We start from the raw sequence: 144,179 nt of genomic DNA on the forward strand, positions 1-144,179 counted from the left end.
TGTTTAGTGTAAGCAAATTACTGTCCAGCCACTGTTTTACTCTGTTTATACCTGTGTTCGCAAGGTGGTGTGTTTCTTTCCAGTCATCTCCTTCAAACAAAATAACTGTATCGTCAGCGAACGTGATAATTTTGCCACCAATGTGTTGGTTACAAAGTTCGTTTATGTATATAATAAAGAGAAGGGGCCCAAGTGTACTTCCTTGTGGTACCCCAAAAGTGTATTTTAGTGAAGTGCTAATAGCCTCGTTAATTCTGGTTTGTTGAAATCTATTAGATATATAACTTTCTATCCAATGAAAAGCTTTTCCCTTTATTCCTATATTTCTAAGTCTCTGTAAAAGAATTTTATGAGATATTGTGTCAAATGCCTTGGCCAGGTCCAGGAAAAGGGCAATAGTTTTCTTGCCACGGTTCATATTCCCTGCAATAGTTTCAGTGAGACATGCGATGGCATCATCCGTTCCCTTACCCGACCGAAAGCCGTATTGGTTAGGACTTAGAATGTTATGTTTCTCCACATATTCGTTTAACCTAGTTTTGAAAAGCTTTTCAATGACTTTGGATATCGCGCTTAATAGTGATATTGGCCTATAGTTTTCTACAAGAGATTTAGGTCCACTTTTGTGAATTGGGACAATTATTGATTTTTTGAAGTGATCAGGAAATATTCCTGATGCAAAACTTAAGTTGTAAATATATGATAGCGGAGCAGAAATCTGATTTTTATTTTTTTTTAGTATTTGTGTATTTAGACTATCTGGACACTTTGCATGTGTAGTATTAAGGCTGTTGATTATTTTTAAGACCTCTTCTACAGTAGTTGGTTTAATATTAAATGAAAAAGATTGTTCCTTTGTTTCAATTGTCGATGCTAAAGAGTCTTCCGTTTTCTGGGTTTCTAATAAATTTTTTTTTGCTAGAATTGATCCAACAGATGCAAAATATTGATTAGTATGACATGCAATTGATTGATTGTCAGTTATAATCAAATTTCCGGTATTTAATTCAGTTACAGATGCATTGGTATTTCTTTTACTTTTAGTTATGTCTCTGACAACATTCCACATGTTTTTGCTGGAATTATCCTTATCAAGTAAGAATTTATAATAACGCTCTTTACATTTGCGAATAACGGTTTTGCAAATATTACGGTATCGGTAATAGTTTTGCTGTTTAGTATCGTTCAATGGGTCTCGTTTAGCTATTTTATGAAGGTGATTTCTTTTGTGTATAGATTTAACAATGCCATTGGTAATCCATGGTGTGAGATGTATTTTACTATATGAAATGCGTTTAGTTATTGTGTGTTTTGTTATGAATGTATTGATTTCTTTAATAAAATATTTTAGAGCATTGTTAACTTCAGTCTCTTTATAAACATATTCCCAATTTTTATTATTAAGATCATTTAATAAAGCCTCATAATCGATAATCTGTTTGTGATTAATTTTATGTATTTTGGGTGTTGAGTTTGGGATACTGATTGCAGTGGTGTAATGATCAGTGATTGTATTATGTATTACAAATGCATTTGAATTTGTTATATTTCTGGTATATAATATATGATCCAAACATGAGCTTGAGCTACCTTGTACCCTAGTTGGAGAATTAATATTGGAAATAAAGTTACTTTCAGCCATAGCACATAAGTAGTCGTCGGACTGCCTATGCAATACTTCTCCTATAGTATTTATATTCATGTTCCCGATCAGTACATATTGTGCATAATCCTTAGTTTTTTTTTAACTCACCAATAAGATTTTCCAGGAAATCTTGGATGTCATTGAACGATGGTGATCGGTAGATAGCTAGGATACCTAAATTCTCATTAATGTTGATTTTTAAACAATTACACTGATTTATGTTTATTTCTTGTACTAAGGAATTTAATGTGTTGTCGATAATAATAAATAGTTTTACAAAACATTTAGTATTTCCTCCTTTGGAAAAAAGGTTTTTGTTTTGTAATATGTACTATTTATTATTTAAAATTTTCTTACAATTAGGAAAATGAAATCTGGAATAATAAATTATGTTATATTATATTTTTAGATTGTCTTTTAAAAAAATTTGAGAACCTCTGGTCCGTATTGTAAAATATCTTTTTTGTGGTTATTTTGTAATTTCATTTAAAAAAATGTTATTTTCATACAATTATGATAAATTGATCTCAAATAATAAATTATTTTGATTTTAACTTTTTCTAAAGTTTGAGAACATCTGGTTGGTGTTCTGTAATGTGCTATTTTTTATTAAATTTTCATGTAATTAGAAAAAAAATCTCTTGTAAAAAGTTATTTTATATTAACATTGATTATGCATTTCTTTTAGATAACTTTGAGAACTTCTAGTCTGTGATCCATAATATCCTTTTTAATATTTTATTTAAATTTTCATGTGATTATAAAAAATGTTCTCGAATTCTAAACAATTTTCTCTTTCAGAAATGTATGAGAACCTCTGGTACATGTTCTATACTGTCTTTTATTTTCATTTATATTTTTTGTTTTCGCATAATTATTTTTAAAAAATGTTGTCTAAAAATAATTATTATTTTATAAAATATACAAATTGTCTTTTTTTGAAAAGTTTGAGAACCTCTGGCCCTTGTTCTGTAATATCTTTTTCTTTTTATTTTCGTGTAATTATAAAAATACTGTTTTATTAAAATGTCTTTAATTCTTGGTTATTCTATATTTTCATGCATTGTACAAAAAAGGAAAACATTCTCGAATAGTAAATTTCTGAATCCTAAAATAATTTTATGAACAATAACATTTCATTGCTCCTGAAATCTTTTTAAATTCAGGGAATAGATAAATATTTGAGGAACCCTAAAGTCTTTGTATAATCTTTTTAAGTTTAGGGAATAGATAAATAATGATAACAATTTCTTCATAATTGTATAAGTATTTTAAGCCGCCTCCAGACGCGTGCATGCAACATGTGAATTGTTTGGAAGGTACATTGCATTGCATGTTCGTTTTGCCGTCCAAATGACGAATTTACTTTGCATTGCACAACGCATTGCATGTTGTGTTGCACGTGTCTGGATGCGGAATAAGAGGGATCTGTCCTGTATGTTTCAAGAGAGTATTTTATTATTATTATTTTCATGAATAGTTAGTTGTACATCATTTTTAAGTGTCCTAGAGCAAATCACTTTTTTTTTTATTGTTATTAAGTTTAATTTGTAGAACTTCATTTTAAATGTTGGTTTTTCTTTTATATATAAAATAATATTAGTATTCAATTTATTAAAAAAAAAAACAATTTATTTATAACTGTTTGATAATGCCTTCAAAGGGCAAAACAGCTGTCATGCATAATAATAATTGCATAGCAGAAACTGTTTTTTTTTTTGTAAATTGAATAATAATATTATTAAATGTATAAAAGAAAAAAAAAAAAATAGATTCAGATCACAAATATTTTGTGTTTTCCGCGGAGGTATTAAAATACATATAAGAAGTACAATGTTTTCATTAATATTATAAATATGTTCATCAGAAAGTTACACATTTCAAAAGTATTAAATAAATAGCATAAAGTTGAGACAGTTAAAAAAAAAACTTTTTGTTTTCTCTTTTCCAATTCATGTTTTTCCTGTTTTATTTCATATCTAGAAAATGCAGCTACCTTAAAGTATTTCCATCTCCAGATCAATATTTTGTTTCTGTATATACATAGACATTTAAATTGATAGACTTTTCCTAAAATGAAATCTATGTATCGTTTCGTCGAGCTGGAGGCAAACCAAGTCAGCGACCGCGGAAGTGGGGGGCAGAGGGGGCCAAATGCCCCCCTAAAATCAAATGGGGGGGGGGCGCGCCCCCTCCAATTTTACTACCTGGGTAAAGAAGGATTATCTGTGCGTCCGAGCAAAATCAATGAGGCGCTTTGTACAAAACTATGTTCGAGTTCAGGAGACCCTTGTGGTAATGCTAGACGACGACACGTCATGTAATATTACTGATGAGCGCAGGGCGACACTTCGCGGCTATCAAGGGAAAATGGGCGAATTTACCACCCTGCTTGCACTTAATATTGCCCTTGCCATTTGTGAGCCGGCGGAGCAGCTGGCTAAGGCCCTGCAGAGTGTTGATTATACTGCTACCGAGGCGCAACAACCTGCGCGGTCATTGTGGAATGTGTACAACTCGATGGGTGAACACGATTTCAATCGCATATGGACAGATACTGACCGATCAAAATATAAATATGGAACTCACTATGTCTACTATGCCCCGTGCTCGAGCCCCTCCAAAACGCTTCAGTGGCAGAGCACCAGCTGTGCAGTTGTCGCCTAGGGAAAGTCTCCGCTAAAAATTTATATCAGTGTTAGGTCTAAAAATGAGTTGGAAAGAAGGTTTGAACAGCCTGGAATGAATCGCCTCGCCAAGCTCCAATCTGTTCTACTTAACCGTTCAAAGGAATTATCAGCAAGCGACATCCAAGCCGAATTAGGCGTTCACGCAACTGATTTTGATATTGACTCGCTAGCACTGTAAATGAAGATAGCTAAGAAAGCAATACCTCGCGTGAAGGCTGTCCGAGAGTACGCAAGAGAACTGGCTAATCCACCTAAAGTTTCAAGAGCAATGATTAATGAAGTAGAAAAGTTAGTAGTCTCGCTCCTCGCCGTGCCAGGTACGTCTACGTCGTGTGAAAGGTCTCTGATTGCCCTCCGACGCATCGGAACATTCCTCCGACTACCAATGAAGCAGAGAAGACTTACTTATCTAGCAATACTGAACGTGCATAAGGCGGAAACATTTAGTTTAGATTTAAATGAAATTCTTAGGGAATTTGCTTCAATTTTGGTATCGTTCAATGAATGCAATAAAGCAATATTTTTTAAAAAAAGTTTTTTATTCACTGAACCCGTTATTTGTTTGACCTAGTCATCTCCATTTTGTCTTATTTATAACTATTTAATTGACTGGAGAGGAGACTGAAGGAAGAGGGTGACTAAACAAGTTTGCCCCCCCCCCCGTCATAGAGTACTTCCGCGGTCCCTGAACCAAGTAACCGTAGTTTTGGTGCCAGGAGGGTTCGTGAATGCTTTGAATAAACACAACATGTCATATATTGACCACCAAAGAGCTCACATTGAAATAATGACGCTGCGCAGAAAAGTAAAGTAAGGTAAGTGTTTGCAGCCATAGAATAAAGAATAACACAAGAAGTGCCTTCTGGGTGTGTTTCGTTTTCCAAATATAAGCCCAATATTACCACATAAAACTGTATTTACGAAATTCAAACAGGAAGGAGATCTACAATGTCAAGCGACTGTAAGTGAGACGGAACACTGGGAGATTGGGCTAAATAGATTTTTTTTTCCATTCAAATTTGTATGGAAGATAATTTTAGTGTTATATTCTTTATTCTATCTTTGCAGGGCAGTCCATTGTGGGACTTTTCTGCGCAGGATCTGAATATCATTTCTAAACGAACCGCCTGGAGCGATGGTAACAATCGATCAATAAATGGTGCTTCTGATTATATAAGTTTTATCGAATATATTATTTTAGTTAGAATTTTTTTGAAACCAGCACTATTTTTATTTTATTTTTTTAAACGGAGATGGTTTACACGTAGTTCCCGTGAGCACTTAGGCCATAGGCCCATTGTGCTATCTCCCATTTTACCTCAATTCTTTAACAACAACCCAATCCCTTTAATAAAGTTCAGCAGGGTTGTCATTGGGTATGTGGCTATGTCTTCTGGTTCTACTGTATGTCTCCCCAGGTATCTGAGCCTAGTTCCCACCAGGGCAGGACATTGGAACCATAGGTGAATTGGAGTCTCTTCATCCTCTTCACATTTCCTGCATCTATTGGTGTTTTCCACTCCCAATATCTGCATGTGTCTCCTGAGATGGCAGTGTCCCGTTAGCAGTCCTACCAGTTCCCTCAGCGAGTGCACTGTCCATATCGAGTAGTTTCTTGGTTCGTCTAGGGTCTGGTACTTTTATGAGTACTTTGGATTGTCTCATTCCAGGTGCCCTCTTCCATTCTTTGCGGTCCTAGGATTTGACCCACCTATCAATATGTAATTTTGTGTAGCAAGCTGCTACTCCTACGGCCGGCTGGGATCCTACAAGTGGTGCTTTCGCCCCTTTCCTTGCTAGTTCGTCAGCCCGCTAGTTGCCCTCAATACCTTTATGTCCTGGAACCAGCACATAAAAACACACCGTTTGGTGGTTGGTACAATTGAATCTTCTCATTCATCACAACAAGTCTACATGAGTAATATATCTAAGGCATTGATGTATTATACTAGATGTGGTGATATGCAGGTACTGCAATAGCAGTGGCAGTGAACGCAACCGTTCTGCGATGTAAAAGACAATTGACATTCAATTAGAACGCCAGTTAGAATACAAGCTATTTCGGCAAGATGTCAAATATTAAACTCGGAGATTTATTAAGGTGTTTTAATGGCGAGAGCGACGTTATTCAGTGGATAACAAAAGTCGAGTTGGTTTTAAAAATTAAAGAAGTAAAGGATGTGTGCGCGATCATCCCGATGTTTCTGGAGGGACCTGCATTTGCTGTCTACAATGAGCTGAGTGCAGAGGATAAGGGCAATGGTGACGCCATAAAAAATGCGTTGATTTGTGCGTTCGCAACAAACCCGTTTCTGGCCTATGAGGAGTTCGTGAGGCGCACATGGCGTGATGAGCCGGTCGACGTCTATATGACGGACCTGAGGAGGTTGGCAAGGCTAGCGGGTGTGACGTCGGATGCTCTCCTCATGAAAGCTTTCATAGTGGGTCTGCCTTCAGTGGTATCACGTGAATTGCGCGCGCAGCCAAAAGTAGAGACAATGCCGCTGTCAACAATCATGGAGCGTGCTAGAGCTCTTATGGCAGAGCTCGTGGATCAGCCTGTCGTGGCGGTGGCTCAGGGCCAACAGAAATTTGTCGCAATATCTCCAAATGCAAGACGGCGTTGTTTTAAATGTGGTGGGCCACACATGGTCAAATTCTGTTGTGAGCAGCTGAAAAGTGTCTGTTGGAACTGCGGAAAAGATGGTCACTTGGCCAGGCACTGTGGGAAGGGAAACGGAAGCAGGAGAACTGGTGCGCCGGCAGCTCTTCTGAATCAAGAATAAAGGCGCTACCAATAATCCAAGTTGCAGTCAATGGAAAGCAGGTGCGTGCACTCGTTGACTCAGGGTGTTCTCGTACAGTAGTGATGAGTGGGCTGTGTAGTGTACAAGGTCCTGGTTGTGATGTGATTGCTGTTGATGGCAGTCGTGTATTTTGTGAGGGGCGAGGTGTCGCCAAGATAGTAGTGCATGGTGTGTCGCTACTGGTAGACTGTGTGGTGGTGAAAAAACTATTAAGTGCAGTCGATGTTATACTGGGCATGGACGTTATCGAAGAACTGGGTGGTGTTACGATAATGCGCGATAGGGTAGAGTTCGTAAGAAGCAGACTAGACGAGTACAGTGCGAATTGTGTCGAGTCTGGTGAAACCTCGGCAGACAGAATATCTGTTGAGAACAAGGATTTTAAAGCTACATTCAACGGAAGAAACTGGTGCGTGAGTTGGGTGTGGAGAGGTTCTCCTGCTGAATTAGAAAACACTGTAGAGTGCTATAGAAGCACTAAGTTACCAGAAGCGGAGGCAGCTTTTGAAGAAGAGATTCAAAGGTGGATCTCCCAGGGCTGGCTCAGGCCATGGAAGGGAAGCTCCGGTGGTATCCTTCCTTTAATGGCTGTGATCCAAAAGAACAAAGGAAAAGTACGTCCTGTCTTGGATTATCGTGAACTCAACGAGAGTGTTCAGTGCCATACTGGTGAGGATGTAGCAGTGTGTGATGAGACACTTCGGAAGTGGAGGAAGCTACGTGAACCTCTAAAGTTGCTTGATCTCCAATCAGCATATTTACAAGTGCACATTGACGAAAAACTTTGGAAGTACCAACTCATTAAGTATAAAGGCAAAACATACTGTTTGACAAGATTAGGTTTTGGGTTAAAGTGTGGTCCCAAAATCATGACACGGATTGTAAACGAGGTGCTCTCGCTTGACGAAAGGGTGCGACGGGGCACAGATAGCTACATCGATGACATTATAGTGAATGAAAACATAATATCAGCTGAAGAGGTTGCGGCACACTTGCATACTTACGGTCTCGTAACTAAACCTCCCGAGAAGCTGGAGGGCGCAAGAGTACTCGGATTGCGTATTGAACGTGATAAGGTCGGACGTCTAATATTTAGAAGAGGCAATGACATTCCCATAATGCAAGAAGGATCGCACCTGAGTAGAAGGGAATTATTTTCTATCTGTGGCAAGCTGACTGGGCACTATCCTGTGTGTGGATGGTTAAGGACAGCCTGCAGCTTCATGAAGAGAGAGTGTCAAGGCCAGGCATGGGATGATTACGTTGGCGACAGGGCCCAACAAATGGCTGAAGAGCTTGTGGTGAGAGTGAGAATTGACGATCCTGTAAAAGGGGAGTGGCTAGTGCCTGAATCATTAGGTGATGCCAGAGTTTATTGTGATGCAAGTAATCTGGCCCTTGGAGTTACCTTGGAAATTGAGGGAAGAACTGTTGAAGACGCCGCATGGCTGCGTAAGACAACCGATGTAGCGCATATTAACATAGCGGAGCTAGATGCTGTCCTGAAGGGATTAAACCTAGCTCTCAAGTGGAATCTTCAAGTTGTGGAAATAATTACAGATTCGGCAACGGTTTTGTGCTGGGTGAAATCTACACTTACCGGGAGTAGTCGTGTAAAAGTTTCTGGCATGTCAGAGATGCTCGTCAAGCGGCGTCTGGGATTGGTGAAGGAGATTGTAGAAGAATTTGATCTCACATTGTCGATCACCCTTGTAGAGTCTTGTAAAAATAAAGCCGATGTACTTACTAGGGTCTGCAAGGCCTGGGTAAAGAGTAGCCATGACAGGAAACGTCATGAAAGAGACTTACAATCTTCAGAGTATGAAGAGAGGTTGGAGATACTTGAAAAAGAAACTGGAGAGCAAATATGTGCTTTAAGCGTAGAAGCATTACATGCTCAGCATCATTTTGGAGTAGAGCGAACGCTTCATCTTGCCCGGCTGGTTGATCCCGAGGTGAGAAGAGAGGACGTCGATAGATGCGTACGTAACTGCATACAATGCAGGACAATTGACCCACCGCCGTCAACCCATGAAGCGGGTAACCTCAATGTTGCAACAAATTGGAGTCGCTTGGCAATTGATGTCACTCATTTCGGTAGGAAATGTTTCTTCACACTCATCGATTGCGGGCCAAGTAGATTTGCCGTGTGGCGGGAAATCGAATCAGAGAACGCAGTTTCGATTGTCAAAAATCTGGAAGAAGTGTTTCGGGAAAGAGGCCCGCCCAGTGAAGTTCTCATGGACAATAGTACTGCGTTTCATTCCTATAGTGTTGCAGATATGTGTAAGAGATGGAATGTACGTCAAAGATTTCGCGCGGCATACCGTCCAGCAGGAAATGGTATAGTTGAACGACATCATCGAACAATAAAGAGAACTGCAGCCAGAAGTGGAAGCGATCCTCTGCAGGCAGTATTTTGGTATAATTTGGCTGCGAAGAGTCAGAAGGATGAGGGTGTTGCGCCTTCTAGCTCGGTTCACACTTATTCATGGAGGCACCCTTCTGCGCAAGTGAATATAGAAGAGGAAGTATCGACTGAGTTTGAAGTGGGCGATGTCGTTGCGGTCAAACCAGTAGACAAAAGATGCACATCACGCTGGAGGCAAGGAAGGGTGACAGGACTTAATTCAGTCAACAATATCATAGTTGATGGTGTACCAAGACATGTGCTTGACCTGCGGAAGATGCCTGACAGAGAACGAACTGAGTCTGAAGAGAGATGCGAGGAATTGGCCACAAGTCCCAACGTAAATCTTCTCGATGTGTTTGAAGAAGACAGTGAAGAAGAAGGAGAGACCAGTACAGAAGGACGACCCACTAGGGTGCGAAGGCCTCCGGGCTGGTTAAGTCAATTTGTACAGTGATGACGACATCAGGAGGGCGTGTGGTGATATGCAGGTACTGCAATAGCAGTGGCAGTGAACGCAACCGTTCTGCGATGTAAAAGACAATTGACATTCAATTAGAACGCCAGTTAGAATACACTAGATTAGCCCTGTCTAGCTAAATTCATTTTTAAAATGACCCCACATTGCCCCACATAGCGTACGTCAAAAATATGGAGATGAACTTAACAACCCAACTCTGTTTAAACTCCTTGTACAAGCGTTCAAACTCGTAAGCAAAACCACGGAGAATTTGTTGTCAGAGGTGTTGTAATATGGACATAAAGCCAAAAAGAAACTAACACTTACAGCTAATTTTATGTGCTGAATAAGGGCTGAATCAGGAAAGAATTGATAAATAATACAAAATGATTTTAATTTAATTTATATTTTGTTTTTGAATTCTATACAGGTCCTATAGAACCAAAAACGTATATATTTTTACTATTGTGAATAGGTTTTTTTTAAATTTACCACAGTATTTATAAAGAATGATATATAATTATTGAAGAAAGCAATCACTTTGTGACTTGAAATCATTTAATTTAATTTGGTTTTATGCCCAGTCTGGCTTTTGCATGCATTTTAAAACAGAATATATCTTGTAAGCTGTCGAAAGTGATACAAAATAATTAAAACTGATGAATATAAAATAATATTAGTTAAAAATTTAACAGTAACATAAAATTATAGAGACTAGAACAACACTACGTATCATTTAATAATTATACTACTATCATTCAATTAAAAGTTATTTTGTCTTCAACCACTTTGTTAGAATTAAGACATTGCGTCAACTAGTTTTGGTCAGCTAGTTTCTCAACCTTCTTCAAGATAGCATTATTGAAAACTAACCTAAGTACTAAAACTAACCTAACGACTTTACATTAAACATAATGTAAGATTAACCTAAAGAGAGAGATAAATCATAAAATATTGCGGGTTCACAAGGGAGCTGAACCACGAATTATGGGAAAGGAACGAAGCAACCTAATTGAATAAGCAACAATGATTATGACAGAGCTTCAGAGAGCGTATGGGTAAGGGTTAAGGGGGGTGGAGATTACATGATTACAATATATACTTATTTATTTATTTACGCCCGTTAAATAGGATTTTACGTATTATTTACGGCATTCACGCACATCGGTTGTTGCAATTCTGATAGAGGAACAACCGGCTTTTCGATTACAAAAAAAGTTTCAGCTGGATCGAGAACCAGTCCTGTTCGAGAAAAAACAATGACGGTATCTCTTTTCGCAGGACCTGTGCCCATAGTGGACAGCGACTGTCCTATATCAGCCTGAAAACACCGACATTATCAATGAAAACCTGATCAATCCATAATAAACTTTATAAAGTTTTTTATAATTACCGGAAAAACAGGCAAAGTTTTGCAGTCTACACGTCGGAGGCCGCTTGCAGTGAGATAAATATGTTTGAAAATTATTAGAGCAAACGCGGTTTCCTGCTGATGGTACCCAGTTATTGTCACATAATTGATTTCGGATTGTTTCTAACCATTTCTCCATTTTTTCCGGTTTTGTGGGGAAAGCTAAGCGAAAATACCCATTAAAAAAATGAATTCATTAAATGACGCAAATTTATTTCTATCAATTCTTCTACAAAAAATCGAAAAGGCGAAGCAGATATTACCCGAAAGGCAATAACGACTTAATACAACCCTGATTGGCAAAATGCACGGACCAAATAATTCACACACACTTGAGCTGTCACGCGTGTCAACGCTAGACGACTAATACATCAATAATTATCACGCATTGGTTGCGTGATATTTGTATATCCGCACGTGATAATAATTAACATGAATCACCCTATTGGTGGATTCCTTGTGGGTGTGTTATTCATGTGACGTCAGGAATTTTACCAGCAAAAATAGCTGACAAGCAAAATAGCTTAACTCTAGACCAAGGCTGCCCAACCCCAGGCCCGCGGGCCACAATGTGGCCCGCGAACGAATTATAAGTGGCCCGCGTGAACCATTTTCAAAAAACCCGCCAATCTGCCAATTTGAAAAAGCGTCGCGGGCCCGCGGTAAAACAAACAATGCAGCTTGCGCGCGGTCACCAGTGTTGCCAACGAAGGCGATTTATCGCTATTTAGGCTACTCAGAACGAGAATCAGCGACGAAAAAATCTAACCTGTTACTGTTAACTTACTTTTTAAACAAAAATACACCGGTTTTATATAATATTTTTTGCGATCTTGTAGCCCCCCCCCCTATGGAATTCGAAAAATTGTTGTGGGGAATCACATATGATGTTTTTGGGTGCGCGGAATTTTTTCTCAGCGAAGTTCAGTAACAACCCCCCCCCCCCCCATGGATTTAAAATATTTTGTAGGGAGCACTCATTTAGAATTTTTTTTGTGGGGAATTATGTTTTATAGAAATTCTCTAACAACCCCCCCCCCCCCCATGGAAATAGGAACCGTCAGGTATTCAGTGGCCCGCCAGTGATTCAAAATCGTCAATTTCGCCCAACTGTTAAAAAGGTTGGGCAGCCTTGCTCTAGACCAACAAAAGGTAAAACGCAATGCACAGTGCCCATTTCGCATTGCGACACAATGCGTGCGCCTTTTCATAAATGTGCACGTGAACCAAACCAAAATTGTGTTGGGGTTATTTTTCAATGGTTATGCCGTGTCTAGTCTTATTTAGGCTGGCCGCATACATACCCCCCCATGAAATTTATTTTGATGGGGACAAATTTTATATTTTCTTGAAATTCTCTAGCCACCCTCCCCATGAATTTTTTTTATTTTCTGGGGACAAATTTTATTTTTTTGAAATTCTCTAGCCCCCCCCCCCACGATTTTTTTTTATTTTCACGTAAAAACATCAATTTTAAACATGTCCCACCTAACAGCAAATTCGGCTACTTTACGCTACCTTATGTATGAGAAACGGCGATATTAGGTCAAGATCCGTTGGCAACACTGAATTACGAATGGAAATTTCCGTACGTTTGCGTCGGCACAAACAAACTGTATGCAATAGCTGCGTTCCACATGACGTCATTAGGTTTTTTCCATTCGTTTTCTCCGAACGCGCCGGCTGGCATTCGGAACGTGCCTAAGGAATTTGTTCCGTTCGGAACTAAAACGAACGTGTGCGGCAGTTAATGTATTTTCTACTGATTCCGTGCATTCGGATGTCCGAATACGGAAAACGAATTCGGAAATCGAATACGAAAAACGTATGTATGCGGCCAGCCTAAGTTACGGAGCACTGGTTACAAATCTTCACATCTGCCGTGTCCATGCAGCGTACATAGCGCAACATCCCGCTCATAAATAAACCACTCACCTAACCACTGGGCCTAACTAAGTTAAGGGGTCAAAATTACCTCTAGTTCCATATTGAACTCACGTAAGTACTTAAAAAAATATTAGACTACTGGCAACACTGCATTTCGACTAACCAAAAATCGTCTATGTAAAACTCAACCATTCCAAACCATAGAAATTAGAAATTAGCAAATATAAAGAAAACGCAGAAAACTGAGAAAACATCATTAGATATTATTGAAATATGGCGTAATAATATTTTGTGCATATTGGACAGGTAAATGTAAAATATATCATTTCTCTCCACAATTCAAACTTTCACAGGTAGAACTGACTAATGTCGATAGGTCTTGGTAAATTCTCTGAACTGCTTCCCGTTATCCGTCATTACCCAATTCGTGTTGCATCGACTCAGACAGACATTATTTGTTAAATGTCAAAATGTGCAACACTAGAAATGTTTAATTTAAATGCAAATTTCAAACTAAGAAACGTATACATTATTTCTCAACCACGTGAAATTTCCGTTGGATGTTGTTTGGGAAATTTACAGAATTTTTGTAGAAAATAGATTCGACAACAACAACTTCAATAACTGCACGCATTCTTAAATAATCTCGCATCAAACAGCAGTGACGTCCTTTAGAAATTTGATCCAAGGTGAATTATCGCTGAAACAATTTATGTACGATATAATCGCATTTCGATAGACGTAAAAAAATCAATTATTTTATCCAACGGAACAAAAGTAAAAGTTTGTTTTTTTTTTTTTTACTGACAGTTATTTCTAATTCATTAATAAGTTTTAAAATATCGTAATAAAAAGTGTTGAAATTGAGATGTTTAACGGAATTTGACAGCCTTCAAGGCTACAAGAGCGCTCTTATCAAATAGCCTTAAAGTTGTTCCTGTCAACCACTTACAATACACTCTACAACACTTAGCAATAACTAGATAATATTGTTACGTCAGAGATTTTAAAATCAGTAACAATTTCCGTAAGTCAGATGTTGTGGGGATAGTTTAAACCTAATATATCTGTCGAGGGCCGGCCTCGAGACAATCGGCATTTGGCGCTAGTAAAAACCTCAAGCATGCTGTGTTAGGTTACCATTGGTGCGCTCATCCTTAGTTCCTTGGCAAGTTGGCGCCAAGGGCAGACTGCTCCAATTGCGCCTGGCCTGTATCAGTCTGTTCTAAACACACAAGGGCAGATAAGGAAGTTTTGGAATTGGAAGGGAAAACATCACCTTTTTGGTGTGAAATGATTATAGTCCTCTCACTGGATTTCCTTCCACCCCGATACACTCCAATGTGTCCAACTCATTAGGACCATTATAACCTTTCTAGATTGACTGGTTAAGCATTTATAAATGATAGACTTGTACAATGCGCGCCTAATGTTTGTCACAAGAGAATGGGTCGTTTCTACGATTCATTCTTGAGTTCAACAGCTCGGCAGTGTGTTTCCTCCCTCCTACAACATTGGTCTGTTCAAGACCGATGTTCACTCCTTCTTTTCCTCAAAAAGACCCTCCACCCAGCATCCCCAAAAATGACAGACCCTAGGGAAATTACTTTTTTCAGGGATTCCTGTGTGGAGTTAATGTGCGAAAAATAAATTAAAAAAACATCAATGATTTCCATATTGTTCGAAAATTTCTCTCCAATCCATTGTTTAAGAATTTGGTAGCAAATGAAAGTTTGCAAGGAGCCAAACCTGGCAAACAAAGTGGATGAGGCAGAAAAACAGAGCCCGATTAATTTTAACAGATGTTTTGTCTTGAACAACATTTTTTTTTCATGCCCGAATTTGGTATTTTCTCCTTGGTTTTCTTGCTCACATTTTGAAGCAAGCCATTATACACACCATTCTTGGTTTTTCCTTTTCAACATCTTTAACTTTAATCTTTTAAAAGAAAGACAAACATTCCTGGGTTACAAATAACCTGACAATATTTGAAAATCTCCTACTACCACCACAGTAAGCGGAAAATGTTGCTTGTGTTCTGTGATGGAGGACTTAGCCAGCCGAGGAATTGAACACACTACGCCTGGGTGGGATCCAAACGCGATGTCAACTCAGCCACCGACCAGTCTAACATAGTTAAAATATATTCCTTAAGCTTGCCTAAAATCACTTTGCCAGCTGGTAAAATCGCCTTTGGTTTCTTTGGTGCCGGTTGACAACATTCTGTTCAATGTATTCTCCTCGGTCTCTGGCATTTTTATAAATCCAAGTTCCTTTAACTTTACAAAACGGTGAAAAAAAACCCCTCCAAACACTTGACTGAAACATCCATTCAGCATTATTTCTAATCAACTGTGAGCAAATACTTCACTGAAACATCTATTCAGCGTTGCTTCTGATCATCTGTGAGCAAACACTTGACTGAAACATCCATTCAGCATTATTTCTAATCAACTGTGAGCAAATACTTCACTGAAACATCTATTCAGCGTTGCTTCTGATCAACTGTGAGCGAACACTTGACTGAAAAATCCATTCAGCATTATTTCTAATCAACTGTGAGCAAATACTTCACTGAAACATCTATTCAGCGTTGCTTCTGATCAACTGTGAGCAAACACTTGACTGAAACATCCATTCAGCATTATTTCTAATCAACTGTGAGCAAATACTTCACTGAAACATCTATTCAGCGTTGCTTCTGATCAACTGTGAGCGAACACTTGACTGAAAAATCTATTCAGCATTATTTCTAATCAACTGTGAGCAAATACTTCACTGAAACATCTATTCAGCGTTGCTTCTGATCAACTGTGAGCGAACACTTGACTGAAAAATCTATTCAGCATTATTTCTAATCAACTGTGAGCAAATACTTCACTGAAACATCTATTCAGCGTTGCTTCTGATCAACTGTGAGCAAACACTTGACTGAAACATCCATTCAGCGTTACTTCTAATCAACTGTGAGCAAACACTTGACTCAAACATCTATTCAACGTTGCTTCTGTTCAACTGTGAGCAAACACTTGACTCAAACATCTATTCAACGTTGCTTCTGTTCAACTGTGAGCAAACCTGACACAAATCGTGCACACAGCTTTTTGTCCCCAAAAGATACAATAATACTATGCACTACGCAATTATCTCTCAGTCTGGGTTCATATCAATCAGACCTCACAGTTAAGTAAAAAAAAATTCTTAGGTGGAACTGAGGGTAACGTGGTTTATGTCTATATCATCCTGAAACGCCGTATAAAGGTGGCTATAAACCTACTTTGGTAGATATTAAATTACATTTCTTTAATAGTTTCAATAGTCTGAAAACAAAAATAGTGTTCGAAATGTATTTAATTTCCATCTATCTCCGTGTCACTTGATTTGGTTTCTTCAAATTCCCACGGCAACGGCACGGTGATGCCAAGGCAACGGTGTTTCATTTCTTTTAAACGTATGAGTAAGATGTACGATTCCTTTGGGGGAAGCATTCATATGTACATTATTTGTCTCGTTTTAAACAGATCTCTCTCACACACTATTATGTAGTGTGTAAGAGAGAGCTGCAGTATTATTGTGATAATAAACGTCAGTGTTTTGTTTTATTTGTGCTGTTGCCGTGCCTTAACCACTCAGATCATCAGAATGTCAAAAGACGTAAATATGATAATAGCGGTCAAGACATTAGAACGTCTTTTCACGTAAACGCGCGAGATTTTACAAAAATCGATTTATTTCCTATCACTAGTATACGGATTGCCATGATTTAAAAAACAGAGTATCGATAATGAATAACGCTATGCGTCTGTATTCAAGAATATCTATGGAACGTAGTATATTTAGAAACGCAAATATTTACGTACAATAACACAATGCGATAATGGATTTTATAATCTTTCCAAAACATTTTTTAGAATGAGGCTACGTTTCCCAAAACGTGAGTTGTGAAGCTTTTAGCAAAACTCGTAAATAACACAAAAATTATCACGTTTTGACAGTTCTCAAAGGAACACACAGTAAATAAATGTCTTTGTCTGAGAGGTTAACCGTAGGAATTTCAAAGGCCCCCATTGTGTTCCAAATGTAATCACTCTTGGTCATTTATTATTAACTGAACAAAATTTTCATGTATGTTTTTTTTTTTAATAGGTTTTTTCCTGAAAAATCCCCTTATACTTAAACTGAGATGGATTAACACCGACAATAGGCCGATTGTTTAGAACAAGTATGTCTGATTTGATGAATAGTCTCGTGTGAAGGCAAGGATGGTGTGGAAATGGAGTCGCCCCCATCATTCTCTGGCCACTCAGAAGCTCCCCCACTGAGTGAAGACAGCGGTCTACTCATCACCAGCGGATCTGTCTCCAGCGACTCTGTTAGCGGCTGGCTCCACATTACATCCGAGGTGAGTTATTGCCTTATTATCTAAGAAGCTGTATACGTCAAATAAAAAGTCATTTTTAAACTGATATTTAGCGCCAGCGATTCTTACCTTGTCCTTCATACAGTTCCTTTATACACAAGGGTTAAAATTGCTTAAAAAAAGTCATGGATTTTAGGAGGACACCGATGTCCCAAACCCAGTTAACAGATTCATCACCTTTTATTTTATATAGTAATACTAACTGACGTGTACCCGATGTAGCTCGACTTTTTTTCTGCTTTCAATAAATATAATATCCGTGTATTATATATATAAACCATCCGGAAGAAATTCTCTAAATGATAGTGAAAACCCTATCAAACTCGGTTGCATAGTTTATAAGAACTAAGCGCAGAAAAACAGACAGACAGGGATATTGACTTTGTTTTATACTATTTAGAGATTCCAAGTTATTGTCACGATTACGAATTTACCAAAAGTTTATCAGGAAACGATCTGTAATCCTGTTTTTAGTTCATTATGATCTGGGATGTTCGAATGTTCAAAATGTCCGAACGTTCCAGACTACTCCCAAACATTCCAGAATGTTCCGGAATGCTCTCAAATGTTCTGGACTGTTTTAGAAATTTCTAGAGGGCGAAACTTCTAGTCCTTATATCTTCAAAAGCACGCCCTTCAGGTAAAAAAGGGAAACTTCTTGATGGATGGGAGACAGAGGACTACCACACCATATAACTCCCTTGATCGTACCCGGACTCTTTCCTGAGTTTTAGCGGCACGCACATTGTACACTTACTTTTATTATATATATTGATTTAGGATCGTGGTTATACTGGCAAAACATGTTAACTTTAAAATCGCTATTTAGAAAAAAAAAGCATTTATGTTTTGTACCAACTTAAAAAGTTTATTATCAAATTCAATTGCAGTTTGTGACGATATAAAGAAAATATAATATCGTAATGTGTGTTCATTTAAAAATAACTTTTTATTTATGCTTGTTTGAATTTTAATTAGGAATAATCAATTTTTATGTTTATTACCAAAACGATTGAAATTAGTGTATTTCAGTTAAAAACCACTAAGTTACATGTATTTTTTGTTTGCAAGGTGCTTGTTTCAAATTAACTGCTACGCTTTCTTTTCAATGCAGTTCACATTTACATTACTTCATCTGCACAAAAGCCAAAAAACCTACAATAAATGTTAGGTGACATTTACAGAAGTCATAGATACGTGAAACGCCTACAGCCACCAACAATTAAGTTGTATTAAAGTTTTCTGCCCATTCAAGTGCACATCCATAGACATAATATAAGGCAAATAATTTAACATTTTTTTCCAAAACAAAAAAATTTATTTCATTTGTTAAATTATAGAAAATTTAAATTTAACATAACTTATTGCATTATTAAGCCAAAACTTTGAATTGCCGACTTAACATTTTGTGCCAGTATGCCCACAATATTATAATAGATTCATTTCGAAAACCTGAAGTAAATAATGTATCTTTATTTGTACTTTTAGTTGCAAGAAAGCGACTATGATGAGAAATCTCTCTCCTTGTATGACTGTCAAGAGACATCGGAGCGTATGTGCGGTGATAACTTCAATACAGTAAAGAAAGGCCCCACGAAGGCGGTAATTTCAGCAATTGAGCCACCCCTCCAGTTTCAGGTAAAACTTTTGTTTTGTCTTATTATATAATTGCCCCAATTTTTACGAAAAGTAATCGGCATTGCCCTAGGACATTATACCAGCCATATGAAGGGCCAAAGCATTACCAATAAATTACCGTATTTACATTATTTTCTATGTAAGTGCACAAAGCTAACAAATGTTTGTCAATAGATAACTACAACATGACTAAGTTTTTTGTTTATTTTTATCATCAAATTTTTTTTAACCTTTGTAACACACAAAAGATTTTTATAAACTTTTTCCTATAACTATCGTTTTTTAGCGCATTTAAAAAATAAAAACTTAATGACAATAACGAATGACTTTCTGTATTTACGATTAATAAACTCATGGTTTTTACACTAACTTTTTTCTTCTTCGTATAAATAATAAAATGGTTGTTGATTATAATAATATGATCTATCAAAAAATTTATATATAAAGATGCAAAAGTCGGTCATTTTTAATACATGTAGGATAACGAAAGATTTTTTAAATATTTATGTTGAGGGATCAGTAGGATTTATGGCCCTGTTAGAAGTTCTACCGAGCCGAACCCTCTGATATGAAAATATCTGGAGTCGGTGAATTATTTTCCCATTTGATCTCTGGTGAGTTGACGTGTTGTTCTTGTATTGTTTTGTATTTATTTTGATTATATAATGCACTTACATAATGTTGATTGACTAGATGATCATTTGTGGAAAAGTGTGTGGAAGGGTTTAGTTTTTCCTATGGGGAAGATTTAACCCGGACAATAAAATCGGAAGTTTAAAAAAAAAAAAAAAATGTAAAATACCACCCTGTTTTTATTTATTTACACAATTTGAGAGTGATTCTGATTGGGGGCTCGTTTGATATTTTGACAATTCATTATTATTAATTATTTTTACGTTTTCGTACCTAATTTCAAACTAGGGTTACCCTACGTTTATAGCCCCTGGTTAAGTGTTTTTTTTGGATTGGCAGAATTCCCACTGAATCTCTCTTTAATTAGCTTCCACAATGTTATATCAAATACAAAGGATTTTATGCATTTATTAATATGTTCGAATTTATTATTACAATTTTCAATAATCGTAAATGCAAAAAGTCATTAAGTCGAATCAAGCTTAACTTAATGTTCAATACTCAATAAACCAATTCATGTGATTTTGTTACTATGTATTATAAAATTATAATTTTGAAACTTGCATGGTAAATTTATTATTCCTTTTAAGTGAAGAACTAGTGCATTCATTGAAACGATGTCGCTTATGTCAGATCTTATTCATGAATAGTGTGCACAACACACAAAGTATATTAATAGAAGTGGAAAAGAATTCGACATATAATTTTACCACACAATACATTAATTTAAGTACTTACAAATTTTAGAAACATCTAAAATAATCAGGAAAAATTCATCAAATGTCAGTGATTTTTGAAATGTCGTAACTCTGAATGAATCAGTGTTGCCACTGTTAATTTTACCTAAAAGAAATAAGAATTCAGTGCTTACACTTTATAAGAAGTTTAATTTCCATAGAGCTGTAAATAAAAATACTAAACAATAAATGAGCCAAGTCCACTTTGGTGGATTTGACTGCTTTATCACTTCTCGCGAAGGTCCACTATTGTGGTCCGGAGCAATTGAGTGGATGTGTGGGTTTTGACTTGATTCTAATTTTAAATAATTTATGTATTCCAGGATAGCCCCATACTGAGCAAACACTCCCAGGCTGAGTGGGAATGTGGAAGTCTGAAGGAGGGGGAGGGAGGAGGCAGGGGAAAGGGTGCGCGCTCGGTGTCGCGCCTGTCCTGCTCACACAGCTCGCTGGCCACGCCGGCGCAGTCGGATGACTCCAGCTTCATCACGCAAGCCATCTCCCACCACACGCTGTCGGCGGCCACCGACATAGCGGACATGTACAACGTGCCCTTCGACAGCGACATTTACGCCATCCCCATTGACATGGTCCGGCCCCGCCACCAGACCAAGCGATCGCAGAGAAGCTACCGCAAGCGCGGCCGCAGCGTCTGCCAGCCCATCTGCAACCCCATCGAACGACATGTTTCCAAAGTTTCTAAGGGTTGTGCGCGGGTTTCCGATGTAGTGAACGATACGGACAATAAAAGACACAGTGTCCCCAGTACTTCTATGAACAAAAAGTGTATTTCTGCCGCAAGCATAGGTCAAGACCGAGAGCCCATGCACATGACTCTGCACGAAGTGAGAAAGTACCTGCACACGCTCTACTCCAGTTCTAGCGAGTCGGAAACTCAGGTCAACAGCTCCGTCGCCAAAGTTAAGACTAAGCTAAAGACCAACAGCAACGACAACAATAATAGCTTTAAATACAAGTCCCTCGAGGGCAATTTGGATTCTGTATCTAAATTAAATGAAAATGACCCCCGTGATATTCGTAAGAGTAAGAAAAACAATTTCATAATTAACATAAAAAATAATAAGAAGTCCAAGGAAGTGGTTTCTCCGAAGCTCGCCACCGAGGAGACAAAGGAAGAGGGAGGCAAGAGACTGAAGAAGTCCCAGGCGAAGAGTCTGTCATTAAACCTGAAGCAGACCCTGTGCAGCCTGCTGGGGCTAGGACGGGGGCGTGAGCGTGGCGGGGGAGGGGGGGCGGGAGGCAGCCGCGCCGCCAACCCAGCGCCCACCGTCACGGCCACGCGTGCCTTGCCCCCGTTGCCCAGCACCCACGCACACCCAGAGGAGCCGCCCATCGACTTCGCTACCTCCATACAGAAAGTCAAAGATGTAAGTTCTGACAGCTTTTTGTATATCTTACCCAATCTCTTTTGGTATTGAACAACGTCATTTGATACCAAAGGTCAATTCAAAATGAATCAAAAGTCAAATGGTAAAGAATGATTTATCATTCTTGATCAACCTTTGTAACAATACTGAATTTCAGAACATCACTTATTTAATCATGCGGTGTGTTCTATAGTTAGTTTGATGAGCACTTGCGATTTAGCTTTTATTTTGCACATAATACAAATACGTATTATCTTAACTTGTCAATAATACATATATGTATTATCTTAACTTGTCGATAATATTATTAATTTCATTTCACTTTTTTATAATAATGGCAATATAATGATATATTTTGATTGTGTTAGTATTTATGATTTATTTATTAATTTATACGCCCTGGAACCAAGGAATGACTTATTATTTGTCCACATTTAGCTTGCACATGCGTATGGCAACAAGTCTCCTAGAGCTAGTGCATGCATAATACTCCAACGTCTTTGCTCTTCATGTTGCAGTACGGCTGGTACTGGGGCCCCATCTCTGTGGAGGCGGCGGAGAAGATCCTGTCCGACGAGCCGGACGGTTCCTTCATCGTGCGCGACAGCAGCGACGACCATTATATCTTTACGCTCACATTCAAATTGAATGGCATGCGCCATGTGCGAATAGAACACGACCAGGGTATGCCTAACTCATTTTTATTATCATTATTCATATCTTTTGCTTTCATCATGATGTTGTACCCAGTGGCGGCCGGTGGTCAAAATATATGGGGGTTCACCGGATTACAACATTAAGTCATAAAATAAATTAAATAAAGGTACGTACCTATTTATAAAGAAGTTCTATTCTCTGCTCCTTTTGTTTAGCGAAGACCTCTATCAATGCTTAACACTGATAGTGCGTTCAGTCTGTCCTGGCTCAAAGTGTTAAAAAAAGATTTTATTATTTTTAACGTTGAGAAACATCTTTAGCTTTCAACTGAGGTCATTCCAAAGGTCATGAATGGTGCACAAAAGTTTTAGTAATTTCACAGTCTCGGGAAAGTCTTCTAATAAACAAGTACTATAAAAAATTTGTAAAATTGATAAAGCGCCGTTAGCTTTTGAAAAATCGTCGCGGGCGTAAATTGCACAGAGTTCACTTTTACTGAACTTTATTTAGGAAGTCATACGTTTTAAACGTCACATTGAAATCATGTTCTGGGAAATTTGACCTGTATCGATTTTTATTAAATATCTCATTATGGTGTTTAACTTAGGCACGGTAGCCTGAATCCAATTGCATTCTGATGTCAACTTTTCCTAAAACCTTTAGCTCAAAACTTTTTGTAAATGTAAATGACAAGAATTATGTTTTTTGATTTTTTAAGAAAGGTGAGTTACATCAGTAACACCGCTGATTGTCCAAACTGAATCAACATCGTAAATTAAACACGTAAAACAAAATAAACTATTCAATTGATCACATGCACAGAGCTACGAAGCTTTGTTATACATTGTTTTGTTAAATGATCGAGTAAACTTCTTCGATCCAGATTTTCGCTCTTGTTTTATTATCAGTTCAGATTTTAGGTGGACCGGCATTTTTTATCATCACTTTGTTTTCAAAACTCGACATATTGTTCTTAATGTATTCCACATTCAAACTCATTCTTAATTTATACTTTGAACAAACACAAAAGTAATCACAAATTAGTATAACCTGCAATTGATATACCTTATTAATAATTGATATACAAGATCGATATAACCTGCAATTGCTCTTTTCAGGGTGAAATGCCTAAAACCAAAAAAAAAAAAAAAACTTAAAAACTTTCGCAGAGTAAGAAATTTTTTTAATTCAACAGACCGCGCCCGGCAACGGCGAGTACCTACTGACTAAACTGATAATAAGTAATCTGACCATCACTCATCTCTTAATGACAAATTTTATCTTAAATGCTTGTATCGAAGAAGCGAAACATTCGCTGAAAATAGCAGATGGTAAATTGAAACCACGATATCGACAATAACATTAAACATACGCGTTTTAGTTTAACTTTCTACTGAATAAACCGTTCCTTCTGATGTGGTGGTAAAACCCCGAACGCCGTCCATGATATGGTATTATTTGCAAAGAATAGTATGAACTGGTATGTACCCACGCTTTCGACTGTTCCACAGAATATGCGACAAAGCAGTTAAATTTTGGATCGCAATCGAAAACGAACTGCTACGAACATAGGCACAAGTCAAAGTCGGTCTGCAAGTTAAGCGCGCTTAATAAGTAGGTACCTTTTGAATGAGATATTATAACCGAACCGAGTTTCGTATTGTGATTAGTCATGTCGGAAATCTTGTTGGTTGTTCGGCGCTCGGGAGCACATATTAGCTGGCCGCCACTGGTTGTACCTAACAAAGCCATAGTTATTTCTTGTTGAGTCCATTATTCGTCTTTATTCATTTCTTTATGTCCAAAATGTGATTAACCAATTTACCTTGGCGTAGATTCTCATACATAATTGGTTATATATGAAGTAATAAATTTGTATGACCAGTTTGTATCTGTGTGTAACTTTAAGTTGTACAGTGTGGTTAGAAAATTTGTTACTTCAAATTCAACAAAATTGGCAGTCTGTTGGCGTTTTCACCTGTTTTCCAATAAAATATGTGTGTATGCTGCACTGTTTTTGTCAGCGATTGATTTTGCAATACATTGATGCGTTATGTAATGTGGTTAGCAATGAATATTTTAAATAAACTTAATAGATTAATCCTTTTCTCCCCTTGTCAAGTGGGTGTAATGGTTTGAGACATTTTTCTATGAAATTTCGTTTTAATATTTAAAATTAGTTAATGGTGAAATATTTTGAGAAGCAAAAGCAATTCAATATTATGAAGAACAAATTCAGATATTACTGATGAAGTAGTTGTGCAGTAATTTTGATTTTTTACAGGGTGTCCTGGGGTAAAGTGATCTAATTTCGGTGTGGTTGGGGGGGGGGAGGAATATTTATTTTCCCATGCAAACTATTCAAAGTTTTTACCTAAGAACTATCTTAAAACCTTGGAATTTCGAAAAAAAGTTATTTATCTTTTTTACTTTTAGCATTATGTAGAATCACCTCCCGAAGTTAACGCACTTTACCCCCAGGATACCCTGTATTTTAAACATGTTAACCTGACCTGTACTGCAAGTATTTGTATGCTTGTATATTGTTTTAATAGAAATGTTGATTTTGTACTAGAAACTGAAAATTTCTAAACCTGTCGTATTCCTCATTGTTGAGGATCATATAACAACTGTTGCGATGTTTTATTTTATGTATATCCTTATTTATCCTTTTTCCACCTATTCAGAATTGACACATTGCTTGAAATAGCTTTCTCTATGTTTATGTTCATATCTCTTAAGCCAGGTTCTCACAGTCTTCCTTCATTTTTTTTGTTTCCCCTCTGTCTGCAGTTAGTCCTCTTTTGTCGACACATGAAACTGTGCTCTTCCCTTTACTTAATAATGGATATATTTTCAAGTCATAAAATATAAAATAATTATTGCAATTATGGCCATAGCTCTTACCTATAGTTGGGTTTTTTAGACTCAAACAAAATAAAGCTTCGAAGTGGAAGTAAATTGTTGACATTTTTACTAGACAAAATTTTTTTTTATCACTTATTATATGATTTAAGATTTTCTCGGTCAAAAGTATTATTGTGATTAATTTTTGGGATATTATACTGTGTTGCACTTCTTCCTTCTTAAGCTAACGATTCGGAAGCACTACAGTGTCCATTATCAGGTCAGATTTATAGATTGCAGTGGCAGTTCTTTGTAAGGTATAAAATAGATAAGATAATCCTGTGTTTTAATTTTAAACAAAGGACCATTCAATTCCGCGTTGAAAAATCCACCCCTGTGAAATATAATGCTTGAGAGCGAATTTGAAATGAATCCCATCATATTTGTGTGTTATAAATGTCAGCGAATATGGGATGAAATAGTTCATACAAAACACTAGTGGCGCCAGAGCGGTAGAAAACAGATTTTTTCTGTATTTTTATTTTTTATAATATGTTTTATTTAGCTATAACATTTTGTATCTAGTCTGTACCTGTTATAAAACTGCTATAATAATGTTGTATTACCTGGGTACTAATATTTGGACTTTACAGCATTGAGACGTAATACACGAAAAGCGCAACTTTAAACTTCCTTAACATTTACTGTGATTAGGAGACTTAGGAGATAGACATATACCATCACAGACTTCTGTAGGAATTTTTAAGATAATTTTAATTCCGTAGTACATTATTTTGATGTATCTCCCCGCGTTAGCAATGTAAGCGCCCAAAAATATTTTTTTTACAACATTATTACAAAACATTGTTTTTTTCTTTCTTAACCTTACGTAAGAAATTCTCTAAATGATTAAAAACCCTATCAAAATCCGTTGCTTAGTTTAGAAGAACTATTTTGAGTTACTATTTAGATATTAAAATAAGTTAATTACTGATGATGTTACTTTATAGATAGGCCACGAACCGCCACTGGTAGATGGTGATGAAGTGTACGTTTATGTATGTAGACGTGTTGCGCACATTAATCCTCTTAGGTCCAGTATTTCAGTATAATAATTAAATTGGTTTTATCGTCAAGTGCAAGAACTATTAAGCTTAACACTGTCGTGTCTATTCGTAATAATGGTGTTTTATTTGAGTTTGTAAAAAACTGTTTCAGATTATTAATTTATTTATTTGAGGAACATAAACAGTCTTAGTAATACAATATACATAAGAGGATAACAAAAAAACAGACCAATTATTAATGTTCACAGATATATATTCAGAAACATAAAACTAACCTGTAAACTAGAATATTTAATAAAAATAGAAACAAAAAAACAGAATAAAGCAGCAAATAGGAAAAATAATAATACGAATGTAAATTCAACAAACGATAAACCTATAATATGCCTACCATAAACAGCAATAAATAAAAGTGACTATAACTATACTTAAATATACTTGGGTTGGAACGGGAAAGGGGAGGAGAGGGATAAGGAAAAGTTGCCACGCAAGTAATATTAAAATATTAGGTACAATCAATTTAACAGTCGTGAATATGAGTTAGAATGTGATACAGTAGAACCTCGTTAATTCGAAATCCAGGGGACATCAAAAATCAAATTTCGAATTAACGAATACCCACGTAATTCGAAATTTTACGAAAAAAAAAAAAAAAAATACTCCGTAAATCGATTTTCTCGGCCGCCTCTTCAAATCCGGGTGGTATGTTAGTTGTAAATTCGTATTAATACCAATTATTTCTCTATTTTCGCGGCCGATTACCGTAGCGGCGGGCCCTTAAAATTCAGATATTCGAAATAAATTCGTAAAAATGCTATATATTTACGCGTAAATCGAGATTTCGCTGCCGATTTCGGTCGCGGCCTACTCTTTAAATTCAGATATTTGATGTAAATTCGTAAAAATATGATATATTTCCGCGTAAATCGAATTTTATCGGCAGTTTTTCGTAAAAATATGTCATATTTCGGCGTGAATCGAAATTTTTCGGCCGATTTCTGTCGCGCCGTATTTTTTAAATCGAGATTTCGCGGTAATTTTCCGTCGCGGCCGGCCCTTTATTTCAAATATCTGAATTTAAATTCGTAAAAATACGATAAATTTCCGCGTAAAACGAGAATTCGCGGCCGTATTTCGTCGCGGCCGGCTCTTTAAATTCAGATATTCGAAATAAATTCGCAAAAATACGATATATTTCCGTGTAAATCGAGAATGCGCGGCGGATTTCCATCGCGGCCGACCCTTTAAATTCAGATATTTGATGTAAATTCGTAAAAATATTATATATTTCCGCGTAAATCGAATTTTATCGGCAGTTTTTCGTCGCGGCCGGCCTTTTAAGTTGAGATATTTGAAGTAAATTCGTAAAAATATGTCATATTTCGGCGTGAATCGAAATTTTTCGGCCGATTTCCGTCGCGCCGTATTTTTTAACTCGGATATTCGAAGTAAAGATAATAAAAATACGATATATTTCCGCGTAAATTGAAATTTCGAGTCCGATTTCCGTCGCGGCGGGCCCTTTAAAATTCAGATATTCGAAATAAATTCGTAAAAATACGATATATTTACGCGTAAATCGAGATTTCGCGGCCGATTTCCGTCGCAGCGGGCCATTTAAATTCAAATATTCGAAATAAATTCGTAAATATACGATACATTTACGCGTAAATCGAAATTTCGCAGCCAGTTTCGTCGCGGCCAACCCTTTAAATTCAAATATTTGGTGTAAACTCGTAAAACTACGACATATATCCGCGTAAAACGTATTTTCTCGGCCCTTCAAACTCGGATATTCGAAATAAATTTGAAAAAGTATGACATTCCAGTGTAAATCGATTCAGATTTACAAAATGATAATACTTATTAGGATGATGTATAACCACGTAAAAATACATTTTTCGGCGTTTTACCGCCACGGCTGACTTTTAGATTCAGATTTACGAAATATTATGATTTATTTACGAAAAAATCAATTTTTTTCGAATTACACGAACAAATTTTCGTGCGCGGACAAAAATAAATTTTGAATTACGAATTAACGAATTTCGAATTAAAAAAATTTTTGTATGAAAAAATTTTTCTGCGGAAATTTTTTTGGCGAAAATTTCGAATTACGCGTTTTTTCGAATTATCGGGGTTCGAATTAACGGGGTTCTACTGTACAATGAAATTCTGTAGTGATAGTAACTAGCAGTGAATATGTCAGCACGAGTGTCTATATTTGCCAATTTATTATTATAGTAGTTACATGTCCTTTGCATAAATTCATTTTGATTGGAATAATAATAAATAAGTATTAATACTGACGTGAATAATAATAACTAAGTAATGAATGCACAGTTCTGCCCGAAACCAGTTTGACTTCTTAACTCTTTGAATGTCATATTCATAATTCTATTTAATTGCTTTTATTATATTTGGTTTATTTGACTCCTTCTTTGATCAACCTGCAGATGGTTTTGCAGTATGCGTCAGATCATAACGTGTTATATTGCTGTTTCTTCCTGTTTGAATCATAGGCGAGTGTTCTGGTTGCAGGAAACTTCTGCTTTGGCAGCTGTACAATGTTTAAGGCGCACACGATCGTGGAGTTCATAGAGAATGCGGTGGAGACGTCGCGCAGTGGACGCTACCTGTTTTTCCTAAACCTGCGGCCGGTGTTGGGGCCGATGCGCGTGCAGCTGCTTTACCCCGTGTCGCGCTTCAAGAGGGTGCAGAGCCTACAGCACATGTGCAGGTAAGACTGATACATGTGGTTACATAACAAGGGGTAATAGTCAAACATAATATTTTTTCGTTTTATCAACAATACTAGCTGTATCCTGCCATGCGTTTCTGTGGCTCCTTCCAGAACTTTCAAGAGCATTTTCGAACTGTCCGGAACCTTGTAGACTCAACGACAAACTCCGTCACTCAGTTTAGAACCTTCTTAAAATGTCTCCTTCCAGAATCTTCTAGAGCATTCGACAACCTTCATGAACTTTCTAGAACCTTCCAGACTCACCGACACAGTCAGCGGGCCCATTCTGAAATAATGTGAAGCATTCGCAGCCTTCCCGTAACAAAGCAATGTGCTAGAAAGCACATTTTGATCACTCACTCCCACCCACGCTCAGCCACCCCCTCAAACTCTCTTACTTTCGATGTGACACTAAGGGTTATCTACCATCATAACCACTGGTGGGTGGCAGTGGCTGGTTGTGAAGAAAATTAGGCGTGTAGGGAAACACGGGTTTCTTTTAATAATATGTTTTTTAAGATTTCCATAAAATTTCAAATTCCGGACACACAACATATTAAGAATTAAAAAGAAACACAACGCAGAAATAAAACTTTATATCTATAACAATGATTAACATGCCAAGCGCCGATCGAACAAAACATCAGTTTCATTTCACCCCTATTGGCTGGAGCCCTGCATTTGCAGTGTTGAAGAATCGTGCCCATGCCCTTTAAAAAGCACTGCAATAAGGAAGTTGAGTCCATTTTTTTTATTTTTTTTTATCAATGTTCGCATTCAAACTTAAATACTGGTATATTTTTTTTTTTTTTAAAGTTAGTTTTCATAGTTAAATTAATTCTCAAAGTTTAAATTTTATTAAGCCCGCCAAAACGAGCGGAATCCGAGCGGTAACAGGCGGGGTGTAGTGTGACGTCATTAGAACTGTGAAAACCACGTCGCTTAAGCATTATGTATGGAAAAATTTTTAATTCTTCAACAAGGAATTCCAGTAATTTTTTTACCAATGTTAACCGTCTATTATAATTGATGTTATTAAAAAAAAAAGAAAATTGATTAAGATTTCATAGTTAAATTAATATTTTAAGTTAGAATATTTGCTTTTCACGCCCGGTACGGTATTGCCGTCGCTACTTGTTGACGTTCCCCGCGCGAATTCAGGACCACCGCGCAGAAAAGTAGAGACCAAAAGTAAAATAACGGTTTACGGCCCAGTTCACTGTGAGACTTTTCTGAGCGGCCGGCGGCCTGAAGTGTATCACATGCTATGTGACATGTATAATAATAAAAACATCTAAGTTATGCAATAAACAACATATTATTATAAAGCACTATACGAATATGTATCTTTAGAAATCCATTTCATATAATAATAATAACAAATACGTACATATATTTGACAAACCCAAATAAACCTTTGGCCTATACACCTCTCTCATCTAAACCGACCATCTCTCATGTAATAGAAAGAGATGCACCATAGGTGTTCCGTTGTACGTACAAGTCACGACACATGTGACGACAGAATTCTTTCGACCAATCGTGGAGCGTATACAGTCTATTGCTATTGAATGCTTTTTCAAGAACGTTTAACTAATTCTAAGAATAATAATATAGAAATATATTTATATATTTAGAATCGATATTTTTTGATCTACATGAACATATTCTTTATAAGTCAAAATATTTTTCACTCAACTTCCTTATTGCAGCGTCGTCCTTATACATTCATTTTGCCTTCGGATATTACCTCTATTGGGTACTTAAAGTCTAACTGTAGTTAAAGAAAATATTAAAAATGTGACTTTATCAAGTATGGTATTGTCTATGTGTTGGCTTAAACAAAAAATCTTTTTATTTTGTGTAGTTTCTTGCCGGCTCCTATGGGTTAAGTAATGACCGACTTGTGTCTTGAGAGCCCACTACCGGCTGTCACTATAATAGGCCTTGTACTGCTATTTGTGTTGAGGTTGTGTAAATGCTTATATGGCTCATTATTTGAATGGATCTGCCCAACAAAAATAGCGTTTTTTTGATAACGCTGTTTTTCCGCATGAGAGCTCAATTATTGATATGTCTTTTTGTAGATAATGTTGTTTTACTTTAAGCCCTCGTCAAGTTAACCTTCTTACAGTTGCTAGTTAAGCTCGGCTTAATAGTTATTTATGTTCGTCATAGCTATTGGGTAGGAATGTAGATAACCCAAACTGACAAACGTTCCTGTTTTAAAATACAATGCATAATAATGTCCCGCCTTACTCCGTAGGTTTGTGATCCTGAAGGCCGTGCGCCGGGACCTGATCGGGGACTTGCCGCTGCCGCGCCGCCTACTCGATTACCTCAGCACGCCGCACTACTACTCGGAGATCCTGGCTGAGAGTTAGTTAGTTAGGCATATTAATGTACAGGGTCCTCATAGCAACTAAGCGCAACCAGTCTCCCAATTTCCACCATATTATTATTCTCTGCGCTTTATGACCGCTTTTAAACTATTTTTATTCAACCTTTGAATAAACCTACGAAATCTCAAACTGCTGACTCTGCGTTTAATTTCTTGAAGATATTTCTATACACATATTTCTGTAAACCAGCAGCGCAACAATGTATTACGTTTTTAGGAATCATCCTTTAAGGATTATTTATTTATTATTGTTTATCTTTGTAAATTATTTATTACATTTATGTTAATTATTCAGATTACACATGTGCAATTATTTATGTACCTTTAAAACAGTCAGAAGTTTGAAGCAGTGCAGAAGTTGTTAAGGGGGAAATCGTCTCTAATTTTGTACGTATGTATTATATTATAGAGTCGCAATAATAATCTTAAAATAGTTATTGGCAACAAATAATATTGTGATTGATATTGTGGAGGTATTGTGATATTTGTAGCGCACGATACAGTATTAGAGGGATAGATCGTAGATATTTCACTTTCTACGAGCACGACGTCCAATTAGCTAGCTTGGGGATAGCACTACATATTATTGAGTATGGAAAAAGGTAATCTGTATATTTTGTCTTATAAATTGCCAATAATTGATACAAATTCTAAATACAGTGTATCTTCCACATACATATTTGGTTTCAATAAACCTCTTGACGTTTTTATTGCTATTATTTCGATAATATTAGCTCCATGTACACTGCCGTGGTAAGTAAAACCACAGTCTATTCCTTGAGACTCTCAAGGAAGAGTCTGTGTTATTACTTACCACAGCAGTACAGCACTCCATTTCTGGAATCCAAGGTTATTTTATAATTTCCACATTGCATTATATTAGTTTTCATTTCCTCCAGTTATCCGGAAATCTCAAAATAAATAATTTTGTCTAATTACCTTGTAAACCTTCTAAAAAACATTTATGTATTATCGTTTTATACTGTTAATAATAATTAATGATCTCTTCTGGAAGATGTGTTTTAAAATATTCTTAAAACTGTAACAGTGAAGGGAGTGCGTTGACAAGAAAAAGAGTACAAGTAAATAAATGTTAAATTTAAATAAGCTTTAATTACGAACGCTCATGTAAAGGGCAAGCTGGGCCCCTGCATGGGCCCCCTGCCTGGGCCCACCATTGTGCAGGGGCCTTGAAGTTCTAAAGTTCTAAATGCCTGAGGCCACAATGGCACCACCTGTTACCTGTTAGTGCAAAACACCACATCATTTATCTTTAAATGTACTTCTTGTCATGTGATTCAATTATTACATATTACGTCTTTATACATCTTGTACTTATAATCAAATTTCTATTTTGCAAAGCGTTTAGATTAGTTGAGTGTAATGTTATTCTGGAACTAGGACTTAAGTATGTGGAAAAAAAGATTTGACATCTGATATAATATTATTTCAACCCCATCGTGTTTTAATAAATTTGTTTATAAAAATTCTTCTGAATCTTGGTGTTTAAAATTTACCAAATTATAATTTATTAAATTAATATGAGTAATCTCCCCAAGTAGATTTTCAAGTTGTGTGAAAGAAATTAAGGGTTTTATTAATTTAAAATACTTTGAAACTGAATATGTGTTTCCGTTCTAATTTAGATGTGTTGTAAGTGAAGTTCTACATATCTCCAAAACTCTTGCTTTACAGGAGTGATTTTGCTGTAGATTTATCATACACTAGTAGTTCTGTGAACAGTAGACCTCGCTTCCAAAAAGTATGTTTCTAATTTACTTTCATTTAATAAATTTCAATCAAAATTTCCCCTGAAATCATAAGTTTTGAGAGTAGGTACTTAAATAATAAACTTAATTAAATAAAGAATTATACAATTTGTCCAAAGAAACGTCACACCTCAAAGGCGATTCTTTCTTCAAACTTTCTTCAGGCAGGTAGGTACCATAATAAATAATTTGCTATTTGACAGCTTGTGGTAGATCCACGTCCATGCAAACTATGGCGGGTTATAAAGGTAATATCGGCCACCATCTTGCACTAATTTACAGAAAGATGGAATCAGTTCAATTTTCAATTCAGTCATTTATTGTCAAAAATTGACATTTTAAGATAGAGCGGAAAACCCATTAATAATTGTTGCTGGGTTGTTTATACTTATCCAAAATGTGCTATCAGTATTTCTTTTCTCATTTAATACGGGCCACTCAACATCCGTATTGACAAATGCGTTGGGTTGGTCCATTCCTTAACTTTTCTCACAATGTCGTCCAACACGGTGTTGGTGGTGATTTAAGACCAGACTCCAAGACCCTTCTTCCACAGAAATATGAAGGTATCCATCGTTATCATCATATTGTGTACTCGTGTCTCAAAATACTTTTCGTGCACAGTCCGTATACATCGTTACTGAAATCACAAGACTCGTGTCGCCACCAATCATATTGTGTACTCGTGTCTATAACAACTTGTCGCGCACAGTCCGTATACATCGTTTCTGAAATCACAAGACCCGTGTCGCCACCAATCATATTGTGTAGTCGTTTTTCAAAACACCTGTCAAGTGGGACCTGTCAATTTACTTGTTGATTGTTGTTTATTTAATATGATGAAACTTAATAAGGGTGTTGATTTTGAAGGTGTGGCTTTGATGGTTTATAACTAGGTTATCTGTAGACTCCATCCCACATGCGCCGCTCGGAGCCCTTTAAGGCAGTTATATTACCAGAGAGTTGTTTATAATCTGCTATTTTTAATAAACTAAGATCTCAGTTGTGATCTTGTATTGATTGCATTGTGCGTATTATAACTTAACTTATATTTTTTTATTCTTCCAAACCAATATCTTTATATTTAATAGTCCAATTGATTCTTATTTGATTTATGCTAATTTTTCCCATGAATTTGTCAGTGACTAATTATAATCAGATTATCGAAAGCGAAAGGATTTTACTTAATAAATACTAATCCTTCAATTTTCCTTTGTAAAAAATTGTTTGTTTATGTTTTGCGAGTGGCAGGAATGACCAAGGTTTTAAGAACACAAGCTTTTTGAGAGGAGTGATGCCAACCCAAGATAAATCCAGCTGCCAAATAAGTAACTTGTGTCTATATTGCTTTAAGTTCAATTCGCTGGCGTTTCAAGTACTTTAGATTTAGATTTTTCCTTGGTTCACACTGGGTGGAGTAATGTTTAATTCCAAAATGGCACTCTAAACCAAAATATGTTTAAATTACTTCTCAATTTTTGTACTCAGTGATATAAATAAAATTATCAGTAGTTCATGTAGTGAGGTAGGATGAAGAGAAACTAACAATTAAGTTTTGTTTTATTTTTTCAGTCTTTGAAATTCCAACAAACAACGAAATTACCAAAAAAATTATATTTTTTCCATATAAATTATTTTTCTTGCTGCTTTCCAATGACATTACAAAACTATAGACACATTGTGGAGATCTCAAAGTGGCAAGCGAAAGATATGGTGATGGATGTACTTTGGTTGAGGTTGTTTGCTATCACTAACCAAATTGAGTAAATGAGTGCCAAACCTTGTTTGTGACAGAATGTCCATTACACTGAAAACACTAGTAAAAGTCCAGCAATAACATTTCACCAGGAATTCATGTAAATTACTCATTATTATAAATAGTACAATATTCCGATTGTTTCTCGAAGGTTTTAAGCGTCATTGGAGAAAGCCAACGTAGCAATTCGTAAGTATAAAATGGATAGCCTACTCAGTAGATCGTCTCGAATAGCATTCCATATTCATCTTAGTGTAAGCGAGTAAGTGCAGATTCATCTCGTTCACACCCGTGATGTAGGATGTACTATTTGACGCAACTTTTAAAAACGAAAATGCCGACCAGTCCTACATCTATTTCGTTCATACACATGTGTTATTTTAATGTCTATCTTTGTTTAAGAATTCTTTGGAAACGTAAGTGTGTTTATTACTTGCCACGTTTTGTTTTAATTTTGTGAGACAATTATATGTCTAGATGTATTGTAATGTCATTGCTGCTTCCCCAATAACAAGTTTTAGAAATTTTATAGCGTAATTAACACAACCCAAAACTTTTCCTAGATTATTCAACTCTTGGCTACTGCTTTTTTGTTGACAGTTGCGTAATTTATATAATGCCAAGTATTTTTTCCCCTATTTCCCACATTTTCTGAACAACTATTTATGACACAATCTTATGTTAGTATATATGTGTATGTACCTACTTTAATTTTTCTCAAAACTTTTCCTCAAGGCCTCCTGTGTGGTGTTAAGAAAATACTGATATAAAATGGTCCAATTTCACCATCTTTCACGCCTATTTGTTTTCCCACATAGTATTTAGTTTCAGTCCCTTGAAAAAATCTTATAAGTGAGTTTCATTGTAATTGTAAGTATTAATGGTCACTTTGAAAATGTGTGAAGTTATAATACTGGTGTTGTGTATACAGACTAACTTGCCTTTAACATTGAAGGAATCATTTGGTTAAGGAGTTGTACTGTGTATTCGTATTGCTGTGATTTACATTAATAATGTTGGCCGAGATGGCAGTCATTACCTGTTTCCTTGTATACCTACTGTATCATGTAATGTACCATGTCAATAAGCCAGCAATGTAAGTGTACAAATAGTCATATGTATTTGTAATTCTACTGGTGTCTCACTAAAGATTTCCCTCAATGTACAATATATTAATAAAGCATGTTATTCAAACTTTGTCACATCGTATTAATACGTAAATTTAAGATATCGCGATCACATGTATTGAATGCTTCTAATGAGTTAAAATTTGTTTTAATAAGAATGTTAATTTGTGTAGTTCCCATCCCTGACACTAGATGTCACTGGTAGTACACAGTAAAAGCAAGTCCACAGTTGGCTGCCGTTAATCCTATTATTCACGTCTGGTTATTTATATTCTAGTTCATAATATTAAAATACATATCATACTATGAAAGTGCAATAAGTATGAGACGCACTGATTTGTTTTTATTTACGGAGAATTGGGTAATATTCACTATTTTACTAAGTATGTCTGCACTTCAAGCCATCGACTTGCACCATCCATTTGCTATATCATCACCTTCCCTCGGTTATACAGTCTATATAAGTTCCATTAAAATCAAACTCTTCATCCCCTACACCAGTTCAAATAATGTGTTTATTTATGATCCACAGCTCAGTAAAAATCATGTATCTCTTAAACACAAACCAATTAAATCTTCACAATGTTATGTTGTGTTCTTCACTGATTGAGATAACCCTCCCTGATCAGTGAAAATTAGTGACTACTAAATTAAATTAGTAACTTATAAAAAAAATTGTCTAACTATGCCACTGTATATATTCATAGTTTTTGCTTTATTTGGCTTTCATACATCTCTAAGAACATATTATATAACATGTATTGTCTGCTTTCTGCAAAAAGTTAGAAAAAAAAATAATATTTTAGCTCATTAAACTTATGTTAAACTTTCACAACGGTCATTATACTCAATAATGATAATACATATTCCATTATCGAAGAAATAACTTAATAAATTCATAAATAAATGATTTTTATTCCCAGAATAAGAGCCAAAGATTATGTAATATATGTGAATGACATTTAAAATGCAAGAGTAGAGTCAATGACGATCTTCAGTAACTTAACTGAAGCACTGTAAGGGGGAGGTTAACATTGCAACTTATTTCCAAGACAATCTGTATCTACCAGCATTTAATGTTATACTTAACCTTCTTGGTATCACATCAGCGGTAGATATTAGTTAACAGCGGCTACTTGAATCTCATTCTATTGTGTATCATATAACATGTACTTTCTAATAGTTGCATCCATCCAGGTATTATTATTAACACTAGTTAAGAATGTATTTTCTATAATAGTAATATATTATAATTGCTAATATGTATTAACTAATTTAATTATTCAAGATGCAATGCATCATTTCAGGGAAAAACATAATTTTTAGTCTCGAAGGAAATAATATTTATTGTCTTTGAGATTTTATGTTTTGATCATATTTTTATTCAAATGTAAAACTCACATTACACCGGTCAACAGAACACTCAACCAATTTGAAGCCAATTAAATGAAATGGTCTGAAGTAAAATTGATGTTCTGTTTGGTACAGTTACCAGATAACTGATCAAAATGACAATTCAACACACCTTTAAAGTCATGAAAAGTGATGAAACAAAAACATTTGTTAACCTTTCCTTATCTGTGGTGTGTATTTACTACACATTGCTTCTAATATCTTTAATAACTCTATAAATATAATAAATTTTGTTCAGATTTTAGGTATTCCTCCGTTATACATTTATGCACTGAATTAAAAAATAATATTTTACATAGTTTTCAAATTCAATTAAAAATCAGAGATTTTTGTTAAAAATTGGGATCAAATACACCAATACAATCAACCGTGTAACACTGCTACGCGAAGAGTGTGCGAGGAAATGACACGCTATTGATGTCCCGCTTTAGTTCGCTATGCGGGAACATGAGAAATCCACACGTCCGCAGTTGTATTTTTATTTAGACCATCGATACCTACGACCGCATAGCTTTGTGTGTGCTAGCACTGCTAGCCGCCAGCCAGTTGGTCGCGGACCGTCGTTAGATGTGGACCCTTCGCACGTTTTTTTAGCATCTGCCGATGGTTTTTTCATGTTTTCAGCAATTAAATTACAATTATTATCACTTTTGAAATAAAACATAAGCGATTAGCTATTGTTTTATTCATATTTTTCCGATATTAAATCGCTTATTTTGAGATGTGTAGTGACTACACAGCACCGGAATTCGTGGATTTTTTTAGCACAGTAAGGGAAAGGTTAAAGTCATAAAAAGTGATGAAACCAAAACATTGGTTAAATAGGTAATTTTTTTTATGTACTTTAGTTTTATTTTTTATTGATGACTTTGTATCAGTTTTTAAAGGCGTGATGAATTGTCATTGTGTTGAGTTATCATGGAAGCGTTTGATACCTCCCACTTGCCATAAAAATATTTATGGACTTTTTATGATAATCATCCATAATGCCTTAAGCCTTCCGTCTCGTCGAAGTACAAAAATGCTGGCATCGAATCGAGAGTTGTTACTTATTGTACGTTGCCCATGAAAGCAATGTGATTATTAATATTGGCCGATGAATCAATTTTGTGCAAAACCCATTCTAAGTATTTACCAGAGACTGGCTTTGAAGTCTCTCACGCAGCTGTGCTTTGGTTGTGCTGCTGTCTGCCAGTAGCCCTTTGATTTTATCTCTTTTTATTTATAAGGAAATGTCTTTATGATTAGATTTGTAACCAAAACTATGAATATTTATGCATACATATTTATAAAAAAAATGTAGTTTCCAATAAATAAAACCTACCTACAAGGATTAACTGTAAAGCAAAAATTCTTCAATGGTTTTTCTTATCCATCTGTAAATCCTACAACATATTCCTTCCACAAAATGTCCTAGCACCCAGCAATTTGTCTAGCTTGTGAGAACAGTGAGTATTTGCAGACATTAGTGGCAGTGACACATACACTTCAGAGCGACGGTACCGCCGCGCAGAAAAGTCTCACATTGGACTGCGTTGTAAACCTTTTTTTTTACTTTACTTTTCTGTGCTGTGGCCTGGAATGGTTTGCGGTACCGTCACTCCGACGGACGTGTAATAGCCGCTAATAGTCAAACTGTTATGATTTAACAACGGAATGAATACTTTTGAGTTCTACTAATGTATGGAGCCACGCTTGTCAAACAGAACCTAACAGAATACTTCATCTCCACAAATCTTACCACGAGTCATAAAAATGTTAAGCTTTCCATATGTGATATTTATTAACTATTAGCATGTCGCAAGCGTACACTTTAAGCACAAAATATTATCAAAACATCCTTTCATAGCGCAGAAACAAACACGATTTAAATAATTTTATTATATATATATATATAAAACTAACTAACTAATCACCACGCCGTTTCCCGCAGGGGTAGACAGCGAGGACGGACCACCAAACAACTCGGTCACACCACACACTCCTTGCCTCATTCACATTCATACATTGTCTCATACATACTCTTCTATTATGTTGACTCTTGACATGGCCCGACCAAGTATCTGATTCACTTGGTCGTGCCATGACTTCTTCGGGCGTCCCCGATTTCTGCTACCATTCACATTTGCATCATATATTCTCCTTACACTTCTTTCTTCGCTCATTCGCTCTGCATGCCCAAACCATCTAAGCGTCCCTTTTTCTGATCTTACTTATTAGGCATAATTTTATATTAAGCTTACCATATGTGATATTTATTAACTATTAGCATGTCACAAGTGTACACTTTGAGCACAAAATATTATCAAAACATCGTTTCATAGCGCAGAAACAAACTCACAATTTAAATAATTTTATTAATTATAAGGGAACTTCCATGAGTTAGAATTCAATTAATTATTTTAAAAACATTACAAAATTGTAAAGGAGAATTATATAAATATAAAAAGTGGGTATCATCTACGCTAATAGCAACAGAGCTTGCCTTTTAAAGGCAGCTTCATTGATGCTAAATCATAAATGTCGATATCTGAATTGATTCTGTTCAACAGCAAGATTGCTCTCCCCACCCACATGACTATTGGCAAGTTAGTCCTGCAGGCTGGAGGATAGAACAGTCTATGCTGTCGGTGACGGAGAAAACTATCAGGCACTCCATGATACCTGAGTTTGTGAAGCTGAAGAAATGTGTAGCAATGCATACATCCCTTCTGACCCTTAGATGGTTCATTCCGAGAATACCCAAAAGAAATTCGGTAGGATAGAGCCACGAATAGCAGCCATACTCCCTCAGGTAAAGAAATCTGCTATAGGGAAGAAACATACAGGGTGTTAAGAGACAAACTCGACTTACTTTAAACCACTGATTGCTGACATTATTTGGCCTGTATAGACTGCCACACTTCACCTCCATATAATACTCACTTTGAGCTGAATTTCAGCGCTCAGGTATTCTGAAATGTGTCTCATCATCCTCAATAACTATATACACCCCAGGCGGAATTGGCGAGACGAAAGATATTATAATACAACGGCGAGACTCTAGTAAAAAGTAGCTTTGGATGAATAAAAAGAACCCTAGCTCTAGTATAAATGCCTTTTCGCTCAACCTCTCTCAAAGCAGAAGAAAAACATGTGTCTATTTTATCTTGAATAGATTGATTCAGTGGCTACGTCTAACAATGCCGGCAAAAAGCACCGAACCGCTCTCAACTTGCAAAGAAATAATTAAATTGAGCAGTCGAAAGGAATAATATGGTATGACATGAAGTAACCGTATTAGTGCATTTGAACCTTCCCATCAAAGGATTAGCCCTTTTGACGGCATCACCCAGTTTCGTAATGTGATATTATTATTTCCCAGCTATTATTGTTTTAATAATAAAAATATATTACCTGTGCCAAGCAATTACTTGCGCATTTATAAAGAAAAAAATATATAAATACTATCAGCCACAAATCACCTTGTGCATTCCCTCGACCCTTTGCCGCTAATGCATGCAGCCACTTTTGAAGGAACCAACATCTATTTTCGTTGCCAGAGAGAAAGGCGTCACGGCGAGTATCCCGAAAAAGCCTAGCATCGGTGTCTTCAAAAGCAGATATGCATGTTTGCGGCAAAGGGTCGGATGATTGCATGATGCCATCTGTGACCGACAGTACATTCGTTTTGTCTTTCTACAAATGCGCAAGCAGTTGCTTGGCACAGGGAATAATTCCTTTTATCAACGCAGCTGTGTTTGCATACAGAATATTAATTTTATAACAGGAAACAGTGATGCTGTCAGAAGGTCTGATCCTTTGATGGTAGATCCCGATTTCAGTCACAATTGATTTCATACACTTTATGTTGCCCTTTTGATGCAACACATTGTGCGGCTAGAGTATGAAACCAACTATGTATTGACTAGTTTGCAATAGCCAACCGGTTAACATTTTTGTGGATAAATATTTCAGGGAACAGGTGTGACAGGTAATATGAACAATAATAACATATTATATATATTTTAATGTTTTATTCTTTCAAAACAAGGTAGAAGCTGATTACTTTTATTTATATATATATATTTTTTAATAAAAGATACACAAATGAAGAACAATCAAAATTACAGTGTTTTTGCTTATTTTTGGGTAACACAGAAGAAGTATTGATGTTAGTATAGACATCTAACATTATTACATTATAGTGAATAAAATAATGCATATTTACGAATTAAAGCCATAATTTGAAAGCAAATGATAAACTTAATCATTTGTGATGTTAAGTATTATTTACTACTATGTGAGTTTCGTTTAATCTATTTTGAGAACAATAACTTCAATTTAAGAAACAATGTTCATCACTCAAATAAAAATTATAATATCATAAATTATGACTTCTTGCTAATCAATAAATTGTCAAGTTGAAAGTGTATTCTGTGAAGGACAGTTATTTTTTTCAAATATTATATTTGTCATTCTGCTTTGACAGACCACAATAATTTAACAAGAATACCATGACTTTTGTTAAAGAATAAAATAAATAAAATTTATTCGGAGACTCCTGTGTGCAGTTAATGCAAAAAAAATGATAAAGTGAACTGAAACTGAAGTTGTTTTTCCATGTATTTTAGATACAGTGAGCTACTTTAAGGTAAATAAATCAATTAAAAAGTATCATTCAAATATTTCAATCTACTTTGAAAAATCACAACTAATGAATGTATTGGGAATTATGTGCAGCTTCGATATGTAATAATAAATATTAACTAAAAGTTAAATGTTAAAATCTAAGAATACAGTAAAAAAACAAATAATGTTAAAATAAAGCTAAATTATAAATTATTTTATGCACCTCGTTAGACAAATAATTGTAAAAAAAGGACTAATAGAATAATACCGCCTAAACAGTAAGCAACGGACACAATACATTATAATTTACAATGTCGATATGAAATTTGCCTATCAAGTTGTTATTGCTATATTCAAAACTCTCAGCTCAAATCTAACAAGATTCAATATAAAAATAGTCGACGGCACGAAACAAAGATATGAAACGTATTCATTAGACAGTTTTTACAGTAACTTGATAACAATAACGCTTTATTGGGATGGACGTTCTGACTCTTGCAGACTGGATTCTCCCCGTGAGCAAATGGAGGATCATCCAGATTGCACCGAGCCTCCCTAATATCTCCTTTAGCTTCCAGTTCTTCTCCTACCCCATCTCTTGAGATTCTTGAACCTTCTAATATCTTCCTCTCCCAAACCAATATTGCAGTCCTTAATTTGACTCACTTTACTATTCTCACTCATCTCATGATTTCATAAAAACTAAATCTTTGTACAAACTAATTATTTACAGTCGATACAATCTTTAAAAATAATTAAACACACATAAAAAGAGTACAATAAAGATACTAGTGTTAAAAAATAATAATACAAAGTATGCTACTGGAATTTGTTTACAAATAAGAGGTAGACTAAAATCGGTAAGTGTACTATTGACGAGATTAGAAGTTCTAAGCTAAAAGTTTGGGAATAATACGGTACTTGTATTTTTAAGGGAAGACATCCATTATGTTATTCATGAATACACATAACCCTTCAAGTTTTATCAGTTGCCTGACCGTTAATATTGCAATAGGTAATGTTGTCGATTGTATTAACAATAAAAGTAGACATAGGCTATACGGAGAAGTAGTATTTTTTAAAGAAACCTCTCATATTCTACTCATCAACTGATGAGATTCTATTTAAGTCACAGATGCAAGCTAAAGATGGCTCTACCTTCAATAAGCACAGCAATGCAATAATTGGTTTCTATCACTTAGTTTGTCAATGTTAGCATCCTCACTGCTTGGAAGGTAAAATAAAATACTTAATTTGTTTTATTCCCTAGAATATCTTATTTTCTAATTTAACTAGACAGGTAAAATGAGAAAAAAATAGATACATATAATGTTTTATGGTTTGATGCGACTTGTTAAAAATATTGATAAAATAATGTATTTTTACGGATTATGTATATTGCAAGCCTGGAAAGAAAATACTAAATCAGATTAGTAGAATGAACCATAGAGGTAGTGTAGAAGCATTATGGATTCATAATTTGCAAGCTAGCAACGATGTGAATACATTAGGAAAGTTAACAAGGATGAAACAATGTATGTATACATAATTAGCTTAGAAAAATAAATCTACTGGCTAAAAATGCATTTTTAGTATTTGAGATTCACTTATAACAGTGATGAATGGATTTTGTATTGCCAAAATTCACTGTTATCCATTTAATGTAAACATAGCACTGGTTAAATTAATTTGCACTCATCTATGTGTGTAAATACTTAACACTAAAATCACTATAGATTATAATAAATCTTTTAGCAATCACTATTTATTTTTTAACCCAATATGTATTATACATGAGATTTGAGGCACCAAAGAGGTAAAATTGAATGTCCAATGAACAAGGACAACGGCCGATAAGCTTAAACTATTGGAATGATTAGTTACAATGTCAGACTTTGTTATGAGTTTACCTCGGGCATATGCCACCACAATAGTCCTGCAGCTAGCAAGGTGAAGTTATACTATGTCTGAAGCAAGCAGAGTGAAGTTCTACAATTCCTGCAGCAAGAATGAAAAGTTTTACCTGGCTCGTGACAAGCGGGCTGAAATTATACCAAGATTGCACCAAGCTGAGTGAAGTTTATCACACATGGTGAAGTTATACTATGTCTGCAGCAATCAGAGTGAAGTTCAACCAGTCCTGCAGCAAGAAAGAAAAGTTTCCCCTGGCTTGTTGTAACATCCGGGCTAAAATTATACCAAGATTGCAGCAAGCGGAGTGAAGTTTTACAAAGCATACAGAAAGCATGGTGGAGTTATACTATGTCTGCAGCAATCAGAGTAAAGTTCTAAAAGTCCTGCAGGAAGAAAGAAAAGTTTCCCCTGGCTTGTAACAAGCGGACTGAAATAATACCAAGCATGGTGAAGTTCCACAAGTCTTATAGCAAGCTAGTTCCACCAGACCTGCAGCAAGCAAAGTGGGCAGCTAATTTTACCCGTTCTACAGATTGGTTTTCTATTTCAGATGGAAAGGTAGTTTAAATTAATATTATTGCTAACTACATATTATTTGTATGTAACATAAATTCTACACTGCATATCTGATTAAGGATAAACTTATAAGAAGTCATAAACTGCTCATTCATACATGGCGCTAATTTAATTATTTTAAGAAAAAAACAAAAACTTTTTCATGTTATGCTTTAAAATGTCAAGATAAATTGTTTGTTGGCGGGTCTGAATAAATAGTTGTCCGTATAAAAACACAATTCTTTCAAGAAAAGAATACAAATACCATACCGGGGGTCTACTCTGTATCTTTCGGGTTTACAAACCAGTAAGTTCGGGGTTTAACCTTAATTTTTTGAAAGAATTGAGTTTTTACATGCATAAAACTATTTATTCATATTCAGTATAATATAAAATCTGATGCTGGTGTTAAACAAGGCAAAATTGATTCCAATCCATATATATACATATAACAATAATTAGCTATGAAATTGTCAATAATAATTCAATCAGTAATTTATTGCGAGATATTGTAAACCCCATGACATCTATAAATAATTCTACTATGTATTTAGTATAACAAGCATTATAATTATCTTTTAAACTAGCGGATAATCTGATGCATTTGTAAAATTTCAATAATTAAGAATTACCAAAGATTTTTACACATTTTTATTTATCGTAGGAATTTCTAAGGCCTATCAAAACATCTGTTAATAATTAAAGACAATAAAAGTTCGCAAATGGCCGTATTCACATTGCGAACTATTCGTGCATCGTTTCCCAGGGGTAGAGTTATACATACACTGAACACAGGCTTTTAATTTATATTGTATTAAAAACATTAACCAGGTCTATTTATATGGAACATAATATTAGCTAGGCCAGATAAAATACACAAAATTGATTAGGGAATACCATTCTACGAAACACCAAACAGTTAATTTATAATGTGAATTTATGGTAATATTTTTAGGTTGATTAATTATTTGGATTTATGACACATTTCAAAATGAAACAAAACAATGTTACCTTTAGTATGAATATTTACATGGATAAGATTTGCCTTCTGATAAGTCAAATTGCACAAAAATTACAAACAAAATTATTTTTGTAAATTTATTATAATACATTTTCATTGAATTATCTATGTTCAATAATTATAATGATCTGAGAACTGGAATGTTTAGGTTGAGTATACAAAATGGCTAGCCAAACTGCCGATCTGAATCATGACTTATTGGAAAGGAACGAAGCCACCTCAATTGGCCAAAAGACTCCGCTTGTGGTTGCTTCATTTCTTTCCCGTAATCCAAGGCTCGGCTCGCGAATTGTTTCTCGCCATTATGCAACATTAAATCCTGTCAAATCAGGTAATACTCATTTTTCCATATCAAAACAACATTATTTTAATTGATGAATGCCTGTGAGTGTAAGAATCTTTGTGTTTCTATATTTATATAAATATATATACAAACATGTCCTATAAATTTCCAGAAACAAAGATAATGTTCATACATATACATAATACTATCAGAACATTAAAATCATCTTTCAATTTTTAAATACGCTGGCATCTACAACTAATAATTTACATTGAACAATCTTTATCCCAGCGGAATTATTAACTAGTATTTTATCTATACATATTGTGAGGTTTTTAAATGAGTTGAAATATACATAAAATGTCATGTCATTCTGATGTCAAATGGTTTTTTTTTCTTTGTACTGTTTAACACAAAAACTTTTTCAAGTCATAAATAATGTAGATAATCTTATGTACGCTAGGGAAATATGTATATATCTTGTTAAGTCGGTTCCTCATTCTCTCCAGCATTATGGAGACTTTCCTCTGCCAAACAGTTTGCCGGTGACCATGACTTTTCCCAGTTTGCCGAGCAACTTGTCCGAAGTATGTTAAAATACGTTGAAGGCAGAAATTTGAAAGTCTCTTGTTGATGCCTGACTCTTCCAGAAATGATACATTTGGGCGTGTGGCTGTCCATGGAATCCTGAGCATTTTTCTCCAGCACCACATTTCGAGAATGTCTACCCGGTTTCTTTCGCTGGCATTAAGTGTCCACGTTTCCACACAGAGTAGAAATATGGAGAAGATTAATGCCCAGATGAGTCTCATCTTGGTGGTCCTCGCGCTGTTATGTATACACAACAGTGTTAAAATACAAACAGTAGCATTCATACAAATCTAAACATCATTAATTTTACCTTGATAAAATATGTTGCAAAGTGGATATCGTCGTTCGGCAAGCTATACTGCTAATGTGCCAATTTTACAAAAATGTTACATATTTTAATGGTGTTCAATTTGTACTCCAAATGTGTTTATCCACAGAATGCCAAATATATATAAATATTTTTAAATTATAAATTTGGCTTTCACACAGGGTGAACTTGGCCATTTAAAGAAAACTATCGATAAAATGTTTGTGGTTATTTATCTTTTCTGAATAATTTCATTTATGCCACATTCGCGGTAGTGCATGCCGAACGATAAAATGTTTGTTGCAAGCTATTCCGCAGTTTCCAATCTGTGACCAATAGCGCCATCTCACTGATCTTGATCATCAGCGAATAAGATTGAAAGCTAGAAGCTGACAGAGCTAATAATTGAACACCGTTTTGACATGAGAATGAACAAATAATATTCAAACAACAGTTTAACACAAGGCTTATATTTCCTTGTTTAGTTATATTCGACAAGCACATTAATATTAATTTGATACCTTAGGTATAACACGTGATTTCTGAGAGTAAATTTCTTGAAATAAAGTAATTACATAGGTACTTTGTACTCGCACTAATCAGATCAGTGTTTGTAACAACTATCCTTTGGTTAGGCTTGGCTTTAATATACCGAGCCTACCAACTTAACGTGAATCAAACTATAAATTAAATTAACTCTACTTTAAAGTCTTAAGAAAATAATCGAAAGAATAACATTTAAATTCTCAGTCTTTCTATGAAAAAATGTGTTAATATCATATTTACTTTCTAAATTCAGTATTATAAAACGTAAGACTTTGTATTATATCCTAGGTCTATGATGTAATTTAATGGAAACAGACAACACATGTTTCCTTTGGAATAGGGGCAGCTGATGCTGACGTGGGAATGTTCCCAGATCGAGCCGTATTTTGTGGGAATGTTCCCCGGGGGAGCCCTAAGGTGTGTAACTTGCACCCGAAAGCGTGAAGAACACACAAGGTATAAGCCATTCAAAAACGACCATTCGTAAACAACTCGACAAGAGGCAGTCAGACATAATATTACGACATGTCATCTGCATATCAGATTTGATATTTATTATTTGACCAATGCGAATCTAGTGGGACATTAATAATATTCCCATACAATTGATGCTTTTAATATGGACGTTATTACTTAAAGCATTATTATTCAACACAACAACAAAAAAATGCAAAAGAAAGAACAATTCACACACCTCTAAACTGAAAGGATTCATCTTCACTCTCAAATTATCAAATACATTGTAAATAAAAATAATATTGTGGTTGGCAATTAAAAAATAATTATGACTATATTATTTTGTTAATTGCAGAATCCAATTATTAGAAAAAAATATATAAATACTAATGTTGAATGATTACCGTCGACATTATTTTACAAAAGTAAAATAAAATTGTTTATACGATAAAGCCGCTGTCGCTGTCACTATATCACTGCAGCAACACTCACTTCACTGTAGTTCACAATAAGACTAAGGGCCTTAAAGACTTAAAGTCTGACAGACTCAGCGTTAAAGATCTATAACACTTGAGTTTCAGAGAACCAAATCTAGAAGACTGACGGTCTTACAGACTCAAGATCTAAAGTACTTAGATCTAAGAGACTCGAGGTCTCGGTAATATGGCCATTGTTAGAGAGGACATTGCAGAGACTGGCTGGCTAGGTGAGGTCCAGGAAATGTTGGATGCGGCCATGGTGCACGAGGGGGGTAGGCAGGTCCTCGGGACCTACCTGGATGCGGATGGTGTTGGCCAGTGCCAGTGAGGAGGGGGGAGTGGGCTGAGGGGTGGGCGGGTCGCCATACGGCACGTGGATGCGCAGCACATCGGCACGTGCCACTACCACGCCAGACCTGCAACACATCAGATAATTTTGTTTAATAAACAGGCTTCGATAGTAAGAGAATCCTTGTATAATTCGTAGCCTACTCTTGCTTCCATGACTATTCGATAGTTGATAGAATTTTTTTTGTGATGAAGATATGCAATCTGATAGTTAAGCCATAAAATGAAAATGAAAAATAATTCCAGATAAATTTGCTGTTTTTGAACATATTTCAAAATAAAATACTGTTTTGAAAGCAAATGAAAAACCCTTTCAGATTTTAGTATGTATTACAAATCAACATATGAAATTTAAAATACTAAAATTCTGAACGCAAATTTTTAAGTCGCTTACCGATGGTTTTTATATTATAAAAGTGTAATTCCCTCTTTCTAACACTACTTAAAGAATATATCTCACCACAAATCAAAATGAGATAGCATAACTTTTGTTGGGAGATATATGTATCACCCAAAAAGACAATGGTGTTTGTTGTCTGTGAAGAATATCTCCCAAAATATATTCAAAATATCTTAAAGAAGTCTCAATATATTTTAATACACATTTATCAAAATGAGATACCATAACTTTTGTTGGACTGTGTTGGGAGATATATGTATCACCCAAAAAGACGGTGTTTGTTGTCTGTGAAGAATATCTCCCAAAATAAGTCAAAATATGTTAAAGAAGTCTCAATATATTTTAATACACATTTATCAAAATGAGATACCATAACTTTTGTTGGACTGTGTTGGGAGATATATGTATCACCCAAAAAGACGGTGTTTGTTGTCTGTGAAGAATATCTCCCAAAATAAGTCAAAATATCTTAAAGAAATCTCAATATATTTTAATACATATTTATCAAAATGAGATAGCATAACTTTTGTTGGACTGTGTTGGGAGATATATGTATCACCCAAAAAGACAATGGTGTTTGTTGTCTGTGTAGAATATCTCCCAAAATACAGTCAAAATATCTTAAAGAAGTCTAAATATATTTTATTGCACATTTATCAAAATGAGATAGCATAACTTTTGTTGGACTGTGTCAGGCTGAGAGATATATGCATCACCCAATTTGTTTTCTCAATTTTTTGTAAGATAAAATTTTTTATTACAATCTGTTAATGTTTTAATTAAAAAATGTACGTCAAATATCAGAATAACGATAAGGATGTCTAATATGTCTGATATTTGACATACATTTGTAATTAAAACTAAAACAGATCGTAATAAAACTTTTTATCTCTAGGAAGACGCTACGAATAAGGGATGGAAACCAACCTTACTGAGCCTGAGTCATCATCGTCATCGTCCTGCGACACGTTGGAGTGTGTGTCGAGAGAGTTGTCAGGTGCGTGCGAGCGTGTGGAGGAGAAAGCGGAGAGGTCGGCCGTGGAGGTCACAGAGGTATCGGCCAGCGAGCGCCGCGACCCCAGCACAGAGCCCGTCTCCTCTTCACGGCTTCGCGTTCCTGCAACATTGACACAATTGTACACATTCCAATGAAGAATGTTTCACTTTCACTTAGAATGTCAACCTTTTTCAACTTTGAGCAGGGACTTTTCACTTACGAGGCAAGCTTGACGGCCGGCCAGTGGTAACGCATTGGACTGCCATTCCGAAGGTCGCGGGTTCGAACCCGGCGTGCGCAAATAAATTTTATTTGATTAATTTGTGTTATTTCACAATTAATTAATTAAAATAATATATAGTATATTTGCGGCACGTTCCAGAGTGGAAGATACTACCAGTATCGCCCTGGTGTAAGACCACCATTCAGAATTGAAACGTTGCTCTAAATGGCTTTAGCCGTGTTTAGTGACTAGATCTGAATAGCCAGGTACTTCCCCACCTTCCTCTTTCCCTTCCCCACTTACCTTCAGCCTCACAACATCCCCCAATTGGGGATGCCATAGTCTCACTGGCTCCAGATGGGAGCAGTTGGGACTCTTGTGAAGTATTCACTATAAAAAAAAAAATTAAAAAAAAGCATCAATAAATTGATAACATTAATATGACAACTCCACAAAAGGAAAAGTTCCACCGTGAAGGGGGGTGCTGTAGGGACCAGCGTTATACAAACTTCTCTAAAGTGGTTTGTAGTTGGAGTCCATGTTTACGCTTCAAACATAATCCTGATAATACACATACACATACACATAACATGTAGTTTATTGATTTTGAAATGCAGCCTTCATAAAGGCTGGATATCCAATGTTGCATAGCTTTTTTTAAAGGTTTTACTTATAGTTTCACAAACCATCTAGCAGACCTAGAGATGACATTAACAATACTGACAGAAACCAAAAAATGTTATCGTTGATTTTACCTGAGTTTTCCGTTTGTGAAGGAAGAAGCTCATCCATTTCAGTAGCATTTTTTTCTTTCCTGTAAAAACAAGCATTATTAGGCACATAGTTCAGTCACAATGTTATAAATAAATAGCTGAAGTCCCCGGCGTTGCCCGAGCTCCGTCGAAATCAGACGTGGAAAGTAATTTTCCTCTTATTTTGAACGTCAAGTGTGCAAAATTCATAATTTGTTTAAAAAAAAAAAACCCACACCGGGACACTCTTATTTATGTATATAGATAATGACCACCTCAATTAAATGCTGGCTGTAAGCTTGTTGGCTCTGGACTCAAAGGTCACAGGTTCAAAATTTGCCTAGGCAGTTGGGACTCTTGTGCGGTAATCACATTAAATGTAAGGAGTGGCCTTACCTGAGCAGTACGCTGGCACGCACCTTCTTCTCCGCCTCGGAAAAGTGCTCGGCGCGGCTGCCGATCTTCCTGCGTACATCGGGTTCCACAAACTGTCCAAACACCCGCTTGGGCAACTCGTCCTGAGGCGGTGGGCCCGGGTAGTCCAACTTTGCTTTCCTTAACTCCTTCATGTTATTCTCCAGATTATTAATAACTACATCATCCTCGTAACCAAAGTCTTTAAATAATTTCACCTGCAAATTAATATTACATCAATAATTTGAAATAATTAAATATAAATTTAATTCACAGAATTGATGTTAAATGAAATGTCTTTATTGTACCTGTATGTATTGAACAATAGCATCCATGTCATTCAGCCTAAGGATTGCCTTCTTATGCATTCGCAAAACTGTGAACGCCATTGCGGTAATTACACGCTCACCGTAAACGAGGTACAGATCCCAAACACGTAGGCATAGACTAAAGGGCACTCGTTCCACGAAGCACACAAAGAACCACTTGAGGGAATACAAGATGGCATCCAGGCCAAACCTGTCGAAGTGGTGTTTGAGTTTGGGCATGAACTTGGTTATGACTTTGTCGTGATGTTCGAGGAAGCGAGTCAGTTTAGGAAAGCCTTCGATGTAGAGGCCATGCATTGCATATTTAGGGTTTTTGAATAGCACGCACATGGCCCAGAAGGCCTCTTCCTCGTCCATGTACATTAGCAGCACGCCGGCCAGGCCGGACATGCCCTGGCAGTAGCCCACCTCGCTGTTGTACATGGCATATGCGCACAGCACGTTGAAGAGTGACTGCTGCTTCAGCGAGTAGCGCTCTCGGTAGTTGACGTGGTCCCGGAACTGACGGTTGACGTCCGAGTCGATCTGACGTGCGTCAGTCGACCAGAGACGCGCCAGCCGCAGCATCTCATCGTACTTGCGCCTGTTCTCACTCTTGACTCGGTTGAGCTCCAGTAGCTTGCACCACACCTGTGGCCGTAGAGAGTTGGGCACTCCCTTGAATATCCTCCGCTCCAGTTTCTCCATTGTCGTCGTGTTGTCCCAGGCTTTTAACATCTTTAGCCATTTTTTAATTCTTTGCATTTCGTGTTCATTATTTCTAATCTCCTTAGAATCATTCTTCTTTGATATATTTTGGCCTTGAATGAAGCCATATCTGAAAAGAATAAGAGACAACCATTCTAAAACAACTAGTTATTATATTCAATTCAGGGAAAATCTATCGCATTTTAATTTATATTCAAATTCCAACAACACAGAAATCAGAGCTCTGTTTTAACCTCTTTTTCAGTTTCATGCCTCATTTATGAGAAAAAGGTTACAACAAAGTTCACAATCAGTGGATCGCTATTAATATCATCCCCATTCAGCTAAATATCATCTACAAAAAGACTCTTCTGTAAAAATTTAATTTGCATGTTTTGCAAAATTGTAAATAAAACTTCATATTCAATATATAGCTGAGCAAGGACAAGAAACCGGGAAATGAAAATTGCATTACTTCATAAATGTACTAAAAAATCCTTTGTATATGTAATGTAAAAGCTCATAGTTTCTGTCGCCAAACATATCATAATATTTTCAAATCGCAAGTCAACATATTACACCTCGCTATCGCTAATGATAATAATACATCATATTAATATTTTCCCCTTTTACTTTAATGGCAATCAATGAAAGTGATCATCGATCATTTTTGCAGACTGACTAATTTGAAGGAAATTTTATAATATTTTTTTTTAAATGTCAACCATACATGTTTTACTCCATGAGACAAAAATGTTCAAATGAAACATAAAAGAAAAATTATTTAGATTTTAGAATAATGATGAAAAGCAAATTTTTTAGAAAAATTACAAGAACTGCAACACAGGGGATGGGAAGGATCTTGGAATTTAATAGACTTTAATGGTTTATATGGTGACCTAATAAACGAATATTGGAATTTAGGAAGGGCAGGAAGAAAGGAATTGATTGAGCTTTGTTCTTCCTTCTTCCTGCTTCTTCTTACATCTCCTTGCCTCTTTCCGGCTCTTCCTGGTTCATGTTGTCTCTTCTTATTTATTCTAGTCTCTTTTTGCATCTTCTTGCCCCTTCTTGGTTTGTCTTGTCTCTTCTTGGTTCTTCTTGAATCTTCTTACCGCCCCTTCTTGGCTCTTCTGGGCTCCGCTTGGATCTTACTAACTATTCGTCCTGCAGACAGGTCGCCACGCCACTCCATACTGGCATGCACCCGCATGTGCAAAACCAAATATCGTAATCAAATTATAAAGCCATTACTAAAACATGTCTTTTGACACATTTTCCATTACATTGGATCTAAGGATATAAAAACAATTACGCGGAGCAACTGTTACAGTGGTCATCATCAGGGGAGATGTGATGGACATGATAACGCTGTCTGAAACAGACGCAGACAAAGTGCAACACGGCATAGTACCTAAAATATATATCATGAAAATAGAAGTAAAATAGTAGATAGTAAAATAAATATAATGAATAGTGGATCCCCCGCAATTGCTAATGTCTTTCTCGGGCGCCTTCGACTTTCTTAACCATTCATTACTGTATACCACAATGTTACTGTTAAAAAATTACATACAACTAGAGACACATGATTTTTATATATATTAAAATTGGAAATTTTTACCAAAAAATGTGATAAAAATATAATTACATTATTAATATATGCTTATGTCAAAACCGCATTGCAACATGAAGAAAAGGGATTTAAAAAAAAAAATTAAAACCTACTAGAATCATACAAAATATAAAACAACAAAAATTAGTCGAATGATTGGTGTAAATTTTGTTTTGTACAATGTTTTAATACCGCTATAATAATTGCAGGAGGGGCATCTAAACTATAATACACTCTTAATTTCTCAAAAACAAATGTATTGTGTGGCACCCACAAGAACTATTACTTTAGAAATGTTATTTATGTTACTATATTAGTTTAGAAATGTAATTTATGTGACTATATTTATTTAGAAATGTTATTTATGTTACTATATTAGTTTAGAAATGTAATTTATGTTACTATATTTATTTAGAAATGTTATTTATGTTACTATATTTATTGTCATAATAAATATAATATAGTACTTTCTATAAGATACCAACAAATTCATTGGCGAATTTGTTCTTTGAAACACATTCTGTGCCTAGCATGGTGAAAGGCATAGTAAAGGAAACAGAAATCAATCGCCATTTACAGTTCTGTGTCATCTTTGAGGATGCTGTGAGGAGGGTCTTTTTGAGGAAAGGAAAGAGAGAAAGTTCCGGAATGGAAAAAGGTATCAGGGGTGGGTAGGAATCTAGGGATCAGCGCATTCAGAAGTGACAGTCTAATGAATATATCCCTCCCACTGCGGCGCAAGGCGTTGGGTCGAGAGACCAGCTGGAGAGGTCAAATGATCTCCCCGAACCAGTCTCTCCCGATCTGGTACACCACGCAGCTGGTGGGCAGGCGTATCCTGAATCGCCTCCCAAATTGGGAATACTCAGATCATATATATATATATATATGTATCATATTCTAGTGCGTTAAGTACATCAAGGATATCTACATCTGGATATTGGATACAAATCTAATAAGCCTTAGATATGAATCATGAAATTGCATTAATTAAATAAATTGCACATAAGAGTAGATATATCTCGCACAGTGTCACATAATTTATTATTTTTAAATTGAGGCTGTCAGCTTTGGGGCATTTAGATTAGAACTAATGAAATATTGTAAATAAGATTAGTTGATCCAAAAATATGGCGAAACTGAATTTGAGGTGCGTATTGTAATTTACATAGGAAAAAAACAAATAATTTAATTTTGAAATAATAGAGCATAATCTATTTACATAAAGAGTGACGGGCAGACGGCGGGCGGGCGTCGTGGATATGATTTGCATACAAATCTATAGTTTCATGTAGAGACTTATGAAATTTTGCACACATGACCTTCGAAATATGAGGAAGGTCACTGTGTACTAAGGCCGGGCAATGCCGGGGACTTCAGCTAGTATTTTATTAAAGTTTCGCAGATCTCTCAGATTCTCATTCAGAGTGCACTGCAACTTAACTGTAAACATATTACATTTAGATAATATGTCATATAATGCTATGTATACATACGCGAGCCGAACAGCCGAACTGAACCTCAACTTATGGGAAAAGAACTAAGCAACCGCAAATGGCACGAAACGCCCCTTGCAGTTGATTTGTTCCTTTCCCGTAATTCGAGGCTTGGTTCGCGATTCGCAAATGTATACGTACCATAATATGTTAATTGTTTATATGTATGTGTATTGATGGTGTGTTGGAAAAACTTGGTGCGATTAAATTCCAAACAATCTTTGATGAAAAGTCCTAGATTAACTTTATCACACATGAATGTTGAGAAACAAATGGGACTTATTAGGACGACGGGTCGTTTCAGCAAATTTGGAGTACAAAAGGTTAAGCACATAAATTTCATTTAAAAAAGTGTTATAGTTCAACACATTGCTGGAATATACATTTTTAAACTCGTAAAGCATAAGAATTTATTTAGTATTCTTTCAATAGCTTGTACATGAATATTGTAATGTGGGTTCCAGACGGGAGAATTGTACTCAAGTCGACTTCTAACGAACATTTTTAAGCCCTTGTTAGAGATTAATATACAACTTTACATGTGCTTTCAACTGGTAAAAATAACGGTGGATTATAGTAATTGTCGGATAATCGAGCAACGGATTGTTCAGAGAGTGTTTGTACGTATATTTTTAATAACGGGAATTCTGCACAGGGAACCAAAAGGAGTTATGTTATCTGTGCGGATGAGTCAGAAATAGGACTCGCTGTTATGCAAATTTCATCTGTATACGGGCACCGGACATGCGTTTGCCGCCCCTAATCAGTATTTTGTTACTTTCATTCCGCATGATAAGCTATCAAAAAGCATTCTCAACTTTAGAACATAATTTATGGCAGTGTATTTTAGAGGTGGGAGTCATTATCTGAACTAGTAGTTAAAATGATGGAAAAGATTATATTATTAATAATAATAATATTACTATAGATAGAGTGCAAGATACGCTCCGTGTTGACCTGGTGATTTATCACAATAGAAAAGCTGTTGGGTGCAAAACCTATGGTGTTTATAATTAGAAGACTATCAGGTGCAGTCTGACAATTCTTATACAAATTTACTCTCAGCTGTCATTAATGGATATGAACCTGTCATCAATTGTTACACATACCGTAGATGACACACGGGCAAAGTTTGCTTGTAAAATAATTTAGGTTAGTTACAAAAAATTGTAGAATTGGAGTATGAAATAGACCGCTTTTCGCAATGCTGCTTATCTACTCAGCAAAAACTTTAAAAAATAATAGAACATGTCCTTTGACCCACTTGCGGAAAAAGTTTCACCACTGCTGGTTTATGACATAAATAATGAAAATAACAACAACACACCATCTATAGTACCATTTTTTTTTTGTTTTCAGGAAATGACAACATAATTTGCCTATGTTTCTGTTTTTCATGTTTGAAGAATCATCTTTTTATGACTACAGTTGTATTATTATTTCGTAAACAATGCCAACTTAACATGCCTACCTGTGCAATTGTTATTATTGATAAAAGCTTCCTTATACATATATATATATTATTTCAACGCTTGCAACGCTTCCAGCTCATTTGTTATAAATTGAAAAAAGGAAAACCAGTGAAAAACTTACCTGATGAGTAGAATGATGCTAAATAACATAAAACGCCCATAATATCCACAAGGTAAGATAACACCAGTTATCTACCACATTAGACACATGCCAAACTCAGAACATGGACATGGGTCCAGATTGAATCCAAAAATTAATCAACAGTAACAGAACAGCAAAGAAGATCGCAACAGTGTTGAACTGTAATATCAGCAAAAGAGATTCCATGTAGGTTATGGGGAGGTGGTGTGGGTAATTCTGGTGGATGTACCTGTCACATTGGTAGACCTCATTGCCAGGGTCTTCCCATGGATCTATGTCAGCTGGGTTCTCTCTGCCGCGGGCATATCTGTTAAAGAGGTTCTCTCGTTCCTCCACGGCGCGAGATAACAGGGCTTCTTCATTCATACCACTTACAACAGTAAGAACTCAATTCTGAACCGCTGTCTGAACCCTATAAACAAGTTCACACCTTTAAACGTCATAAAACAAGCAAACTGATAACTCATACACATTAATTTTATTTCCTAATTTTAATCGCAAAATGCTAACATTTACATTTACGAGTTTCGGACGGAAAACTATATTTTTGTGATTAATGTTTTAGAATTTATCACATCGCTAGGGAGCCTTCCACCATTGAAAACATTTGTATTTTAGAAGTGACAACAAAACTATGTAGTAGCGAGCGACGCAAAAGCAATACCTGGTGATAAATAAATTCTATACACTAATATCTATACTCCTGACACCAAATTGACACCATTGACACCATTTGACAATATGACTAAAAGGAACTGAAAAACTAAAAATCAAGAAGAAAACCCACGACAAATGCATAGATAAATACGAACCGTTCATTGAGTAACATCTAGTGGGCGTGTCTCAAGATCCACCACAGGTGCAAAACTTGTACATCATAATTAATTAAATAGTGGCTTACAGAGTAAACTATTTTCAATTAAATATGATTTAAGATTTTCACGGCCAAAAGTATTTTTGTTATTTGTTTTTGGGGTATTATGCCGTGTTGCGCTAACTCCTTCTTTAGCCAACGTTTCGGACAGCATTGCAGTGTCCATCATCAGGGCAGATGTGTTATAATAACACATCTGCCCTGATGATGGACACTGCAATGCTGTCCGAAACGTTGGCTAAGGAAGGAGTTAGCGCAACACGGCATAATACCCCAAAAACAAATATTTTCAATTAATTTATTAAATATTGGTCTATCAAAATAATCCTATAAGAAAAAACTCATTATCATTAAGAAGGCTTATTTTTATTTGCAAGACTCATAAACTTTGCTGTAAACATTTAAACATTTCTTGAGCAATTTATTAATTTAATGCATTCAATTTTTTCCCATTTATTTATTTGCTAGTTTGCGATTTTCATTGCTTATTTAAAATATTTGTGATTGAGCAATTAAAACAATTTTGCAAACTAGCGGTGGAAATTTTGTTATTTGTCTAATGCTAATAAAATGCAACTACCGTTTGATAACTGTAAAACTGTTTTGTAAGTAGGTACCAGTGGAAAGGATTTATTCGCAGGCTGGCAACTTTAAAATGGTCCGTGGTTTTAAATGCAAGGTGAACTGGTTGAAAATTATTTAAATAAACTAACTTTGGTTTTAACACTTTTCTTATATGTACATGTATTTAATTCTGTACATATTGTAGAAGGCAAATAACATTCTAAAATATACATTTAAAAATATGAATATATATTTAAAACAAAGAATGGATCACAAAGTATGCTTTTTAAAATTTCTTTATATATTATAGATAATTGTTAACATACATTAATGCTCCTGAGTTAGTTATAACGATTTTGAATATGGTGAAAGAATCATAATGTTTTGAAATAATAATACTTCTTTTAGAAAAATTCCATGCACAATCACTATTTTGAAAAAATTGAACGCCAAAATGACCCTTAATACAGTCTTATCTCTATCGTCAAGGATTAGATTGTCAGGCAGGATAATTTTCAATATAAGGTGCTTTGAAACCATTTTTTTGAAATATCAACAGTGTCCGAAACGTTGTATAAAAAATAAAAAAGCATAATAACCCAAAAATACATCACGATAAAGCAAAATATTCTTTAAAATTAATAGTTGCATCAAAATTCTATTCAAAAGTTATTGGATTAGAAATCGTTGAAATAACATTATAGCACAGTATAAAGTATATTTTAATGCAGCAAATAATGTAATGGAACCGATTGAAAAGCTTATTGAACTGAACAATTTATTTATCTTTCATATCAACGTAATTTAGACCAGAAAAAATCGTGTTTTTTCATTTGTATTTAAAAAGGCGGGGCTAATGACGTCATATCAGTACCAGCCACAAATCATACTCGTTTCTTGTTTTCGGGCGAACCATTGACAAAAGTTTTCTGAAGTTTATGTTTTATTAAGTTTTCTCTGTGGTTGTGAGTTGTGTTGAAGTTTGATTGTGAACAATTGGGAATAACATGCGAATAACTGTTTTGCAATAATAAGATATTTAGATTTAGTTTGAATTGGTAACAAGCGATTCATAATTATTTTAGGCCAGTCATATAAAATGAATCGACTATTTAAGAAGTAAATTCAAATAGTTTATTGAGTGACCAGTTTTATAGCTTTTATTTAATTAATTTTTTTCTTTGTCAAAGTGAATTGATTTGAATCATAACAGGCCTAGTGAGCAATCCGATCTGTCACCGACAGGTCATATGATAAGTAGGGCAGTGCAAGAAGTGGACGCGAAACACTGAACTGCCAGTTAAACTTGAATAAATTATTATCTTATCATCCTACATGTTTATGGGTTTCAATATTGAGTGAGTCACCGCTCAATAAAGAAAATGGTGAATTCAGCTAGTGCATTATAGTGGCGAGTATGGAAGAGGAGAATGGTACCCCCAAGCCCCTTCCCCGGAAACTCCTGAAGGCGGGAGGGGGGGTGGCCCAGGAGGAAGTGGAGGGGCCTGCTAAGAAGCCAGTCCCCCTCCCACGCTCCAAGAAAAACCAGGACCGCTCTTCCTTTTCCTGGGATAGTGTGTCTAAGCAAATCTCCGACAACATTGGAGAAAAGTTACACGGAAGTGAAAGCTATGTGCGTGAAGTGAAGCAAATAGCCGGGGACAAATTGGATTGGACCATTAAAGGAACAAAGCTTGCTAAACAAAAGATTCAGGATAGTGTGAGAAAGTCCACTAGAAGTGTCAGAAGCAAAGTTACTAAGTCCTTTATTGAAAATAAAAATAGTTCCACTACCAAGTTCCACGATGAGGAGACAGGAGGGGGGCATCTGAGAAAAGAAAAAGAAAACACGCGCAATGTTTTGACAGTCCCTCACCAAGATCGGTGTGTTTCTATGCCTGGTGCGGATATTGCTTTATTTGATAGTATTCAGTTTAATTCTCCACTTGTTGAACAAAATAAATATGACTGCAGAGATGTTGCTAGTGATTCATCCAGTAGCACCTTAAACATCCCACGCTCCCCGCACCGGCACAGACCAAACCTATCACCTTCGGGCTCCGAAGTATCCAGCAATTGTTCTTTACCTGCAGATCATCCTCAGATTCATGTGGAATCAGATAATATTTCTCTGTACGTAGACGATCAAACATACGATACTCCTAGGAGTTTTACCATGCTCGCCCCGTCGACTGCATCTAGTGATGCTTCCCCAACAATCTCTATTACGGGTGTTTCGGTAAACAATGTTTATAATCCGATCTATGAAGTTCATGAAAATATACAACCCAATACTATAAACAATAACCTAGACATATTATTACCAAACAATCACATATTAAATCCACAAATCAAAACTGTTGCCAAGAGTCCATACGAAAATTGGGACACCAATTCCAGAAAAAATGATGAAGTGAAACCTGTCTTCAAACCCAGGCAAAGTATTATTTTGGAGTTTGATCCGCTCCACAGTGGCCAGTTGTCGGACTCTGGCGAAGGAAGCTCTTCTCTGTTGGGAACTGTTTTGCCGCCTGACACCGGTAACTATTCTCGTCTAGAGGAGTGCATCACAGAAGAAAACGTCTCTGATGAATCAGATGGTGAGTATTGGGGTGGCTCCATCTCATATCTCTGTCCACCCACGCCTCCTCTAAGGGTTGATTCCTTGTCTACTGAATTATCTGAGAGTGACAATGTTTCAATAACAACCAAAATGACTAAATCCAGCAGCCCCCTTGGACAAACAGAGTGGTTTATAGATAGTGAGGTGGAGGCTTCTGATGCTTCTCCCAAGTCTGCCGAAACTACCACATCTAATAGAACGTCTGTTATGGAAAAATTTTCCAACATGTTGAAAATTGTACCTGATTCAGCATCATTCTTGATGAAGAAAATTGATATTGGAATGCACAGTGAGGGTATTCCCAGCAAGCTGCAGCTGCCGATCAATTCCGTGCATCATCGGGGAATGATGGTTCGCTTCCTACCCGGTGGTATTGAAGAACTCTTCAAGAAATTCCCCCTGCGCACCTGCTTCTTGGCCGACCACAAACTGACCTTCTACCAAGATAATTCCTCATCAAATCAAGTCAAAGACGCTTATAATATGAAAAATTTCTTCTCCATTCAAATTATCTTGTCTCACAAATTCAAGTAAGTTCTTATTTTTAATGTTGAAAAAGATAGATATGTTCTGCAATTCCAAAAAGAAATCTATATGAAGCTAGAATCTTATCACAATATTTAATCTATAACAATTTTGTTTTTTATCTAGCTAGATCTTAGCCATTGCCTTTAATGTAATGAAGATAGTAAATATTGAGATTGCCGTCAATGTGTAAACAATCTTTTAAACTCAGTAATTGACATGATAAAATGATGACACACCCTGACTTGATCTAAGTCATTGTAATTGTTATTGAAACACCATGTGCAAAATATTGGATGAAATCGTAGTTAAATCATCATATAATATTACATATTTTTATGTTGACAAATGCACAAAATACTGCCCTTTAACCTATCGGTAAATTAATTTATGAGTGAATGAAAAGGTCACAGGTAAAATTCTCTGTACGCTTAGTCCTCCATAATAGCCAACAGCTTATATTGGTAGAAGTTGAAGAGTTTAACAATTATCAGGTTGTACGTTTTTGCCTCTTCTTCAGTGTGTTATTTAATACTCATTATTTCATCGTGCCCTGTGAAAATCTGCACACACTCAACGGATTCTTCTTTTAAGGATCTGAAGTAATGAGGCTCAGAATTGTTTTGTATTCTGAATTAACATTGAATCAGAAATTTCAATGTTAAAAAAACAAGAAAAAAGTTTGAAACACTCTTCGATTGATACAAAAAATGATTAGTTTTTCGAATTCTTAAATTGTAATTACAATTTTTTTAGCAAATTTTTAAAATTTGCTAAAAAAACTCTTTAGGTGCATTTATTTTTTTCTTCATAGTTTTATGAGAAGTGTTGATAAATCCATGAAAAATAAAGTATTGCTATTTTATATTTAATTATTATATGTTCAAATAAAAATAGGATAAATAAGTAATTTTCCAACATTTTGAACGTTGAATCAGCAGATGACAGGTACTTGTGTTCCCCATGCCGTGAACAAATTTCGTACCGGTTAATAATGCAATATGTTTTCTGTGACCCAGCCTATATTATCGGCCACATAAAGTGTGATGCCATAACGCACCTAAAGGGTTAAGTTAAGTGTAAGAAACACAAACAGATTTATAGATATTGTACTTTACAAACACACATCATTTAATAGCTCAAATAGCCGAATTGCTTGGTTTATGTTAGTAATAGATAACTTTTTTTCTTCCAGTTACGACGGAGAATTACATTGCTTCCAAATAAACTTTTCAAGCCTCGGAACATTCAACATGCAACAGAGATCCATTATATTTGGAGTTGCAAATGAAAGCGAAAGAAACATGTGGATTCGAAGAATTGTCGAAATGTACACCAATGTGTTTCCTCTGAAACACATCGTCAAATTAACAAGATTTGGGTGGTGTTACTTAAAGGTTAGTAATAGCATTTTCCGTTTTATGAGTAAGTTCATGGTATTAATTTTATAAAACAGTAGCAGAGATCAAAGTTCAGAAGTTCAGTTCAGTTCAGTCCTAAAACCTTTAGGTATTTTGTGGGTTACCGATGACTCACTGTGAACAACACTCACAGTAACTCAAAAGCAACTGTATGATTCATTGTATTCAGCATTCTGTTTCAATTCTCATAGCCTAACAATTTGTTATTATAAACTTGTAATAATAGAGCAGCGTTCTGCAGAATTAGGCCAGTCAACTGTGCATATGCACCTTTTTTCAACAAAGTCGTTTTTGTTGTGAATCCATTTTCATAATTACATGTATCCCATTTTAGAAAAACTATTTTTTTTTTATAATTACATGTGTTTAAAAAAAAAATATGTCTTCAATGAAAATGTATCAATAAATCATACAATATATATATATATATATTTTTTATTGAATATATAAACACATTACAATAATTTACAAATGTAGATATTTCGAGGCTGATTGCGAAAAAATTAGAAATTTTTAACAAAAAATTGCCCAACTCAATTGAGAAATTATTTCTCGTGTTTGAGTTGGGGAGTGTTGTGAGTCATTATGGTTTATAGGTTGTAAAATTTCACTAGTTGATGTAGCTAAAAATTAACAAATTAATATGTGAGAAGTAACAGCAAAGATAAATATTTATATGTTATGTAGGGGGGAAGAGAGAAGAAAACAAAGTTTAACAAGGAGTTAAGTTTGTCCAAGTGAAGTTTATTATTTATTAAATAGTGGTGTAAACAAAGTTAGTTATTTATTTAGTTGAGTTTGTGACTATTATACATTAAATTTGACTAATTATTTACTGATTAAGTGTACTCCAGATTATCCAGAATTTTTCATTTATAATCAATATGTGAAAAATTAATACCTGTGTCTTAATCAAAGTTTTATTTGTTTATGATTAACACATTTCGGCCGGGTATTTTTTGTACTGACGTTACCCTGACTCCGGGCAAAAATAAAGGTCCTGCGCGAATTTCTTTAATTTGTTTTAAATCGCTATATCTTCGAAAATAACTCAGCATACCAAGCTATAACGATTATGTAAAATGTTGTAAATGATACAATTTTGTAAAATGTTATAATTATGCCTATCGGTATTTGCTCATACCGGCTTTCTTTAAATACGCCCGACATCTCTCGCTCGGAACAGAGAAACAGATTCGAACCGGGTTTCACGGTCATAAAAACCCTCATTCCAAGAATTGAATCATTTCAATAACAAATAATATACTATCCTTTTGTTGAAATACCAATGTAAACGAAAGGCACGAAACTAAATATAAAAAACAGACTTTCACTAAGATTCTATAATTATGTACATGTAGTTGGGACTTTTATAAAGAGATTGGTATAAAATATTAATATAAAAACGTTGAATAATTCTGTCTTTTCTGCCATTGAAATGAGGCCGGCGCAAAAGGTAAAACTACCCTTCCCGGCCTTAAGCATCAATCGACCGAACGGGTAGAATTACCTTTCCCGGCCGAAGTGTGTTAAGTGACTGACAAATTCAGAGAATTCATTGAGTTGCTTAACTCTTGGGAATGGGAATATATGTATATATATTTATATTATTAAGGCGTTTTCTGTAAAAAACAACATTTGTTCCTTACAATAAAATTATGTATTCGGTAGATCTTGATATTATATAGGTTCATATTACAACCTCAGTAAATCTGTAATCAATTTCCATTCATAATTCTATAATTTAAAAAAAAATGAAGGGGTTCCTTCAGAGTTGAAATCGGTATCATGAATGCCAAGAATACAACTCATTATTTTTCTTGGATAACCTCATTTTGTTCTGCAGAACGAGATTAGTCAGTAATCAATACTAATAATTAAAGTAAATTCTTACTGAGATCAGAACTATTTTTAAAATTGTTATATAATCAAATCTACACAACCGGCCAAAATTGTTGTTTGTTTTAATAATAAATATTCTTGTATATACACATTGGTGTAAAGCTGCAAACACAGATTAACCCTTCTACTGCTGCACAAATATATGAAAAATTTATTTTAAAGTATGCCGCTCCCATTGTCCTATGACATCGGGTTAATTGAAATGATCCTACTAGATGTTAAAGGTGCATATTATATTTGTATCTTTTCTATAAATACAGGGTGTATCGGCACGTACCCGACAAACTTTAACCAGCTATTCCTTAGCACATTTGGAGTAAAAAATGGAATAGACACTTTGCTGTCCGGTAACATTTTTTTTTGAATAAAAAATTTACTATTCATATTTTCACCACATGTCACCACTGTTTTTTCCTTTGACAAAGTTTGAAAACCCACCTGGCAATATTTTATTCGAGTTTCGTTGAATAATATATGTACGTACCTACATTAGCGCGCTTTTACGATCACAACGAAATGGCATTGCACCATTCGTCTCATTTTTAGCTAATATTATTTAGTGTGTATGAAAGAGCGAACATTTTTGACACACTTGCTAATAACAGCTGTTGAACACGAGAAACAATGCCAATGACAGTGACGGAGTGTGGATTTTTTAATCATTTTTTGTTTTTAATTGAAAAAAAATGTAAACAGCAAAGTGTCCATAACATTTTTTACTCCAAATGTGCTAAGGAAAAGCTGGTTAAAGTTTGTCGGGTACGTGCCGATACACCCTGTATACTGTTGCAATTAATGACATTAAAATACATCTAGATCCGTTATGTTTTCACAAAATTAAAAGAAAAGGTGGCAAGTAACAAACACTCTTATGTTTCCAGTAAATTCTTAATTTAAACTTTGTTCATGTATGACAAATATAGACATTCATAGAATATGTGTTTTTGAACGAAATAGATATAGGATTTTAGTATTTAAAAGTTGCGGTGAATACTACATTCTAAATCACAGGTGTGATTGAGATGACAAGATACACTAAGGACGGGTTGTTTCGGAGAATTTGAACAATTCATCAAATTTCAACGTTCATTTACGGGTTCTGCGAAAGTCCTATTCAAATTCTGTTATTATATCATTTTAGGCTAGTTGCTTGACAGAACTGAAATAAAAACAGAACTTGAAAAAATCTTTCACAGAACTTGAAAATGAACGTTGAAATTTGATGAATTGTTCAAATTCTCCGAAACAACCCGTCCTAACTCGCCTACACTAAGATGAACACAGAAGGTTGTCTGAATGGGGCCAACTCTTTTTAACTGATCTGTATTCGTACGACTTCCGGTAAACCGTACCATGGCTCTATTGAACGGTTGAACCGTGGCTCCCGCTCTCAATAAAATGAGTCATGCCCCATTGCTCCTTCTTATACTTACGTGTTGCTATGTTCGCTATCTCACTTTCTAATGGCACTAAAAGCTTCAGCAAACGTTATTCCTTGACTCAAGTGTTTGCTGTGTAATGGAAATGCCATCACACACGAGGGCATTTTGGCACTCATTTACGTAATTTGGTTAGAGATAGCAAACGACCTCATGCGACATATTTATTTATTTATTTATATACAGGGTGTATCGGCACTAACCCGACAAACTTTAACCAGCTATTCCTTAGCACATTTGGAGTAAAAAATGTTATGGGCACTTTGCTGTCCGGTAGCATTTTTTTTTCAATTAAAAACAAAAAAATTGAAAATTTATACACTACATCACTGTCATTGGCATTGCTTTTCGTGTTCAACAGCTGTTATAAGCAAGTATGTCGAAAAGCGTCGCTCTTTCGCACAGACTAAATAATAATAGTTAAAAATGAGACGAATGGTGCCGTGCCATTTCGTTGTGATTGTAAAAGCAAAAAAATATAGGTACACACGTACATTATTCAACGGAATTCGAATAAAATATTGCCAGATGGGTTTTCAAACTTTGACAAAGGATAAAACAGTGGTGACATGTGGTGAAAATATGAATAGTAAATTTTTTATTAAAAAAAAACGTTATCGGACAGCAAAGTGCACATAAGATTTTTTACTCCAAATATGCTAAGGAATAGCTGGTTAAAGTTTGTCGGGTACGTGCCGATACACCCTGTATACACCTAGAAAGGCTTTTACATAAAAGTGATACATGATGCAGTGTACATAGGAGAATATCTGTGTAGGAGAGACTGACAGTAAATAGATGTAATCCGTAATAAGATAATGATTGTAAAGTAGGTACAAAATACACAGTTGTAAAATTGTTATTACAAGTATAATGAGAAAATATTAAGAAATGATTAAAAAAAAGACAAGAAAATTTAAAAAAAAACCAAATATGAAGCAATATTAGTAAAACGTAAGAGTAACATAAAGTAAAAATGAAATTACAACAACACTCCATATAAGACAAATCATTAAAACTAATTTACCAACGCTACTCTAATTTTACATTATGACAGTTTACAATTGAAAACTACTAAAATTACTAAATCGAAAGTACGACAATTATCATGAGAATATTATTGTTTGTAATATCATTGGATGCAATGAGTTAAACGCTAATATATATTGTTGTAATAAAATAAACTTGAAGCAGGAACACATAATTACTTTGGAACGTATTTTCTCCTGTTGAAAAACAATTTTTTTGCAATATTTGCGCTAGCACTGATGACAACTGTTTGCTCGATTGAAATAAAAGCAGAAACTTAGATGTTCTAAGAATTTCATTTGTAATGAAATTAAAAAAACCCCTAATGAATGTCCCCGCAGTAGTTATTTGTGTACCTCCTCGCCTTTACACCTTTTTAAATATTTGCAGTTATAACAACTCATTTATAATTATATTAAATCAAATAAAACACTTTGTTTATTAACCACGACTTTATTGTTATTACATCTACCGGTTTCGCTGCGGTCGAGCTTCATCAGGATGTGAAATATAACTAAAAACTAAGACAGAGGTGATGCATATTTATAGGAAAACAGAGGGAGACAGAATATAATACATTATAAAAGTGGGAGGAGTCAAATATTACATAGGCATAGTGAATTGAAGATATATAATAACAATTAACATTTTTACATGAATTATACATATAATAATACATTTTAAAGATATAAGAAAAAGCATAAACTTATTATTTAAGAGTGGAAAGGATTCTGGGAAACAAGTTAAATATAATAAAAAAAAACATTTATAATTAGATGAACAGATTTAATTAAAAAAATGTTTATTTCGTACAAGAGTCTCATGTGCTGCCGAGCGTCTGAAGCAACTGAAGCCAGTGAGCTATGCTGACATAGACAGTGGCTTTCCCAAATGGGATATGTTGTGAGGCTAAAGTTAGTAGGGTGGGGAAGGATATGGGGTTGAGAAGTACCTGGCTATTCAGATGTGGTCACCAAAAATGGCGGTCTTTCACCGTGGCGATACTGAGAGTATCTTTCGCTCTGGAACTTAAAACAAATTGAAACAGCACAAAATAATTGAATAAAATTTACCTGCGCATATCGGATTTGAACCCGTGACTTCTGGATTTGTCTAATGAAAGGCTGTCGATACGAAAACATATTTTTAAATTTGATCATACTCGGTGGACAGTCTGGTTTCCATAGAGGTGCTAAAATAATATATTGAAGGATTAAGAAATATTATTACTAATTTCAGAATAAACTTTCTAAGTAATTTTATGTTTGCAATTATTTCTAATTTGCCCAATTTCGTTACATGAACTGAACAAATTTTTATTCCCTTTCATTATTGATGGGCTTTCTCCAAGTTATTTAAAAATTGCCAATTGGCTTAATTTCAGGAAGGAGTCAGTGGTTCATGGGATGCAGCATGGGTTTTACTAAGAGAGAGAAGTCTACATTTCTACACCAGCCAGGATTTGAACGTTAAAACGTTGGATTTGCGGAAAGCACGTTGTGTTGGTATGTCCTCTCATCGTTTCCTGTAAATTCCTTTTTGCCTTATGCGGTGTTTTTGAACCAATGCGATTATGAAAAAAGCGAATGTGCAATACAGTATGTGTATTTTGTCTGATACTCTTGAAACAATCTAGCTTTAGGTGACATGGCTCAGTCAGAATCAGCATTTAACCATATAATTTGAATAGTAAAACAATTTGTAACAAATATTTTAGATCAATAAAATAAATAAATTGTTAAATGCTCTAAAATTTAAAATTTGCTTGCAAACATGAAGACTGCCCAATTTAACTTGATATTCATTATTTATTTCCGTTTAATCAATACTTTTCATGACTAAAGACACTTTTATTTAGAGAAAGTGGAGCGTGATAAATTGAACATAAATAAAATCAACTTATCTCTGAGTTTGTTCAAATTATTTCAAACACTAAAATAGTCTTAAAATGGTAAAAATAGTGAAAGTAACAAATCATTCTTAATTTGTTCCTCTACCATGAAAGAGAGAAATTGATCACTTTTTATTGGAAATTAGCCAATAATACTTTTTTTCAATAATGGTTACACTTCTATACAATTAATTGTATTACTTTTATCGAATACACCATGTATTAAGGAATGTTTTATTGAATTATGTTTATCACCCATTCTCTTAGTTATTTTATTAATTCATTTATTTATTCACCCATTCTTTTTTACATACATTTGTTAACATGTAATTGTTGGGTTATGTAATATAATGTGTATTTGTTGGGTTAGCTGGAAGAAATAGGATGTAACCTATAAGCTATACCCTTTGTACTCTGTATTTTTATAATTTTTTTTTTTAAATTTTGAATTATGTTAATTTAATTTAATATAACTACATGTGGTATATTCTTTTAAAATCCATAGCTAAATGGATGTGATAATCAGAAATCTTTTTGATAACCTCAAAACATTTTCTGCGAATGTTCGTTATTTTATATTATCCATGTATTTTATAGTATTCTCAAGTGACCTACCAGGTAAGTATTGTACTGTATATTATCTCCATATATAGTTAGTAATAACATAGTAGAAATGTATTATATACTTGTACAGCGCTCTTGAGGTGATTTTGCATAAAAATGGTGCTATAAAAATCATCCAAATATTATTATTATTATTATTGTTATTGTTATTGGAAGCATGGTGAAAAGGTTACTGAACAGTCAAACATATGCGAATGAAGGCAATGCTAATTTTCCTTTAATATTTTCAAAAGTTGATAGAAAGAATGCAGTTCTATAATGTCAATCAAAATCAGCATACAAAAATCCTTTTATTTCCTAGTTGAAGTGACTAAGAGAATAATCAGTTAATATAAGAAGAATTGGGATGTGTATGCTTATGAACATACCATATATTTACATGTAGTCAGTTTCTTAAATATAGATAAGATAATATTTTGAATGAATGAATATATTGCAATTAATAATGACTATAATGACTTTTTTGTGCTTTTATCAATAATTCAATTATTCATTTATCAATAATTTATTGTTCAATTTAATTCATGGTCAAAATAAGCTACAACAAGTGGGTTATTCTTTTAAAAATCGTTAAAAAGATATTTCATTTTGGTTTTATTGACATTAGATAATTCTTCTTTAAACATTTCTTTGTCGGTTCATTTTAAACCAATTTCTTTAAAAATTGAATACATGCTACATATATTTTATTTTTTTGCATTTTGTTGACGATGCGAGCGTTTAAACTGAATATTTATTATGTCTCTCTGAAATTGATAGTTAGAATACCTATATGTATTTTAAAAATAGGTAACTTTTTGTAGTTCTGCAAGCAGTTGAAGTGGGAAGTGGAAATGAAGGGCAACATCTACTGCTAGACTTCCCTGACTCAACACTTTACTTACGGATGGGAGCATTGAAGGAAACAAGGGTAAATAAAGATCTAACTTAAATGTATACCAGCGCAGACCCGTATATATATTTATGTATATTGTTGGATTATATCAAGCTGAAACTAATTATAATATAATATTGTCAATTTTCTTTATAATACACGGTGTCCAGAAATTCGTAGTACAAGCAGGAAACTGGTGAATCTACATTACGTTTGGAATCGATTTTCTGTTTTTATAACTTTTTTTCTGATTTGAGCTTATTGATATTAATCACTCTTTAAATGTCTCTTAAAGTGCATCTTTTGGGGCCAGACCAGTTTCATAAACATCTGATTTTGCCATTTTGCCAATTGTGCGTCAGGTTACTGGTTCTGTTAATGCTTTACCAACTGATTTCCTCTTTCATCTTCTTATGGTTTGCTAACTGTCTCTCTTTAATTCTTACTTCCAGCTTTGGCACAGAATCCTCAAGGCCGTGGCGTGCAACAATGGGTCCTCCATACACCACCAACAGTTGACCAAAGACGATATACCAACCATTGTAGACAAATGTATAAACTTCATCTACACGCAAGGTAACCTAACAAAATAATAAAATCATTATGAAGCATGATGAAAGTATTATGTCTTCTAACCAACCTTATTGTGGCATTTCAGGCAGCCTGAGCGAGGGAATATATCGAAAGGCTGGGAGCAGTTCCGAGGTGGGTAAATTGCTTGCAGCCTTCCGGAAAGACGCTTGGGCCGTGCAGCTCTCTGCTCGCACCAATTCCGAACACGACGTCGCCAACGCTCTCAAGAGGTTCTTCCGAGACTTGCCCGAGTCGCTGCTCTCACCCTCGCTGCATTCAGCCCTCTGTTCTGTCACAGGTTAATAAATTGTCAATTTTAACTACATACCACTGAAGAGATAAACGGATAGAAGTGTGAATATAATTATAAGTCTAAGCCTGTAATTTTTGTTGTTCTTAAACACTTAAACGATTTTCGGCTCAGTGGATGATGTAATTCTACTTCTGAGATTCCCTGCTTCTTCCCCTGGCCTCCGCATCGTAGGATGCGTAGGTGCGTAGGATCGCACCGCATCCCATATGCCTTCCAGAGTTAGTCAAGAGATTACAGGTTCGATTTCCGCATAGTACAAAAGCATACTCAAAATCATGATCTAGGCCGTGTGGCAGTATGTATTACAGTTGGCATTGAACATCAAATGACTAACTTATCTTTCTATTGCAGATCTTCCCAAAGAAGAGAAAGTTAAATCTTATCAAGATTTGATCAGAAACCTAAACTCCATCAGCCAAAATACCCTAAAGAAGTTATTGGGCCATCTTCATTTCATGTCTTCCTTATCCGATGTAAATTGTATGAATTCAACTAATCTGGCAACTGTGTGGGGACCAACACTAATGATGAGTCCAGTAAGTATTTCTTTAAACACATAATTCATATTGTTTTATTCATTTCTATATTTTCAAAGGCAGTTTAAAACATTATGTATAAGTTTTATAAAATAAAGCTTAGGATCCTTGAAATCTTATCACGTAAATCTTATAACATATATAAAAAAATATTCATTTCAAATGTCCAAAAAGAGTTACTCGATCTTTGGATACATTTTATATACCTAAAAGCAATACAAACTACCTTGAAAATGTATTTATAAGAAGAAGCTGTAGCACATTTAATAGATTATGCCCAAACATCGATGTGTTTAACACGAACCTAGCTAAATTCACAGCATCCGTAAAAAAGTGATACTGCATCTTATTTAACCAAAAAACTTAATAGTTCATCGATTTTTTTTAAAATATTTCAATTGATTAATACATTTTTGATAATTGATGTACTTTATCAAAATTGTTTGTATTAGGTGTGTTGTTATGTATTTTTCTGTTATGGTTTGTTTTGTCGTTATTTTATTGGTCAATGACATAACTACTCTGATCACTGTCAAATATGCATGTATAAAGACTGTTTATAACGCTAATAAATAAAAAAAAAAAAAATAAAAAAAATAAAACGTAAAATAGACAGAGATGCAGTATCTACCACTCTGGTTTATGCATGTGTGACATGGAATGAGGTTATTTTTAAATATTTATGACTTGAAATTGAAATTCTCAAAAAAATTCTCCTAGTTCTGCTGGATTAAAAACTTAAATAAAAAAATATACACAAAAATAACTTTGTTTCCAAAAGTAAATAGTATTTCTGATATCTTTAGACTGTTTAACTTTTTATTTTTCTTTGTCTTGTTCTGTTTCATTTAGATAAATATTAGTACATATTATCTTCTTCTTCAATGATATATTGCATATTATTTATTTTGTAAAGGTAAAATTTAAACATGTTTTTTTTTTTTCTTATTTCAGAAATCTTCACAGGGTACATGGTTTCATAAAGAAAATGAAGTAGTATTAGAAATGATAGAACTGTATATGGCCATTTACCAGCCCAGTGAAAAGGATATTGAGAAGGAATCAAAAATGTTGAGAGTTCTGAAGCAGTGTCAACTAGTCTCCAATCCAATCCAGAAGCGCTCCGGTGACCTGCATGTCTGGATCTACCTGAAGGAAAAACAAGCCGGCAACTGCGTCAACGTTGTGGTTAGTTCTAGAACTGTGTCCTAATATGATTGGAAATAATAGTCAATGTCCAACTAAATTGAACAATATTAGTTGCGATTGTCCCGAATTTTATATAGACAAAACGTTGCAAAATATTAATATCCGGGTCAAAGAGCAACTAGGACGCCTAAATAATAATGACTTCTCCGAATTTGCCAACTATCTCATTCAAAACATCATCATCATCATAAATTTAATAAAAAAACAGGGGTCCGGTTACTTCATAAGAATGGAATAGGGATGAGACTGGATAGTTTATTGCTTGTTTGATCGTTGGCTGTTAACAGTCCCAATTTCAACACCCCAACAGTTTCATGTCCTTAGCGTTGGAATTTCCTAATATTATTACGATCATTATTTATTATTTTTTTTGTGTTTTATCAACATTGGCATATTTACAATGTTATTTCTTATAGTTGACAATTGTCAACGATAGCGGCTGTTCGCGTTATTTCAAATTGTCATCAAGGTCGTTTAATATTAGTTAAAAGCATTACTTTTTTTTATTCTTTTTGATTAAATAAGGCATTTTAAGATTAATAACAGTAACAGTATTAATCTTACGCTCGTAACGGCAGCCCGCACGGTACTGTCTTCGCGCTCCCGTTACACCGCAACGTAACACTTTCATGACGGTAGAAGAGTTGTTGAATACGCTAAAAAATGAAGTTCAAAAAATACAAACCGTTAAAGACTCGAAAACTAAAACTAATATCGAAAAAATTATTATTGATCTTGACAATGAAGTGAAATCTGAAATATTAAAAATGCAACAACAAATAATTCAACTACAAGACAAACTTATCGAAAAAAACGACCAACTGGTGGGAAACTTTGAAAAAATAATGAAAAGCGCATCAACACCATCCTATGCACAGGTATTATCAACAACCAAAGTCACTCCTCGAGAAGAAGAGAGATTCTCAATCATCATTTCGTCGACCAAAAATAATGCTAAAGCAGAAGAAATTGAAAAGATAATAAAAAAAGAAATAAATTTAAGCAACATAAAGATAGGAATAAATGGTTTGAGAAAAACAAAAGAAGAAAAAATAATAATATCATGCCCAAAAAAGGAATATGCAAATACCTTAACCGCCGAAATAAAAAAACTGAATACCGATTTGGTGGTAAATGAAATTCAAAAGAAAAGACCAAAAATAATAATAAAAGGATTAAAATCCAATCTTACTGAAGACGAAATAGTTTGCGGAATAATTACCCAGAACGAAGGAATTGAAGATGTTTACAAGGAAAGTGAAGACAACAAAATCACACTTATAACGGAGATAAAAAACACAAACATAAACGAAAAGCAGCGCCAGTTCACTAGCTACATCATGGAAACTAGTGGCAAAATGCGAAAAAGTCTCCTTGCACTCGGTAAACTAAATATACAGTTTCAACGAGTAAAAATTGAAGATTGCGATCCACTGACTCAATGTTTTCATTGCTGTATGTTCATGCATACGGCTAAAAGATGCCTACACCGAACCAGCCCTCCAATTTGCCCACACTGCATGGGCGATCACATCCTTTCAAAATGTCCGGGAAGAGAAAAAACAGTACCAGCATGTGTAAACTGCACCAGACAAAATTCTAAATATGGAGAAAAAAACACCACGGACCACGCAGCCAACAGTATTAGGTGCAACTATAGAAACAAAATGCTGAAAATTGCGAGGGATCGCATCGATTACGACTAATGATGCATATTATTAATTACAAGTGTAACGAAAACCTAAATAATATGCACAATATTTCAAAAAAATATTACGAAAAGCCCGCCCGCAAAGTGTTAACACGCAGTGATAATGTACAAGCAAACACATATAATATTATAATTGCAAATGTGAAGTGTATTCCCAGCGCCAACATTATTGTTAATTTTATTACTACCTCAAAATGAACGACTTTATAATAAACGCAATAGATAATTCATATAAAATAGACGAAAGGATTTTTGACACGGTAAATAATACAAACGATTTTATAGATATAAAACCTACAGCCAGCCTAATAATAATACACATGAACGTTAGATCTTTGGAAAAAAATTTCGAAGAATTTCTAATAACTATTAAACAATTAAATAGACTTGACTGTATAATACTATCAGAAACGCATTCATCGAGTGAAATTAATTATAATATACCGGGTTACTCGTACTATGCAACAAAATATAAAATTAACAGAAATAGCGGCGTCGCCATATTTGTATCAAATATTTACGCTGTCACAAGTTTAAATGAAATAATGGTGAATAATGTCAATTTATTAAACTTGGAGATAAATTTTATGAATTATTCATTTAATATCATTGCTATTTATCGGACACACTCTTCTGCTATAACCACATACATAGAAGAATTAAAAAAAATATTACAACATCATAGAAACAAAAAAACAATACTCATCGGAGATATTAACTTAAATATCGCTAATGACTACTCCTCTAACGATAAAGATAACTATTTAAATATGTTAGCAGAATTAAATTACATTTCATGTATAAATTCATACACCAGAAACATTATCGGACAACGACCATCTTGTATCGATCACATATTCACAAACACCAAAGATATACAAAATATATCATCTGCGGTAATTAAAACATCTGTAACGGATCATTTTGCATGTATATTTAAATATGACTACAAACATCAAAACCTCTCATTACCAACCACAACGGCCGTTAATAATACTGATAAATACAACTATAGTATTAATATAAATTCTCTCACTAAAATATTAAGTAACGAAAAAGAATGGCAAGAAATATATCAATGTAACGATGTAGAAGAATGCTGCAAAATATTTGATAAAAAACTGAGTTTTCACATAAATGCTTGTAGAAATATTAAATCTAACAAAACATCTTCAAAACTAAAGCCAATCAAACCATGGATAACTCACGGATTAATCATCTCAATTAGACACAAAGAAACACTCTACAAACAATATACAAAACAACCGGAAAATATAACATTACAAAAACATTTCAAAGCTTATAAAAAAAAACTTACATATCTAATAAAAAACACAAAGGATGACTACTACAAACAAAAACTTGAATTATCTGGAAATGACAGTAAAAGGATTTGGTCCATCATAAATGAAATTGTCGATAAAAAACATTTAAAAAATAAAACAATCAACAATGTAAATCATAATGATTCAAAAATCTGCTGTAAAGATAAACCTCTAGAAGCCGCAAATGTATTTAACAATTTTTTTGCTAATGTAGGAAAAAACCTCGCTAAAAAAATCCAACAAGGCCTTACCCCAAATGACCCAAATACTACAGTAAATAATGAGCATAAATTTGAATTATTTCAACCAACAACACCAGAAGAAATTGAACAAATTATTACAGGTATGAAAGGAGGTTCTGCCCCTGGTTTTGATGGGGTCACAATACAAACACTGAAATGTATAAAATCACAAGTATCAAAACCATTAACTCATATAATCAATACAAGTTTTCAAAGCGGAGTTTTTCCATCCAAGTACAAACAATCTGTAATTAAACCAATATTTAAAACCGGCAATCCGGAAGAACCAACCAATTACCGCCCTATTTCTTTACTATCAAACATTGCAAAAATATTTGAAAAAATTGCCAAAAAAAGAATAACTCAGTTCATAAAGATTAATAATATAATTCACGAAAATCAGTTTGGATTCATGGAAAATAAAAGCACAAAAGACGCCATTGCTAAATTATCTAGTACCATACAAGACGCTTTAGACAAATCATTAAAATGTGTTGGTATTTTTGTTGATCTCCAAAAAGCCTTCGACAGCATATCTCATGTCAAACTAATACAAAAATTAAAGATCGTAGGTTTTAATGACACAGCATTAAGTTGGCTAAAAAGTTATCTTCACCAAAGAACACAAGTTGTAAAAATTAATCACGCATCTAGTCTACCACTCACAAGTGATTTTGGGATACCACAAGGTACTGTTTTGGGTCCTTTACTTTTTATCATGTACGTAAACGATATTTTCAAACAAAACCTCAGTGGAACAGTTATATCTTACGCAGATGATACAATTATCATAATTAAGGGTAATGACTGGAAAATTGTAAATGAAAATGCAAATAATGACATCCAAATCCTAAAAAACTGGTTCGATACAAATCTACTTACAATTAACGCAAAAAAAACAGTTTATATACCATTCACAATAAATAAATTCAAAACTAACCCCAACATTCATATAACAATACACAACAAAAAATGTAACAAAGATGTTTGTAATGAATCATGTACCATACTAAACCAAACAACTGAAATAAAATACCTCGGTGTAATTGTAGACCAACATATGAAATGGAACAGACACATATGTGAACTTGTTAAACGCATTAGAAAATGTATCTATATATTCATTAGATTAAGAAATGTTCTCAAGATAAACAACCTGAAAAAAGTCTATTACGCACTAGTCCAATCATTACTTCAGTATGGAATCATTGGGTGGGGAGGTGCATATGAAAAATTTTTAAGCTCTGTTAAAGTGGTACAAAAACTAATTATCAAAGTAATTTTGAAAAAAAAACCAACTTTCTCTTCAGCATCATTGTTCAAAATTTTCGAAGTACCAAAAATTGAAGACCTCTATAAAAAAGATGCAATATTACAAATATATAAAGAAACTGTAGTAAAAAAACTTAAATTTAACTCATCCTTAAGGCATAATTTTAACATCCAAATTCCTCTATTTTCAACACAACAAATGCACAATAACTACATTTACAAAGGCATAATATATTTTAATAGTCTTCCCGAGAAGTGAAAAAAATACCAGATTTTATTTTATTCAAAAAGAAGGTCAAATTTATCTTTAAAAAAAATTAATATCACCTATCAAATGTTATAACTTCAATTCATGTTACAACCAAAATTAACGTCACAATCCTCTTTTAAGTTTATATTTATTGTACTGTAATAATGTTAATTACTGATATAAACATGAAATAATTGTCAAATAACTCCTACGCCAAGCTCAAGAGCTAGCACTCTTCATTGGAGTAGAATTTCAACAACATATGTTTTACACTATTATTTATTTTTAACTTATTTTATGTACAATGTAACAATGTTATAAGTTAAACAATAAAAAAAAAAAAAAAAAAAGAATACCATATCTTTGAGTTAATTCAATAAGCCACTTATCCTGAAAATAATAACCTGTGTAACGAAGTGGTCTACGCGTTTGACTTTAAGTCAGCTCTTTGCTACATAGTTAAGATAATATATGTATTAAGCCGTTTTTATAGACTTTGATAAGTGCTTATAAATTGCGAGTTTAAAAATATCAGACATATTGGCCACATATCGTTGATGTTCTAATTATTATGAACAGCATTGTTCAGATAAATCTTGAGACGAGTGTGTATGTTTGTATTTTTGGGTTAAAGTTAATAAAGTGTGTATATCATTTCAGTTAGTTCCTGGAAAAACTAGTGGGGAGGTGTGCACCGAGCTATCGGGGAAGATGAAGCAGGAAGCGCACTTGTTACATGTTGAAGAAGTCATTTGTAACGACAGTATGTCACGCCCTCTTCACCATACAGAGTTGCTTTTTGATGTTGTTTTAAGGTAAATACATTATTAGCGAGTCAGCATACTATAATTGGTAAGGTTATATTTATCGTTAGGTTGTTGGAATGTCCGCTCCTTGTTGATGAGAAGTAGGTTAAGTCGTTCCGACGGAGACGAAACCAGCACATCTGGTGGTGTATATATTTTTTTAATATAATTGATAAACACATGAATTCTTCGCTTTGGTTACCGAAATTGCCTTATCTTATACTTATTTGGGGCAATATGGAATATTATGTGTGTCGTTGCTTATCCAGAATATATAATATATAATGTGAGATATCGCGCTTATTTCTCGCCAGCGCCGTCGCATCTGCTGCCGTAATCTTGAATTTCCCGCCTTTCTTTTTGTAACACCCTTCAGTTGTCTATTGTCACCTTAGCAGTTGGCGTCCTGAGACGCCATCTTGATTCAATTTTGGCGTTTTTTCACCCACGCCGGTCGTGTAATTTTCGTTTGGGATTGTTTTAACGAAAAGAATATCTGTTGCTACCCGCAAATTGTCATAATTTTTTATGAAAATTAGTGCTAAGTGATAGTGCAAACATTTTTGACAGTTATTAGCGTCTTCATTTTGTGCACGGGGTTAAAATGGCCACAGACAAGGACCATGTAGAAGATGACGTAACCTCTAAACGACGTGATCGAAAGAGGCGACGCCGTTCAATATCAACAAGTTCGTCGAGCTCACAATCTAGCGGTTCGGCGTCGCAAAATAGTAGGCGACGTAGGCGCACGAAGAGACGTAAGCGGAATGACAGACATCTGCTCAAAAGATTAGCATGTCAAGTCAAGACCCTGCAAGATTTTGTCATGGACAGGTCAACGCAGGAAGCCACTGTCAGCACGCCAAGTATAGTGGCACCCTCGCATGCATCTGGGAGCGTTTGCTCGTTGTCGCCTGAAAGGCAGTATCAGATGCCGGGTCCCTCTACTGTTCTGAAGGAGTCTGCAGCGCCAAAACCTTCTGCAACACATCTGGGTTTGGTGGAGAATCTCCAACGCTTCAACTCGAGCGAGTGGGCCAATGTCCGCTACGCATCCGCTTTAAAGGAATATGTAGCTGATCCAGGCTTCAAGGAGCTGGAGGTGAACTGCGAGGTGCTGGCATTTGACTCCGCCTCACCAATATTTCCGGCTATGGAAAAGTTGCTGGCTGCGGTAACGCATGCCTCATTGAAGCAGAGAGAGTGCCTTCAACAGGCTCTCCAAAAACTCATCAAATGGGGAAGCAGTTCAGAAAGTTCTCTGTCAGGCGAGGCTTTAGAGGAACAACTGGACAGCCTGTTAGGAGAGGACTCCGAGTTTATAAAATGCTCTGACGATATCTTGCAGATAACCTGCGGAAAGCGAGCTGAAATCATTCAGCACAGAAGGGATAAGATTTTGAGCAGCTGTAAGACTGGAGTGGAACGGAAGCTATTCAGCAGAATTCCTCCTTCTTCCACTCATCTTTTTGGGGAAGAAGCACTGTCCGCAAAGTTGCAGAAACTGGGTGGTATAACAAAGTGCTTTAGTCAAGTGCGCCTACCTCAGGGTAGCCACTCGGCGCACAACCGCCCTTTAACATCTAAGGAGGTTGTTGCCTTTCCCCCCAAGCAGACATCAAAGGAAAAGATGGCATTTCCCTCGTTTCCCCGGCGGGCAGACCACGGGCGAGACCCCCAGTATTCCTCCCGAGCGAGGGGTAGGGGTAGGGAACAGAAGCGTGGCGCGAGGGGGCAGACCTCTCGTGGCCGCTTCAACAGATGACTATCAACCATTTCGGGCCGGTCAACTACAGGATTATTGGATAGAATGGCGGACCCTAGATGCCCCAGAGACCATCTTACGTATGATAAGGGGATACCGCATACCATTTATCCGAAAGCCCTTGTTGATAAATCCAAGCCAAGCTCTCGCAAGGAGATTCAAAACAAAAGTAACCCCGGAAATGACACTCGAAATAAGAAAGATGATGAGAGATGGTACATTGGAAAGAGCTGGCGACAATGCCTCCTTCCTATCAACACTTTTTCTGGTTGAAAAGAGCGACGGCTCAAGAAGACCAATCTTCAATTTAAAAGCTCTCAATTTAGATGTAGCTTGGAAAAAGTTTTCTCTGATATCTCACCACAAGGTCCCACACTTTCTTCAAGCCAACGATTGGATGACAAAAATAGACCTCTCACAGGCCTACTTCCACATACCGGTCGCAAAAGCTCACCGTTGCTTTCTGAGATTGTATTACGGAGGCCTTCACTTACAGATGACATGCCTGCCTCAAGGCCTGAGCAGTGCACCACAGGCCTTTGCAGCCATCACAAATTGGATTGCAGAAATCCTGCGGAGACGGGGTATCAGGATCATTGTGTACCTAGACGACTTTCTCCTGGCTCATCAGACCAGAGAGGTCCTTCTCAGTCAAACACGAGAAGCTCTTCAATTATTGGAGCGGTTAGGTTGGTTGGTAAATTTCCAAAAGTGTGTCCGTCAGCCAGCACAGTCAGTGGAATATCTAGGAATTGTTTGGAACCCCCATCTGAATCAGAAGACCTTAACCGAATACAGACGACAAGGTCTTTGGAACTCACTTCAGAGCCTCGTGACAAAGGGAAGATGGACTCTGAAAGAAGCTCAGAGTATTGAAGGAAAGTTGAATTTTGCTACCTTTGTGGTCCCCAGAGGTCGACTCCATACTCGACTGATACAATTACAGTTGCAGTTAATGCTGAAGCTGACCCCTCAGCAGAAATCTCCGATAAAGAAGGAAGTCTTGTCGGAAATGAAATGGTGGATGAACACCTTAGATCATGTTTCAACTCTTCATGTTCCCAGCCCAACACATTTTCTGACCACAGATGCGGCGGATCACGGCTGGGGAGCCCTGATCGACGATGTACCTCTGTCGGGTTGTTGGACAGACAGTCAGAGGGGGGGACATTGCAACATGAAGGAGATGACAGCAATCTTAAATGCCTTAACATCTCTGACTCAGAATTTGAGAAGTTCTTCGTTACTCATTCAATCAGACAACAGGACAGTTGTAGCCTACTTGAGGAACGAGGGAGGCACCAAGTCAATGGGTCTCCTTCATCTGACATTTCAGATTCTCGCGCTTTTGGACAAGCACAGAATCTCTTTACAAGTGCAGTATTTGCCGGGACGCTACAATGGCCTCGCGGATCATCTATCCCGAGTGATGACGTTTCCAGAATGGCACCTCCTACCCCCAGCGGTAGGAGCTGTCTTTCACAAGTGGGGCAGTCCAATAGTGGATCTATTTGCTTCTTCGAGGGCTCACGTCGTGGATCAGTATGTCTCGATAGATCCCCACGACAAGAGAGCGACGTTTCACAATGCGTTCAGCAGGAGTTGGCATTTCCCCTTGGCATGGATCTTTCCTCCCCCCTGCTTAATGCCACGAGTGCTGGCACACCTGAACAAGTCGTCAGGGGTGTATCTGGTTGTAGCCCCAGATTGGCCAAAAGTGTTTTGGTTACCAGACCTAAAGAAAAGAGCCCTAGACCAACCTCACATAATACCCATGTTGGTCGACAACTTGATAGACTTATCGACAGGACTTCATCCTCAACAGGTTCAGAATCTCCAACTACAGGTGTGGAAGATTGGGGGTGGAGTGAAGCATTGAACGATTGGTCACAGCAAGAGAAAGCTCTATTGAATGCGGGTTGGCGCAAATCTACGCTTTCAACTTATCACATGGCATGGAAGAGCTGGAAGGAATGGTGCTCCATTAACAATACCTGTCCTAATAACCCTTCGGGATCTCAGCTGGCACGGTTTTTAGCATACCTAAGAGTGAAAAAAGGCTTGGCTCCCAGTACCATAGCGCTTCACAAGTCTGCAGTGTCGGTTTTGTGTGACCCCAATGGCGATTTGAGGACTAGTAATCATCCCTTGGTCAAGCGAGTGATGAGAGGTATAAGGAATTCTGTAAATGAGAAGCCTAGAGCATTTACTTGGGATCCAGGACTCTTGGTGTCTTGGCTTTGTAAAAATCCTCCAAAGGACCTGACTCTTTTCGAAGCATCTCGTAGATGTGCTGTTATTTTACTACTGGCGTCAGGAAGACGAGTACATGATCTGACCTTGCTACATACATCTCCTGATAATCTTGTTGACAATGATGATCACATTATATTATGGCCAATTTTTGGTTCTAAGACGGACACCTCTACACATAGACAGTCTGGTTGGAAGCTTTGCAAAGCAGAGGATCGTAATATAGATCCTATATTTTGGTTGAGAAAACTTATGTTCTTGAGTGAGAACAGGAGACATGAAGCTGGTGTTCAATGTCTGTTTATTTCCACACTGGGGCCTGCAAGACCAGCCTCAAGAACTGTTATTGGTGGATGGATTAAAACTATTTTGAAGGACGCTGGGATTGACGCCTCCCCTGGGAGTTTGAGATCCGCAGTAGCCTCAAGGAGTTGGCTGGAAGACTGCCCTATAGACACCATTTTGGAAAGAGGAAACTGGCGTTCAGAAAACACTTTCAAGAAATATTATAAAAAGCAAATCAGAGTTCTCAATGTTGAGGTGCTGAATCCTCCCATTCACTCTCAGTCTTTGACTAAGTTATTTCAAGCAATACAGTAATAGTCACAATTTTGGCTTTAGAATTGTCACCAAGCGATAACAAACACTTCTCACATTATATATTCTGGATAAGCAACGACACACATAATGATGGAGTTTTACCTACCATTAAAACTCTTATTATGTTGTCTTGCTTATCCGGAATATACTTAAGCTCTGCTTGGTGAGTCCAAATTGAATCAAGATGGCGTCTCAGGACGCCAACTGCTAAGGTGACAATAGACAACTGAAGGGTGTTACAAAAAGAAAGGCGGGAAATTCAAGATTACGGCAGCAGATGCGACGGCGCTGGCGAGAAATAAGCGCGATATCTCACATTATATATTATATATTCTGGATAAGCAAGACAACATAATAAGAGTTTTAATGGTAGGTAAAACTCCATCATTACTATTTCTCTATTTTTTCCATCTATGGTCTACTGGAAATGTCTAAAGTCAGAGACATAATATTCCATGACAGGAACATAATTGACATCTTTTGGTATTCGATAGAAGCTTAATCAAGCTAGCTACTTAACATTTTTGCTGATTGCGGGAATTTCAAAATGAATTAATTTTAATTCATAAAAATCACCTAGGTCAAGGGCATTAATGGTGCTACTCAAATTTGGGTAGCTATCGCTCAAGTGGATTATAAATATATAATTTAAAATTAAACAATAACTTTGTAAACATCACTTATAGGTAAATACTTAATGCCGACCGGGTTTCACTACAACCGTAGCTTCATCAGGACAGTATAATTATACTGATGAAGCTACGATTGTAGCGAAACCCGGTCGGCATTAAGTATTTACCTATAAGTGATGTTTACAAAGTTATTGTTTAATTTTAAATTATAATGTCACATCACAAAGTAACCGCTTCATATGAAGATATAAATAAATACGTATGTTGTTAAAAATAGATAACATTTTTAAAAACTTTGAAATAATCAATTGAAAATCACAACAATACTCCTCGGCAGTGCAAATGTCAAAAAATTGTCTCTTGTTTAAATAATAAAAATAAACATATTTACAGTGAATCTTAACACTAAAACTATACATATAATTAACAAACAGTGCTAACTTTAGTGAATTAAGTGTTAAAACTTTCGTTTTTAGTACCATTTAACCAATAAAGCAAAAACATAAACATCAAATACACTTCTTGATAAGTACAGTACCTATACGAACTACCTATCTGAAACTTGTGACAGTGAAGCTCAACCAGTGGCTCAAAAATAAAGTTTAAATATTTATTAAACAAAAATTTATAAAAACTGAAAAACATATTTTTACTGTCACAATGGATGTCCAGGCATTTATCTACAACGCAGAAAAGGCAGTAAACGCTATTAACAAGGTACTTCTTGACCCTACTAATAAATTTACCAAGGACCAAATAGCAAAAATCACGCCAATATCATGTGAAGTCTTGGCCGCAATTGGCAGCATGTCGGCAGCGATAGCTGCCAAAACTGGCACCTTGGAAGGTGAATTGCAGGCATACAAAGAAATGCAAAAAAACATTCCTCCTCAAATTCCGTCATCTGTAAACAATGTGACCGACATCTGTGAGATGCTAACTGAGTTGGAGGAAAGGAAGTCAAGATCTAAAAACATTATATTATTCAACATCCCTGAGAGCAATTCACAATCAACTGCAACGAGAATCACCGAAGATATACAGAAGGTTTCATCTTCCCTGGAGGGTTTTGAAAACACCTTTAATCCAAATGAGATCAAGATTCACCGATTGGGAATCAAGAAACCCGACCAAACAAGACCCATTAAGATTGAATTCAAGGATTCTACGATGTCCAAATCCATTCTGATGAACAGAGCAAAGTTGAAGAACGGTGTCAAAGCAGCAAACGACCTCACCAATCTCCAAAGAAATGAGCTTGCTCTTTTACGAAGTGAACTCGAATCAAGATTAAAAAACGGCGAAACATACATTACTATTAAGTATGTCAATTCTACACCGAAAATCGTGAAGGCTCAAACAAAAAACTATCAAAATCTAGCTCACTAAACCTTTACTATCAAAATGTACGTGGACTTCGAACGAAACTAGATAACTTTAGAATTTGTATACCATCAATAATATGTGAAGCTGTGGTACTGACTGAAACATGGTTAGATCCATCCATCAATTCTTCTGAACTAGGATTAGCCTCCTATAATGTTTATAGGATGGACAGAAACAACGTAACCAGCTCTAAGTCAAGAGGAGGAGGTGTCCTCGTCGCAATAAAAAAGAAATTTTCTTCTAAGAAATTAAAAACAAAAAACAGCAACGTTGAACAATTATTTGTATTGGTGAAATGTAAAAGTGAGAAAATAATAATTTGTTCTGTATACCTCCCCCCCTCAGCCAACATTGTTATATTTAAAAACTATTATGAAGACGTGGAAATATTTAAAGCAAAATACCCTGATGCCAAATTTATTGTCGTAGGTGATTATAATCTTCCAAATGTAAATTGGGATATGCACAACCCTGAACTGTCGAATACTTGTAATTTAACTACCTCCGAATGTGAAAGAGTAATACTCGATATGTCAGTATATTTAAACTTAAATCAACATAATCTTGTTAGAAACATTAACAATCGTGTATTGGATCTCGTTTTCTTCAATTCTCAATCTATAAAAGTGAGTAAAGCCATAGAAGTTGTCATACCCCCTGACATCCATCATCCTCCATTAAATATTTGTATAACAGACTTTGGCGAAAAAATTCCGAAACCTACGAGATCATGCTATAATTTCAAAAATGCTGATTATTCAGGTATGTGTGACTCGCTTACATTAGTAGACTGGTCTTTCTTAGAAAGTGATGATTTAAATCATAATACAGAACAGTTCTACTTAATTCTAAGTAATCATATAAACCGCTTTGTCCCTTACACTCAATATAAGGAATCTAAATATCCAGTCTGGTTTAATAAAGATTTGATTAATTTAATTATACGTAAAAAAACAGCTCACAAAATGTATAAGGATCACGGAACCTCAAAGTTGTACATAGAATTCTCTAAAATAAGAAATGATTGTAATAAACTTTCTAGGGCATGTTATAACGACTATGTAAAGCAGACAGAGAATGATATTTTTAGCAATATAAAACGCTTTTGGCGATTCAGTAAAACATTAAGAAGTGGAGACTCTGATATACCAAATACTATGTATCTTGAAGACCGAAAGGCTGATGGTATCAAAAATATTGTCGATCTTTTTGCCGACTTCTTCAAGAACGTTTACGATAAAAGTCAACACAAACAGTTCTCCTTACCTAACTATTCTCCTAATTTCAATATAAACCTGTCACATGTGCACATCGAACTAAACGAAATTATTAAACAAATTAAACTTCTTGATCCCAATAAAAATGCTGGTCCTGACAACATTCCACCACTACTCTTACAGAAGTGTGTCACCGTTCTTGCTTATCCCCTGTACACACTCTTTAGTCATTCTTTATCGAAAGGTATATTTCCCGATCTATGGAAACATAGTTATATAACACCTATCTTCAAGAAAGGGGATAAAAACGAAGTAACTAATTATAGACCGATATGCATACTATCAACAATTCCAAAACTCTTTGAGAAGCTTATCCTGGATAAAATAATTAGTTCATTTAAAGATATTATATGTACTGAACAGCATGGTTTTATAACCGGAAAATCAACACTAACTAATCACATTCTATATCAAAATTTCATTTCCGATGCAATGGCGAAGAAGCTTCAAGTTGATTCAATTTACACTGACTTCAGCAAAGCGTTCGACAAGGTTTGTCACGCTATTCTCGTAGAAAAACTGTTTAAAGCTGGAGTTCGTGGAAATATGTTGCATTGGTTTATAAGCTATCTTTCAAATAGAAAACTTAGTGTTAAACTAAATGGGGAATCATCATATGATTTTTTTGCATCCAGTGGGGTACCGCAAGGTTCCCACATTGGACCTGTATTATTTATATTTTTTGTGAACGACATTTGTAATATTTTTAAAGGCATCGACGTACTTATGTTTGCAGATGATTTGAAACTTTTTAAAGCAATTCGAAACCTGGACGACTGTTATATTCTCTCAGCAAATTTGTCAAAATTAGTTCAGTGGTGTAACGATAATAAGCTATACCTTAATGTTAATAAATGCACAACTATGAGATTTTTCAAAATAAAAAATCCGATTTATTTCAATTACTCAATAAATAACATCATTCTCGAATCTGTTTCCCAAATAAATGACTTAGGTGTTACATTCGACACCAAACTTAGCTTCATACCTCACATTGAAAATATCTCAAAGAAGGGTTTAAAAATGTTAGGTTTTGTACTAAGAGTGGCTAAAGATTTTACCAACATTAAAACATTGAAACTTCTTTACACATCACTAGTGAGAAGTCAGGTTGAATATAATTCAACTGTATGGTCTCCCGACTATAATGCGCATTCTCAAACAATAGAAAGAGTACAAAAAAAATTCCTAAGCTTTTTAAATTATAAACTAAAAATACCTAAAGAACAAATAAACTACACTTATCTATTACGGTTATCTAATCTATTAACTTTGAGTGACAGAAGAACTCTTTTCGATCTAGTATTTCTATTTAAAATCTTGCATAATACAATTGACAGCCCTGAATTATTGGCGCTCATTAATTTGAATGTGCCAGCCAGAAACACAAGGTCAGTAATACCGTTTTATTAACGCAGTTCAATATACCACTCCACAGAATTCAAAACTTGGGAAATATGTATTCGCACATAGATTTATGGAATATGTCACTGATACAATATAAACATGAAATAATCAAATCATTTATCCATGATACAAGTTCTCACTAAAGAAGTTCATTGTTAAATTTATCAACTACATCGGCAAATTAAATGTATGATTCATAGAAGCATTATAAACCATCATAATCTGTAGTATTGTTTAGTTATAAAAAAAAAGTTTTTTCATCATTAAAATTAACTTACCTATATAAAATATTAAAATACAAATCGGACAGTTCCGAACCCCTGCAACTAGCTAATTCCCCGGTACAGCGGTTTCGTACTATGCGAAACCAATACCGAACCAATACCGTAACAATAATGTTGTGATTCTCTGATCACAGTACTTTAAATTTTGGTCTTTATTTTTCACTGAACTTAAAATTTAAATTTTTAATGCATTTATTTTTAATTCATTTATGTATGTATGTATATTTCTTTCTCATGTTAAATTGTACTGCCTTTATGTATATATGTAAAAGCCCTCTGGGCGTAAAATATAATAAATAAATAAATTTTTATAAACCTGACTAAAATGACACATCACTGTGCCAAATGTGAAAAAGTCCTTACCATAAGTATATAAATAGTATGAATTGCATAAAAATAGAATATGACTGAAAATGGTAATATTAATTGCCCGGAATAGTGGTACCATGGCGTCACAATATGGGGGTCTGTTTAATATGTAACAATAATTATTGTTTTGATTTCAGGTGGGGTTACTGGGATGATAGCGACAGGAAGGACAACTACCTAGTAGTGAAGGATAACCGGATCTTGCGAGAGGTGGAGGCCGTGCGAGGAATCTCACTGCCAAATAGTCCTGTAAAGGTCAAGCAAGAAATTAAATTCGCCAGTGACAGAAACAAATCGTTCAATTTGTGTAAAACTGAATTAACTGGAGGCAGTCTTACGTGCTTCAAGGAAAAACCGGTGTGTATTATTTCATAATTCAGAGGAGACCTGGTAATTGGTAATTAAATGCACTATTGGAATGAATTTTATAATAATAATTTAATAATCACCATATTCTTGGTAATTTCAGACAACTGTAGTGTTGGGGAGCTGGAAAATCCAAGATATCCGATGGTATATCGGCCATGAATCTAAAAGGAACCCGCATTGCAAATGGTCCCTAACTTTTATTCCAAAGTACAATAAAGCTCTTCGGTAAGTTACTTTGATCTTATTATATAAGCATGCTATTCTTAGGCCTAGTTGTTAGAATCTCTTTAGATTTTGTCATCAAATCGGCAATCAGACGATGTTATAATCTGTTGGGAAGTAAGAGCTTCACAGATGCACTCATAGATGGCAGTGCATAGAGCTTGCGTGGAAGTCCGCAAGATGGCAGCTAGTAGTCGCCAGGGCCAGTGAGAATGCTCCCAGACAAACTTACTGTTCTCAGATCTCAATTAGCCAGATTCTAGTTAGGTCGACTATCGAGTCACCATTGTAATATGCGAAGTATTAAAAAATCCCTGATTTACCACAAAGAACCAATTATTTATAATCTCCTTCCACGACGAGTTGGAGAACTGTTTGCGGGAACACAACAGCTGGCGTAGCCGGTTGGACAAATCTGCGGATTTTGTTTCCTTCCACGACGAGTTGGAGAACTGTTTGTGGGAACACAACATAATCATTATGTTCTCTTTTCAGTTCAAAAGAAAAACCATGGTTTGGATGCACAATTGCTGGCGCCTCCAAAGAAAATATGTTGCAACTGGTTCGAGCTCTGCTTCATGCCGAGTTCCCTGGAAACTTGCTGCCCACTCCGCAACTTGTTACTCCATGACCTGAAGATTCATCCTACTTATGATTACTTTTTAGATTTATGTTCATTATTCAGATTCAGAGTTTCATGTTACCACTCCGTAGTTTGCCACTTAAGCTATCCCACGAGATGAAGTTCTGTACTTATGTAGTTAGGTACATACTTGATCATAATTCCACTTAAATTTCTTTCATAATTTATTCAAATTCTGAGAAATTTACGAAAAATGCAGAGACAGATTGATAAATTACTTTTCACTTTTTTACTTGCTCTGAAATGCTCTTAACCCCTAGGAGCCGGAGCCCTGCATTTGTAGTGTTGAAGAATAGTGCCCGTGCACGGTACATACACTGCAACTGCAGTGTCATCCTTATTCATTCATTTTGCCTTAGGCCTCTACTGGGCTCGTTAAAGAAAAAATAAAATGTCAATTTATAAAGTATGGTACATATTGTCTACGTGTTGGATTTAACAAAAAAATCTTTTTATGTAGTGTAGTTTTTTTGCCGCCCACCTCTGGGTTAAAGGAACGACTTAGTAAACTCTCTTAACTCTTAAATAAAGAAAACAAACCTTAAATGAAAATTTCTGACGTGGGAACCTTAAATGTGGATAGAAAGAAGTGATTTTTGAAATACAAATCTTGTTTTTTTTTTAAAACAAATACGTAAATATTACAAGGATTATTCAAGAATCATAAAAATAATATATTAATGTATAATGTGAATGAATGCCAATCATGACCATGAGAATTAAATCACATTTATTTTGTTTTCATTCCATGCCAATAATATTAGTCACCACTTGTCATAATAATACATATTATCATTCTTTATGGTCATGGAACCGAAACCGGAATTCACCGGGAAAAGATTTATCAACTACGTGCACCGGATTCCCAGTAATTTTGTTAATGTAATTACCCAGACCATTAGTGGGTGCTTAGATCAAATTTTTACAATAATTGATGTAATTTTTCACCTTTAAATAAATAATGTGCAATCTTCTAGACTTTCTGTAATGCAAACATCTTGTATTTTTATCATAATATATGTAGTTGTAGCCTAAATGACAAATTCTTACTAAAATTATCATATCAGTGGTGCCAAATTTTAACCCATTTTATTTTAAGATTTTAATAATTTTTATATAATATATGTATTAACTATAAGTAACATGATATAATATGTAGTTTAGTTGTAGTATGATTTTTGTTGACTTGAAATGAATTTTTGTTCCCTGAAATAAGTTTAGATATAGACACATATGTAGGCTTACAGAATTTTTTGAAATGGGTACCTAGCATTATTTTTAAATGAACCTCAAGTTCTTCTGCATTTTCAAGTTAGTTGCAAAAAAGGGTAAATTTTTTAAATAATAATTACAATATACCGTGATTTCTGAGGTTATTTGAAGTAAAAAATGTAGATATTCTTTTTGGTTTTGGTTTTTTATTTTTCAACCAAAAACATTAAAAATCAGTAGGTATTGAACAGCTGGGTCAGGGTGAGGGGATTGGGCAGTTGCTCGGCTGAGTGATGACATGTGCGAGAAATTTTTAGTTTTCATTTTGAAAAAATAATTTTGGAAATAAAATAAAAATCAACCTAAAAATGTCACAGAGACTAAAATTTTTTTTTTTTTACTTCAAATAATGTAATGAATCACTGGTTTAAAGTAAGGCAGTTGTCCCACGGAACGGTAAAGAATAATTAAAAAACGAGTGCGGTATACCGAGAGCCTACCGATCCATAAATTTGTATTGGGCCCTGCAAACAGTCCAAACAGGTCGGGGGGAGAGAGGGAGCGATGCGATGTGCTCCCCATATACAGTTAGCGGTACCAGTTTTCAGTGGACGCTCATTATTATCACATAACGAATTTCTAATTATCATTTTTACCGCTAACATTTATTTTGGTTAAAATTGATTTAAAAATATTCTTAAGAATTTTTTTATTTAGGCACACTAATAATATCACAACATCGTCGTCACTTGGTGACTGACTTGATTCTCAGTCATTTGTTATTGTTTACATGTTTACACGCCATTCGGCTGTCTTCTCAGTCTCTTGTCAAATAACCATTTTATATGAATACATTAAATTGCCTGTTACAAGAGTACCCTTATAATAGTACATACAATGACATTCAGAATATAGGGGGTAAATGTGAAAACAGAAATCTGCAACACTGCCAGTTTACTGAGCTACAAGTTACCATAAGCTTTATAGCTTTCTGCTGTGTGCAGAGATTGTGCAACATACATTGCGTAACATTTCTCGCGTCTTTACAGAACTCTGTTTTTGCAGATTCCTTACTGACCCAGGATGACTGCCTTAACACGCATCATTTTATGTATTATCCATTTTGAGATTTCATTACAGCCGTCTATACGTATTGTATCTTCTTAGAGTGATAGTAATAATATAAAGTATAATGTTTTTGTTATAAGTACTTGTGATTATGAATAGGTATTTGTATGATATTTAGTGAACTGACTTGTTATGTTAACACGGAACGGTAGTTCTATCTTTTATGCTGGTCCTACTTGAATGTCTGTAAAGACATTGTTGTCCGATAATTTTATATCAATATTGTACACCCATCTTTTTGTGCGGGTCCCAACTATAAAAATGTGTATGTATAAACAATGTGATACAAGTCTCCTATTTTCTTTTCTTCTTCTTGTCTCTTGTCTCTTGTGTGGAAGAATATTTAATCAAAAGGGAACTATACGAAACCTAAACCTATAGAATGGGTAATAAATCCTTGCACTAATGGCGCTGGAGATGCGGAAATCGTTCTTTTGTGAAAACCAAATTTTTTGTAATGTAATAAAATACATACATTTTTTTACACATAAAACATCACTAAATAGCCCCAAATTGAGTTTAACTTCAGTTTACGGAGTATTACAAAGTTGGTATTTCTGACAGTACTTTGAATTTAGTACAGTAATTTATACTGATTTATAACAAGTTTCTCATCAACTCTTTAAGTTTTAAGTTCCAAAAAAAAAATGTAATTGATAATTTCTATACATTTGTTATGCCGAAACGTTAATTATATGAAATTGCCTCAATAGAAAAAAAATGCAAAGTAAGCTCTGAAAATTATTCCAAACAAGTTTTGTTCTGTTATTTAATATGTTTTAGGCATGAAAAATTCACAGTATATCTTTAAATGCAACTAAAGCATTTGTCCAGAGATTTTGGCTTTATTTCAAATGAGTCGTGTTTTGTTAAATATTTTCACCATTTTCGCTGAATTATTATTGTTTTTTAATATTGGCACTCTCCCTGTAACATTTGTATTTACATATTATCTCCCTTTCAAACCATCTTTTACTACGGGCTTTAAGTTTGTTAATTAAGTTCTTTTCGAAGTTGGTTATGTTTCATTTAAGACTATTCTAGCTTAGAAAAACCATATGCAAAGATATTATTGAATGCGTAATAAAATTATATTCTTTTAACATACCAGAAAACACCGTGAAAAATATGAAAATTTGCCTTTTTTTGCATAAAAATTACAAATTTCGCGTTATTACAAAGGCAAAATTTACAGGTCTCTAGTGATATGTACATGAAATGCGAAAATATTTTTTTGCTAGGTCAATAAATAGGGCATCAAAAAAGTACATTTGCAATGGATTGTTTTAATATGTTTGGTTGTTTCTTTCGTGCAGTACAGTTTTCGTGCTTTTGGTAGGAGATTTGATATTGAGGATTAGATTTTGAGGTTGTGCAATAATGCCGCAAAGCACAAACTATATATTATTGGCGCGAGGTCAAAAAGTATTTAGGTACAATATGATTGTGAATGTCTCGTGTAAAGTTTTAACTTTCCAAAGATGACTTCACGGGACGCGGATGAGATCAAATATTTATAAATTATGTAGGACAAAACTGCCACATATTTGCCTTATTTTGAATGTTTTGTATTAATGGTATTTACTTAGAACAAAATTAATGAAATGCGTATTACATATTGTGATTGTTGTAATCTTTTTATAAAATGTACTTTATAGAATAATATATTATATCGACATAATATTTTGAATAAATTTTATTAAACAAAAATCAATGATGCTTTATTTTCACTGTTTCTTTTTTACTTAAGTCATTTATTATGTCCTGAAACGAGGATTAAAATGGTGTCCGTAATAATATGATGTTGCTATAGAACAAACTGGCAAGGATGTAATGGCGATTACGGAGCACGATCCATTTTCCCATAAGTTTTTTCTAATTGCGGTCGGAACCTTTAGTTTCGAAAAAGGTGCACATTTTAATTCTTCGGTGGTTAACGTCTAGACTTGAATATAAAGCATGGTGTTTTCTCTTTCTAACATCGTTTTCTGTGAGACCATACGAGTTGTTCTTTTACCGTATCCCACAACATAAATAGTTATTTCTTTAGTAATTCAGTTGGTTTTGTCGAATTCCGCTGCGTTCAAAGGCTCTTTAAAAAAACAACACTTGATTTCTTAAAATCTGGAATTCCTCAAGGGTCTAACCTCGGACTGCTGTTGTTTCTAATACTAATAAATGACATCTAAAACTATGTTAAGAATAGTAAATGTCTACTGTTTGCAGATGACCTTAAAATTCTGATGGAAATAAGTTCCCAACAAGATTGTCTTAAAATGCAAGTTGGTCGTTGATAAACAAATTAGATTTCAATACAAAAAAATGTGTCACTATATCTTACACTCGTTCTCTAAATACTATACTTTACGATTATTTTATTTTTTATTTCTTTTTATTTAGGAAGCAAACAGTCGTACAGTAAAAATTATAACAATAAACATTCATATGTTCTAGACCAATTAAGTTCCATTGAGTTAAATGTTGATTTAGTATTTTTTACCTACACAACATATTAAATGGCAAAAAAATAAACAAAATAAAGAAATACATAAAATTAAAAACAAATAGAAAAAATACAACTTTTCGCATAGCTATACTATTCACTACGGGTGATAATAATGTAATTTTCACAACAAAAAAATCGAATAAAATAAAACTATTTTAATTTATTAATTTATTAAGCTGAATTTTATATGATATCAAGTTATGGTTGAAAATATCTACATCTCGTAGGCATTGTGAGTTTCACAGATACGTACTATTACAGAGTTTTGCGCGTATTTGGATTTACAATGTGGTATTCTAAATAAATCGTTCGATCTGGTGTTTTGCTTGGGGCAACGAAATGCAATCCTTTCTAACAGATATGATGAATCAACAAGGCAGTTCACGATTTTGTGTAAGAATAATGCATCAGAGATTTTTCTACGTTTATACAGGGTGTCCGGAAACTCGTAGTACAAGCGGGAAACTGGTGAATCTACATCACATTTGGAGTCGATTTTGTAGTATATTTTTTTTTTATTTGAGCTTTCGTTATCGAGTAAATCGAGTTTGAAGTTGATTTTTTTTTTTTTTTTTTTAATCAAATTCTTATAAATTATTACTGAAGATCAAAGTACCCAACTAATTAAAACTATTTGAAAGTAAAACAAATGAAGAAACTCGGATTTGAAGCATTATTTTGAAATCACCCTTCATTTAACCCGGTGTAATCATAAAATATTTCTGCTCTGCAGGGTTAAAACATCTGTTATTCAACCCTAAACACCAGAAAAAACTTTAACCCTAAAATAGCCGAAAAATATATTTTTTTGGTTTTTTTTTATTTTTTTTTGAAAATGCTCAAATCAAAAAACTTTATGTTTTTTTGGGTTCCCCATGTGGTGTAGATTCTCCAGTTTCCCGCTTGTACTACGAGTTTCCGGACACCGTGTATAAAGTGACAGGGACAAATCGATGGTCACTAAAACGATACGATAGGTGTTGCATAAATTTGTTCTGAATATTTTCAATGCGATCAATATATGTTTGATATTGAGGATTCCAAATTACTGAAGCGAATTCTAGTTGTGACCGTACATATGACATATATAACAGAATTAGGATGTGTGCTACCGTAAAAAGCTTTGTAATGCGAATAATGAAACCCAATTGCTTATAAGCTTTTTTTAGAATATTTTCAATATGATCCCTAAATAACATTTTAGAATCTAGTATTACTCCAAGATCTCTTATTGATTATAAGATAATGGGCGAAACACTATCAAGTGTAAATTCCGTAAAGGATCTCGGTGTTGTCTTTGATCCCGAACTGAAATTCTCTGACCATATATCACAGCTCACTCAGTCTTGCTACAAACTTCTTGGATCATTAGGACATGCAAGCAGTTCAATAACCAAGATGCTATGTTAGCATTGTTCGATGGCATACTGAGAAGCCAGCTGAAGTATGCGATAGATGTTTGGGCACCGTACCACCAGAAGTACATTGATATGATAGAGCAAATCCAGAAGAAATTCCTCAGGTATGTCTATATGCGGACGCATGGAACCTATCCTAGGTTCATGAACCATATCGACTTACTCGAGGAAACTAATTCTGTGAGTCTGGAAACTAGCGGAAAGCAAGTCTAGCTATTATGTCTTTCAAAATTTGGAACAATTTTATCGATAGCCCATTCCTCTTGGGATGCTATGATTTATATGTACCAGACCACTACAGCCGAAGTCGATACCATGACTTATTCAGAGTACCAAAAGGCAAAACCGACGTCCTGGCAAAGCATAGCATGACGAGGGGAGTGGTGCTGTTGAACGAACTAGCAAAGAATTTGGATGTAAGTGACTGTTTTCTAAATGACCTAAAACAATTATTGAAGAGTCACTTACCTAAATGGTGATATGATGTAAATAATAAGCAAACGATACATGCCTTTGAAAGATGAATGGATTTTACAATTGAAGAAGACATGGTCGAGAGTATCATCCTCCAAACCACACTGGCAGAATGAACTCTCGAGTATCCGAATTTAAAACAAATTAGCTGTAATAAAGCAGTGGCCAATTCTCATTCTCGATATACAGGAAATAAATCTTTTGGATGTGCTTTGTTGTGGAATCAGAGTTTATTTGGAATATGATTTTGCATTCCAGCATAGAAAGATTCATTTCGAGTTTTCGTATTTGTCCAATTTTTTTCCCAGGAACGAGACATGTTGGATTTAAGAATAGAGACAGAAATTCTAAAATCTAAAGGAATAGAACCAGACACTGTTCCAATTCCTAGATGGCCAGGCACACAAACCAATTTGTCTAAAGTTTGTCGATTCGTTTAAAGAATTGAGGATGTTTTTAATATTACAAATATTAGAGGATGTTTTTAATAATGCACGTAGAGAGTCAGTGTACAGTAATGCTCGACAAATATTGAGGAGCTGGATTTGAATTACAGCTTGTTCAATGGCGAAGCATTCTGCAGTAAATAAGGAAATTTCTTTAGGCAATTTAGAAGACAGATTTACACTGAATTCAGGAATATATAATGAACCATAAACGATGAACCACATTCTTTGTGATTAGATTTGGAACCATCTGTGTAAATGAGGGAACATCCAGGAAACTTTGAAGAGAAAACGTTTTAAAATGTTCCTCAACATTTTGCAAGTTATTAGGGGAAGTTAAAATGTTCTTCCGGAAGTCAGAAATTATTACGTTGGGGATAAAATTGATAGCATCAAACGGGGTACTGTAAATAGGAAGGATTGGATCATCTTGTAGATTTTGGAGGGAAGAAGACAGGGATCTGAATGAAAGAAAACTTTTTAGTAGGAGAGGGAATCGATCTCTATCTATCACCCTCCTTCTGTTTTTCAAATTATTGAACAAACGATCTAGTCTCTCTTCCATAGAGTGACGCGACAAAGATAACGCTAACTTGAAGATATATCCATCTGCGAGTAAATGTCTTCTCAAAATTGGGGAGGACCTACACATTCTACCTGGGGAGAATTAATTGGAGAAGATTTCATTGCCCCAATAATCACTTTGGTGGTTTTTGATTGGATTTTTTCAAGTTTTTTATCCAGATATTTAGGAAGTGTGTCGAAAAGAAATGTGCCATAATCCAAGTGACTTCGAACGAGGGAATCATACATTAGTTTTAGAGTAGTAAGATAGGTTAGATTATCAAAAGAGACTGTAAAGTGGGGCAGTTTTCTTTTGCGCGTATAAGCCACTACCTTAGTTTTAGAGGTAGCTAAATTCATTCCAATTGTCAAGAACTAAACTTTAATATTATGCAAGGCCAAATTTAATTCTGATATGAAAATCGTCCGCAAAATAAAGTCGCTTGATAGATGAAGGGATTACAATGTCTAAATCACTTATATAAATATTTAATGATAATGGACTGATTACAGACACCTGGGGTAACCCTTTCCATAGTTTACACTTTGATATTTTTGAGGAAGAGTGGATAATAATCGATCTGTCTGTTAGCAAGTTGATAATACATTGAAATAATTTTTTGGGGATTTTTATTTTTTCTTTCAAAACATCAATTAATACATAATCGTAATCTGACGAAAGATTTAGAAATGTGGACAATGTGCAAGAGTTGAGGGATTGAAAAATACGGATATCTGTGGTTAAACAAACTTAAATTATCCATAGTTGATTTATTTTTCCGGAAGCCATATTTTCAACAAACCATTCTAATTCATTATCAAATGTTCCGCTACTTTCATTAAACACGACGAAATAGCAATAGGACAGAAGGATGAGATTTCAGACGGATTTTCCCTGGTTTTAAAATCGGGAGGGTTTTTTTTTAACTTTCCAGACATCCGGATAAATCCTGTTTTAAACATGTTATTAATTAAGGATAAAAAATATTCAACCGACATTTCAGAGAATGCTGTAGGTAAAGAAGTTATATAATATTCCGGACCGATATATCAGGACCCGGAGAAGAGTCAGAAAGGGATTTAATTACTCGTTTTAATTCACTAACTGAGAAAGGAGGGTCTAGCCAGTTAAAATGAGATGGAAATGAAATAGAAGAGTGCATTTCTTTACATCTGGCAACTAAAGGAGGGGCCAGTTTATCAGCAAAACCTATAATAATTTATTCTGAAATATGTTTGGTACGCTGCGGAGCATATGACTGGTCCAAAATGATGACTTGGGAGTTTCATAAGACAAGTTTGCACAGAATTTTGCCATACAGCCCACTTTTTATTTTTCAAAAGACATGTATTTTTGGAAAATAGAAATTGCTTCTTTTCTAGAGATAACACTACGAGTGCATTCTTCATCCCACCACGCGGTAGAATGTTTTGTTTTAATGTTAACATTACGCTTTGGAATGGATTTTTCTGCTACTTTTACAACCATTAATTGAAAGAGAATTATAATAGGGAAATGGTCACTGGAAAGGGGGTATTTAAGTATGTTCCAAGAACGTTTATGTATCACCAAATTGGTTTTGATTTTAATCGTTTAAAAATAAAAATTGTTTCCCTGTGGGAAGATGATGGAGGTGGTTTAGAGGAAGTTGGATTGAAGTGAATTGAAGTAGATGTTATCTCTACGAAGGATTTTGTTCGCGGGTGAGAATAATTTTTGATGCTTGGAAACAGGAAATATTGTCTGAAGCTATTGATTGTTTTATTTTTTTTTCTGTGCAATTCTGGACAGGCCACACTAACGCCCTTGCAGTTAATGCAACATCGATCATTCGTTGTTTTTGGTAAAGATCAAAAGTGTGGTCCTCTCCGCAATAAAAAAAAACAACGTGGAGGGGAACAACAAATGGGTTTCGAATGTCCAAAACGGCAACAGTTGTAACACTTAATCGTCGGAAATTCATATACTTACAATGGAAGTGCATTGTAATAAATAAATACCCGAGATAGCAAAGTTTGGCCTTCAAAAGTAATAACAACTGATTGCGAAGTTTTTGAATTGGTTCCATTTGACGTATCTTTGAATGAATTTCCCAAAATCCAGAAGATGAATGATTTTTCCTTGTTAAGTTCTTTCGACATTAATAATTAATGGAGCCAAGGAGGACATAGAATAAGTTAGTTCAGTACTTTTAGTTTCTGATATTATGGTATCCTTACGACTTCCCCGAGAGTTAGAGGTTTCATTGGATTGAGAAAGAGATTCAATTTTGGATGGTACATCAAGACAGAGCGATGGTCTTCGTTATCTGGAAGGGAGTGTTGTAGAAACACGACTATCATCAGATTCATAGCCATCTCCAATATTAAATAAGGACTCGGGGTCAGGAGGACGATTTTCGTCCTCCTCCATTTTTATAAAATAATTAACAAAAAATATAATAATACAGTCTATTTGATTGACTGTACACACGACTTATCAAAAACTAAATAAAACAAGCAAATAATCAAAAACAAAAATGTAACATTTTTTTTAATTTCTTATCTTATCTGAAATATCCATCATAGAAATTTAACAGATATTATAACAAGGGTTGCCAATGCATATGTTCATAAATAAATCTCTCTCTATGTTCTAAAAAACCCACAATACAAATTCCCCACAAGTTACCTCTAAAATTAAACAAAATTCTACGTAAGTTAACATTTATTTTTTATTATCTAGTCATTTGTAGATTTGATTTTTCCTTTCTTAATCGGTGTAAGTTACGTCGAATCGAATATTGTAGAATCCCCACACTTTCCCTACATCCACCAAATACCCAATCGGTTTAAATTCTCAGAAATTCCCAATCTGGGGATATTCCCACGAATTGGCACCATGTTTCGTACCGGCTGGCTTATTCTAAAAATGCTTTTTGGCTGTCCTGTTTTTCCGATTTATAAAAGAAGTTCCGATTTCGTGGATAGAAATTTTCAAAAATCGCCATGGTTAAAAAATAAAAACGCAGAATGTCTTAGAATTTTTACACAAACACTACACAAGACAATATAAATAATGAATATTTAAAAAAATAAACACTGAAAGTGGCCAGATAAGCATATAAGCCACGAGGGTATACTCATTTTCAATCTCCTTCCCGATAGCCTCAAAACGGAGAATCGAATACATAAATTAAAAAAACAACTCTTCTGTCAAAGTGTACAAAATTATAATGGCCTTTAATGTAGAAGATATTATGTAATAATGTCATATCATGTAAAATTATTATTACATGATATAACAATAATACTTCTAATGTAGAAGATATTATTTAGTTAGTTAGAAAACGACATTTTAAAATATTTATTTAACTATAATAAATATTACGATAATAAATAAAAGATACACAAAAATATACATACTGTATAACACCCTCCGTTGTAGCGGAGTTTCCTAAAATAATTAAATTGGCGCAATCTATGAACGATCAGTTTATGAATAACGCTTGTAATAACAGTGTTTCAATAAAATAATAATTGAGATTCTATTTCTACGCCGCGGTTACCTATAGTAACAAATTAATAATTTTGCTATCAAATGATGCTGATATTTTCATTTGCTGGTGTTAAACTTCTTATCACCAATTAAGATTATTATAATGCATATTTGTAATAAGCGGAACAAGATGTTTAAATAACAATAAGTTTTCAGAGATTGCCAATCATTTTATTTCCACCAATCATACTTTTAGGAAGGACACAGGGGTTAGAATTCTTCACTGTAAAAATAAAAGCAAAAAATTAGATAACTTAGAAGCACTTGAAATCAAAAAATCCCTAAATAATAACGCTAGTATATTGAATAACAAAATTAATTTATCGTTAAGTCCCATTCTAGATATATTTCCAGTAAACCGATCTTTGTTAACCTCCCACTCAAACACCTAAATTAAATAGATTTTTTTTGTATCTGTCAATATTTTGTATCTTTTAAGTTAGTTTTAATAATCTCCTGACGTAGGAAGGGTGCTTCCGAAACCGGTAGAGTGTAATTAAAATTAAGGTGGTCTAAAACAAATTTATATATTTTTATTTGTAAATTATTATAATGATTTATTCCACCATAGTGCGTGAATTGGACATTGCATTGCACAATTTCCAATTCACGCACTATGGCGGAATATAATGATTTATTCCACCATAGTGCGTGAATTGGACATTGCATTGCACAGTTTCCAATTCACGCACTATGGCGGAATAAAATGATTTATTCCGCTATAGTGCATGAATTGGACATTGCATTGCACAGTTTCCAATTCACGCACTATGGCGGAATATAATGATTTATTCCGCCATAGTGCGTGAATTGGACATTGCAATGCACAGTTTCCAATTCACGCACTATGGCGGAATAAAATGATTTATTCCGCCATAGTGCATGAATTGGACATTGCATTGCAATTTTTTTTCGATTAGATTTAAAAAAAAATATTTACTATATAATGTAGGTACATTATTTCCAGTTTTGAAATTTTGTAGGCGAATTGAAAATGTCACAAACAGAAATTACAACTTAAGAAGGTTATACCCGTTAGAGTAATATATATTTGAAGAAAAAGAGTTATAGAAGAAAAAACCGAGTGGTTAGAGGCGTTGTTCCGGTAAGATAGAGAGATCCTTTGTTCGATTCCCAGTTGAGACCGTTATCTTTTTATTTTTTTCTTTGTTTCATGTCTCGTTAAGATTTATTTGTATCATCTTCTTCAATGGAAATTACATTGTTTAAATCACATAATATGAGATAGGTATATACACAAACATATACATGGGTAATGCGAACATTCTTTTAATTGCGATTGACGTAAATGACACGAATGTTCGCACAACGTAAATTCTTGACAGTAAATAAACTAGCTTGATCGATTAACCTCTACACATGTAAATAAATAGAACCGATCTGTTATCCGAGCAAATAAATTGCGATTTGGTGATATTCTTATCGCTTGTTTCTACAAACTTAGTGCTTGGTTCAATAGCTTCTTATCAAATGTTTAGTGAATTGTTTCATTGTGCACGAGTAAAATTTTGACTTCTAAATATCTTTCATAACAATTAATTATTGAAGTTGCGAAATCTTCTGTTCACGTGTTCACAGAACTACCAAGAGCAAATAACAAGACGAGGCTTATATAATTTATTATCAATAAATATTACGTACTTAAAATTTATTTGAATTTTATTTTGTTTTTGGGAATGAATGAATGCAAATCTTGGATGCAGAAATCAACATATAGGTATATTCCCCGATCCCCGATATTCAAGCCAGCTAAAACTCGCCAGTTAGGCTTGTTGTCGATGACAATGCATTCTATCAACTTGGTGACGAACACATTTCTCTGAAATTGGATAACATTACAGCAGTTAATATGCGAAATAAATATCGCTCCTACCCGATCGGCAGTTAACGAGTCTGTTTGCGCGGTTCACTTGCTTAGACAAACCATTTTTTTTAGGTGCCGCCCCACTGGTCGGTAAGCAATCGACATAAACCAAACGCTTAAGACCCCGCGCAGAAACTTATGTTCGTATGAAGCTTTTGATGACTTGTACTTAGTTATATTATGTAGATCAGTTTCGTTATTGTTATTAGGTACATCATCTGAAAAAGATTACGAAGTAATTTGCCATCAATTATTTGTGAACAGAATAAACATTTTCAAAGTTAATGCCAATTAAAAAAGGTAAATTGAAAACATGAAATAAAGATAAAAGAAAAGTAGAATGAAATATACCACAAAATAATATAATATGTTCGCAGGGCAATAATATGTCATAATTAATACATTATTAGCAAAGTAATTACGCAAAAATGATCGCCAAGTTAATACAATTGTTATTAATATTATTTGTAACAGATTTCATTTATAAAATAAATGGAGAGCTAAAAGTGTTTTTGGAAAATATCGACCAAGACTATGTACATAGAAATAAATAACTTGTCTGTAATCGCCCGCCAATTCGCAATAAAATAATACAATAAACACTACGTTCACCATAATTTCATGCAACAGGCGTTTATTACTTATTCGAAAATGATGTATAATCTGCCGTCATAAGCAAAAAGGCAGCTAGGATTTTAAAAAGTTTCATTCTGAAAATTTGAGAACTTTCACCCATAATGATAAAAAGTAAAACATAATGAGATTTTTGCATATTTTTAGCTGGTACATACACTAAATTGTATGTTCCAGGAAACAGGTGAAAAAAATTATATTATCCGGTTCTTAATATTATTTTATATCTTATTGTCATATTGTTGATGTGCGTTTTAGTGTCAAATATTATTAAGATATCCAGAAATTTAGTAAAATAATTTGAATTCTTTTCATTTTTTATTATATAATTTACGTAAACTATTACAGTATATTTTAGAATATTATAGACAACCAAATTTGATTTCACCTAAACGATAGAAACCATCCGCCGAGTTTCGACGTAGTTCTCGATGAAAGCAGTCCATTGCAGTTGGAATGTCCGCAGAGCGAGCTGTTGTTCGTCAGCTGGCATGGAGGAGTATTCGATGGAGTTGAGCGCCAGCTGCTTGAGCAGACGTAGGTCCGAGTGGCGGCTGGCCAGCCCCACGAAGGTCTCGTACAAGTCGTGGGACAGTGGCAGCGCTCCCCACAGACCCGGGTCGTCACTCGAGATCACCACGGGGAAGTCGTTGGCCAGCATCACCGACCCGGGGTGGTTCCTCATATCCTCCACTAACTTCAACACTTGATTGGAGATCGGATTTACTTCGATGGCAATCGATTTTTCTTTCACTATTTTACTGACTTCGGGGTGTTTCAAAAGGGCGAACGCGTGACCCAACCGCTTGGCACCAAACAACACAGCATCTATCAGATTGTAGTCAGTTGCTGTTCCGAACCAATTGGTCTCACCGGCGTGGTAAAATACGTGCATGTCTTCAGGAATCTCTAGTAACTCTGCTGTAAATTCTTTCAAGGGCTTTCCCTTATCCTCCTGTCCGACAAGATCGAATCCTGCCAAGAAATCTCCCACTTGATTCTTCACTTCCTTGGCTATGTTCACGTAGTTAGACACAACTGACGGCAGAACGTCCCTTACAGGAGCGAATATAAGTCTGGATCCGAGAGAATCAGGATGATCACGCACGAATTTATCGTTAACGGTTTTATAAACTTTAGCACATTCCACAGAATCGAATGTGTTGCCGTTCAGATCGTACAGCTCCGGCAAGGTAGAGCGGAATTCTGTATAGAGAATACCGTCTTCGCGGAACTGACGGAGAGCTTCATAGAAGTAGTCTTCCCAAACGGGCTTATAAGTCAGCATGGGGGTGACGACGCCAAACACTTTGCCAAATTTGGACCACACGTCGTTGATATCCGTGTACTCACTGGCTGGGTCGTCGGTCTCCAGAGTAAAATATGTTGCCAAATTGGCGTCAAATTCTTCCACATCTTCACTGGCCGCGCGCACGTCTTTCACCAGCTGGAAGGTGCAGTCTGCATCTTGCGGAGTGGATGCGGCAAACAGCAGTTTTATTGTAGTTTCTTGCACGCAGATATACAAATTATCTCTATAAGTGATATTCTTAATGAGGTATTCCCCGCCGATCAGCGCCGTGTCGTGAACGTGGAGAGCTGCTCCTTTGGGCATCGCCTTGATGAAGGCGAACACCTCCGTTTCTTCGATGTATTTCTTTCTCAAGAAGAAGTGCGAGGCGGGGTTGAACTTGGTGACGTCGTCGAAGCCGCGGTCTACCTCGGCGTACTTTGCCTCCATGAGGAGAGCGTTGGCTGTGAGCTCCAGCGGTGTGAGGACCAGCGCGCCACCTAGCTCCTGCGCGCGCTCGGCTGTCACGATCAGCTCGCGTTCCGCCTCGTGCTCCGGCACTGTCATGAGCGGGCGCGCCTGCACGCCTGCAACCGACCAACCCGACAGAGCTATTAGCACGGAGAGACAGGCGGCTTGCATGGTTAAATCGGTACTGCCGCGCTCGGAGCGTACTGCTACTGGTATCGCCCTACGCTATTATCGCCCCGAACCCATTCTACTTCTATTTAAAGCCCATTTCAAGATTGTGATTGTGGGTGTGAGATTAGGGAGATGATTTCGTACCATGAATTTGGTCTTGTTAATGCACAGAGTTCATAGGCACACAAGTGTCCTAATCGTGTGTATGTAAATACTTTCATTCAGTTCCAAATACTTTAGTTCTGTACATAAATAATTTCATGACTCAAGACGAATACAAATGATTGGGTTTCCTATAAGTAATCTGATTAATTAGAATTTTCGGGTTTAAACTATAATCAATTAATTTATCCAAATATAGAAAAATCTAATATATATATTTTTTTAAATATAATGAAAAGTTTGCAAATGTGTATGCAGGCACTTACTTATCATCTTCACTTAATTAATCAATGTACATATTTAGGTCAGCTAAATGTTTCCCAATCAAAGAACAAGAGTAGACTAAAAAAATAAAAATGTTGCACTCAAAAGAAATCTACTGCCGTAACTGCATATTTAAAAAAATAGTGTTTATTGGAAAATATAATTCTTATTGTTTAAGTTTATGATGATTATATCGGTCATTACATAGATGACAATGAATCATCCCGTATGAATAAATCTGCCACACGATAAAATATTCCAATGGGTGTAAAAGTACAGGGTGTGTCATGGTTTCGTAGACGAGACTTTCAATGTAATCTAGTATTACTTTCAGTTAACAGTGGACTCCCTCGATATTTCGATTTAAAAGAAAACATATGTCGCCAGTTAACACAAGACCTTTCGACTCGTAGGCCCTAGACATGTCAATTACATTTATGATCTGTTCAATAAATAATTTCGATTTTCACTCTAAAGTAAAAAAATGCCCACAGCACAACTCTTTCGGTAAATTTATAGGGATGGGTTACTCTGCATTTATTCAATATTAAGGAACCGATTTCCCTGAGAAATTTTTGAAAAAAGAATTCTCTTTGAGGTAGTGACGTTTCTTTCGACAACTTGTATAATTCCCTTTTTGAAATAAAAATAGTAACTTAAAATATATGGTACATAATTATCAAGTATGTAAGTATAAAGTACCTACTTATAAATCTTATGATTTAAGAAAAAAAATGGTTAAAATTTATTAAATAATAGAATATTAGACCTTTAATTTTTGGATACATGGTCTACTGTTCTCAGAACTACTAGTTTAATATTGTTCGGCGTATAAAGTACATATACCTTCACATCTATTTACGTGATCAACCTTAACATTTTTTGAAAGATAGAGAAACATATTTACTTAAGTACCTGTCTTTGTCAAAAAATGTATGTCACCTTACAATAGATTAAGGGTCCCGCAGACGAGAGACTTTAGTCGTGGCGACAGTTGGAAGACTATTCAAAATTCTTTCATAAAAAGTCTCTCGTGTTCGCACCTCCACATGCCGTAATAGATTATTATGCCCACAACTGTTGCTACGCAACTGTCTCCGCAACTGAAGTCTCTCGTTTACGGGCGCCCTAAGTCAACGTCTACGAAAACCTCACTCTCGTGAACTCGGACATCCCTACTAAGTCACCGGCCATAGCTTGCTATGACCTATGTGACCTATGGCAGAGGTGATGGTTATCCAACTAATGGTTCTCTGGGCGACGGTATCCATACTCGCCTCTCAAAATGACTCCTATATAACCACTAGAGCGATTGGTGGAATAAATATTTACATACTTAATGGAATGTATTTAATCTTTACAATGTTTCCATCCACGACGGCCGGCATAGTCCAGTGGTAACGCATTGGACTGCCATTCCGAAGGTCGCGGGTTCGAACCCGGCGTGCGCAAATAAATTTTATTTGATTAATTTGTGTTATTTCACAATTAATTAATTAAAAAATTAAAATAATATATAGTATGTTTGCGGCACGTTCCAGAGTGGAAGATACTACCAGTATCGCCCTGGTGTAAGACCACCATTCAGAATTGAAACGTTGCTCCAAATGGCTTTAGCCGTGTTTAGTGACTAGATCTGAATAGCCAGGTACTTCCCCACCTTCCTCTTTCCCTTCCCCACTTACCTTCAGCCTCACAACATCCCCCAATTGGGGATGCCATAGTCTCACTGGCTCCAGACGGGAGCAGTTGGGACTCTTGTGAGGTATTCACTATAAAAATAAAAATAAATCCAAGGTTAAAATTTTTCAACTCATTCTGATTTTTTTTTAAATGTGTTCAAGTACCAGTATGTCAGGTCGACATTAGATCTTTAGTTATTATTAATTTAGCACATTACAAAACGTTTTTTACAAACTTGACATAATATGCCGAAAATCGCTCGAGTGGAACACGAACTAAGATACAATAGAAATGATAGAAGAGATTGCCACCTACAAACAAACTGACAAATTGCACCCAAACATACATCAGGAAGACAATGCCTGAACAAGGTTTTGAGGGAATCTAAGATTTATGCAACGAGCAAGCGATCGCTCAAAACGTTTTCACAAACTTGGCATAATATGCCGAAAATCGCTCGAGTGGAACACGAACTAAGATACAATAGAAATGATGGAAGAGATTGCCACCTACAAACTAACTACAAACAAACTGACAAATTGTACCCAAACATACATCAGGAAGACAATGCCTGAACAAGGTTTTGAGAGAATCTAAGATTTATGCAACATCATAAGTTTTTTTTAGTTACATTGCAGACATGATGATGGTAAAACACAAATTTAGTTATATTTAATCTTTATAATGTTTCAATCCAAGGTTACAAATAAATAAACATCATTTTGATTTTATTTTCATTAAAAAATTGTGTATAAGTCTCACTATGTCAGGTCGATATTAGATCATATATCTAGAATATTTGTGTTCAAAATTGTAAATGGGTGTATGTACAGCGCTGATTCACTTAACCTCATTTAATTTCATTTACCTGCGAGAGCTACTCATTCCTAAATCTAAAAATTTAAATGTAACAAAACAAGGACCAAGCTTTTGGAACTCTCGCTTTTACCTAGATTACATTAAGTTAGTAATAGATACTTGGAGGTGGCAGATCTAACTAAATGATCATCTAGTCAATCAACATTATGCAAGTGCATTATATAAGCAAAATAAATACAAAACAATACAAGAACAACACGTCAACTCACCAGAGATCAAATGGGAAAATAATTCACCGACTCCAGATATTTTAATATCAGAGGGTTCGGCTCGGTAGAACTCCTAACAGGGCCTATAAATCCTACTGATCCCTCAGCATAAATATTTAAAAAATCTTTCGTAATCCTACATGTATTTAAAATGACTTAATACTTTAATTTAAAGTATTTTCCTTACCATCCTTATTTTTATCATTTTCCTATGCCTGTACTTAATGGTGACATGCAATTATTGTTTGGTATATTTATAAAGTTGATATTTTAAAAAAAATACTGTGTGTGGTCGTAATCCATTGAATATGAACCTCGAAATGATAACATAAATTAGTTCTCATTATTTTTTTTTGTCATAATTTTTTGTATAATTTGTCTAGCATCTGGGCAATCTTCGCTCTAGAGGCTGCGAGGTGAGGTCATTTTAATCGAGTGACCAGTTCGAAGGGCGGGGTGTGACGAATATCGAGGTGAGGTCGTTTTCTAAAACGAGTATCATGCAAAAAGTCACTCACATGCCGTTTTTTCGATGATTTCTCCTATTTATTGTATAAAACTTTCCGTCGAATATCCAATTTATATTAAAACTTATATATTTTACATTTATTTATGGATAGATATTTCTGTTTATTGTGTAGGTCATTTAACACAATTTTAATAAAATAATATTGGTATATTATTTTAAAAGAATGAATATGTATTGTAAATTATTAATATAAGTATATATTATAGTGTAATCTGATTGTTTTGGATTTTTCGTAGAAAACTAATCTTGACTTAATTCATTCGTACTTTTATCAAGCATAAAAATTTTTGAAATGTAAAAATAAAATTCCGTTATAAATAAAGTAAGTAGATAAACAGTTTTTACAAAACGTCGCTTTAAAAAAATGTCCCAATCTTCGGTCGGGAGGACTTTTGTATTTGGTCTAATTTAAATTCAGAATACCATTATTACGTAAACAAACTTGTTATAAGGCATAGTATTTTTTTAAATATTTTTACTTTATGTTTTGGATATTTTATTGAAATAATTGTAGGAACGGGATAAATGTTCTAAAATCTGAGTGCAGAGATGCTGCAGAAGTTAGTCCGCTCGGATGACCGTTTTCGGTATTTTACAGTTGAATGTATAATTGGCGTCATAGCTAGATAGCGAATTTACCGTTGGACTTTCACTGCCTGGTAATCCGGCATAAAATGGTAATGATTTAATTTTCCTTTATCTGCTGGAAATTTTTGTGTTTTTATGTAGAATGTTCCTGATCCTGATCTTCAACGAGCATTTATTGGGATGCAGTTATTAGAATTAAATAAAAATGCACTTTTCTGTGGAGAGTAGTTTCGTCCACATTTTTTTGAGTTGTTATTGCAGTCGCTCAATACACAGCCCAAATGCATTTCGATATATCATACGTCAACCACGGTCGATGGCAATAGGTCAGCTAAAGTGGTGGAATAGAGAGTGGATGTTCGGCATTAGGGATCGCGCCCAAATGAACGACGGTTTCTGTCAAAGTTTGGAAATTCCAAACTGTAATGACTCAGCTGAAAATAGACATAGCACTGTCATCTTTGTCTGGTTTTAAAGAAAAAAAATAGAAGCTGATGCCAGTACCATTCCGACATGATTCCGACATTCGTCACGGACGGATGTTAATCAACGATATTCGTCTTTCCGGATTCGACACGTGTTCATTAACGGAATAATATCTCAAAGATTAATTATCTTGGCTTCGAGTATATATCTCAAAACGTCTAAAAGCCGCTAGCCTGTGAATTAGAAATTTATGAAAATTTCCATATTTTATTAAAATGACACGATATACGAGTATGAGGGCAAATAACAACCTGACTCACAAAAACCGGGCACGAAAACGTATAGCTCAAACTTCCAGAGAGAATGACATAAAAACCACATACAGTCCAAACCCAAAACCAACACGTACACTCGTGCGTACCTTTAGAAATTCATTAACTTTGAACTAATAAATAAATTGGATAAACTAACCACGCAAGCAAAAACTTCTATAGATTTGGCATTAATTAGCTGGAGGTCAAATAATTTCAGAGTCATATTATGTATTCTGCTTCTAATACAACTATTCTGTATTCAATAAATATAAGTTCCAATTGAATTAACAATTGAAAATATAATTTCAAGACACTGTACACATCGACCAGGGTATACGTCTATAGACTATTAAACGCAATAGACGTTTTCACGAAAATATACTTTTTAAATTATTATTCGAGTGGAATAGTAATTTAAAATATTTGAGAGAGGATGTAGAGTCACTTATCTGGAATATGCCAAATACTATAATAGTTTTATCATGCTTCAATAATACAAATTCAATCAAATACAATCTTGGGGAAAATGTGTGAAAAATTAAAGGCATGATTCAAAAATTCTATCTGTCGTAGAATACAGAACCCCCTGTGAATTGTGAAGAGTGTGTTGGCGTATCGTACTTAGGTAGGTACCTAATAATTCATTACTGTTCCTCGCTTCAAGTTATTAATTTTATCACATAAACTGACAGTGGCGTGACGCTCAGAACACGTCATCCCGTTTTCAGCGGAACTGACGTCACATTCGCTATCAACATTCAAATCCATGATTGAAACACTACAACAACATTGTGTGGCCTGCGCAGGGATAAATCTCACTGATATTAAATATTGCTAATTTATTGAAAATCTGGTGAAATTACTCGTAATCCTGTTAAAAAAGGGACTGCAGGCTATTACATAATAAATTGTCAGCTCTACTAAAAAAATATCAGTAAAATGCGAATGGGTTTTATATATATATAATGTTTTATTATCTTTCTTTTTTGTGTAACAAATATAGATAATTACATCCTCACTGGGATCTCCTGCTGAGGATTAAATTTACATATTATTAACATTTAGTAGCATGATTGTTGTGAGTTTGAAACAGAGTGGGATTTTGTTGTAGAGGTATGGACAATTTAAAATAAAGGTTTTTTTTTTCTCAAATGTTGTATTTGCATTTGCTTGTTGAAAAAGTTTTTGACCCTGAGGTCTAGCGTTTCTAATATACGTGTTATTTGTTATTTCTTGTGTTTTGTATTTATGAATATAAAGGAGCTTTGTTTTAGAATAGAGTTGTTCAATTGACATGATGTTAAGGCACCGTAGTAAGCGTTCAAAGATGGTTTGAAAGGGAGATATGTAAATACGAATATTAAAGGGGAAAAAATCGATATTAATTAAACGAAAATTGTGAGAATATGCAATAAAACATTCCTTATTAGAAATAGAGCAAAACTTTGCCGAAAAGTGCTTACGTAGCATTTTAAGATATACTGTGAATTTTTCATGCGTAAAACATATTAAATACTAGCCGGCATTATTCGAGGTTGTGAATAATTTGGAGTAAAGTTTTGAGGTTTTGAATTCTGTGATAAACATAGACTTTTCTCTACTTTATATAAATATAATATGTATGTGTTAAATATATCTTAACTTTCCGAAATAAATTCTCTAAATGATAGTACTCTTCTTCTTTCGTATGGTGGGAGGGTCATAAGGGGACATCTAGGTCTGCGAGCCAGTCTAGTGCCTCAGGCGTCGCCTTGTGGACCTCATCAATCCCGCCGGGGAATGAATGGAGCGGGCATTCGTTGACCACATGTTCGGTGGTCTGCACTGCACCACATTCACACATCGCCGACTCTTTAAGGCCCCATCTGTGCATCATGTGGGCACAGCGGCTATGGGAGCACCTTAACCTATTGATGGCGGACCAGGTTTTGCGAGGCAATGAGAACCCAGCCTCTCTCGGTGGGGTTCTGTATGACATGGACATTTCCCACGTAATCGTTCATCTAAATGAACAGACAAACGTGTTTTGAATAATTTTCGGTGCTTACTTTGCGATTTTTTTCTATCGAGGGAAATAGATGATGTATCTTTAAAAATAACATATATTTTTTGAGGAACTAAAAAACTTCAAGTGTTAAAGAGAAATAAGTTATAAATCGGTAGAAATTTAAGATTCGGCTTAAGATTGTTCAAGATTTCGTCAGTGCTAATTATTAAAGGGACAGAATAATTTTCACTGTGGATTTTAAATCTTCAGAACATATGTAAACCTAATTATGTACAAGTCCTACTTTTTGCAGATGATCTAAAATTGTTTAAAAGAATACGAAATATATATGATTGCCTAATTTTACAAGCTAATTTAGATAAATTTTTTAAATGGTGCGAACAAAATATGTTATTTTTGAACATTGAGAAATGTCAAGTAATACGATTTTCCAGAACTCATTCTCATATCTTACATGAATATAATTTAAATAATGTTAAATTAACACCAGTATCACAAATTCGTGACTTGGGAGTTATATTCGAATCAAACTTAACATTCACAGCGCATATAGATGATATAACTAATAAGGCTTTAAAGATTCTTGGCTTCCTTTGTAGAACCCTAACTGATTTTAAGTCATTGGATTGCATGAAAACACTCTACATTTCACTAGTTAGAAGCCAAGTGGAATATAATTCACCTATTTGGTCTCCTTTCTATAAAGTACACTCTAACAAATTAGAACGGGTTCAACACAAATTTCTTAGGTACTTAAATTTCAAGCTTAAAATTCCAATAGAAAACATTAATTATGTAAATTTGATGAATGGACTTAATTTAATTACGCTGTCTGACAGAAGAACCATTTCAGACCTAATTTTATTATACAGAGTCATGAACAACCTTATTGACAGCCCTGCCATCGTTGCTGCTATTAAACTCTATGTACCGACAAGAAATACTAGACAAAATACAACATTCTTTTGCGACACATATAAAACCAACTATCAGTCAAACTCACTTACCAATAGGATGCATGATTTGGGCAACAAGTTTGGTGGTATTATAGATATATTCCATGATTCCCTTTATAATCTTAAATTCAAATTAAACCAACACTTTGTGGAATCATACAAATTATTGTAATAGATTTAACGATTAGATATGTTATTGTAATGTTTTATATTATATTTTGTTCTTTGTTATTGTTAAATATTATGTTGTTTAAAATGTTTCTTTACGCCATATTCTTCAAAAACTACTTGTATATTTTTTTAAAATTCTTCACTTTTATAACTCTTAGTATAAATTCTAACTCGATAACTTATGTAAAACTTATTTATAATCTATGTAAAAGCCCCTATGGGCGTATAACAACAACAATAAACAATAAACAATAAACAATTAGTGTTATGAACCTACCTATATGAAATATTACAATTACTTTGCATATTACAAATAGTCTATAATATTGCAAAAAAATGTGATGAGCTACAACGTTTCATTGTAAATCAATAAATATATTGAAGTGTACTGAATTATCGGTTAATGTCAACCGTTCTAGGAAATGTCATAAAGTAATCAGTTATCGAATTAAAGTGATGAATGTTGTTTTAGTGATGGTATATTAATGTTCATTATATTTCTAAGAAAGAATTTTATGTGTTAATACATAAATACATCTAATCTTATCAGTGTTAAATTTATAATAAAATAATAATTGTATCGCTAATATAGTTGTAATAATTATCTTAGATTGTATCTGTAAATAATTAAGCTATTATCTACTTATGATAAATCGCACTCCCACAAGTCCCACAGTCATGGAAAGTTTTGAAAAATTGGACGTTTTGATTAAATTAGGTACTTTGTTTGGTACACCTTTGAAAAATAAATTTTATCCAACCAAAATATCAATACATAAAAAAACACCTCTAAATATTTTATACAATAAATTATTTATAAAATCAGTCTGTAATCTCCCTTTATGTTAAAAGTGGACTTATTTTCCAAGACAATGAAAAAATCAAGAGTGAGATTAAATATTACCTAGAAGTAATTTCGTAACAGATTTTAATTTTCTTCTATGAGACAATGTTAGTTAGTAGGTACCTGAATTGTAAATAAAAGATAAGTAGGTACCAACTTTTCGCAGACTAAGCCCTGGGAATACGCATATTTATAATAATTAGAATAAAATAACTTTGTTTTTATTGTATATGCTTTTAATATATAGCCGGTTTCAGTTCACCCTGATCCTTCGTCAGGTTTTAATAACTTTTTATATAACCCTGACAAAGGTTAAGGAAACCGGTTGGTTTTATATATTAAAAATATATACAATCAAGTGGTATTAATAACTATTAATTATTATAATAATTAAACTATATTGCGTAAATTTTGCATTGAAGCTTAGATAGAGCTTGTATTACAGTATAACTTAAAATGATTTTTTGCGTTTAGTTTTGGTGTAGCCGTTAATTACCGAATTTTAATTTTTAAAAAGGCTGAAATACACCGATCGAACATCATGAGGAAATCTTGGTTCTGCCAGCATACAAAGGAAATGTCATTGTCGTAATTAATATGGAAGATTGCATTAAAAAGATTGAACACCTCTTGTGCGATGCCAACACCTACAAAAAGATTAAGAAAATCCCACCAACAAAGAGTTATGAATGCGGGTGTAAGTTGAGATTGAGCGAGTAATTTGTGAGTTATTAGTGCAGCATTAGTGTTGTTGGCTTCTATATGAAAAAGTGTTGTAGTGTGCCTGATACGCCTCATTGGAAAATTTAAACCAACGACGAATATCAATTCGGGACCTTTTATTACTAAGCAGATTATGTTCGGGGAGGGGGGGGGGGGGGACACAGGGGCCTAACTGCAAAAACGACAAAAGACTCTAATAACGGGGGTTGTCGCGACGCTCACATTTGAATTATTTATGATGAACGTATTACTAAAATCTCAAATATTTTTTGAGGGAACCCTTCGAATGTCAGTTAGGTATATATATATATATATATAAGATTAGTAAAAACAGGACAAATATTTTATGAATAACGGTTTGAAAAATTTATAAAATTGAAATTTATATGTTTATTGTTCTAGACGATGAATTAGTAACTTTCCAAGTTATCCCTCTAGAAACATTTGAGATTTTAGTAATACGTTCATCAGAAATAATTAAAAGAAATCCTACGGAAAGATCGATTTTCTAGACCTGCTACGACAAAGTAGGTCCGTCCATGACGCCGGGTCACGCGCCGAATATTGCTTTTGATTTATGACGTCAAGATTCCGACTTTATTTTAGAGATTTGATAAGGCAAAATCAAGCACAGGTCTGACCAATACACCAGGGCCACGCGTTGCATAATGCGTTAAGATTCTTTCTTTGTTTTTTGTTTTAAGCTTTGTTTGGTAATGCCATAATCATATATATTAGACACAAAGCTTGTATCTCGTACATACAGCCATTTAAGAGATACAGTTGGGCATACAGGTGGGCATAACTAATCTTTATCCCAAGCTTTTATCTCAAAATTATGTTTTTGTAGATAGGCCCCTGTGATCCTAAACCCCCGTATTGAAACAATAGATCTGACAATGTGTTTCTTTTTTGAAAAGTTAACATATTATTTTTTGTAATTTTGTTGTATTCTTGTGAAAATGTTTCGAAAATTTACTCCGCATACTTTCAATTAAATATATGTATATCTTATATTAAAGATTCCATAGTGTGGAAGCATACTCCAGTGGAACGATGAAAAAAATAACATCTCTGGAGTCCATTTTTGAAAACTTTAAACTTCAAAATAGAAAACCCGGCATCTTGTAGAATTTTGATATAATTTGTTCGATGTGCTTATCAAAAATTAATTGTTTATTTATTGTTTATTGCGGTATTTTAAGTAGGTACATAGTTTTCTATGTCCTAATACAATCCTTAATTTGATGTCGAAGAAAACACCTACATCTTTACATTCTATATTATAAATAAAAGAAGATAAATATCGATTCCTAGATATTTATCTTCTTTTATGTGAACATAGATTGTAAAGGTTTATTGTCCAGATAGATATTGTAAGGATAGCTGATTTTTATTTCTAGTATACGTTATCGAATGACACGGAATCAGGACTACACCATAACCTTCCTTAACTGTAGAGCCAACAGCACCAATTTGTCCACGAACTCACCTGTGGGAAGAGCCACATAATTCCTAAACTCAGTTGTTCAAAATATCGCTATGACTTTTATGTGCTATAACTTACAAACAAGGTTGTTGACACTGCAAATTTATTGTTTAAACGATACAATTATAACGACTTACACTCTTAATCTGTAATGTTAAAAAATGGATAAATTGAATATTTCCCGTTGTTATAAATAGAGTTTATCGGTTTTATGACACATAAAACATATTTGTATTTTTCTTTTGCGAAACAGAATTAAAATATACATTCGTGTTAGATTTGGCCTACAAAAGTAAGTAAGAGGTCAAGTAAGATGTTTTTAAGCAATTTTTTTGGTTCGTCGATAAGAACTTGTGATTTTCTCATTTATAACAAAATTGGTACCATTTATAAGTGAACACAATTGAAGGTCCGATTATCTGGGTTCACTAAGTTGATGACACACTTTGCTTGGCTGAATAAAAAGTGATAAAGACACCATTTTGTTTATTTCACACTTTTTAATTCAACTTTATGTCAGCTTGTTGAGTTTTATATGAACTGTTTATTTATGTGTGTTGTTTTTTAATATTAACAAATATTATTAAGTACCCACTAACAATAAATAAATTAATCCAGTGTCAATTTTTGTTTGTTTACATAAAACCACCTGTTTTTGTATAATTTTATTTTCTTATCTTAAAATAGTTCATTGTGTGCAGTGTTTAGACTTGTATACTAATATAGATATCACATTATATAATAAGGCAAAAGGTTACACTTGGTTCAATAGGTATTTAAAATTACAAATCATACCTATATACTTATACACAGTCGGTGCATTTGAGGGTTCCACTAATTTACACTTTTTATAAATTAATACGTGTGTAATTCTTTATTCAGAAATTGTGTATATAACTTATTATACTCGTAAAAAATTATTTGGAAAAATTCTCTTTGTTTTTTGGGAATCAATGAATGTAAATCTTGGAAGAGGAAATTAACCCACATTCCCGACATCCGATCGAGCTGAAACTCCTCAAATAGACTCGTTGACGATGACGATGCATTTCATCAACTTTTGAAAGCAATCACGTATACACACACCGAAGTAAAAGCATTTCTCTGAAATTGGAAAACGTTAGTGTAGTTAATATTCGAAATAAATGTCGGTTCGGTTGGTAGCGACGTCGACTCTCGTTCCTGGGTAGGAAGGTTCAATCCTCAGTCAAAAAAAAAGTGTTATAATTTTTTGTTGTTGTAAAAGACATTTTGAAATTACTTTATGGGTTATTTTTTTTTTAAATTGTAAGTCTTTTTCCTCTTCTTTCATAGTAGTTGGTATTTCTTGGAAAATCTTCAACGACCTAAATAGTAATGGGTTCTGTAATTTTCACTTCTTTCGAAATCGTGGCCTCATTAATTTGTTTTTCGTATAATGCGATTATATAGAATTAGTATTATGAATTATTGCTGATAATATTTAGGCAAGTGTAGCATGACGCATTGCATCAATAATTTAAATATTGATTAAAAATGCTGTATAATAATTACAATCCACATACGGTGTTATATGCTCTAAATGAAAGTAATACAGTTGCTATTTTTATTTTTCTCAAGATTTTAGGGTTTGAAAAGAGATTGTTGAATGTTAGTTTAAACACCCTTACACACCTCCTTGCAATCGGATGTGATTTAGGGAAAGTGGTGGTAAAATTGGCGTATTCTCTATACAACCGCCTCTGGCCCCTGCCACTGTGTGAAACTGATCGATCGCGGCGATCAAGGAAGCGATCTAGGATGCTACCCGATTTGGCCCCCGATTGCAAAGAAATGTCTAAGGCCTTTAGTTCTAAACCTCCTGCTTTTGTTTGGTTCAACGTACGGTAATGCATACTTTATAGAGTAACATAATAATAAGATATAATTATATTAGAAAACACAGATAATATTTAACGCCTAACTAAAATATTATGAATTATGAATGTATTTTTAGAACATACATAACTAATGATAATATTCCGTTGTTTATATTTATTGTATTCCACGAGGAAAAGCAATCACGATTAAAACAAATGATATCAAACAAATCTATTTTAATGCCATGATTAGCAACAATCTGTCAGATGTGTGAACCAGCACTTTTCTGGTAGGAAAATTTCAAAGAAGAAGGGCATTATCACTGAAGTGAAGTATGATTTTCCTGATTCACATATATGACCTTTCAGTAGTCAGCTATTTTTATATTTACAATTTAAGAGTCGGGTTTGGATACCTACTACCTAATTCTCGACCATTAGTACACTGTCTATGTACTAATGGTCGAGAAGATACAAAAAAAGTTTTTACGATACCTCTACATGAGAGAGTTTGGATATTACCCATGGCTGTTTCCAACAGCATTTATCTTGGGAATGCTGGGTGTATGCAGCCTTAGTTCCAGACGGGATGTTGCATTACTCCTGATGGCGTATAAGCTACTAAACGGTTTAGTATCAATACCAGACATTCTGGCTAAAATAGGATTTTATGTCCCGGATAATTTTGCGCGAGGCCGCCAACACAGGCTTTTGATTCTTCCTAGGTGCAGAACTAACTTACCAATGGTGATGCCCTTGGGAAAAATCACTAGGTTAATTAACTGCCTCGCAGGAAATGTGGATATTTTCCACATGTCCTACAACGTATTTAAACGTGAAATATTATTATTCAATACTTAAAATTGTAAATCTAAATTTGAAACTTTTTTCTTTGTCCCACTTGTAAATGTACCTATTTGTTATTCACTTTTTTGTAAATGTTAATTATCGATATTGCAATGTTCTGGTTCATACTGTTTTTGCAAATAAACAATAAATAAATAAATAAATACCGCCGCCCCGGGAACTATTTATTGGATAACCGACATCTGACGCAATGCGGCCAGGAGTGTGTGCAAAGAACGAGTTGTTGTGTGCTGGTTAGCTGGTTAATTAGTTAGACACCTCTGCCATAGGTCACCCCAAGAGTTCGCTACGTTTGGTGACTTAGCAGGGGTGCCCGGGTTCATCGGGTGAGGTTTGTTCAGGATGCGCCTGCCCACCAGCTGCGTACTGTGCCAGATCGGGAGAAGCTGGTTTGGGGAGAACCCTTGAACACCAACTGGTGTCTCGACCCATCATCGCCTTGCGCCGCAACGTGAGGGCGAATATGTTCATAAATCCGTCACTCCTGGACACACTGATTCCTAGATTCCTACCCAACCCTTATACCATTTACCTTCCGAGAACTTCCTCTTCTTAAAAAATACCCCCCACACAGCATTCTTACACATACCACACAGGAGGCCTTGAGGAAGATAATTTCCCTTAGAGCCATCTTTGGAGAAGCTGTGTTGAGGGTATAGGATGGCTTGAAATTTAGGAATCTAGGGATCAGTGTATTCAGGAGTGATGGACTTATAATCTATCGTTAGATATTTAAAAAACAGTTTCAAAACAGAAATTATAAACAGTTAATACATAGGGCAGTGGGCAAAAAAAAACTATATTAAAACAATATGTATTTGGTAAAGGAGTCAGGGTCATCCAAGAAAAATTATTACCTCGGTTCTTAATCTAAAAAGTCGAATGAATACACTCATAGCTCGTAGTTATAACCAAAGTGGTATTTGTTTTAAGTTGCCATCTGCGTTACTAAACTTGTTCTGCTCATAAATAACTTTAATTGTTTAATTTGTATTTGCAATAAAACAAATAATAATGTTTTCGCACTATTGATACAGATTATGTTCGTTTTGATAAATTACTCGAATCGTTATGCAAGAAATTGGATAAATATTAACATTCTGTATCGTTACCTATTGATATAAATGATATATAGGTAAACAATGATCTAATCATAAAATATTGTAATTTTTTTATTTGAATACCGCACAAGAGTCCCAACTGCTACCAAACATCTGAAGCCAGTGGGACAATAGCATCACTAATTGCGTAATTTTAAGAGGCTCAAGGTAGTGGGGAAGACGAAGGTAGGGAAGTACCTGTCTATTCAGATCTGGTCACCAAACATGGATAAAGCCATTTCAAGCAACGGTTCTAAACGGTTTCTAAATGGTGGTCTTTCACGAGGGTGATAATGAAAGTGCCTACCACTCTGGAATTTGCCACAAATATACTAGTCGTCATTTTAAAGCAGCAAATTGTGAAAAAAATCAAATTAATCAAATAAAATTTACCTGCGCACGTCAGGATTAGATCCCGCGACTTCCGGATTGCTAGTCGAGAGCCTTACTGCTGAAAAAAAGCCTGAATTCTTATCAAATCAGTTCCAATTTTTAAAATCACATTTAAATTCAAACCAAATTTGAGTTCATTGGACCACATAGACAACCTCAGTTAGTTTTTAATTATACTCGAGGGTTAATTAATTAATTTATCGCTTTTCTGAATCTTCATATAATCAGTTCCGATGTTGAAAATTACATTTGAATTCAATGCAATTTTGAGTTCATTGAACCAGAGTTACGGAGGATACACAGAAAACCTAAATTAGTAATTTTGATGACGATGTTGTTGTATGCCCAATGCAGCTTTCAGATGACAACAATAACAGTAAAACAATGTAAAAATGAAATTTGTTGAAAACTGAAATAATTAAAAATACAAAACAATATGCTCATTTAAATGAACTAAAATTTGACGATTAAATTAAATAAATTCAAAAAATAAACAAGAATAATGTTAGAATTGTGCTGAATTTGCAAAAATAATTAAGATTCATGTTATTTTTTATTGATTTTTATGATAAGAATAATAGTGCTTTGAAATTAGTTTTAGCGAAGGCAATTTAAATGAATGGTAACGTTTTATGCATTTAAAAAAAAGTAGTTTATTGATATAAAAACCACAAACAGAACAGTAAAAAACAAAACTAAAAGCTTTCAATTTAAATTACATCTAACTTTTAATTATAAAAAAACAATAAACGTGCTGCATTACAACCTTTGCGTGCGGTAGTTGGCGTCATAGATAAACCCTTCACCATATTGATAACTCCGCCCTTTTTGTATGAAAAAAGATTGTCCACTATTTAACCATAGATCTGCCGATATTTAGACAGATACTAATTATGACGTAGACACAGCGCAACAGACAAGGATAGAGGAATCTTAAAAAAACTCCTGACCATAGACGTAATGATCTTCCCTCGGATTCTACGCATTCATCGGCCTAAAATATTATTTTAAAAATAATGCACATAAAATATAAATTGAATGTAAAAATAATATGTTTGAAATTTCAAAATGATTATACTTTTTACGACAGCATTTCTATGACTTATCAGAAAAGGGAAAGACTTTCATTAACGTACCTAACAGAAACAGGAAACTCAAAATAATCACATTTTAAATGTGTACCGAGACTGCGAGCTGAACACTGAAGATAAACAAAAGGAGATTAGCACCTGTATTTTCGTTACAATACGGTCCGATGTTGCAAATGCGGATATTTACCAATGCCGGTAACATTTAACGTTGGCAGCGCGTAATTTCTTAATGATCCATTCGCTTTTATACTTCAGATCGAGAAATGGGAGCCACAAACTAACGCACATCTCGCTAACATTGGATACTAAATGTATTCACATTTGCCAATTATCCATGACCATTGATTCATTCACGGAAGCTACTTTCAAAGTTTCCGAGTAGAATGTCTACAATACAGCCTTTCACACATCACGGCTTATTAACTTTATCGGAAGACATTTTCATCCAAACAGATAATTTAAAATATTTATGTTCACGACCAAAGTTTGGACAACAATCAAAATAATGGCGAACTTTAACACTTAGACACTACAATGGTTTCCGGGGAAGTAAAGCGGGTAGCCTCTCTTTCTGTTACAAGGATTTTATGGTGGAGAGAATGAGAGATCAAACCATGTCGGGTTTACATTGGTAGATAGCCAAGGGCTGTGAAGACGTCATAAAATAACTCAATTCTAGAGGTTACAGAAAAGTGTAAATCCCAACACGAAGCTCAGAAAGTGAACGTCTTTTAGCTGAATTCGTGAGGACGAACGACTCAAAATTGCCTCCGATCTTTTCCTGACGACGGGCACAAGAAACGGTGTAATGAACTAATGGGAGTAATGAGTTTCGAACACTCGAGCAGAAAAGCGTGGAAAACAAGCTGACGACTCGGAACTGCAGATCAGCCACCTAAAACAACGCTTATAGTTTCACCAAATGCTGTTGCTTACCAACTACTCCATAATTCAAAAACGGCAATAATAATAAACCACCAAGTCAAGTATCTCTGAAAGCCGCGCGGCTAAAATGGCCGTGGTCGCGGTTACAGCTGATGGTGTAGACATCGCCCTCGCTTCAACAAAAGCTGGAAAAGGAGTTGGATGTGACGGAGTTCTCCCAATTCTGAAACATGCTCGGCTACGGACAAAATTATGGATCGCAAAACCATTTACTTAAGTTATTGCTACCCTTAAACCCAATAAGATATTAGAGGATCCGAAAAGGATCCGCCCTCATATACGCAATATGAATATGAATAAATCGTTTTGTCCATATAAAAACTCAATTCTATCGAGAAAGGCATACAAATACAATATTGGATTGAATCATCGGTAAAATATTGTATTTGTGTGCCTTTCTCGAAAGAATTAAGTCTTTAAACGAACAAAACTATTGATTCATATTCATATTGCGTATATACGGGCGCAAACAAATGATTTGTCTTAATATTGTAAAGCAATACCTTGCAAAAGCGTATTTAAACAAAATTAATTAATTAACGCCATCTGTGAACACGTGGAATACAACGAGCGTTGCGTTTAACCTTAAAGTAGCAAACTGACCCTAAATTCTGATCTTAAGGCTATGTAAGAATATTTCCTCAATTGGGGACTAAAGCCAAATAGGTCGAAAACAGTTGCGACAGCTTTCCATCTTGGCAATTTACACGCGAATACCAAAATCTGTGTTCAGTTTGATGGAAAAAATATTCTCACAGCCTCGTAAACTCTGCTCCGCCATCAATATGATAAGGTCCTCACACTCATAGGTGGCTCTAGGAGTCCAGAAGTGGAAGGTCAATCGAAAAAAAAATATTAATAAATATTGCTAATGCGTATTGAATATTATAAAAACGTCAATATATGTAATAATTTTACCGGTACTCACATATTCCGAAGCCGGTAGTACAATATTGTTTAATAATAATAATAATAATAATAATATTTTATTCCAGGATGTGGGGAGGTTTGTGCAATCCCACACGTCCCATATAGATATACATTTTTTTTTTGTACAATAGATATAATAAATTATCAAATAAGGAAAACTATGCAGGGTGTGGTCTTGAGTGCGCTTGGGCCCAGCGCTCACTCAGGAGTGGCGCTTGGTGCTGGTAGGCTGCGGTCACCAACGTATTGGCGGAGGCCATTAGCCGCATCCTGGCTCCAGTGACCCGGTGTCTCATCAGGCCGGCAAATCCATTCAGTCCTAGTTCCGTGAACATTGTCGATGCGCTGCTGTATCTTCGGTATCCAAATATTATTCTACAGGCGTCATTATATTGAATTCGGAGTCGTTCCATCGAGCAAGTTCGGTAGTAACACCATGTCTCACACGTATACAGGCCAGTACAGAATGCGTTGAACAGTATTTTTTTAACGGTATTGCTGCATTTGCAAAATCTGCGGGCAATCATGTTAGAAACTATGCTAATGCTTCTCCTTTGTCGTTCGATATCGCCATCGTCCGATAGGTTTTCATTAATAATGTGCCCCAAGTATTTCACGTTCGAACATGTATTTATTTTTGCCTCGTTAAGGTATACGGGGAGCATATTACTTGTATCTTGACTTTTTCCGTGGTGGAACGCAATCAATTCCGTCTTCTTCGGGTTGTACATCATATTATGCTGTTTTCCATATTCTTCACAAATGTTTAGGAGTAATCTTAATCCCTTGATCGACGGAGCTAGGAGGATCATGTCGTCCGCGTAGCTTATATGATTCATACATATACTGTTAACACGACAGCCCGTTCTGATGTCCAGGCGACTTGACAACTCGTCCATGTATACATTAAATAGAATGGGGGACATACACCCTCCTTGCCTTACTCCTGACCGCAAATATATCGGCTGGGAGTATGTACTTGCCCACCGTACAACATTTTCTTGCTGGGAGTGCCATCGGGATAGTATGTTTATAAATGAGGTAGGTATATTCCTAGCTTTCAATTTATCCCATAATGTTTTATGACAGACCCTGTCGAAGGCTTTACTTAGATCTAAGAAGCACCCGTATACGGTAGTTTTTCGTTTCTTGTAGAATTCTATTATTTGCTTTGCAGTATATATTGCCATATTAGTGGATAGTCTACATTTAAATCCCATCTGGTTATCTTTAGACATTAGTTTATCATTTATCTCATTTAATATTACCCTTTCAAATAATCTAGCAGTTATAGTTGCTAAAGATATTGGCCGGTAATTGCTGGAGTTAGTCATGTCAGGCTGTCCCGATTTCAGGATTGGAGTTATAATCGTTAATTATTTAATTAATTTAATTTAATATTATAACCTATACGTTCATTTTATTGCACCCGCAAAACCACTGACAAAAAATATAATTTTTGGTTTTATAATATCGTTTTTAACATTTTTATTTTTCTCTCTTGTACCATAAACTAATTATCACTTTATTTGAATACTTTTGTCATGAATCAATGAATTGTTTGCGATTTCTTTCAATACGATATCCACAGAATATGACATTTAAAATTATTCCGTGCAAATTACATAACTAATGTTAAACATAATTTCGCGAACTAATATTCGAGTTCAAGATGGCTATACAATTTTTCACATCTCCCTCTAATACCCTAATAATATTAGGTCGCATATATCTCTATCTCACCGCGGTCGTGTCCGAAAACACCTTAAAAATAATTTTTGTATGGTACTATGCATACGTCAGACATGATGGTGTTTACCTCTTTTTTTCTCGATAGCAAACAGAAAAAAACGAGATTGGTTTGGGACAAAATTTAAAGTGACCCACACTGGGACGTGCAATAGCTTCTCATTTGGACGCAAGATGGCACTGGAACGAATCGAAAAAACGTACTAACTAAAAACATATTAATAATCGTGTAGTTTGTTAAATCTTTTTTTATATTAAAACTATCGCAGCATATTTTTGGGAGGTCATTTCCCAAATGACCTTCTTAGAAGAGCCGCCACTGCTCTCACTGCTGCTGTGCCCATATGATCAGATCACAGGTGGGGCCTTAAAGAGTCGATGATGTTTGAATGCGGTGCGGTGCAGACCACCAAACATGTGGTAAAGAACGCCCGCTGCATTCATTACGGTCCAAAGGGCGACCCCTGATACCCTAGATTGGCTCACTAACCTAGATGTTCCCCTCTGATCCCCACACCATACGAAAGAAGATGACTGAAGCATTTTTAAAAGTTTTCTAGGAAAAAATAAAAAAAATATAGACCAAGATACGTACTACGCAAGGAGGTGGAATAAATTGTACTTCTTGCATAGCTAGGTTTTGTTTAGCACTATTTTCAGTCTTACAGCTTACCCCTATAATTTGGAATACCACAGTCTCACTTGCTCCAAACGGTTGGGATTGGGAGCACTTGGAACTCTGTGTGGAATTCACATAAACAAGTTATAATACCGTAATCATGCGTAGGTATGCACATAAATATATTTTTTTTTTTTTTTAAAAGAAAGTCAAACATTCCCAGGTTACGAATAACTTGACAATATTTGAAAATCTCCTACTACCACCACAGTAAGCTGAAAATGTTGCTTGTGTTGTGATGGAGGACTTAGCCAGCCGAGGAATTGAACACACTACGCCTGGGTGGGACCCAAACGCGATGTCAACTCGGCCACCGACCGGTGGTTAAATGTTCTTAAATGTTATAAATATATGTTATAAAATATAACATTTAAGAACATTTAAATTTCACTTTTTTTTTTAAATTGTGATCTGAACTTATGTGGTTAACTTATGGAATTGAATATAAAACGTGGTGTTTTTTCTTTCTAACACCTTTTAGATCATATTTCTTACCGTGACAGCAAGGTGATTTTTGTGAGACCATATAAGTTTTCCCAAAAGCTAACAAATTACACTAAGGGGTTTACTTTAATTCTGTAAAAGTGGCAAGTGATTAAATAAAACACAACATTTTGCGTGATTCGACTTTATTTATGTATTTTGCAATAATTTGTTATTTATTAGTTACACATTGATCTATTTAATGTTAATCGAATCCAACAGCTTGACATTTACTTTTAATAGACACACTCTACGTGTTCACTCATTACAATGAAACCATAATTAAATTCATTGTAATAATCCTTCAATTAAGGGCATTTATTTAATGTTAAAGCATTACGTCTACAAAATAGTAATGAAAAATTAAATATGTAAGTGACCTCTATAAAATAAAAAAATAATCATACAAGTAACCTCTATAAAATAAAAAAATAATCATTCAAGTAACCTCTATAAAATAAAAAATAATCATACAAGTAACCTCTATAAAATAAAAAAATAATCATACAAGTGACCTCTATAAAATAAAAAAATAATCATACAAGTAACCTCTATAAAATAAACAATAATCGTACAAGTGACCTCTATAAAATAAAAAATAATCATACAAGTGACCTCTATAAAATAAAAAGAACTTCTGCGAATTGATTCACTGAATAGACAGAATTTTTTTTTTTCACCTAAATACATTACAAAAAAACAGTAAGTGTTAACAATTTGGATAGGGGTGGGGGGTCGCGTGCGCAGAGAAAAATAAGTGTTGCTAATTTATTAAGAATATAATTATTATTACCATTAATTATTAGCCTGAAACACGGGGACGGGAATTGAACCCGCACCCTTCTGAATGCCGGTCAGGTGCACTAGTGTAGTAGTACTAGTACAATTAGAAGGGTACGGGTTCAATTCCCATCGACGGCATTTATTTTTATCGGAAGATTTTTTAAATTTTTATTTATGTTTCAGGTTAGTAATTATTGCAAAAAAATAATTATAAAAAAATATGTATTTAAAAAAAAGCATAATATTAAGAATGTCTTCAAATTTTCACTTTTAGTAAATTCCTAATATATCGGAATACGTGTTCATGCACCTGCATTTTCCTTGATAATGTATAATGACGAAATGTGACGTCATCGTGATAATACATTCGTATTTTACCTAAAGTTTATCGGGAAACCCATAAGGGCCTGCAATCCCGTTTTTACCGGATCACCTATAATTTGAAGAGATTCTTAATGAATTAGCAATAGTCATTTTTCTACGTATAAGCACACAGCTTGGGAAAAAAATGAGATATATATATATATATATACATAAAAATTATAGTTGAAATATTACAAATCAAATTTAATAGGATATGGTGATTTTGATTAACATTATTATGAGTAATTAACAGGTATTTTTCAAGTAGGAAACATTTTTAAATATAACGAACCCTGTGTTACTACAGTAGTCCTATGGAAAAGGTCAAAATAGTGTTGGTTTCACAAAAGTTGATATGTTGGAAAGGGCGATATATCTTTTTTTACCTAAAATGTAGGTACCTATATATCTAAACATTCTACCCAATGATAAGACTAAGATTTCTATGTTGTTCAGTGTTTCGTATAATCCAAAACAGTGCATTCGGCCGAGTGCTCGGCTGATGCGATCGGTACAGTCAGTACTTGTACAAGTACTTGACAGTGGATAGAAGCAAGGCTGAATGACTCGGTCAAGTAAGTACCCCGTCATCCACTGATCTCAGCGGTTCACTCGCTCCTCACTCGGTCAGTGCGAACAGCCGAGTCAGTCAGTGAAAAAAAAATCTACTTTAAATTTTTTAACGTTTGTCATGTTGTGACATTTTTTTGTTGTAAATATCTCTTAATTTTTCTCTTTTTACTTCATCGCGAAACTATGTTAACAGCACTGTAAATTAATCTCATTGAATTGACTCGCCCGCTGTCTCTTCTAAATGTGATCATCTCTACTCCCCCATTAGTTTCTCGGCCGAGTAACAAAGCTAGTGACTCGGCCAAACATTCTGCAGGTGTAATTCGGGGAACAGAATTGAACAGAGTACTTGCGGAATTGAAAAAAATTAAAAGGGTACTTACTTTACAAAAATATGTAACAACTTTGATAACAAATTATATTTTGGTAAGCCATGTAAGAAAACAAAATGTACATATATATAGGACTTCTGCCTGCTGATATTAAAATATTTCTTATATACTTATAAAATACTTGAAAAGTGAAGGGATGAAGCACAGCGTTGAAATATGATACGATAAATCTTAGTTCCTGGGAAACAATAACTAATATCTGAAACTAGAAGTTAGGAGAATATAGTTTAGAGGATGACGAACGTTTGAATTATGTACAAATAGACTTTTCTCTCAAAAAAGGGCCTATCGTGGAGAAGAATCGAATTCTTCCCTTCGTACATTTTATGTTCATAGCTAAAAAAAGGTTAATTTTTCAATCGAACATCATAAATTATAAAAAAAACTCTAAAATCCGAACGTTTTCAGCTTGATTTCAAAGTAAAAGACACATTCCTTTTACATACCAATGTCCAAGTGAAAAGGTCAGTACCCACTCGAGCGATTTTTGGCATATTATGGCAAATTTGAAAAACGTTTTGAGTGATTAAATAATGCCAAATCGAAAGAACCTGAAAATATGGAATAAACGGCAAAATCAATTGCCTTTAAACCGCAATAAAAAAATATTTTTAGGAGTGATATTAATTTACCATATATATGTATATTTACCATTATATTATATATACAACCATCGCTCGAATGGCTTGCTTCGGGAGGTGATTAAACATTTTAAGGTTATTTTCAGGTAAAAACGGAGATATTTTGTGCTATTTTGTAAACGTAAAAAACAGTGCTTGTTTGATTTTTAGAAGTGTGATTTATTTACTTGTAAAAAGCAATATAATTTCGAAAAAGAATTTTTGATTTATTTTATATGCCTTGTCATTTATATAATCACCTACCAAAGTTACTGCACCTTTCCCCGGACAATCTGTACAAAAAGATTTTTTTTTAAATCAAAAACATACCTTTTGTCTAGGTACCTATGATTCACATTTCCTATCAATTCAAATGATGTCGTATATATTTGCGTTTTAAAGCAATCATTATTTAATAACGAATAATATTAGGTTAAGTTACACGCTATTTTTATATGTATTTAAATTCTTTAAGTAATCGGCCGATCCTATGGTCCCACAATTGAAGCACCACTAATAATAGGCCCTTATAAAAATGCTTTTCACAATAACATTTTGTTTTCTATACTCTTTCCAGTCCTTACCCATTCTCTTCAAAGCCTTAAATCCTACTCGCCAACGTTATCAATCAACTTTATGAAATAATTAGCACTCCAATACTAGAACTAACAAGCGCGCATTTTAATATGCATTGCATAGTATTACCATATATACTCGTATATATATATATATATTATTAATAAGTTTCCCTGCGGTCCTACCTAGTTATTAATCCATTTTTTTATTTTTTTTATTTCTGCTCTCAATAATACAGATTCGACGTAATGAGTTGTAGACTATAGGTATGTCTGATTATAACGAAGTTTATAGAAGTAGGTAGCTATCACAGAATGACGAAGAACACAGGAATGTGGGCCTTTTTTGATCAAAAACCAGGTACGCACATAACTTTTAGCGTACGTATTTTACAGTCAGAGTTAATTCTATGAATGAAGCTGATTGGCTGTAACGATCTAATAGTCAATAAGTGTGTGTGTGTGTGTGTGTGTGAGTGTGTGTGTGTGTGTATGTGTGAGGGTGCGTATGTGTGTGTGTGTTTTTGTGTATGTGGGGGGGGGGGGGGTGTAGGTGTGTGTTTGTGTGTGTTTGTTTGAATTTAGTGATATCTACTCACTTCTTCGAACATTTTTATAAACTGGCAGGTGCCCAAAATGAGCACTTGAATTGAAGTTTTGATTGAAATCGTGATTATGATAGTTGTTACCAACTGAATAAATGGGTTTCAAGCTCTTAGACGTATTTCCGAATAAATTTTAAGTAAATTTAATTATTTTTTAATTTATTTTTATGGTTCATTGTTTTTATTAGAGTAGGCACAGCTTTTCAGCATTTATGGAATGCACGCCACTGGATTAAAAACATGTGGTTATAATGGTCAGACCCGTATTGAATTCGGGTGCCTAAGAAAGATATTTCAATAATATTCCAATTATTTTTAAAGAGCCACAAAACTATTTTACAACAATGATAATTTTCAGTCGGATTTCTTCAACACAGAATAAGAACAGTACTTATTTCTGCCAAAGTCTTACATTTATATTAAAAAATATTTTACATAAAATTGAGAAACGTTCGCCATCTTCTAGGACAGACAGGTTTTGAAAGATCGCAAAGTAACGCTAAATAATTATTGGACCTTCAGAAGGGTAAGAAGAAATTTGACAATTCACTGCAACATCAAGTTAAACGAATCATAAAAGTCAAATATTTGAGTTGAATTAGTCTAGTGAGTAATTTAAACTTAATACATAACCTCGAACGAGGAGTATATATTTAGTTTCCAATGGGATGAGCCGTGCGGTGTACGCGGTGCAGAATCGGCAAGTTTGCAAAGGTTTCAATAGGGTTTATGAGTTGTACCTGTCCTAGCGAGAGTTTTTCAATAATATCATAGTCGTCGGATTCCTTACAATATTTCTGGGAACATTTGCATTTGGTGATCTTTTGCATGCTGACGAAGTGGACGTTGTTCTTGTTCTGGTGGAAGGTCGAGGATGGGATGTAGTCCGGCACATCTGAGGACTCGTTGAACATGTAGGGTTTGAGTTCTTTTTTCAGGCTGAAGCGGTGGCGCTCGTGGCGGACGTGGTGAGCCGTGCGCTTGGCCATCTTGCTCGGCTCCCAGATGTCTTGACCGGACACCATGTACTCCATCAGCAGTTTGTGGATGTCCGCCGACTCTTCGTTGATCATAAGCGATCCGCAGCGCATCTCGATCTACGAAGAGAATATAATGTTATTTATTTGATTTAATATTTTGTTTATTTTTGTCTACCGGTCACGAAACGACCGTGTCATAAACTTTTCTTTTTTAGGTTTTAATTAAATGTTATTATTATATTAAGTTTACATATATGTATTGTTTTAAATGATATAATTGTAAAGCTGCACATCTTGTTACATGAATGCCCTAGTGAGATGTACAGAGTACGTTTTTTATGTTAAAAACTGTTTGTTTGAATAAATAAATAAATATATATGTTTATATACTTCACATTTTATACTATTTTTATTGTATATGAATACATAGAGAAAGGGAGTGCGATTTTATTCATTAATTTTATTAAAAAGGGCAAATTTCACAATTAAATGGACGATTAGATACATGAAGTAAGTATTATCTCATATACCCTTGATGTAAATATGTTATGATTCTTATACTGCTACCTATATATTTATACCACTTGTAATTGTTTGTTATGTTGCTTATACTGCTACCTATATATTTATAATACTTGTTTCTTCATATGAAGCGGTTACTTTGTGATGTGACATTATAATTTAAAATTAAACAATAACTTTGTAAACATAACTTATAGGTAAATACTTAATGCCGACGGGTTTCGCTACAACCGTAGCTTCATCAGGGCAGTATAATACTTGTAGTTGTTTGTTATGTTGCTTATACTGCTACCTATATATTTATACTATTCTGTAAATTGAACACATTGCTTAGTTGTTAATCTATAAGCATAATTATTTTACGTATATATCGTTTGAAAATGTACGATGTAATAAGATTAAATGTTGTCAATAGGTACTCGTACTTGCTGGTGAAATACATAAGTAGTTTAGCTGGTTTGGATCATAATATATAAATAAATTATAATACTATTTGAAGTTGAGTATAGGCTTAAAACAAATGAGATGTTTAACGGAGGGGATGTGGGGAGGGAGGCTTAGTGTAAAAAATACTTGTTTAGCCAGGGATAACAAAAAATATGTGATCTAAAGTTGTCGCTTCTAGAATACAGTAAATACAACCTGAGGAGCAACACACGTGAATTTTCTTAAAAAAGGTGTGAGGAAACGGAGCAAAATCCAACTGTCAAGCAGATTTTATAGAAAAGAATCTGTCTATTTAAGAGGGTTTTACCCACCGCTTAGACTAGGTTCTGGATCTGGCTCTTTGCATATGCATTTAAATTTAGGTATTCAGATCCAAAAAATTGGTTTATCTTCTTAGCTTATCTTTTCACATATTATATATCTTTATTTTAAAAAGAATTCATAAACGTAAAATGATTATTCAGAAGTTAATTTTCTGAGGAAATTGTCTTATAATATATTTAGCCTACGAACATATTCAAGATATAAAATATAAATAGAGATCTGGATATTCCCCTTTAAGATAATAACTTAAGATAAAGTCGGAATCTTAACGTCGTAAGTGAAGAAGCCATTCACAAACGCATGCGACGCGCGGCCCAGGTTTATTGGACAGATCTAAGGTTGAATTTGCCCTAGCAAATCTCTAAAATAAAATGGGAATCTTATTTTAGAGATTTGCTAGAACGACAAAAGTAAAGAAGTCGTGTCAAAAAATTATTCAGCGCACGGCTAGTAAATATTGGCATGCCTAGAAAATTGATCTTTCGGTGGGGTTTATTTAATTTGTTGTTTTCTTACGAACGTATTACTTAAATCTCGGTTTTTTCTACAGGAATACCTCGGAAGTTACTAATTCATCGTCTAGAAAAATAAAATCTGGTGTAGCGCTAACTTTGTAGTTGAAAAATGTTTTATTAAATTTTCAAACCGTTTTACATAAAATATTTTAATGGCAAGGTACTGTTTTTATTAATCTTAAATATACATAATTTACATCCGTAGGTATCGGTCTAAATATAGGTACATATATTATACTTACGAATTCGTCGGAATCAATTAAAATGTGGACCTCTAGCAAAACTCCGTCTTGTGTCGCCTTAAGAGGAAGCTACAAGCCAAAAATGTGTATATTCTTGGTATACCTTATATTATAGGTAATAGGCATTAAAATCGTTTGACAAACGGAGTCTAGAAACGTTCGATTTCAAGCACAAAACTAGATTTGATTTATTTTGTAAATAATTGATTAATTTGACCGGTCAGTGGTTGAGTGGGCATAGCGCTTGGGTCTCACCCGGGCGTCGCGTGTTCGATTCCTCGGCTGGCTAAGTCCTCCATCACAACACAAGCAACATTTTCGGCTTTCTGTGGTGGTAGTAGGAGATTTTCAAACATTGTTGGGTTATTCGTAACCCGGGAATGTTTGTCTTTCTTTTTAAAAAAAAAAAAAAAAAATTATAAGAAAGCAAAAAAGTTAATCAAGTGAAACAGTCACAGATAAGCTTTACTATAATACTGTATTTTGAAGTTGTTTCCTTTACGCGTTCATACATTTCTATTGAAAAAAAATATTTTTTAGTATTTTACATTTATATTTTTTATTGAGTAATTTATTTTTTTATTTGTATTCTACTCAAGCGAAACTATAGGAAAACCTTCAATTTATCTAAAGCATATTTTTTTGGTATTCGTAATGTACACCAATTAAGTGTATATATTTTTGGTACTTTTAAATTAGAATGCTACCCAAGCAGCAGTTAATCTTATGTTTAATTGGATATTTTATTTTATTCTATTTCTTCTCTTTGCTATTCATATTTATACAAAATATGTTAGTAGGCTTAGGCAAAAGTTAAAAGTACATATACCTATTATTTCATTATTATTTTAATACTATACTTATCAAATACTTGCTGTTTCAGAGTGCCAAAATTTTACCTGTTAAGGCTATTCTATGGCAAAAAATCATAATTCAGTATATATTTACCCCGCAGCATAAAGCAAAATTAGAACACAAATACAGTACTAGATTCACGAGCAATGACGGGTTAATAGTTCCGAAATTTAATAATAAATACGGACAGAGGACGTTTGAATACAACATATCGAAGATATTTAATTTATTACCTGATACTATAAATCAATGTAAGTCTATGAATAAGGTTAAATATATGGTGAAAAATTGGCTATCGGAAAAAAATATTTACTTTAATATCTATGAGAAATTGTATGAAAAAATTGTTGATTCTGTAGATGTAAGATGTAAATTATAACTTATAAAAATGTATATGTAACTAAACTTTAAGCACCTGTTGACAAGCCAATTCAATTGGCTTAGCAGTACTTGTTTATTGATATGTATTAACTATTTATTGTATAATAATAATAAAAAAAAAAAAAATAAAAAAAATAAACAACTTATCAAAATGTTAATACCCATCCTAATTTGACTGTCCTAAAACGGGAATCCTCCTAGTTGGGCAGTCAAAACATTTCTTAAATAATGTAAATAAATGTATAATCTTTTACTAAATAAAAAAAAATACAGTGTGTGGCAAGCCTACACACGACGGAAGTGAAACGTTTAGTATTCTTCTCTCTCTCTTTTCATTTCATTCTCTCTTTTTATAAAAATATAACAAATCGAATAAACCACAATCAATTACGTATTTCACTCGTATTACACTCACCGCGCAGTACACGAAGTAAGCAGCTGATGCCTGGCGTGGCGTCGTTGGCTAGAGAGAGAGGAAAAGAGAGAAGAGAGAGAGAGAACGTTCGTCAATGGCTCCCTCACCTCAGTAAGCGACTACGGTGAGAGAGCGACAGTGAACGGTGAACGGTACCCCCACCACCAAATGATCACTGTTTTTCATGACGGTCATGAGTCGGTTTTACTCCGGTCCTCGAAAATGCATGACGCGCGTAAAGAAGTTTCCCTTCAAAAATAAAAATAAAAAAAATCGTTATAAAGATTAATTAAAATAGTGATTTAGCATTAAGCTTCGCCTTAACAACCACAACACCGAATAAAATTAAAGAATGATACCTGTAGAGTGGTGGTGCGCACCGGCTTGCAGCACTTGTCCCTGGTGACGCAGCCACCACACATGCGTGGCCGGAACACCTTGGTGGACACGCAGGGCCCGACGCGCAGGCGGGCGCCGCGCGTGCGCACAGTGGCCATGCACGCGTGGCGTCGCTAGAAAAAAATATAAATAAAATCATAAATAATAGAATCAAAAAGAGATATGGCATGGAAGCGTGTCGATTGTAAAATAAATTGCTTGCACTATCATGAGTTGTATACGTTTTTTGACTAGGTAATAGACCTCTCAACCTTAGTTGGTTTCATCACAAAACTCACACAGATATATTTTATACATAAAGACCAATATCATATTCATATTGCCCCCAAAATGCTTAACTCACTGAGTATTGATGTCTGGAAGTCGAAAACTGATAATCTTTATACCATTACCACCTGAGTGATATTCGGCACATTATGCCGAGTTTGCACGACGTCTTGAGTGATCGCACACATACTATGCCATTTTTGGCTAGCAGAATTCGCGCATTTAAGATTTTTAATATTTTTTTTATAAATCCTAAAAATAAGGGATAAACGATAAAATAAAGGTGAATTTATTGGCTACAGCGAAATGTGGAGATCTGTAGAATGCTAGGCTGGTGTAAGCGTAATGAATAAGATTAAGAAAGGGACGCTCAGATGGTTTGGGCATATAGAGCGAATGAACGAATAAAGAACGACGCAAATGTGAATGGTAGAAGGGGAAGAACGATCAAGTAAACCTAATACTTGAGTAGGGCCATGTCAGGATCCTGAATAAAACACTGAGAAAACATAACAACATAAAATATTGCTAGTTTATCAAAAAATCGCTCAAATTATTCGTATTTTTTGTTAAAAAGGGACTGCAGGCCTTTAACGAATGAATTAAGTCTGTCATTCATTTAATTCATTCGTTAAAGGCCTGCAGTTCCTTTTTAATGAATGAATTAAATGAATTACAGATTTAGGAAGGACTGTAAGTGAAATTTGAATATTTAACCTGTTGATTGTGATGATGTCCGTAACCATGATAAAAAATGACATGTCTAAAAATCATAGTTAATTTATTTCAAAGTATTAATAATAAGTATTTTCTAAGGTATATTTAGCTCAAGCGATTCTGAACTTATTCTTCATACAGTTCCTTTATACATAAAGGTTAAAATTGTTTATTTTAGTAAAAAGAAATATTCACATTTCACTTACATTCTTTGCTATAGTAATAAAAAAATACTAATATTTTGTTAAGAAATGGAATGCTATCACGTTTTTAGGAGAATTTTAATAAATCAGCCACCCTTTTTTTCTATTTTCAGGGTGACTATTTATAAAAAATTGTTACCGGCCATATTTTATATTAAATGCCATCCCGAACTTTGCAGATTTTCTGCGCGCCAATACTCGGTCCTCGAGTAATGTTCGGGATGGGCAGAGCATGAAACTGTCGCCAAGGCATGGGCACACAAAGGATTACAGGTTCTACTGATTGTAGTGAAATGAAAGCAGTAGTTTTGTTTTTGCACATTATAAAACATGGAGAATATATTTAAGTAAACATGTTACATATTATGACTCGGCACTTACCCCCAGGGATCAAAAATTGGTTCTTAATTCTATCTAAAACTGATTAACCACTTAATTACGGAAAGTGAGCGGGGAGCTTCCATACGGCCGGCGGTGGTCTGTCCCAGACAGATCGAGCTGGCACCATCAGGGCTTTGGTCCAGGAGACGGGTCCAGCGTCTCCGACAAGGTGGCTGATAAGCGGTTCTGGAGCGTATCGGGTCTATCGTTTATGTAACATTAATGGAGCGAATCCATCCATTGAGCTGATCGGCAGATTACTTGAGCGGGTGCCGTCCGGGCTTGTGATTTTATTATCCGTATCTTATTAAGAAAAATACGGCTTGTATCGCGCCACTTGAGGTGAATGCTTCATTTCCCGGAGTCCGCGGAATAACGATTTGCAAGGGATCGCGTATATAAACTTCAGTAGAACATTATTTGTGATCTTCACGAACACACACACGGTCATCCATTATACGGACGTTTATTTAATAGAGCCTGCACCGACTTGGTTTTTGTAAAAAAGAACCGAATAACCCGCATCAGGAATACTGATGTACACTTTTTAATACGATCGCCCATCCAGGGTAAAAAATGAATTATAATCTAATTGACTGTGCGATCATTACACGGCCGTCCCGCTCGTGTAACAATTCCAGAGTACCCAGCGAAAGGAAACGGAAACAAACAATAGACTGCCCGGCGGTCTATTTGTTGCCAGACCGTGCTCTCTATAATTTTAATCAAAATTAATGCTATGAATGGTACTTGTTCTGAAGAGGTGTTTTAAATAATTACTTTTAAATAAGACTTAACACCGCTTCATAACATTACCCCCCGCGCCACACAAATGTTTGTCCCCAAATATTAATACAACTCTAAAAAAAACTACAACTGCAATAACTAAGCTTGAAAAGATCCTCTGGGTTTCTAAAAAAAACAATCAACAATTATACATGAGCATCATAATTTGTAAGATAAGTAAGGAATAAGACAAAATCTACGATTTGGATAGCAAAACTTATGATGAATGGGTGTGCCGCAGCTTCAATCGCACCCATCGAGCGTGCAGCCGGATGGTTGAGCCTGCGATTCATCCATTCTAGAACTTAAAGATAACTTAAGATTAATGTAACTTAATTACAAATTTTAGAAGATATTACGTGAACGGAGTCTGCAAGCACCCACAGTATCGGAATACCGGGTGATGATAAATTGACGATTGTCGAAGACTGCCGTTAGCGTTACATCTGTGACGGAAAATATTCTTAAACAAAATTGTAGGTAAACCTGTAGGTATATAAAAAAATATTATTGTTCTTCTCAACACATCTAAACAACTTAAGCGTTAAAGCTTCACTGGCCCTTTAATAGGGCGATAAGCCACTCAGGCAACACTTTTTTTTAGGGAGGTAAACCAACCCTCACTTTTCACTGAGTCTACTTCTCCGTTGGAGATAAAACACACTTCGAAGAAATTCTATCTACTCTACCTGACCTGGTTATTGGGTAAGTCTTTCGAAGAGAATTTATACAATAAGACAAAATAATCATCCTTGGAAAGCATTATTTCGTAATAGTAGAAAAAACTTTTAACCTTTACACGCACGCAGGTGTGTAAGGTGGTTTAATCGAGTGGAACTGTCAACAACCAATCTTATAGATGTGGTGCAATTAGTAGTAGTATACATCCATTGTTGTAAATGGAGTCATTGGTCGAAGATTGTATACATCCATTGTTGTAAATGGTGCAATTGGTAGAAAATTGTATTATTGTACTAATTTATAGATAAAACTTACTTTTACTAAATATAACTAAAGTTATAGAAGGAATTTAAGGAAAAGACATATGCTGAACCAGCTCTTATAATTGTATCATTAATTACTATGAAATTATTAAACAAAATATCAAGAGTACTAACATAAGTATACCATTTCCAAACATGACAAGATAATTATAATAAAGTAAACAAAAATATATTTGGTAAAATTCAATTCTTAATAATAAAATTTTTAAAACTGCTTAGAAAACAAAGATGTACTGGACCGGTACATCTTCACTTTCTAAGTAACGGGCGAACGTATACAATATGCACATAAGTATATATTAAGAAACCTAGAATATACGGGGATAGTGGGAAAGTATCACCGTGCATTCCAAGATTTGGGCAGTTTATATATCCCATGCTACCTAACTTTCACTTGTTTAGTCAAAGCCATATTTCACGTCGTTTTTTTTTTTTTTTTTTAATTATTGTCTTGTAAGCTTATCTGAACAACATCATTGTCGTGTAACAAACTCGAGTAGGATACTAGAGTGTTATACTAAATTTATTATGTTTCTTTCTATTATTTACCGATTATACTAACCATTTTACGAAATTTCTATATTTTCTAAAAGAAAATTAACTAGGACAGGACTAAGGACTGTCATAATGCTGGGTCGCTCCAACTCGGGTGATCAAGCCGCTTTGTGCTCCCGTGCATTGAAAAATATTTGAAATATTAATTAATTGAGAGTACTTGGTAGGGTGGCCAGACCCACCAAAGCACTATCAGAAACATATTAATCCGGTATATTTTCTGACTTGACGATGTCTTTCACGTGAAAGTTACCAGTTTCCTTACCTTTGAGGTCTGCTAATGTATAGATTAAGTCTGATTTTTTCTTCACGACTATATTTTGCACAAAGCGTGGAGCTAGTTTCTGTGCAAAGTAATTTAAAGCGTTTGATTGGACGAAATTTCTACGCCAAACCCTGTCTCCGACTTGAAAACTAACATGTTTTCTCCGCAGGTTATAATGGTTTGCTCCTTTTTGGTAAGCTTTTAGTAAAGCATCTGAGACTTGCTCATAAACTGATGACAGTTCTTCTAATTTTTGTGCGTAGGTTCTCTGACTAGTACAATTTTGTGAATTAGATTCCGTATCAGCTATAGGGTTACGATGCAAATCACCGTCTAATATTTGCTCCCGACCATGCATTAGAAAATAAGGTGTAAAACCCGTAGCGCAATTTACGGAATTGTTCATAGCTGATTGTATTTGTGGTAAAAATTTTGACCACTTACGGTGGTCTGATTCAACTAATATCGATAATGCGGTGCCCAAAGTTTGGTTATATCTCTCTACCACATTATTTTGAGGGGTATAATAAGAGTTATAAAACGGAGGAGGTATATTATAATTATTTAATAAGTCCTTAAATTCTTTGGATACAAACTGACGGCCGTTATCACAAACAATGGTGCGCGGTACGCCATGTACAAGAAAGATACTTTCTTCTAAACTCTTCACAATGCTTCGCGCGGTACCTTTGCGCAACGGGAACAGCCAGGTAAACTTTGAAAAAACATCGACACAGGATAAAATAACGGTAAAACCAGAGTAACTTCTCGGTAATGGACCTACCAAATCCAACGATAACATTTGCATTGGACGTGTAACTTTTTTTGGATGTGATGAAATACCGTTAGGTGAGGCCGTACTGATTTTGTGGGCCTTACAGACCGTACAGCGATTTACAAATTGTTTAATGTCTCTGTACATATTTGGCCAAAAATACCGTAATTGTGCTTTTTTATAAGTTTTAAAAACGCCGGGGTGACAAGATCGAATAGACTCGTGAACACTACTTAAAATGTCTAATCTTTTTTCTTGGGGAATTACTTTTTTCCACGCAGTGTCTTCACACAGTGCTAAACGAGTTTTCGTGTGACGAAATAGTTCGTTTTCCCGAATTTGGAAGTTCTGAAAACGTTGGGGAAATTCTTGACAACCTTTCCAAATATTTTGATACCACTCATCTTGAATATTTCCTGAATCTATAATGGAGATTTCGGCAAGATCCATTCGCGAAAGGACATCTGGGACTATGTGTTGAGTACCTTTACGATGGATTACATCAAACGAGAATTGGGATAGGCGTGAACTCCAACGCGCGAGACGACCGCTGGGGTTGGACAGAGAACCTAACCATTTTAGGCTTGAGTGGTCGGTTACAACTGTAAAATGAGTTCCTTCAATGTATGGTCTAAAGTGTGTAACGGAGTCTAGTACGGCTAAAAGTTCGCGCTCAGTTATTCCATAATTACGTTCGTGAACGTTTAAGCATCTCGAAAAATAAGCAATAGGGTGCTCCTGTCCATCTATAGTTTGAATTAATACCCCCCCAATGCCTACGGAGCTTGCGTCACAGTGTATAGCGAAGGGTTTCGAAAAATCTGGGCAACTTAAGACTGGGGCAGAAGTAAGTGCTTGCTTTAGTGCAATAAATGCGGATTCAGCTTCCGGTGACCATTTAAAATTACTAATTCCCTTTTTTGAACCAGTAATACTTGTTAAAGGAGCTGCAATGCTTGAAAATCCCTTGATAAACCGTCTAAAGTAACCGCACAGGCCAACAAATGCCCGAATTTGTTTAGCATTTTTCGGTATAGGAAAATCTTTAATACTATCTATCTTACTTGGATCAGTGCGAAGTCCCTGGGAATCTACCATATAGCCCAAGTATTTAAGCTCGGCTTTACAAAATTCTGACTTTTTTAAGTTAATGGTGAGACCCGCGTCTCGTAGACGTTCGTACACCCGATTTAACAAGTTTAAATGTGATTTCAAGTCTTCCGATACTAATATAAGGTCATCTAAATAGCAAAAAACATTATCATCGAAATCAGGTCCAAACAATGCATCCGCTAGTCTTTGTAATTCGCTAGGAGCATTTTTCAAACCAAACGGCATGCGAGTGAACTCAAAGAGGCCCCGCCCAGGAACAACAAATGCTGTCTTTTCACATGATTTTTTGTCCAAGGCTATTTGCCAAAATGCCTTGGAGAGGTCAATCGAGGAAACATATCTGGCACCGCCCAGTTTATCTAGGATACGCGCAATATAGGGAAGAGGGTAACTATCACGTACCGTGACGTTATTAATTTTTCGAGAATCAAGGCAAAATCTAGCTGTTCCGTCTTTTTTTGTTACAATTATTACTGGACTGGACCATGGTGAACGAGAAGGTTGAATAACCCCTAATTTTAGCATTTCATCAACTTCTGTTTCTAATTGTTTCTGCCGTGCGGGTGAAAGAGGGTAATACCGCTGTTTGATGGGTGGTCCTGTTGTAATTATTTTGTGTTTAACTAAGTGTGTTAGACCTAACCCCTTTTTTTCAAAAGAAATTGACTCGAATTTTTTAACTATTTCAGAGAGTTCCCTGTTCTCTTCAATAGTTAGGGATGAGGCTGGCCGAATAGCCCGCAACCCACTAATATTTCCTTCCGAAACAGGAAGAGTAGCTTTCGAAAACAATTCCGGTGCGATGTGGAACTCCTTCCAAAAGTTAACTCCTAGAATAATTGAAGGCGACAATGTCGGGATGACGTAGAAAAGAATTTCCTTTGTGGATGATTTATACGTGACCGGCAATGACATTGTCCCTAAGACTGGTTGGTTTGAACCGTCCGCTGTATAAACACTAAACTTAACTTTAACTAACTTAATACCTAATTCCTTAAAAATTTTATAACTATTGCCTCCTAGACATGACAATGAAGCGCCGCTGTCTAGCATTCCACTGTAGAAATTATTTATAATATGTACATAAGTATAAGGACGGTTATCATTTTCAATAGCCATCTCCCGTGGCAGCGGGCCCACTGTTCCGGTTGATGGGGATGAAAGAAATTTATCAACTATTCGGAGCCAACTCTCCCACTCGCTTTTCCTCTGCGCCAAGGACGGCTTGTAGCAAGAGAGACTCCGACCTAGTTTTTTGACTTTTTATGAGCTTTGTCATTGATAGCTCCCACTTTAGGATTGTTAGACCTT

The 144,179-nt window shown here is 34.9% G+C and overlaps 5 protein-coding genes across 6 annotated transcripts; 3 read left to right on the top strand and 2 right to left on the bottom strand.

Annotated features, from left to right (window-relative positions):
- The first annotated feature begins 6,533 nt into the window (after positions 1–6,533).
- LOC149412511 (uncharacterized) lies at positions 6,534–10,009 on the top strand. The gene is made up of 3 exons (XM_089645724.1): positions 6,534–6,915; positions 7,008–8,818; positions 9,584–10,009. Exons 1-3 carry the CDS (start codon positions 6,534–6,536, stop codon positions 10,007–10,009), a joined length of 2,619 nt encoding a protein of 872 aa, XP_089501850.1.
- A 3,483-nt stretch (positions 10,010–13,492) lies between these two features.
- Positions 13,493–39,222, top strand: LOC149412512 (uncharacterized). The gene is made up of 7 exons (XM_089645750.1): positions 13,493–13,616; positions 17,457–17,712; positions 19,219–19,368; positions 21,062–22,126; positions 22,645–22,810; positions 29,239–29,437; positions 31,707–39,222. The coding sequence occupies exons 2-7, from the start codon at positions 17,584–17,586 to the stop codon at positions 31,822–31,824; spliced, it is 1,827 nt and encodes a 608-aa protein (XP_089501876.1). The 5' UTR covers positions 13,493–13,616; positions 17,457–17,583; the 3' UTR covers positions 31,825–39,222.
- A 7,770-nt stretch (positions 39,223–46,992) lies between these two features.
- RN-tre (USP6 N-terminal like RN-tre) lies at positions 46,993–58,328 on the bottom strand. Its single transcript, XM_089645837.1, has 7 exons — positions 58,209–58,328; positions 57,774–57,956; positions 52,112–52,949; positions 51,786–52,021; positions 51,393–51,451; positions 50,345–50,534; positions 46,993–49,085 (listed from the first exon to the last, which is right to left on the bottom strand). The coding sequence occupies exons 2-7, from the start codon at positions 57,908–57,910 to the stop codon at positions 48,893–48,895; spliced, it is 1,653 nt and encodes a 550-aa protein (XP_089501963.1). The 5' UTR covers positions 57,911–57,956; positions 58,209–58,328; the 3' UTR covers positions 46,993–48,892.
- A 1,614-nt stretch (positions 58,329–59,942) lies between these two features.
- Positions 59,943–94,766, top strand: RhoGAP15B (RhoGAP_ARAP and RA_ARAPs domain-containing protein RhoGAP15B). Of its 2 annotated transcripts, XM_089645821.1 has the most exons (13): positions 59,943–60,040; positions 60,173–62,135; positions 63,326–63,527; positions 69,306–69,426; positions 71,240–71,346; positions 71,763–71,886; positions 71,969–72,181; positions 72,548–72,732; positions 73,687–73,920; positions 79,402–79,556; positions 89,658–89,877; positions 89,990–90,114; positions 90,607–94,766. In XM_089645821.1, the coding sequence occupies exons 2-13, from the start codon at positions 60,400–60,402 to the stop codon at positions 90,740–90,742; spliced, it is 3,558 nt and encodes a 1,185-aa protein (XP_089501947.1). In that variant the 5' UTR covers positions 59,943–60,040; positions 60,173–60,399; the 3' UTR covers positions 90,743–94,766. The 2 variants fall into 2 exon arrangements, with proteins under 2 accessions (XP_089501947.1, XP_089501946.1); XM_089645820.1 differs by having other exon boundaries at positions 59,958–62,135.
- Positions 94,767–103,799: 9,033 nt separating this feature from the next.
- LOC149412515 (adenosine deaminase-like) lies at positions 103,800–106,536 on the bottom strand. Its single transcript, XM_089646038.1, has one exon. It carries the CDS (start codon positions 106,489–106,491, stop codon positions 104,947–104,949), a length of 1,545 nt encoding a protein of 514 aa, XP_089502164.1. The 5' UTR covers positions 106,492–106,536; the 3' UTR covers positions 103,800–104,946.
- Positions 106,537–144,179: the final 37,643 nt, after the last annotated feature.

This window comes from Hesperophylax consimilis, chromosome 23 (genome assembly GCF_061612785.1).
Source record: "Hesperophylax consimilis isolate HC1 chromosome 23, BYU_Hcon_1.0, whole genome shotgun sequence".
Classification (NCBI taxonomy): Eukaryota; Metazoa; Arthropoda; class Insecta; order Trichoptera; family Limnephilidae; genus Hesperophylax; species Hesperophylax consimilis.

What these genes read in the sequence shown, in the direction of transcription:
- LOC149412511 (XM_089645724.1), top strand. Translation starts at nt 6,534, where the DNA reads ATGTTTCTGGAGGGACCTGCATTTGCTGTCTACAATGAGCTGAGTGCA. An exon ending in TGTCGTGGCGGTGGCTCAGG is followed by an intron (nt 6,916 to 7,007) that starts GCCAACAGAAAT and finishes TGTTGTGAGCAG; the next exon opens with CTGAAAAGTGTCTGTTGGAA. An exon ending in TGGGATTGGTGAAGGAGATT is followed by an intron (nt 8,819 to 9,583) that starts GTAGAAGAATTT and finishes TTGGCTGCGAAG; the next exon opens with AGTCAGAAGGATGAGGGTGT.
- LOC149412512 (XM_089645750.1), top strand. Translation starts at nt 17,584, where the DNA reads ATGGAGTCGCCCCCATCATTCTCTGGCCACTCAGAAGCTCCCCCACTG. An exon ending in GGCTCCACATTACATCCGAG is followed by an intron (nt 17,713 to 19,218) that starts GTGAGTTATTGC and finishes TTGTACTTTTAG; the next exon opens with TTGCAAGAAAGCGACTATGA. An exon ending in AGCCTACAGCACATGTGCAG is followed by an intron (nt 29,438 to 31,706) that starts GTAAGACTGATA and finishes CTTACTCCGTAG; the next exon opens with GTTTGTGATCCTGAAGGCCG.
- RN-tre (XM_089645837.1), bottom strand. Translation starts at nt 57,910, where the DNA reads ATGAATGAAGAAGCCCTGTTATCTCGCGCCGTGGAGGAACGAGAGAAC. An exon ending in GAGGTCTACCAATGTGACAG is followed by an intron (nt 52,950 to 57,773) that starts GTACATCCACCA and finishes TATTCTTTTCAG; the next exon opens with ATATGGCTTCATTCAAGGCC. An exon ending in CTATTGTTCAATACATACAG is followed by an intron (nt 52,022 to 52,111) that starts GTACAATAAAGA and finishes ATTAATTTGCAG; the next exon opens with GTGAAATTATTTAAAGACTT.
- RhoGAP15B (XM_089645821.1), top strand. Translation starts at nt 60,400, where the DNA reads ATGGAAGAGGAGAATGGTACCCCCAAGCCCCTTCCCCGGAAACTCCTG. An exon ending in CAACACTAATGATGAGTCCA is followed by an intron (nt 72,733 to 73,686) that starts GTAAGTATTTCT and finishes TTCTTATTTCAG; the next exon opens with AAATCTTCACAGGGTACATG. An exon ending in CTTTTTGATGTTGTTTTAAG is followed by an intron (nt 79,557 to 89,657) that starts GTAAATACATTA and finishes TTTTGATTTCAG; the next exon opens with GTGGGGTTACTGGGATGATA.
- LOC149412515 (XM_089646038.1), bottom strand. Translation starts at nt 106,491, where the DNA reads ATGCAAGCCGCCTGTCTCTCCGTGCTAATAGCTCTGTCGGGTTGGTCG.